Source organism: Limanda limanda, chromosome 16 (genome assembly GCF_963576545.1).
Source record: "Limanda limanda chromosome 16, fLimLim1.1, whole genome shotgun sequence".
NCBI classification, from domain to species: domain Eukaryota; kingdom Metazoa; phylum Chordata; class Actinopteri; order Pleuronectiformes; family Pleuronectidae; genus Limanda; species Limanda limanda.
This window is the reverse complement of record NC_083651.1, coordinates 26389259-26533437: the sequence shown is the minus strand read 5'-3', so window position 1 is coordinate 26533437 and position 144179 is coordinate 26389259. Positions and strand designations below refer to the sequence as shown.

General features: G+C 40.1%; 1 protein-coding gene and 1 pseudogene across 5 annotated transcripts; one reads left to right on the top strand and one right to left on the bottom strand.

The window, feature by feature from the left end:
- The first annotated feature begins 85995 nt into the window (after positions 1-85995).
- Positions 85996-96598, top strand: LOC133021308 (uncharacterized; annotated as a pseudogene).
- Positions 96599-97804: 1206 nt separating this feature from the next.
- On the bottom strand, positions 97805-141720 carry LOC133022141 (ribosomal RNA processing protein 1 homolog A-like). Of its 5 annotated transcripts, none has more exons than XM_061089161.1 (16): positions 141528-141720; positions 141029-141111; positions 138370-138427; positions 138172-138257; positions 132668-132729; positions 132452-132581; positions 131137-131201; positions 124030-124232; positions 123770-123867; positions 122199-122296; positions 116910-116929; positions 116014-116166; positions 106873-108137; positions 106633-106803; positions 102081-102141; positions 97805-99170 (listed from the first exon to the last, which is right to left on the bottom strand). In XM_061089161.1, exons 1-16 carry the CDS (start codon positions 141652-141654, stop codon positions 98953-98955), a joined length of 2898 nt encoding a protein of 965 aa, XP_060945144.1. In that variant the 5' UTR covers positions 141655-141720; the 3' UTR covers positions 97805-98952. The 5 variants fall into 5 exon arrangements, with proteins under 5 accessions (XP_060945144.1, XP_060945146.1, XP_060945145.1 ...); XM_061089163.1 differs by having other exon boundaries at positions 106633-106707; XM_061089162.1 differs by having other exon boundaries at positions 116029-116166.
- Positions 141721-144179: the final 2459 nt, after the last annotated feature.

Here is a 144179-nt window from a genome sequence, read left to right as displayed (position 1 = left end):
AGGCTTATCTCCCTGTTTCCAGCGCTTTTCTGACATCTGGGCTGACATGTGATGAAAATGTCAGAAATCTTAATCAATGCTTCCAAAAAAGGCTTATCTCCCCGTTTCCAGCTGTTTAGTGACATTTGGGATGATGTGTGTTGAAAAATTCAAGAATTTAACCTTTTCTTCCAAAAAAAGGCAGATCTCCCTGTTTCCAGCGCTTTTCTGACACTTGGGCTGATATGTGATGAAGAAGTCAGAAATCTTAATCAATGCTTCCAAAAAAGGCTTATCTCCCCGTTTCCAGCTGTTTAGTGACATTTGGGATGATGTGTGATGAAAAATTCAAGAATTTAACCATTTCTTCCAAAAAAGGCTTATCTCCCTGTTTCCAGCGCTTTTCTGACACTTGGGCTGATATGTGATGAAGAAGTCAGAAATCTTAATCAATGCTTCCAAAAAAGGCTTATCTCCCCGTTTCCAGCTGTTTAGTGACATTTGGGATGATGTGTGATGAAAAATTCAAGAATTTAACCTTTTCTTCCAAAAAAAGGAAGATCTCCCTGTTTCCAGCGCTTTTCTGACACTGGAGCTGATTTGTGATGAAAAAGTCAAAATGTTAACCATTGCTTCCAAAAAAGGCTTATCTCCCCGTTTCCAGCTGTTTAGTGACATTTGGGATGATGTGTGATGAAAAATTCAAGAATTTAACCTTTTCTTCCAAAAAAAGGCAGATCTCCCTGTTTCCAGCGCTTTTCTGACACTGGAGCTGATATGTGATGAAAAAGTCAAAATGTTAACCATTGCTTCCAAAAAAGGCTTATATCCCCGTTTCCAGCTGTTTAGTGACATTTGGGATGATGTGTGATGAAAAATTCAAGAATTTAACCTTTTCTTCCAAAAAAAGGCAGATCTCCCTGTTTCCAGCGCTTTTCTGACACTTAGGCTGATATGTGATGAAAAAGTCAGAAATCTTAATCAATGCTTCCAAAAAAGGCTTATCTCCCCGTTTCCAGCTGTTTAGTGACATTTGGGATGATGTGTGATGAAAAATTCAAGAATTTAACCTTTTCTTCCAAAAAAAGGCAGATCTCCCTGTTTCCAGCGCTTTTCTGACACTTGGACTGACATGTGATGAAAAAGTCAGAAATCTTAATCAATGCTTCCAAAAAAGGCTTATCTCCCCGTTTCCAGCTGTTTAGTGACATTTGGGATGATGTGTGATGAAAAATTCAAGAATTTAACCATTTCTTCCAAAAAAGGCTTATCTCCCTGTTTCCAGCGCTTTTCTGACACTTGGGCTGACATGTGATGAAAAAGTCAGAAATCTTAATCAATGCTTCTAAAAAAGGCTTATCTCCCCGTTTCCAGCTGTTTAGTGACATTTGGGATGATGTGTGATGAAAAATTCAAGAATTTAACCTTTTCTTCCAAAAAAAGGCAGATCTCCCTGTTTCCAGCGCTTTTCTGACACTTGGGCTGACATGTGATGAAAAAGTCAGAAATCTTAATCAATGCTTCCAAAAAAAAGGCTTATCTCCCCGTTTCCAGCTGTTTAGTGACATTTGGGATGATGTGTGATGAAAAATTCAAGAATTTAACCTTTTCTTCCAAAAAAAGGCAGATCTCCCTGTTTCCAGCGCTTTTCTGACACTGGAGCTGATATGTGATGAAAAAGTCAAAATGTTAACCATTGCTTCCAAAAAAGGCTTATCTCCCCGTTTCCAGCTGTTTAGTGACATTTGGGATGATGTGTGATGAAAAATTCAAGAATTTAACCTTTTCTTCCAAAAAAAGGCAGATCTCCCTGTTTCCAGCGCTTTTCTGACACTGGAGCTGATATGTGATGAAAAAGTCAAAATGTTAACCATTGCTTCCAAAAAAGGCTTATCTCCCCGTTTCCAGCTGTTTAGTGACATTTGGGATGATGTGTGATGAAAAATTCAAGAATTTAACCATTTCTTCCAAAAAAGGCTTATCTCCCTGTTTCCAGCGCTTTTCTGACACTTGGGCTGACATGTGATGAAAAAGTCAGAAATCTTAATCAATGCTTCCAAAAAAGGCTTATCTCCCCGTTTCCAGCTGTTTAGTGACATTTGGGATGATGTGTGATGACAAATTCAAGAATTTAACCTTTTCTTCCAAAAAAAGGCAGATCTCCCTGTTTCCAGCGCTTTTCTGACACTGGAGCTGATATGTGATGAAAAAGTCAAAATGTTAACCATTGCTTCCAAAAAAGGCTTATCTCCCCGTTTCCAGCTGTTTAGTGACATTTGGGATGATGTGTGATGAAAAATTCGAGAATTTAACCATTTCTTCCAAAAAAGGCTTATCTCCCTGTTTCCAGCGCTTTTCTGACACCTGGGCTGACATGTGATGAAGAAGTCAGAAATCTTAATCAATGCTTCCAAAAAAGGCTTATCTCCCCGTTTCCAGCTGTTTAGTGACATTTGGGATGATGTGTGATGAAAAATTCAAGAATTTAACCTTTTCTTCCAAAAAAAGGCAGATCTCCCTGTTTCCAGCGCTTTTCTGACACTGGAGCTGATATGTGATGAAAAAGTCAAAATGTTAACCATTGCTTCCAAAAAAGGCTTATCTCCCCGTTTCCAGCTGTTTAGTGACATTTGGGATGATGTGTGATGAAAAATTCGAGAATTTAACCATTTCTTCCAAAAAAGGCTTATCTCCCTGTTTCCAGCGCTTTTCTGACACCTGGGCTGACATGTGATGAAAAAGTCAGAAATCTTAATCAATGCTTCCAAAAAAGGCTTATCTCCCCGTTTCCAGCTGTTTAGTGACATTTGGGATGATGTGTGATGAAAAATTCAAGAATTTAACCTTTTCTTCCAAAAAAAGGCAGATCTCCCTGTTTCCAGCGCTTTTCTGACACTTGGACTGACATGTGATGAAAAAGTCAGAAATCTTAATCAATGCTTCCAAAAAAGGCTTATCTCCCCGTTTCCAGCTGTTTAGTGACATTTGGGATGATGTGTAAAGAAAAATTCAAGAATTTAACCATTTCTTCCAAAAAAAGGCAGATCTCCCTGTTTCCAGCGCTTTTCTGACACTGGAGCTGATATGTGATGAAAAAGTCAAAATGTTAACCATTGCTTCCAAAAAAGGCTTATCTCCCCGTTTCCAGCTGTTTAGTGACATTTGGGATGAAGTGTGATGAAAAATTCGAGAATTTCACCATTTCTTCCAAAAAAGGCTTATCTCCCTGTTTCCAGCGCTTTTCTGACATCTGGGCTGACATGTGATGAAAATGTCAGAAATCTTAATCAATGCTTCCAAAAAAGGCTTATCTCCCCGTTTCCAGCTGTTTAGTGACATTTGGGATGATGTGTGTTGAAAAATTCAAGAATTTAACCTTTTCTTCCAAAAAAAGGCAGATCTCCCTGTTTCCAGCGCTTTTCTGACACTTGGGCTGATATGTGATGAAAAAGTCAGAAATCTTAATCAATGCTTCCAAAAAAGGCTTATCTCCCCGTTTCCAGCTGTTTAGTGACATTTGGGATGATGTGTGATGAAAAATTCAAGAATTTAACCTTTTCTTCCAAAAAAAGGCAGATCTCCCTGTTTCCAGCGCTTTTCTGACACTGGAGCTGATATGTGATGAAAAAGTCAAAATGTTAACCATTGCTTCCAAAAAAGGCTTATCTCCCCGTTTCCAGCTGTTTAGCGACATTTGGGATGATGTGTGATGAAAAATTCGAGAATTTAACCATTTCTTCCAAAAAAGGCTTATCTCCCTGTTTCCAGCGCTTTTCTGACACCTGGGCTGACATGTGATGAAAAAGTCAGAAATCTTAATCAATGCTTCCAAAAAAGGCTTATCTCCCCGTTTCCAGCTGTTTAGTGACATTTGGGATGATGTGTGATGAAAAATTCAAGAATTTAACCTTTTCTTCCAAAAAAAGGCAGATCTCCCTGTTTCCAGCGCTTTTCTGACACTGGAGCTGATATGTGATGAAAAAGTCAAAATGTTAACCATTGCTTCCAAAAAAGGCTTATCTCCCCGTTTCCAGCTGTTTAGTGACATTTGGGATGATGTGTGATGAAAAATTCAAGAATTTAACCATTTCTTCCAAAAAAGGCTTATCTCCCTGTTTCCAGCGCTTTTCTGACACTTGGGCTGACATGTGATGAAAAAGTCAGAAATCTTAATCAATGCTTCCAAAAAAGGCTTATCTCCCCGTTTCCAGCTGTTTAGTGACATTTGGGATGATGTGTGATGACAAATTCAAGAATGTAACCTTTTCTTCCAAAAAAAGGCAGATCTCCCTGTTTCCAGCGCTTTTCTGACACTTGGGCTGACATGTGATGAAAAAGTCAGAAATCTTAATCAATGCTTCCAAAAAAGGCTTATCTCCCCGTTTCCAGCTGATTAGTGACATTTGGGATGATGTGTGATGAAAAATTCAAGAATTTAACCTTTTCTTCCAAAAAAAGGCAGATCTCCCTGTTTCCAGCGCTTTTCTGACACTGGAGCTGATATGTGATGAAAAAGTCAAAATGTTAACCATTGCTTCCAAAAAAGGCTTATCTCCCCGTTTCCAGCTGTTTAGTGACATTTGGGATGATGTGTGATGAAAAATTCGAGAATTTAACCATTTCTTCCAAAAAAGGCTTATCTCCCTTTTTCCAGCGCTTTTCTGACACCTGGGCTGACATGTGATGAAAAAGTCAGAAATCTTAATCAATGCTTCCAAAAAAGGCTTATCTCCCCGTTTCCAGCTGTTTAGTGACATTTGGGATGATGTGTGATGAAAAATTCAAGAATTTAACCTTTTCTTCCAAAAAAAGGCAGATCTCCCTGTTTCCAGCGCTTTTCTGACACTGGAGCTGATATGTGATGAAAAAATCAAAATGTTAACCATTGCTTCCAAAAAAGGCTTATCTCCCCGTTTCCAGCTGTTTAGTGACATTTGGGATGATGTGTGATGAAAAATTCAAGAATTTAACCTTTTCTTCCAAAAAAAGGCAGATCTCCCTGTTTCCAGCGCTTTTCTGACACTGGAGCTGATATGTGATGAAAAAGTCAAAATGTTAACCATTGCTTCCAAAAAAGGCTTATCTCCCCGTTTCCAGCTGTTTAGCGACATTTGGGATGATGTGTGATGAAAAATTCGAGAATTTAACCATTTCTTCCAAAAAAGGCTTATCTCCCTGTTTCCAGCGCTTTTCTGACACCTGGGCTGACATGTGATGAAAAAGTCAGAAATCTTAATCAATGCTTCCAAAAAAGGCTTATCTCCCCGTTTCCAGCTGTTTAGTGACATTTGGGATGATGTGTGATGAAAAATTCAAGAATTTAACCTTTTCTTCCAAAAAAAGGCAGATCTCCCTGTTTCCAGCGCTTTTCTGACACTGGAGCTGATATGTGATGAAAAAGTCAAAATGTTAACCATTGCTTCCAAAAAAGGCTTATCTCCCCGTTTCCAGCTGTTTAGTGACATTTGGGATGATGTGTGATGAAAAATTCGAGAATTTAACCATTTCTTCCAAAAAAGGCTTATCTCCCTGTTTCCAGCGCTTTTCTGACACCTGGGCTGACATGTGATGAAAAAGTCAGAAATCTTAATCAATGCTTCCAAAAAAGGCTTATCTCCCCGTTTCCAGCTGTTTAGTGACATTTGGGATGATGTGTGATGAAAAATTCAAGAATTTAACCTTTTCTTCCAAAAAAAGGCAGATCTCCCTGTTTCCAGCGCTTTTCTGACACTGGAGCTGATATGTGATGAAAAAGTCAAAATGTTAACCATTGCTTCCAAAAAAGGCTTATCTCCCCGTTTCCAGCTGTTTAGTGACATTTGGGATGATGTGTGATGAAAAATTCAAGAATTTAACCATTTCTTCCAAAAAAGGCTTATCTCCCTGTTTCCAGCGCTTTTCTGACACTTGGGCTGACATGTGATGAAAAAGTCAGAAATCTTAATCAATGCTTCCAAAAAAGGCTTATCTCCCCGTTTCCAGCTGTTTAGTGACATTTGGGATGATGTGTGATGACAAATTCAAGAATGTAACCTTTTCTTCCAAAAAAAGGCAGATCTCCCTGTTTCCAGCGCTTTTCTGACACTTGGGCTGACATGTGATGAAAAAGTCAGAAATCTTAATCAATGCTTCCAAAAAAGGCTTATCTCCCCGTTTCCAGCTGATTAGTGACATTTGGGATGATGTGTGATGAAAAATTCAAGAATTTAACCTTTTCTTCCAAAAAAAGGCAGATCTCCCTGTTTCCAGCGCTTTTCTGACACTGGAGCTGATATGTGATGAAAAAGTCAAAATGTTAACCATTGCTTCCAAAAAAGGCTTATCTCCCCGTTTCCAGCTGTTTAGTGACATTTGGGATGATGTGTGATGAAAAATTCGAGAATTTAACCATTTCTTCCAAAAAAGGCTTGTCTCCCTTTTTCCAGCGCTTTTCTGACACCTGGGCTGACATGTGATGAAAAAGTCAGAAATCTTAATCAATGCTTCCAAAAAAGGCTTATCTCCCCGTTTCCAGCTGTTTAGTGACATTTGGGATGATGTGTGATGAAAAATTCAAGAATTTAACCTTTTCTTCCAAAAAAAGGCAGATCTCCCTGTTTCCAGCGCTTTTCTGACACTGGAGCTGATATGTGATGAAAAAATCAAAATGTTAACCATTGCTTCCAAAAAAGGCTTATCTCCCCGTTTCCAGCTGTTTAGTGACATTTGGGATGATGTGTGATGAAAAATTCAAGAATTTAACCTTTTCTTCCAAAAAAAGGCAGATCTCCCTGTTTCCAGCGCTTTTCTGACACTGGAGCTGATATGTGATGAAAAAGTCAAAATGTTAACCATTGCTTCCAAAAAAGGCTTATCTCCCCGTTTCCAGCTGTTTAGCGACATTTGGGATGATGTGTGATGAAAAATTCGAGAATTTAACCATTTCTTCCAAAAAAGGCTTATCTCCCTGTTTCCAGCGCTTTTCTGACACCTGGGCTGACATGTGATGAAAAAGTCAGAAATCTTAATCAATGCTTCCAAAAAAGGCTTATCTCCCCGTTTCCAGCTGTTTAGTGACATTTGGGATGATGTGTGATGACAAATTCAAGAATGTAACCTTTTCTTCCAAAAAAAGGCAGATCTCCCTGTTTCCAGCGCTTTTCTGACACTTGGGCTGACATGTGATGAAAAAGTCAGAAATCTTAATCAATGCTTCCAAAAAAGGCTTATCTCCCCGTTTCCAGCTGATTAGTGACATTTGGGATGATGTGTGATGAAAAATTCAAGAATTTAACCTTTTCTTCCAAAAAAAGGCAGATCTCCCTGTTTCCAGCGCTTTTCTGACACTGGAGCTGATATGTGATGAAAAAGTCAGAAATCTTAATCAATGCTTCCAAAAAAGGCTTATCTCCCCGTTTCCAGCTGTTTAGTGACATTTGGGATGATGTGTGATGAAAAATTCAAGAATTTAACCATTTCTTCCAAAAAAGGCTTATCTCCCTGTTTCCAGCGCTTTTCTGACACTTGGGCTGACATGTGATGAAAAAGTCAGAAATCTTAATCAATGCTTCCAAAAAAGGCTTATCTCCCCGTTTCCAGCTGTTTAGTGACATTTGGGATGATGTGTGATGACAAATTCAAGAATTTAACCTTTTCTTCCAAAAAAAGGCAGATCTCCCTGTTTCCAGCGCTTTTCTGACACTGGAGCTGATATGTGATGAAAAAGTCAAAATGTTAACCATTGCTTCCAAAAAAGGCTTATCTCCCCGTTTCCAGCTGTTTAGCGACATTTGGGATGATGTGTGATGAAAAATTCGAGAATTTAACCATTTCTTCCAAAAAAGGCTTATCTCCCTGTTTCCAGCGCTTTTCTGACACCTGGGCTGACATGTGATGAAAAAGTCAGAAATCTTAATCAATGCTTCCAAAAAAGGCTTATCTCCCCGTTTCCAGCTGTTTAGTGACATTTGGGATGATGTGTGATGAAAAATTCAAGAATTTAACCTTTTCTTCCAAAAAAAGGCAGATCTCCCTGTTTCCAGCGCTTTTCTGACACTGGAGCTGATATGTGATGAAAAAGTCAAAATGTTAACCATTGCTTCCAAAAAAGGCTTATCTCCCCGTTTCCAGCTGTTTAGTGACATTTGGGATGATGTGTGATGAAAAATTCGAGAATTTAACCATTTCTTCCAAAAAAGGCTTATCTCCCTGTTTCCAGCGCTTTTCTGACACCTGGGCTGACATGTGATGAAATAGTCAGAAATCTTAATCAATGCTTCCAAAAAAGGCTTATCTCCCCGTTTCCAGCTGTGTAGTGACATTTGGAATGATGTGTGATGAAAAATTCAAGAATTTAACCTTTTCTTCAAAAAAAGGCAGATCTCCCTGTTTCCAGCGCTTTTCTGACACTTGGACTGACATGTGATGAAAAAGTCAGAAATCTTAATCAATGCTTCCAAAAAAGGCTTATCTCCCCGTTTCCAGCTGTTTAGTGACATTTGGGATGATGTGTGATGAAAAATTCGAGAATTTGACCATTTCTTCCAAAAAAGGCTTATCTCCCTGTTTCCAGCGCTTTTCTGACATCTGGGCTGACATGTGATGAAAAAGTCAGAAATCTTAATCAATGCTTCCAAAAAAGGCTTATCTCCCCGTTTCCAGCTGTTTAGTGACATTTGGGATGATGTGTGATGAAAAATTCAAGAATTTAACCTTTTCTTCCAAAAAAAGGCAGATCTCCCTGTTTCCAGCGCTTTTCTGACACTGGAGCTGATATGTGATGAAAAAGTCAAAATGTTAACCATTGCTTCCAAAAAAGGCTTATCTCCCCGTTTCCAGCTGTTTAGTGACATTTGGGATGATGTGTGATGAAAAATTCGAGAATTTAACCATTTCTTCCAAAAAAGGCTTATCTCCCTGTTTCCAGCGCTTTTCTGACACCTGGGCTGACATGTGATGAAATAGTCAGAAATCTTAATCAATGCTTCCAAAAAAGGCTTATCTCCCCGTTTCCAGCTGTTTAGTGACATTTGGGATGATGTGTGATGACAAATTCAAGAATGTAACCTTTTCTTCCAAAAAAAGGCAGATCTCCCTGTTTCCAGCGCTTTTCTGACACTTGGGCTGACATGTGATGAAAAAGTCAGAAATCTTAATCAATGCTTCCAAAAAAGGCTTATCTCCCCGTTTCCAGCTGATTAGTGACATTTGGGATGATGTGTGATGAAAAATTCAAGAATTTAACCTTTTCTTCCAAAAAAAGGCAGATCTCCCTGTTTCCAGCGCTTTTCTGACACTGGAGCTGATATGTGATGAAAAAGTCAGAAATCTTAATCAATGCTTCCAAAAAAGGCTTATCTCCCCGTTTCCAGCTGTTTAGTGACATTTGGGATGATGTGTGATGAAAAATTCAAGAATTTAACCATTTCTTCCAAAAAAGGCTTATCTCCCTGTTTCCAGCGCTTTTCTGACACTTGGGCTGACATGTGATGAAAAAGTCAGAAATCTTAATCAATGCTTCCAAAAAAGGCTTATCTCCCCGTTTCCAGCTGTTTAGTGACATTTGGGATGATGTGTGATGACAAATTCAAGAATTTAACCTTTTCTTCCAAAAAAAGGCAGATCTCCCTGTTTCCAGCGCTTTTCTGACACTGGAGCTGATATGTGATGAAAAAGTCAAAATGTTAACCATTGCTTCCAAAAAAGGCTTATCTCCCCGTTTCCAGCTGTTTAGCGACATTTGGGATGATGTGTGATGAAAAATTCGAGAATTTAACCATTTCTTCCAAAAAAGGCTTATCTCCCTGTTTCCAGCGCTTTTCTGACACCTGGGCTGACATGTGATGAAAAAGTCAGAAATCTTAATCAATGCTTCCAAAAAAGGCTTATCTCCCCGTTTCCAGCTGTTTAGTGACATTTGGGATGATGTGTGATGAAAAATTCAAGAATTTAACCTTTTCTTCCAAAAAAAGGCAGATCTCCCTGTTTCCAGCGCTTTTCTGACACTGGAGCTGATATGTGATGAAAAAGTCAAAATGTTAACCATTGCTTCCAAAAAAGGCTTATCTCCCCGTTTCCAGCTGTTTAGTGACATTTGGGATGATGTGTGATGAAAAATTCGAGAATTTAACCATTTCTTCCAAAAAAGGCTTATCTCCCTGTTTCCAGCGCTTTTCTGACACCTGGGCTGACATGTGATGAAATAGTCAGAAATCTTAATCAATGCTTCCAAAAAAGGCTTATCTCCCCGTTTCCAGCTGTGTAGTGACATTTGGAATGATGTGTGATGAAAAATTCAAGAATTTAACCTTTTCTTCAAAAAAAGGCAGATCTCCCTGTTTCCAGCGCTTTTCTGACACTTGGACTGACATGTGATGAAAAAGTCAGAAATCTTAATCAATGCTTCCAAAAAAGGCTTATCTCCCCGTTTCCAGCTGTTTAGTGACATTTGGGATGATGTGTGATGAAAAATTCGAGAATTTGACCATTTCTTCCAAAAAAGGCTTATCTCCCTGTTTCCAGCGCTTTTCTGACATCTGGGCTGACATGTGATGAAAAAGTCAGAAATCTTAATCAATGCTTCCAAAAAAGGCTTATCTCCCCGTTTCCAGCTGTTTAGTGACATTTGGGATGATGTGTGATGAAAAATTCAAGAATTTAACCTTTTCTTCCAAAAAAAGGCAGATCTCCCTGTTTCCAGCGCTTTTCTGACACTGGAGCTGATATGTGATGAAAAAGTCAAAATGTTAACCATTGCTTCCAAAAAAGGCTTATCTCCCCGTTTCCAGCTGTTTAGTGACATTTGGGATGATGTGTGATGAAAAATTCGAGAATTTAACCATTTCTTCCAAAAAAGGCTTATCTCCCTGTTTCCAGCGCTTTTCTGACACCTGGGCTGACATGTGATGAAATAGTCAGAAATCTTAATCAATGCTTCCAAAAAAGGCTTATCTCCCCGTTTCCAGCTGTTTAGTGACATTTGGAATGATGTGTGATGAAAAATTCAAGAATTTAACCTTTTCTTCAAAAAAAGGCAGATCTCCCTGTTTCCAGCGCTTTTCTGACACTTGGACTGACATGTGATGAAAAAGTCAGAAATCTTAATCAATGCTTCCAAAAAAGGCTTATCTCCCCGTTTCCAGCTGTTTAGTGACATTTGGGATGATGTGTGATGAAAAATTCAAGAATTTAACCATTTCTTCCAAAAAAGGCTTATCTCCCTGTTTCCAGCGCTTTTCTGACACTTGGGCTGACATGTGATGAAAAAGTCAGAAATCTTAATCAATGCTTCCAAAAAAGGCTTATCTCCCCGTTTCCAGCTGTTTAGTGACATTTGGGATGATGTGTGATGACAAATTCAAGAATTTAACCTTTTCTTCCAAAAAAAGGCAGATCTCCCTGTTTCCAGCGCTTTTCTGACACTGGAGCTGATATGTGATGAAAAAGTCAAAATGTTAACCATTGCTTCCAAAAAAGGCTTATCTCCCCGTTTCCAGCTGTTTAGCGACATTTGGGATGATGTGTGATGAAAAATTCGAGAATTTAACCATTTCTTCCAAAAAAGGCTTATCTCCCTGTTTCCAGCGCTTTTCTGACACCTGGGCTGACATGTGATGAAAAAGTCAGAAATCTTAATCAATGCTTCCAAAAAAGGCTTATCTCCCCGTTTCCAGCTGTTTAGTGACATTTGGGATGATGTGTGATGAAAAATTCAAGAATTTAACCTTTTCTTCCAAAAAAAGGCAGATCTCCCTGTTTCCAGCGCTTTTCTGACACTGGAGCTGATATGTGATGAAAAAGTCAAAATGTTAACCATTGCTTCCAAAAAAGGCTTATCTCCCCGTTTCCAGCTGTTTAGTGACATTTGGGATGATGTGTGATGAAAAATTCGAGAATTTAACCATTTCTTCCAAAAAAGGCTTATCTCCCTGTTTCCAGCGCTTTTCTGACACCTGGGCTGACATGTGATGAAATAGTCAGAAATCTTAATCAATGCTTCCAAAAAAGGCTTATCTCCCCGTTTCCAGCTGTTTAGTGACATTTGGAATGATGTGTGATGAAAAATTCAAGAATTTAACCTTTTCTTCAAAAAAAGGCAGATCTCCCTGTTTCCAGCGCTTTTCTGACACTTGGACTGACATGTGATGAAAAAGTCAGAAATCTTAATCAATGCTTCCAAAAAAGGCTTATCTCCCCGTTTCCAGCTGTTTAGTGACATTTGGGATGATGTGTGATGAAAAATTCAAGAATTTAACCATTTCTTCCAAAAAAGGCTTATCTCCCTGTTTCCAGCGCTTTTCTGACACTTGGGCTGACATGTGATGAAAAAGTCAGAAATCTTAATCAATGCTTCCAAAAAAGGCTTATCTCCCCGTTTCCAGCTGTTTAGTGACATTTGGGATGATGTGTGATGACAAATTCAAGAATTTAACCTTTTCTTCCAAAAAAAGGCAGATCTCCCTGTTTCCAGCGCTTTTCTGACACTGGAGCTGATATGTGATGAAAAAGTCAAAATGTTAACCATTGCTTCCAAAAAAGGCTTATCTCCCCGTTTCCAGCTGTTTAGTGACATTTGGGATGATGTGTGATGAAAAATTCGAGAATTTGACCATTTCTTCCAAAAAAGGCTTATCTCCCTGTTTCCAGCGCTTTTCTGACATCTGGGCTGACATGTGATGAAAAAGTCAGAAATCTTAATCAATGCTTCCAAAAAAGGCTTATCTCCCCGTTTCCAGCTGTTTAGTGACATTTGGGATGATGTGTGATGACAAATTCAAGAATTTAACCTTTTCTTCCAAAAAAAGGCAGATCTCCCTGTTTCCAGCGCTTTTCTGACACTGGAGCTGATATGTGATGAAAAAGTCAAAATGTTAACCATTGCTTCCAAAAAAGGCTTATCTCCCCGTTTCCAGCTGTTTAGTGACATTTGGGATGATGTGTGATGAAAAATTCGAGAATTTAACCATTTCTTCCAAAAAAGGCTTATCTCCCTGTTTCCAGCGCTTTTCTGACACCTGGGCTGACATGTGATGAAGAAGTCAGAAATCTTAATCAATGCTTCCAAAAAAGGCTTATCTCCCCGTTTCCAGCTGTTTAGTGACATTTGGGATGATGTGTGATGAAAAATTCAAGAATTTAACCTTTTCTTCCAAAAAAAGGAAGATCTCCCTGTTTCCAGCGCTTTTCTGACACTGGAGCTGATATGTGATGAAAAAGTCAAAATGTTAACCATTGCTTCCAAAAAAGGCTTATCTCCCCGTTTCCAGCTGTTTAGTGACATTTGGGATGATGTGTGATGAAAAATTCAAGAATTTAACCTTTTCTTCAAAAAAAGGCAGATCTCCCTGTTTCCAGCGCTTTTCTGACACTTGGACTGACATGTGATGAAAAAGTCAGAAATCTTAATCAATGCTTCCAAAAAAGGCTTATCTCCCCGTTTCCAGCTGTTTAGTGACATTTGGGATGATGTGTGATGAAAAATTCGAGAATTTGACCATTTCTTCCAAAAAAGGCTTATCTCCCTGTTTCCAGCGCTTTTCTGACATCTGGGCTGACATGTGATGAAAAAGTCAGAAATCTTAATCAATGCTTCCAAAAAAGGCTTATCTCCCCGTTTCCAGCTGTTTAGTGACATTTGGGATGATGTGTGATGAAAAATTCAAGAATTTAACCTTTTCTTCCAAAAAAAGGCAGATCTCCCTGTTTCCAGCGCTTTTCTGACACTGGAGCTGATATGTGATGAAAAAGTCAAAATGTTAACCATTGCTTCCAAAAAAGGCTTATCTCCCCGTTTCCAGCTGTTTAGTGACATTTGGGATGATGTGTGATGAAAAATTCGAGAATTTAACCATTTCTTCCAAAAAAGGCTTATCTCCCTGTTTCCAGCGCTTTTCTGACACCTGGGCTGACATGTGATGAAATAGTCAGAAATCTTAATCAATGCTTCCAAAAAAGGCTTATCTCCCCGTTTCCAGCTGTTTAGTGACATTTGGAATGATGTGTGATGAAAAATTCAAGAATTTAACCTTTTCTTCAAAAAAAGGCAGATCTCACTGTTTCCAGCGCTTTTCTGACACTTGGACTGACATGTGATGAAAAAGTCAGAAATCTTAATCAATGCTTCCAAAAAAGGCTTATCTCCCCGTTTCCAGCTGTTTAGTGACATTTGGGATGATGTGTGATGAAAAATTCAAGAATTTAACCATTTCTTCCAAAAAAGGCTTATCTCCCTGTTTCCAGCGCTTTTCTGACACTTGGGCTGACATGTGATGAAAAAGTCAGAAATCTTAATCAATGCTTCCAAAAAAGGCTTATCTCCCCGTTTCCAGCTGTTTAGTGACATTTGGGATGATGTGTGATGACAAATTCAAGAATTTAACCTTTTCTTCCAAAAAAAGGCAGATCTCCCTGTTTCCAGCGCTTTTCTGACACTGGAGCTGATATGTGATGAAAAAGTCAAAATGTTAACCATTGCTTCCAAAAAAGGCTTATCTCCCCGTTTCCAGCTGTTTAGCGACATTTGGGATGATGTGTGATGAAAAATTCGAGAATTTAACCATTTCTTCCAAAAAAGGCTTATCTCCCTGTTTCCAGCGCTTTTCTGACACCTGGGCTGACATGTGATGAAAAAGTCAGAAATCTTAATCAATGCTTCCAAAAAAGGCTTATCTCCCCGTTTCCAGCTGTTTAGTGACATTTGGGATGATGTGTGATGAAAAATTCAAGAATTTAACCTTTTCTTCCAAAAAAAGGCAGATCTCCCTGTTTCCAGCGCTTTTCTGACACTGGAGCTGATATGTGATGAAAAAGTCAAAATGTTAACCATTGCTTCCAAAAAAGGCTTATCTCCCCGTTTCCAGCTGTTTAGTGACATTTGGGATGATGTGTGATGAAAAATTCGAGAATTTAACCATTTCTTCCAAAAAAGGCTTATCTCCCTGTTTCCAGCGCTTTTCTGACACCTGGGCTGACATGTGATGAAGAAGTCAGAAATCTTAATCAATGCTTCCAAAAAAGGCTTATCTCCCCGTTTCCAGCTGTTTAGTGACATTTGGGATGATGTGTGATGAAAAATTCAAGAATTTAACCTTTTCTTCCAAAAAAAGGAAGATCTCCCTGTTTCCAGCGCTTTTCTGACACTGGAGCTGATATGTGATGAAAAAGTCAAAATGTTAACCATTGCTTCCAAAAAAGGCTTATCTCCCCGTTTCCAGCTGTTTAGTGACATTTGGGATGATGTGTGATGAAAAATTCAAGAATTTAACCTTTTCTTCAAAAAAAGGCAGATCTCCCTGTTTCCAGCGCTTTTCTGACACTTGGACTGACATGTGATGAAAAAGTCAGAAATCTTAATCAATGCTTCCAAAAAAGGCTTATCTCCCCGTTTCCAGCTGTTTAGTGACATTTGGGATGATGTGTGATGAAAAATTCGAGAATTTGACCATTTCTTCCAAAAAAGGCTTATCTCCCTGTTTCCAGCGCTTTTCTGACATCTGGGCTGACATGTGATGAAAAAGTCAGAAATCTTAATCAATGCTTCCAAAAAAGGCTTATCTCCCCGTTTCCAGCTGTTTAGTGACATTTGGGATGATGTGTGATGAAAAATTCAAGAATTTAACCTTTTCTTCCAAAAAAAGGCAGATCTCCCTGTTTCCAGCGCTTTTCTGACACTGGAGCTGATATGTGATGAAAAAGTCAAAATGTTAACCATTGCTTCCAAAAAAGGCTTATCTCCCCGTTTCCAGCTGTTTAGTGACATTTGGGATGATGTGTGATGAAAAATTCGAGAATTTAACCATTTCTTCCAAAAAAGGCTTATCTCCCTGTTTCCAGCGCTTTTCTGACACCTGGGCTGACATGTGATGAAATAGTCAGAAATCTTAATCAATGCTTCCAAAAAAGGCTTATCTCCCCGTTTCCAGCTGTTTAGTGACATTTGGAATGATGTGTGATGAAAAATTCAAGAATTTAACCTTTTCTTCAAAAAAAGGCAGATCTCACTGTTTCCAGCGCTTTTCTGACACTTGGACTGACATGTGATGAAAAAGTCAGAAATCTTAATCAATGCTTCCAAAAAAGGCTTATCTCCCCGTTTCCAGCTGTTTAGTGACATTTGGGATGATGTGTGATGAAAAATTCAAGAATTTAACCATTTCTTCCAAAAAAGGCTTATCTCCCTGTTTCCAGCGCTTTTCTGACACTTGGGCTGACATGTGATGAAAAAGTCAGAAATCTTAATCAATGCTTCCAAAAAAGGCTTATCTCCCCGTTTCCAGCTGTTTAGTGACATTTGGGATGATGTGTGATGACAAATTCAAGAATTTAACCTTTTCTTCCAAAAAAAGGCAGATCTCCCTGTTTCCAGCGCTTTTCTGACACTGGAGCTGATATGTGATGACAAAGTCAAAATGTTAACCATTGCTTCCAAAAAAGGCTTATCTCCCCGTTTCCAGCTGTTTAGCGACATTTGGGATGATGTGTGATGAAAAATTCGAGAATTTAACCATTTCTTCCAAAAAAGGCTTATCTCCCTGTTTCCAGCGCTTTTCTGACACCTGGGCTGACATGTGATGAAAAAGTCAGAAATCTTAATCAATGCTTCCAAAAAAGGCTTATCTCCCCGTTTCCAGCTGTTTAGTGACATTTGGGATGATGTGTGATGAAAAATTCAAGAATTTAACCTTTTCTTCCAAAAAAAGGCAGATCTCCCTGTTTCCAGCGCTTTTCTGACACTGGAGCTGATATGTGATGAAAAAGTCAAAATGTTAACCATTGCTTCCAAAAAAGGCTTATCTCCCCGTTTCCAGCTGTTTAGTGACATTTGGGATGATGTGTGATGAAAAATTCGAGAATTTAACCATTTCTTCCAAAAAAGGCTTATCTCCCTGTTTCCAGCGCTTTTCTGACACCTGGGCTGACATGTGATGAAATAGTCAGAAATCTTAATCAATGCTTCCAAAAAAGGCTTATCTCCCCGTTTCCAGCTGTTTAGTGACATTTGGAATGATGTGTGATGAAAAATTCAAGAATTTAACCTTTTCTTCAAAAAAAGGCAGATCTCCCTGTTTCCAGCGCTTTTCTGACACTTGGACTGACATGTGATGAAAAAGTCAGAAATCTTAATCAATGCTTCCAAAAAAGGCTTATCTCCCCGTTTCCAGCTGTTTAGTGACATTTGGGATGATGTGTGATGAAAAATTCAAGAATTTAACCATTTCTTCCAAAAAAGGCTTATCTCCCTGTTTCCAGCGCTTTTCTGACACTTGGGCTGACATGTGATGAAAAAGTCAGAAATCTTAATCAATGCTTCCAAAAAAGGCTTATCTCCCCGTTTCCAGCTGTTTAGTGACATTTGGGATGATGTGTGATGACAAATTCAAGAATTTAACCTTTTCTTCCAAAAAAAGGCAGATCTCCCTGTTTCCAGCGCTTTTCTGACACTGGAGCTGATATGTGATGAAAAAGTCAAAATGTTAACCATTGCTTCCAAAAAAGGCTTATCTCCCCGTTTCCAGCTGTTTAGTGACATTTGGGATGATGTGTGATGAAAAATTCGAGAATTTGACCATTTCTTCCAAAAAAGGCTTATCTCCCTGTTTCCAGCGCTTTTCTGACATCTGGGCTGACATGTGATGAAAAAGTCAGAAATCTTAATCAATGCTTCCAAAAAAGGCTTATCTCCCCGTTTCCAGCTGTTTAGTGACATTTGGGATGATGTGTGATGACAAATTCAAGAATTTAACCTTTTCTTCCAAAAAAAGGCAGATCTCCCTGTTTCCAGCGCTTTTCTGACACTGGAGCTGATATGTGATGAAAAAGTCAAAATGTTAACCATTGCTTCCAAAAAAGGCTTATCTCCCCGTTTCCAGCTGTTTAGTGACATTTGGGATGATGTGTGATGAAAAATTCGAGAATTTAACCATTTCTTCCAAAAAAGGCTTATCTCCCTGTTTCCAGCGCTTTTCTGACACCTGGGCTGACATGTGATGAAGAAGTCAGAAATCTTAATCAATGCTTCCAAAAAAGGCTTATCTCCCCGTTTCCAGCTGTTTAGTGACATTTGGGATGATGTGTGATGAAAAATTCAAGAATTTAACCTTTTCTTCCAAAAAAAGGAAGATCTCCCTGTTTCCAGCGCTTTTCTGACACTGGAGCTGATATGTGATGAAAAAGTCAAAATGTTAACCATTGCTTCCAAAAAAGGCTTATCTCCCCGTTTCCAGCTGTTTAGTGACATTTGGGATGATGTGTGATGAAAAATTCAAGAATTTAACCTTTTCTTCCAAAAAAAGGCAGATCTCCCTGTTTCCAGCGCTTTTCTGACACTGGAGCTGATATGTGATGAAAAAGTCAAAATGTTAACCATTGCTTCCAAAAAAGGCTTATATCCCCGTTTCCAGCTGTTTAGTGACATTTGGGATGATGTGTGATGAAAAATTCAAGAATTTAACCTTTTCTTCCAAAAAAAGGCAGATCTCCCTGTTTCCAGCGCTTTTCTGACACTTAGGCTGATATGTGATGAAAAAGTCAGAAATCTTAATCAATGCTTCCAAAAAAGGCTTATCTCCCCGTTTCCAGCTGTTTAGTGACATTTGGGATGATGTGTGATGAAAAATTCAAGAATTTAACCTTTTCTTCCAAAAAAAGGCAGATCTCCCTGTTTCCAGCGCTTTTCTGACACTTGGACTGACATGTGATGAAAAAGTCAGAAATCTTAATCAATGCTTCCAAAAAAGGCTTATCTCCCCGTTTCCAGCTGTTTAGTGACATTTGGGATGATGTGTGATGAAAAATTCAAGAATTTAACCATTTCTTCCAAAAAAGGCTTATCTCCCTGTTTCCAGCGCTTTTCTGACACTTGGGCTGACATGTGATGAAAAAGTCAGAAATCTTAATCAATGCTTCTAAAAAAGGCTTATCTCCCCGTTTCCAGCTGTTTAGTGACATTTGGGATGATGTGTGATGAAAAATTCAAGAATTTAACCTTTTCTTCCAAAAAAAGGCAGATCTCCCTGTTTCCAGCGCTTTTCTGACACTTGGGCTGACATGTGATGAAAAAGTCAGAAATCTTAATCAATGCTTCCAAAAAAAAGGCTTATCTCCCCGTTTCCAGCTGTTTAGTGACATTTGGGATGATGTGTGATGAAAAATTCAAGAATTTAACCTTTTCTTCCAAAAAAAGGCAGATCTCCCTGTTTCCAGCGCTTTTCTGACACTGGAGCTGATATGTGATGAAAAAGTCAAAATGTTAACCATTGCTTCCAAAAAAGGCTTATCTCCCCGTTTCCAGCTGTTTAGTGACATTTGGGATGATGTGTGATGAAAAATTCAAGAATTTAACCTTTTCTTCCAAAAAAAGGCAGATCTCCCTGTTTCCAGCGCTTTTCTGACACTGGAGCTGATATGTGATGAAAAAGTCAAAATGTTAACCATTGCTTCCAAAAAAGGCTTATCTCCCCGTTTCCAGCTGTTTAGTGACATTTGGGATGATGTGTGATGAAAAATTCAAGAATTTAACCATTTCTTCCAAAAAAGGCTTATCTCCCGTTTCCAGCGCTTTTCTGACACTTGGGCTGACATGTGATGAAAAAGTCAGAAATCTTAATCAATGCTTCCAAAAAAGGCTTATCTCCCCGTTTCCAGCTGTTTAGTGACATTTGGGATGATGTGTGATGACAAATTCAAGAATTTAACCTTTTCTTCCAAAAAAAGGCAGATCTCCCTGTTTCCAGCGCTTTTCTGACACTGGAGCTGATATGTGATGAAAAAGTCAAAATGTTAACCATTGCTTCCAAAAAAGGCTTATCTCCCCGTTTCCAGCTGTTTAGTGACATTTGGGATGATGTGTGATGAAAAATTCGAGAATTTAACCATTTCTTCCAAAAAAGGCTTATCTCCCTGTTTCCAGCGCTTTTCTGACACCTGGGCTGACATGTGATGAAGAAGTCAGAAATCTTAATCAATGCTTCCAAAAAAGGCTTATCTCCCCGTTTCCAGCTGTTTAGTGACATTTGGGATGATGTGTGATGAAAAATTCAAGAATTTAACCTTTTCTTCCAAAAAAAGGCAGATCTCCCTGTTTCCAGCGCTTTTCTGACACTGGAGCTGATATGTGATGAAAAAGTCAAAATGTTAACCATTGCTTCCAAAAAAGGCTTATCTCCCCGTTTCCAGCTGTTTAGTGACATTTGGGATGATGTGTGATGAAAAATTCGAGAATTTAACCATTTCTTCCAAAAAAGGCTTATCTCCCTGTTTCCAGCGCTTTTCTGACACCTGGGCTGACATGTGATGAAAAAGTCAGAAATCTTAATCAATGCTTCCAAAAAAGGCTTATCTCCCCGTTTCCAGCTGTTTAGTGACATTTGGGATGATGTGTGATGAAAAATTCAAGAATTTAACCTTTTTTTCCAAAAAAAGGCAGATCTCCCTGTTTCCAGCGCTTTTCTGACACTGGAGCTGATATGTGATGAAAAAGTCAAAATGTTAACCATTGCTTCCAAAAAAGGCTTATCTCCCCGTTTCCAGCTGTTTAGTGACATTTGGGATGATGTGTGATGAAAAATTCGAGAATTTAACCATTTCTTCCAAAAAAGGCTTATCTCCCTGTTTCCAGCGCTTTTCTGACACCTGGGCTGACATGTGATGAAAAAGTCAGAAATCTCAATCAATGCTTCCAAAAAAGGCTTATCTCCCCGTTTCCAGCTGTTTAGTGACATTTTGGATGATGTGTGATGAAAAATTCAAGAATTTAACCATTTCTTCCAAAAAAAGGCAGATCTCCCTGTTTCCAGCGCTTTTCTGACACTGGAGCTGATATGTGATGAAAAAGTCAAAATGTTAACCATTGCTTCCAAAAAAGGCTTATCTCCCCGTTTCCAGCTGTTTAGTGACATTTGGGATGATGTGTGATGACAAATTCAAGAATTTAACCTTTTCTTCCAAAAAAAGGCAGATCTCCCTGTTTCCAGCGCTTTTCTGACACTTGGGCTGACATGTGATGAAAAAGTCAGAAATCTTAATCAATGCTTCCAAAAAAGGCTTATCTCCCCGTTTCCAGCTGTTTAGTGACATTTGGGATGATGTGTGATGAAAAATTCAAGAATTTAACCTTTTCTTCCAAAAAAAGGCAGATCTCCCTGTTTCCAGCGCTTTTCTGACATCTGGGCTGACATGTGATGAAAAAGTCAGAAATCTTAATCAATGCTTCCAAAAAAGGCTTATCTCCCCGTTTCCAGCTGTTTAGTGACATTTGGGATGATGTGTGATGAAAAATTCAAGAATTTAACCTTTCTTTCCAAAAAAAGGCAGATCTCCCTGTTTCCAGCGCTTTTCTGACACTTGGACTGACATGTGATGAAAAAGTCAGAAATCTTAATCAATGCTTCCAAAAAAGGCTTATCTCCCCGTTTCCAGCTGTTTAGTGACATTTGGGATGATGTGTGATGAAAAATTCAAGAATTTAACCATTTCTTCCAAAAAAGGCTTATCTCCCTGTTTCCAGCGCTTTTCTGACACTTGGGCTGACATGTGATGAAAAAGTCAGAAATCTTAATCAATGCTTCCAAAAAAGGCTTATCTCCCCGTTTCCAGCTGTTTAGTGACATTTGGGATGATGTGTGATGACAAATTCAAGAATTTAACCTTTTCTTCCAAAAAAAGGCAGATCTCCCTGTTTCCAGCGCTTTTCTGACACTTGGGCTGACATGTGATGAAAAAGTCAGAAATCTTAATCAATGCTTCCAAAAAAGGCTTATCTCCCCGTTTCCAGCTGTTTAGTGACATTTGGGATGATGTGTGATGAAAAATTCAAGAATTTAACCTTTTCTTCCAAAAAAAGGCAGATCTCCCTGTTTCCAGCGCTTTTCTGACACTGGAGCTGATATGTGATGAAAAAGTCAAAATGTTAACCATTGCTTCCAAAAAAGGCTTATCTCCCCGTTTCCAGCTGTTTAGTGACATTTGGGATGATGTGTGATGAAAAATTCAAGAATTTAACCTTTTCTTCCAAAAAAAGGCAGATCTCCCTGTTTCCAGCGCTTTTCTGACACTGGAGCTGATATGTGATGAAAAAGTCAAAATGTTAACCATTGCTTCCAAAAAAGGCTTATATCCCCGTTTCCAGCTGTTTAGTGACATTTGGGATGATGTGTGATGAAAAATTCAAGAATTTAACCTTTTCTTCCAAAAAAAGGCAGATCTCCCTGTTTCCAGCGCTTTTCTGACACTTAGGCTGATATGTGATGAAAAAGTCAGAAATCTTAATCAATGCTTCCAAAAAAGGCTTATCTCCCCGTTTCCAGCTGTTTAGTGACATTTGGGATGATGTGTGATGAAAAATTCAAGAATTTAACCTTTTCTTCCAAAAAAAGGCAGATCTCCCTGTTTCCAGCGCTTTTCTGACACTTGGGCTGACATGTGATGAAAAAGTCAGAAATCTTAATCAATGCTTCCAAAAAAAAGGCTTATCTCCCCGTTTCCAGCTGTTTAGTGACATTTGGGATGATGTGTGATGAAAAATTCAAGAATTTAACCTTTTCTTCCAAAAAAAGGCAGATCTCCCTGTTTCCAGCGCTTTTCTGACACTGGAGCTGATATGTGATGAAAAAGTCAAAATGTTAACCATTGCTTCCAAAAAAGGCTTATCTCCCCGTTTCCAGCTGTTTAGTGACATTTGGGATGATGTGTGATGAAAAATTCAAGAATTTAACCTTTTCTTCCAAAAAAAGGCAGATCTCCCTGTTTCCAGCGCTTTTCTGACACTGGAGCTGATATGTGATGAAAAAGTCAAAATGTTAACCATTGCTTCCAAAAAAGGCTTATCTCCCCGTTTCCAGCTGTTTAGTGACATTTGGGATGATGTGTGATGAAAAATTCAAGAATTTAACCATTTCTTCCAAAAAAGGCTTATCTCCCGTTTCCAGCGCTTTTCTGACACTTGGGCTGACATGTGATGAAAAAGTCAGAAATCTTAATCAATGCTTCCAAAAAAGGCTTATCTCCCCGTTTCCAGCTGTTTAGTGACATTTGGGATGATGTGTGATGACAAATTCAAGAATTTAACCTTTTCTTCCAAAAAAAGGCAGATCTCCCTGTTTCCAGCGCTTTTCTGACACTGGAGCTGATATGTGATGAAAAAGTCAAAATGTTAACCATTGCTTCCAAAAAAGGCTTATCTCCCCGTTTCCAGCTGTTTAGTGACATTTGGGATGATGTGTGATGAAAAATTCGAGAATTTAACCATTTCTTCCAAAAAAGGCTTATCTCCCTGTTTCCAGCGCTTTTCTGACACCTGGGCTGACATGTGATGAAGAAGTCAGAAATCTTAATCAATGCTTCCAAAAAAGGCTTATCTCCCCGTTTCCAGCTGTTTAGTGACATTTGGGATGATGTGTGATGAAAAATTCAAGAATTTAACCTTTTCTTCCAAAAAAAGGCAGATCTCCCTGTTTCCAGCGCTTTTCTGACACTGGAGCTGATATGTGATGAAAAAGTCAAAATGTTAACCATTGCTTCCAAAAAAGGCTTATCTCCCCGTTTCCAGCTGTTTAGTGACATTTGGGATGATGTGTGATGAAAAATTCGAGAATTTAACCATTTCTTCCAAAAAAGGCTTATCTCCCTGTTTCCAGCGCTTTTCTGACACCTGGGCTGACATGTGATGAAAAAGTCAGAAATCTTAATCAATGCTTCCAAAAAAGGCTTATCTCCCCGTTTCCAGCTGTTTAGTGACATTTGGGATGATGTGTGATGAAAAATTCAAGAATTTAACCTTTTTTTCCAAAAAAAGGCAGATCTCCCTGTTTCCAGCGCTTTTCTGACACTGGAGCTGATATGTGATGAAAAAGTCAAAATGTTAACCATTGCTTCCAAAAAAGGCTTATCTCCCCGTTTCCAGCTGTTTAGTGACATTTGGGATGATGTGTGATGACAAATTCAAGAATTTAACCTTTTCTTCCAAAAAAAGGCAGATCTCCCTGTTTCCAGCGCTTTTCTGACATCTGGGCTGACATGTGATGAAAAAGTCAGAAATCTTAATCAATGCTTCCAAAAAAGGCTTATCTCCCCGTTTCCAGCTGTTTAGTGACATTTGGGATGATGTGTGATGAAAAATTCAAGAATTTAACCTTTCTTTCCAAAAAAAGGCAGATCTCCCTGTTTCCAGCGCTTTTCTGACACTGGAGCTGATATGTGATGAAAAAGTCAAAATGTTAACCATTGCTTCCAAAAAAGGCTTATCTCCCCGTTTCCAGCTGTTTAGTGACATTTGGGATGATGTGTGATGACAAATTCAAGAATTTAACCTTTTCTTCCAAAAAAAGGCAGATCTCCCTGTTTCCAGCGCTTTTCTGACACTTGGGCTGACATGTGATGAAAAAGTCAGAAATCTTAATCAATGCTTCCAAAAAGGCTTATCTCCCCGTTTCCAGCTGTTTAGTGACATTTGGGATGATGTGTGATGAAAAATTCAAGAATTTAACCTTTTCTTCCAAAAAAAGGCAGATCTCCCTGTTTCCAGCGCTTTTCTGACATCTGGGCTGACATGTGATGAAAAAGTCAGAAATCTTAATCAATGCTTCCAAAAAAGGCTTATCTCCCCGTTTCCAGCTGTTTAGTGACATTTGGGATGATGTGTGATGAAAAATTCAAGAATTTAACCTTTCTTTCCAAAAAAAGGCAGATCTCCCTGTTTCCAGCGCTTTTCTGACACTTGGACTGACATGTGATGAAAAAGTCAGAAATCTTAATCAATGCTTCCAAAAAAGGCTTATCTCCCCGTTTCCAGCTGTTTAGTGACATTTGGGATGATGTGTGATGAAAAATTCAAGAATTTAACCATTTCTTCCAAAAAAGGCTTATCTCCCTGTTTCCAGCGCTTTTCTGACACTTGGGCTGACATGTGATGAAAAAGTCAGAAATCTTAATCAATGCTTCCAAAAAAGGCTTATCTCCCCGTTTCCAGCTGTTTAGTGACATTTGGGATGATGTGTGATGACAAATTCAAGAATTTAACCTTTTCTTCCAAAAAAAGGCAGATCTCCCTGTTTCCAGCGCTTTTCTGACACTTGGGCTGACATGTGATGAAAAAGTCAGAAATCTTAATCAATGCTTCCAAAAAAGGCTTATCTCCCCGTTTCCAGCTGTTTAGTGACATTTGGGATGATGTGTGATGAAAAATTCAAGAATTTAACCTTTTCTTCCAAAAAAAGGCAGATCTCCCTGTTTCCAGCGCTTTTCTGACACTGGAGCTGATATGTGATGAAAAAGTCAAAATGTTAACCATTGCTTCCAAAAAAGGCTTATCTCCCCGTTTCCAGCTGTTTAGTGACATTTGGGATGATGTGTGATGAAAAATTCAAGAATTTAACCTTTTCTTCCAAAAAAAGGCAGATCTCCCTGTTTCCAGCGCTTTTCTGACACTGGAGCTGATATGTGATGAAAAAGTCAAAATGTTAACCATTGCTTCCAAAAAAGGCTTATCTCCCCGTTTCCAGCTGTTTAGTGACATTTGGGATGATGTGTGATGAAAAATTCAAGAATTTAACCATTTCTTCCAAAAAAGGCTTATCTCCCTGTTTCCAGCGCTTTTCTGACACTTGGGCTGACATGTGATGAAAAAGTCAGAAATCTTAATCAATGCTTCCAAAAAAGGCTTATCTCCCCGTTTCCAGCTGTTTAGTGACATTTGGGATGATGTGTGATGACAAATTCAAGAATTTAACCTTTTCTTCCAAAAAAAGGCAGATCTCCCTGTTTCCAGCGCTTTTCTGACACTGGAGCTGATATGTGATGAAAAAGTCAAAATGTTAACCATTGCTTCCAAAAAAGGCTTATCTCCCCGTTTCCAGCTGTTTAGTGACATTTGGGATGATGTGTGATGAAAAATTCGAGAATTTAACCATTTCTTCCAAAAAAGGCTTATCTCCCTGTTTCCAGCGCTTTTCTGACATCTGGGCTGATATGTGATGAAGAAGTCAGAAATCTTAATCAATGCTTCCAAAAAAGGCTTATCTCCCCGTTTCCAGCTGTTTAGTGACATTTGGGATGATGTGTGATGAAAAATTCAAGAATTTAACCTTTTCTTCCAAAAAAAGGCAGATCTCCCTGTTTCCAGCGCTTTTCTGACACTGGAGCTGATATGTGATGAAAAAGTCAAAATGTTAACCATTGCTTCCAAAAAAGGTTTATCTCCCCATTTCCAGCTATTTAGTGACATTTGGGATGATGTGTGATGAAAAATTCAAGAATTTAACCTTTTCTTCCAAAAAAAGGCAGATCTCCCTGTTTCCAGCGCTTTTCTGACACTTGGGCTGATATGTGATGAAAAAGTCAGAAATCTTAATCAATGCTTCCAAAAAAGGCTTATCTCCCCGTTTCCAGCTGTTTAGTGACATTTGGGATGATGTGTGATGAAAAATTCAAGAATTTAACCATTTCTTCCAAAAAAGGCTTATCTCCCTGTTTCCAGCGCTTTTCTGACACTTGGGCTGACATGTGATGAAAAAGTCAGAAATCTTAATCAATGCTTCCAAAAAAGGCTTATCTCCCCGTTTCCAGCTGTTTAGTGACATTTGGGATGATGTGTGATGACAAATTCAAGAATTTAACCTTTTCTTCCAAAAAAAGGCAGATCTCCCTGTTTCCAGCGCTTTTCTGACACTTGGGCTGACATGTGATGAAAAAGTCAGAAATCTTAATCAATGCTTCCAAAAAAGGCTTATCTCCCCGTTTCCAGCTGTTTAGTGACATTTGGGATGATGTGTGATGAAAAATTCAAGAATTTAACCTTTTCTTCCAAAAAAAGGCAGATCTCCCTGTTTCCAGCGCTTTTCTGACACTGGAGCTGATATGTGATGAAAAAGTCAAAATGTTAACCATTGCTTCCAAAAAAGGCTTATCTCCCCGTTTCCAGCTGTTTAGTGACATTTGGGATGATGTGTGATGAAAAATTCAAGAATTTAACCATTTCTTCCAAAAAAGGCTTATCTCCCTGTTTCCAGCGCTTTTCTGACACTTGGGCTGACATGTGATGAAAAAGTCAGAAATCTTAATCAATGCTTCCAAAAAAGGCTTATCTCCCCGTTTCCAGCTGTTTAGTGACATTTGGGATGATGTGTGATGAAAAATTCGAGAATTTAACCATTTCTTCCAAAAAAGGCTTATCTCCCTGTTTCCAGCGCTTTTCTGACATCTGGGCTGACATGTGATGAAGAAGTCAGAAATCTTAATCAATGCTTCCAAAAAAGGCTTATCTCCCCGTTTCCAGCTGTTTAGTGACATTTGGGATGATGTGTGATGAAAAATTCAAGAATTTAACCTTTTCTTCCAAAAAAAGGCAGATCTCCCTGTTTCCAGCGCTTTTCTGACACTGGAGCTGATATGTGATGAAAAAGTCAAAATGTTAACCATTGCTTCCAAAAAAGGCTTATCTCCCCATTTCCAGCTATTTAGTGACATTTGGGATGATGTGTGATGAAAAATTCAAGAATTTAACCTTTTCTTCCAAAAAAAGGCAGATCTCCCTGTTTCCAGCGCTTTTCTGACACTTGGGCTGATATGTGATGAAAAAGTCAGAAATCTTAATCAATGCTTCCAAAAAAGGCTTATCTCCCCGTTTCCAGCTGTTTAGTGACATTTGGGATGATGTGTGATGAAAAATTCAAGAATTTAACCTTTTCTTCCAAAAAAAGGCAGATCTCCCTGTTTCCAGCGCTTTTCTGACACTGGAGCTGATATGTGATGAAAAAGTCAAAATGTTAACCATTGCTTCCAAAAAAGGCTTATCTCCCCGTTTCCAGCTGTTTAGTGACATTTGGGATGATGTGTGATGAAAAATTCGAGAATTTAACCATTTCTTCCAAAAAAGGCTTATCTCCCTGTTTCCAGCGCTTTTCTGACACCTGGGCTGACATGTGATGAAAAAGTCAGAAATCTTAATCAATGCTTCCAAAAAAGGCTTATCTCCCCGTTTCCAGCTGTTTAGTGACATTTGGGATGATGTGTGATGAAAAATTCAAGAATTTAACCTTTTCTTCCAAAAAAAGGCAGATCTCCCTGTTTCCAGCGCTTTTCTGACACTTGGACTGACATGTGATGAAAAAGTCAGAAATCTTAATCAATGCTTCCAAAAAAGGCTTATCTCCCCGTTTCCAGCTGTTTAGTGACATTTGGGATGATGTGTGATGAAAAATTAAAGAATTTAACCATTTCTTCCAAAAAAGGCTTATCTCCCTGTTTCCAGCGCTTTTCTGACACTTGGGCTGACATGTGATGAAAAAGTCAGAAATCTTAATCAATGCTTCCAAAAAAGGCTTATCTCCCCGTTTCCAGCTGTTTAGTGACATTTTGGATGATGTGTGATGAAAAATTCAAGAATTTAACCATTTCTTCCAAAAAAAGGCAGATCTCCCTGTTTCCAGCGCTTTTCTGACACTGGAGCTGATATGTGATGAAAAAGTCAAAATGTTAACCATTGCTTCCAAAAAAGGCTTATCTCCCCGTTTCCAGCTGTTTAGTGACATTTGGGATGATGTGTGATGAAAAATTCAAGAATTTAACCTTTTCTTCCAAAAAAAGGCAGATCTCCCTGTTTCCAGCGCTTTTCTGACACTTGGGCTGATATGTGATGAAAAAGTCAGAAATCTTAATCAATGCTTCCAAAAAAGGCTTATCTCCCCGTTTCCAGCTGTTTAGTGACATTTGGGATGATGTGTGATGAAAAATTCAAGAATTTAACCTTTTCTTCCAAAAAAAGGCAGATCTCCCTGTTTCCAGCGCTTTTCTGACACTTGGACTGACATGTGATGAAAAAGTCAGAAATCTTAATCAATGCTTCCAAAAAAGGCTTATCTCCCCGTTTCCAGCTGTTTAGTGACATTTGGGATGATGTGTGATGAAAAATTCAAGAATTTAACCATTTCTTCCAAAAAAGGCTTATCTCCCTGTTTCCAGCGCTTTTCTGACACTTGGGCTGACATGTGATGAAAAAGTCAGAAATCTTGATCAATGCTTCCAAAAAAGGATTATCTCCCCGTTTCCAGCTGTTTAGTGACATTTGGGATGATGTGTGATGAAAAATTCGAGAATTTAACCATTTCTTCCAAAAAAGGCTTATCTCCCTGTTTCCAGCGCTTTTCTGACACCTGGGCTGACATGTGATGAAGAAGTCAGAAATCTTAATCAATGCTTCCAAAAAAGGCTTATCTCCCCGTTTCCAGCTGTTTAGTGACATTTGGGATGATGTGTGATGAAAAATTCAAGAATTTAACCTTTTCTTCCAAAAAAAGGCAGATCTCCCTGTTTCCAGCGCTTTTCTGACACTGGAGCTGATATGTGATGAAAAAGTCAAAATGTTAACCATTGCTTCCAAAAAAGGCTTATCTCCCCGTTTCCAGGTGTTTAGTGACATTTGGGATGATGTGTGATGAAAAATTCAAGAATTTAACCTTTTCTTCCAAAAAAAGGCAGATCTCCCTGTTTCCAGCGCTTTTCTGACACTTGGGCTGATATGTGATGAAAAAGTCAGAAATCTTAATCAATGCTTCCAAAAAAGGCTTATCTCCCCGTTTCCAGCTGTTTAGTGACATTTGGGATGATGTGTGATGAAAAATTCAAGAATTTAACCATTTCTTCCAAAAAAAGGCAGATCTCCCTGTTTCCAGCGCTTTTCTGACACTGGAGCTGATATGTGATGAAAAAGTCAAAATGTTAACCATTGCTTCCAAAAAAGGCTTATCTCCCCGTTTCCAGCTGTTTAGTGACATTTGGGATGATGTGTGATGAAAAATTCAAGAATTTAACCTTTTCTTCCAAAAAAAGGCAGATCTCCCTGTTTCCAGCGCTTTTCTGACACTTGGGCTGATATGTGATGAAAAAGTCAGAAATCTTAATCAATGCTTCCAAAAAAGGCTTATCTCCCCGTTTCCAGCTGTTTAGTGACATTTGGGATGATGTGTGATGAAAAATTCAAGAATTTAACCTTTTCTTCCAAAAAAAGGCAGATCTCCCTGTTTCCAGCGCTTTTCTGACACTTGGACTGACATGTGATGAAAAAGTCAGAAATCTTAATCAATGCTTCCAAAAAAGGCTTATCTCCCCGTTTCCAGCTGTTTAGTGACATTTGGGATGATGTGTGATGAAAAATTCAAGAATTTAACCATTTCTTCCAAAAAAGGCTTATCTCCCTGTTTCCAGCGCTTTTCTGACACTTGGGCTGACATGTGATGAAAAAGTCAGAAATCTTGATCAATGCTTCCAAAAAAGGATTATCTCCCCGTTTCCAGCTGTTTAGTGACATTTGGGATGATGTGTGATGAAAAATTCGAGAATTTAACCATTTCTTCCAAAAAAGGCTTATCTCCCTGTTTCCAGCGCTTTTCTGACACCTGGGCTGACATGTGATGAAGAAGTCAGAAATCTTAATCAATGCTTCCAAAAAAGGCTTATCTCCCCGTTTCCAGCTGTTTAGTGACATTTGGGATGATGTGTGATGAAAAATTCAAGAATTTAACCTTTTCTTCCAAAAAAAGGCAGATCTCCCTGTTTCCAGCGCTTTTCTGACACTGGAGCTGATATGTGATGAAAAAGTCAAAATGTTAACCATTGCTTCCAAAAAAGGCTTATCTCCCCGTTTCCAGCTGTTTAGTGACATTTGGGATGATGTGTGATGAAAAATTCAAGAATTTAACCTTTTCTTCCAAAAAAAGGCAGATCTCCCTGTTTCCAGCGCTTTTCTGACACTTGGGCTGATATGTGATGAAAAAGTCAGAAATCTTAATCAATGCTTCCAAAAAAGGCTTATCTCCCCGTTTCCAGCTGTTTAGTGACATTTGGGATGATGTGTGATGAAAAATTCAAGAATTTAACCTTTTCTTCCAAAAAAAGGCAGATCTCCTTGTTTCCAGCGCTTTTCTGACACTTGGACTGACATGTGATGAAAAAGTCAGAAATCTTAATCAATGCTTCCAAAAAAGGCTTATCTCCCCGTTTCCAGCTGTTTAGTGACATTTGGGATGATGTGTGATGACAAATTCAAGAATTTAACCTTTTCTTCCAAAAAAAGGCAGATCTCCCTGTTTCCAGCGCTTTTCTGACACTTGGGCTGACATGTGATGAAAAAGTCAGAAATCTTAATCAATGCTTCCAAAAAAGGCTTATCTCCCCGTTTCCAGCTGTTTAGTGACATTTGGGATGATGTGTGATGAAAAATTCAAGAATTTAACCTTTTCTTCCAAAAAAAGGCAGATCTCCCTGTTTCCAGCGCTTTTCTGACACTGGAGCTGATATGTGATGAAAAAGTCAAAATGTTAACCATTGCTTCCAAAAAAGGCTTATCTCCCCGTTTCCAGCTGTTTAGTGACATTTGGGATGATGTGTGATGAAAAATTCAAGAATTTAACCTTTTCTTCCAAAAAAAGGCAGATCTCCCTGTTTCCAGCGCTTTTCTGACACTGGAGCTGATATGTGATGAAAAAGTCAAAATGTTAACCATTGCTTCCAAAAAAGGCTTATCTCCCCGTTTCCAGCTGTTTAGTGACATTTGGGATGATGTGTGATGAAAAATTCGAGAATTTAACCATTTCTTCCAAAAAAGGCTTATCTCCCTGTTTCCAGCGCTTTTCTGACACCTGGGCTGACATGTGATGACGAAGTCAGAAATCTTAATCAATGCTTCCAAAAAAGGCTTATCTCCCCGTTTCCAGCTGTTTAGTGACATTTGGGATGATGTGTGATGAAAAATTCAAGAATTTAACCTTTTCTTCCAAAAAAAGGCAGATCTCCCTGTTTCCAGCGCTTTTCTGACACTGGAGCTGATATGTGATGAAAAAGTCAAAATGTTAACCATTGCTTCCAAAAAAGGCTTATCTCCCCGTTTCCAGCTGTTTAGTGACATTTGGGATGATGTGTGATGAAAAATTCGAGAATTTAACCATTTCTTCCAAAAAAGGCTTATCTCCCTGTTTCCAGCGCTTTTCTGACACCTGGGCTGACATGTGATGAAGAAGTCAGAAATCTTAATCAATGCTTCCAAAAAAGGCTTATCTCCCCGTTTCCAGCTGTTTAGTGACATTTGGGATGATGTGTGATGAAAAATTCAAGAATTTAACCTTTTCTTCCAAAAAAAGGCAGATCTCCCTGTTTCCAGCGCTTTTCTGACACTGGAGCTGATATGTGATGAAAAAGTCAAAATGTTAACCATTGCTTCCAAAAAAGGCTTATCTCCCCGTTTCCAGCTGTTTAGTGACATTTGGGATGATGTGTGATGAAAAATTCGAGAATTTAACCATTTCTTCCAAAAAAGGCTTATCTCCCTGTTTCCAGCGCTTTTCTGACACCTGGGCTGATATGTGATGAAAAGGTCAGAAATCTTAATCAATGCTTCCAAAAAAGGCTTATCTCCCCGTTTCCAGCTGTTTAGTGACATTTGGGATGATGTGTGATGAAAAATTCAAGAATTTAACCTTTTCTTCCAAAAAAAGGCAGATCTCCCTGTTTCCAGCGCTTTTCTGACACTTGGACTGACATGTGATGAAAAAGTCAGAAATCTTAATCAATGCTTCCAAAAAAGGCTTATCTCCCCGTTTCCAGCTGTTTAGTGACATTTGGGATGATGTGTGATGAAAAATTCAAGAATTTAACCATTTCTTCCAAAAAAAGGCAGATCTCCCTGTTTAAAGCGCTTTTCTGACACTGGAGCTGATATGTGATGAAAAAGTCAAAATGTTAACCATTGCTCTCAAAAAAGGCTTATCTCCCCGTTTCCAGCTGTTTAGTGACATTTGGGATGATGTGTGATGAAAAATTCGAGAATTTAACCATTTCTTCCAAAAAAGGCTTATCTCCCTGTTTCCAGCGCTTTTCTGACATCTGGGCTGACATGTGATGAAAATGTCAGAAATCTTAATCAATGCTTCCAAAAAAGGCTTATCTCCCCGTTTCCAGCTGTTTAGTGACATTTGGGATGATGTGTGATGAAAAATTCGAGAATTTAACCATTTCTTCCAAAAAAGGCTTATCTCCCTGTTTCCAGCGCTTTTCTGACATCTGGGCTGACATGTGATGAAAAAGTCAGAAATCTTAATCAATGCTTCCAAAAAAGGCTTATCTCCCCGTTTCCAGCTGTTTAGTGACATTTGGGATGATGTGTGATGAAAAATTCGAGAATTTAACCATTTCTTCCAAAAAAGGCTTATCTCCCTGTTTCCAGCACTTTTCTGACACTTGGGCTGACATGTGATGAAAAAGTCAGAAATCTTAATCAATGCTTCCAAAAAAGGCTTATCTCCCCGTTTCCAGCTGTTTAGTGACATTTGGGATGATGTGTGATGAAAAATTCAAGAATTTAACCTTTTCTTCCAAAAAAAGGCAGATCTCCCTGTTTCCAGCGCTTTTCTGACACTGGAGCTGATATGTGATGAAAAAATCAAAAATGTTAACCATTGCTTCCAAAAAAGGCTTATCTCCCCGTTTCCAGCTGTTTAGTGACATTTGGGATGATGTGTGATGAAAAATTCAAGAATTTAACCTTTTCTTCCAAAAAAAGGCAGATCTCCCTGTTTCCAGCGCTTTTCTGACACTGGAGCTGATATGTGATGAAAAAGTCAAAATGTTAACCATTGCTCTCAAAAAAGGCTTATCTCCCCGTTTCCAGCTGTTTAGTGACATTTGGGATGATGTGTGATGAAAAATTCGAGAATTTAACCATTTCTTCCAAAAAAGGCTTATCTCCCTGTTTCCAGCGCTTTTCTGACACCTGGGCTGACATGTGATGAAAAAGTCAGAAATCTTAATCAATGCTTCCAAAAAAGGCTTATCTCCCCGTTTCCAGCTGTTTAGTGACATTTGGGATGATGTGTGATGAAAAATTCAAGAATTTAACCTTTTCTTCCAAAAAAAGGCAGATCTCCCTGTTTCCAGCGCTTTTCTGACACTGGAGCTGATATGTGATGAAAAAGTCAAAATGTTAACCATTGCTTCCAAAAAAGGCTTATCTCCCCGTTTCCAGCTGTTTAGTGACATTTGGGATGATGTGTGATGAAAAATTCGAGAATTTAACCATTTCTTCCAAAAAAGGCTTATCTCCCTGTTTCCAGCGCTTTTCTGACACCTGGGCTGACATGCGATGAAAAAGTCAGAAATCTTAATCAATGCTTCCAAAAAAGGCTTATCTCCCCGTTTCCAGCTGTTTAGTGACATTTGGGATGATGTGTGATGAAAAATTCAAGAATTTAACCTTTTCTTCCAAAAAAAGGCAGATCTCCCTGTTTCCAGCGCTTTTCTGACACTTGGACTGACATGTGATGAAAAAGTCAGAAATCTTAATCAATGCTTCCAAAAAAGGCTTATCTCCCCGTTTCCAGCTGTTTAGTGACATTTGGGATGATGTGTGATGAAAAATTCAAGAATTTAACCATTTCTTCCAAAAAAAGGCAGATCTCCCTGTTTACAGCGCTTTTCTGACACTGGAGCTGATATGTGATGAAAAAGTCAAAATGTTAACCATTGCTTCCAAAAAAGGCTTATCTCCCCGTTTCCAGCTGTTTAGTGACATTTGGGATGATGTGTGATGAAAAATTCGAGAATTTAACCATTTCTTCCAAAAAAGGCTTATCTCCCTGTTTCCAGCACTTTTCTGACACTTGGGCTGACATGTGATGAAAAAGTCAGAAATCTTAATCAATGCTTCCAAAAAAGGCTTATCTCCCCGTTTCCAGCTGTTTAGTGACATTTGGGATGATGTGTGATGAAAAATTCAAGAATTTAACCTTTTCTTCCAAAAAAAGGCAGATCTCCCTGTTTCCAGCGCTTTTCTGACACTGGAGCTGACATGTGATGAAAAAGTCAAAATGTTAACCATTGCTTCCAAAAAAGGCTTATCTCCCCGTTTCCAGCTGTTTAGTGACATTTGGGATGATGTGTGATGAAAAATTCGAGAATTTGACCATTTCTTCCAAAAAAGGCTTATCTCCCTGTTTCCAGCGCTTTTCTGACATCTGGGCTGACATGTGATGAAAAAGTCAGAAATCTTAATCAATGCTTCCAAAAAAGGCTTATCTCCCCGTTTCCAGCTGTTTAGTGACATTTGGGATGATGTGTGATGAAAAATTCAAGAATTTAACCTTTTCTTCCAAAAAAAGCCAGATCTCCCTGTTTCCAGCGCTTTTCTGACACTTGGACTGACATGTGATGAAAAAGTCAGAAATCTTAATCAATGCTTCCAAAAAAGGCTTATCTCCCCGTTTCCAGCTGTTTAGTGACATTTGGGATGATGTGTGATGAAAAATTCAAGAATTTAACCATTTCTTCCAAAAAAGGCTTATCTCCCTGTTTCCAGCGCTTTTCTGACACTTGGGCTGACATGTGATGAAAAAGTCAGAAATCTTAATCAATGCTTCCAAAAAAGGCTTATCTCCCCGTTTCCAGCTGTTTAGTGACATTTGGGATGATGTGTGATAAAAAATTCAAGAATTTAACCTTTTCTTCCAAAAAAAGGCAGATCTCCCTGTTTCCAGCGCTTTTCTGACACTGGAGCTGACATTTGATGAAAAAGTCAAAATGTTAACCATTGCTTCCAAAAAAGGCTTATCTCCCCGTTTCCAGCTGTTTAGTGACATTTGGGATGATGTGTGATGAAAAATTCGAGAATTTAACCATTTCTTCCAAAAAAGGCTTATCTCCCTGTTTCCAGCGCTTTTCTGACACCTGGGCTGACATGTGATGAAAAAGTCAGAAATCTTAATCAATGCTTCCAAAAAAGGCTTATCTCCCCGTTTCCAGCTGTTTAGTGACATTTGGGATGATGTGTGATGAAAAATTCAAGAATTTAACCTTTTCTTCCAAAAAAAGGCAGATCTCCCTGTTTCCAGCGCTTTTCTGACACTGGAGCTGATATGTGATGAAAAAGTCAAAATGTTAACCATTGCTTCCAAAAAAGGCTTATCTCCCCGTTTCCAGCTGTTTAGTGACATTTGGGATGATGTGTGATGAAAAATTCGAGAATTTAACCATTTCTTCCAAAAAAGGCTTATCTCCCTGTTTCCAGCGCTTTTCTGACACCTGGGCTGACATGTGATGAAAAAGTCAGAAATCTTAATCAATGCTTCCAAAAAAGGCTTATCTCCCCGTTTTCAGCTGTTTAGTGACAATTGGGATGATGTGTGATGAAAAATTCGAGAATTTAACCATTTCTTCCAAAAAAGGCTTATCTCCCTGTTTCCAGCGCTTTTCTGACACCTGGGCTGACATGTGATGAAAAAGTCAGAAATCTTAATCAATGCTTCCAAAAAAGGCTTATCTCCCCGTTTCCAGCTGTTTAGTGACATTTGGGATGATGTGTGATGAAAAATTCGAGAATTTAACCATTTCTTCCAAAAAAGGCTTATCTCCCTGTTTCCAGCGCTTTTCTGACACCTGGGCTGACATGTGATGAAAAAGTCAGAAATCTTAATCAATGCTTCCAAAAAAGGCTTATCTCCCCGTTTCCAGCTGTTTAGTGACATTTGGGATGATGTGTGATGAAAAATTCAAGAATTTAACCTTTTCTTCCAAAAAAAGGCAGATCTCCCTGTTTCCAGCGCTTTTCTGACACTTGGACTGACATGTGATGAAAAAGTCAGAAATCTTAATCAATGCTTCCAAAAAAGGCTTATCTCCCCGTTTCCAGCTGTTTAGTGACATTTGGGATGATGTGTGATGAAAAATTAAAGAATTTAACCATTTCTTCCAAAAAAGGCTTATCTCCCTGTTTCCAGCGCTTTTCTGACACTTGGGCTGACATGTGATGAAAAAGTCAGAAATCTTAATCAATGCTTCCAAAAAAGGCTTATCTCCCCGTTTCCAGCTGTTTAGTGACATTTTGGATGATGTGTGATGAAAAATTCAAGAATTTAACCATTTCTTCCAAAAAAAGGCAGATCTCCCTGTTTCCAGCGCTTTTCTGACACTGGAGCTGATATGTGATGAAAAAGTCAAAATGTTAACCATTGCTTCCAAAAAAGGCTTATCTCCCCGTTTTCAGCTGTTTAGTGACATTTGGGATGATGTGTGATGAAAAATTCAAGAATTTAACCTTTTCTTCCAAAAAAAAAGGCAGATCTCCCTGTTTCCAGCGCTTTTCTGACACTTGGGCTGATATGTGATGAAAAAGTCAGAAATCTTAATCAATGCTTCCAAAAAAGGCTTATCTCCCCGTTTCCAGCTGTTTAGTGACATTTGGGATGATGTGTGATGAAAAATTCAAGAATTTAACCTTTTCTTCCAAAAAAAGGCAGATCTCCCTGTTTCCAGCGCTTTTCTGACACTTGGACTGACATGTGATGAAAAAGTCAGAAATCTTAATCAATGCTTCCAAAAAAGGCTTATCTCCCCGTTTCCAGCTGTTTAGTGACATTTGGGATGATGTGTGATGAAAAATTCAAGAATTTAACCATTTCTTCCAAAAAAGGCTTATCTCCCTGTTTCCAGCGCTTTTCTGACACTTGGGCTGACATGTGATGAAAAAGTCAGAAATCTTAATCAATGCTTCCAAAAAAGGCTTATCTCCCCGTTTCCAGCTGTTTAGTGACATTTGGGATGATGTGTGATGACAAATTCAAGAATTTAACCTTTTCTTCCAAAAAAAGGCAGATCTCCCTGTTTCCAGCGCTTTTCTGACACTTGGGCTGACATGTGATGAAAAAGTCAGAAATCTTAATCAATGCTTCCAAAAAAGGCTTATCTCCCCGTTTCCAGCTGTTTAGTGACATTTGGGATGATGTGTGATGAAAAATTCAAGAATTTAACCTTTTCTTCCAAAAAAAGGCAGATCTCCCTGTTTCCAGCGCTTTTCTGACACTGGAGCTGATATGTGATGAAAAAGTCAAAATGTTAACCATTGCTTCCAAAAAAGGCTTATCTCCCCGTTTCCAGCTGTTTAGTGACATTTGGGATGATGTGTGATGAAAAATTCAAGAATTTAACCTTTTCTTCCAAAAAAAGGCAGATCTCCCTGTTTCCAGCGCTTTTCTGACACTTGGACTGACATGTGATGAAAAAGTCAAAATGTTAACCATTGCTTCCAAAAAAGGCTTATCTCCCCGTTTCCAGCTGTTTAGTGACATTTGGGATGATGTGTGATGAAAAATTCAAGAATTTAACCATTTCTTCCAAAAAAGGCTTATCTCCCTGTTTCCAGCGCTTTTCTGACACTTGGGCTGACATGTGATGAAAAAGTCAGAAATCTTAATCAATGCTTCCAAAAAAGGCTTATCTCCCCGTTTCCAGCTGTTTAGTGACATTTGGGATGATGTGTGATGAAAAATTCAAGAATTTAACCATTTCTTCCAAAAAAGGCTTATCTCCCTGTTTCCAGCGCTTTTCTGACACTTGGGCTGACATGTGATGAAAAAGTCAGAAATCTTAATCAATGCTTCCAAAAAAGGCTTATCTCCCCGTTTCCAGCTGTTTAGTGACATTTGGGATGATGTGTGATGAAAAATTCAAGAATTTAACCTTTTCTTCCAAAAAAAGGCAGATCTCCCTGTTTCCAGCGCTTTTCTGACACTGGAGCTGATATGTGATGAAAAAGTCAAAATGTTAACCATTGCTTCCAAAAAAGGCTTATCTCCCCGTTTCCAGCTGTTTAGTGACATTTGGGATGATGTGTGATGAAAAATTCGAGAATTTAACCATTTCTTCCAAAAAAGGCTTATCTCCCTGTTTCCAGCGCTTTTCTGACACCTGGGCTGACATGTGATGAAAAAGTCAGAAATCTTAATCAATGCTTCCAAAAAAGGCTTATCTCCCCGTTTCCAGCTGTTTAGTGACAATTGGGATGATGTGTGATGAAAAATTCGAGAATTTAACCATTTCTTCCAAAAAAGGCTTATCTCCCTGTTTCCAGCGCTTTTCTGACACCTGGGCTGACATGTGATGAAAAAGTCAGAAATCTTAATCAATGCTTCCAAAAAAGGCTTATCTCCCCGTTTCCAGCTGTTTAGTGACATTTGGGATGATGTGTGATGAAAAATTCGAGAATTTAACCATTTCTTCCAAAAAAGGCTTATCTCCCTGTTTCCAGCGCTTTTCTGACACCTGGGCCATGTGATGAAAAAGTCAGAAATCTTAATCAATGCTTTCAAAAAAGGCTTATCTCCCCGTTTCCAGCTGTTTAGTGACATTTGGGATGATGTGTGATGAAAAATTCAAGAATTTAACCATTTCTTCCAAAAAAGGCTTATCTCCCTGTTTCCAGCGCTTTTCTGACACTTGGGCTGACATGTGATGAAAAAGTCAGAAATCTTAATCAATGCTTCCAAAAAAGGCTTATCTCCCCGTTTCCAGCTTTTTAGTGACATTTGGGATGATGTGTGATGAAAAATTCAAGAATTTAACCTTTTCTTCCAAAAAAAGGCAGATCTCCCTGTTTCCAGCGCTTTTCTGACACTGGAGCTGATATGTGATGAAAAAGTCAAAATGTTAACCATTGCTTCCAAAAAAGGCTTATCTCCCCGTTTCCAGCTGTTTAGTGACATTTGGGATGATGTGTGTTGAAAAATTCGAGAATTTAACCATTTCTTCCAAAAAAGGCTTATCTCCCTGTTTCCAGCGCTTTTCTGACACCTGGGCTGACATGTGATGAAAAAGTCAGAAATCTTAATCAATGCTTCCAAAAAAGGCTTATCTCCCCGTTTCCAGCTGTTTAGTGACAATTGGGATGATGTGTGATGAAAAATTCGAGAATTTAACCATTTCTTCCAAAAAAGGCTTATCTCCCTGTTTCCAGTGCATTTCTGACACCTGGGCTGACATGTGATGAAAAAGTCAGAAATCTTAATCAATGCTTCCAAAAAATGCTTATCTCCCCGTTTCCAGCTGTTTAGTGACATTTGGGATGATGTGTGATGAAAAATTCAAGAATTTAACCATTTCTTCCAAAAAAAGGCAGATCTCCCTGTTTCCAGCGCTTTTCTGACACTGGAGCTGATATGTGATGAAAAAGTCAAAATGTTAACCATTGCTTCCAAAAAAGGCTTATCTCCCCGTTTCCAGCTGTTTAGTGACATTTGGGATGATGTGTGATGAAAAATTCAAGAATTTAACCTTTTCTTCCAAAAAAAGGCAGATCTCCCTGTTTCCAGCGCTTTTCTGACACTTGGACTGACAGGTGATGAAAAAGTCAGAAATCTTAATCAATGCTTCCAAAAAAGGCTTATCTCCCCGTTTCCAGCTGTTTAGTGACATTTGGGATGATGTGTGATGAAAAATTCAAGAATTTAACCATTTCTTCCAAAAAAAGGCAGATCTCCCTGTTTCCAGCGCTTTTCTGACACTGGAGCTGATATGTGATGAAAAAGTCAAAATGTTAACCATTGCTTCCAGAAAAGGCTTATCTCCCCGTTTCCAGCTGTTTAGTGACATTTGGGATGATGTGTGATGAAAAATTCAAGAATTTAACCTTTTCTTCCAAAAAAAGGCAGATCTCCCTGTTTCCAGCGCTTTTCTGACACTGGAGCTGATATGTGATGAAAAAGTCAAAATCTTAATCAATGCGTTCAAAAAAGGCTTATCTCCCCGTTTCCAGCTGTTTAGTGACAATTGGGATGATGTGTGATGAAAAATTCGAGAATTTAACCATTTCTTCCAAAAAAGGCTTATCTCCCTGTTTCCAGCGCTTTTCTGACACCTGGGCTGACATGTGATGAAAAAGTCAGAAATCTTAATCAATGCTTCCAAAAAAGGCTTATCTCCCCGTTTCCAGCTGTTTAGTGACATTTTGGATGATGTGTGATGAAAAATTCAAGAATTTAACCATTTCTTCCAAAAAAAGGCAGATCTCCCTGTTTCCAGCGCTTTTCTGACACTGGAGCTGATATGTAATGAAAAAGTCAAAATGTTAACCATTGCTTCCAAAAAAGGCTTATCTCCCCGTTTCCAGCTGTTTAGTGACATTTGGGATGATGTGTGATGAAAAATTCAAGAATTTAACCTTTTCTTCCAAAAAAAGGCAGATCTCCCTGTTTCCAGCGCTTTTCTGACACTTGGGCTGATATGTGATGAAAAAGTCAGAAATCTTAATCAATGCTTCCAAAAAAGGCTTATCTCCCCGTTTCCAGCTGTTTAGTGACATTTGTGATGATGTGTGATGAAAAATTCAAGAATTTAACATTTTCTTCCAAAAAAAGGCAGATCTCCCTGTTTCCAGCGCTTTTCTGACACTTGGACTGACATGTGATGAAAAAGTCAGAAATCTTAATCAATGCTTCCAAAAAAGGCTTATCTCCCCGTTTCCAGCTGTTTAGTGACATTTGGGATGATGTGTGATGAAAAATTCAAGAATTTAACCATTTCTTCCAAAAAAGGCTTATCTCCCTGTTTCCAGCGCTTTTCTGACACTTGGGCTGACATGTGATGAAAAAGTCAGAAATCTTAATCAATGCTTCCAAAAAAGGCTTATCTCCCCGTTTCCAGCTGTTTAGTGACATTTGGGATGATGTGTGATGACAAATTCAAGAATTTAACCTTTTCTTCCAAAAAAAGGCAGATCTCCCTGTTTCCAGCGCTTTTCTGACACTTGGGCTGACATGTGATGAAAAAGTCAAAATGTTAACCATTGCTTCCAAAAAAGGCTTATCTCCCCGTTTCCAGCTGTTTAGTGACATTTGGGATGATGTGTGATGAAAAATTCAAGAATTTAACCTTTTCTTCCAAAAAAAGGCAGATCTCCCTGTTTCCAGCGCTTTTCTGACACTGGAGCTGATATGTGATGAAAAAGTCAAAATGTTAACCATTGCTTCCAAAAAAGGCTTATCTCCCCGTTTCCAGCTGTTTAGTGACATTTGGGATGATGTGTGATGAAAAATTCAAGAATTTAACCTTTTCTTCCAAAAAAAGGCAGATCTCCCTGTTTCCAGCGCTTTTCTGACACTGGAGCTGATATGTGATGAAAAAGTCAAAATGTTAACCATTGCTTCCAAAAAAGGCTTATCTCCCCGTTTCCAGCTGTTTAGTGACATTTGGGATGATGTGTGATGAAAAATTCAAGAATTTAACCTTTTCTTCCAAAAAAAGGCAGATCTCCCTGTTTCCAGCGCTTTTCTGACACTGGAGCTGATATGTGATGAAAAAGTCAAAATGTTAACCATTGCTTCCAAAAAAGGCTTATCTCCCCGTTTCCAGCTGTTTAGTGACATTTGGGATGATGTGTGATGAAAAATTCGAGAATTTAACCATTTCTTCCAAAAAAGGCTTATCTCCCTGTTTCCAGCGCTTTTCTGACACCTGGGCTGACATGTGATGAAAAAGTCAGAAATCTTAATCAATGCTTCCAAAAAAGGCTTATCTCCCCGTTTCCAGCTGTTTAGTGACAATTGGGATGATGTGTGATGAAAAATTCGAGAATTTAACCATTTCTTCCAAAAAAGGCTTATCTCCCTGTTTCCAGCGCTTTTCTGACACCTGGGCTGACATGTGATGAAAAAGTCAGAAATCTTAATCAATGCTTCCAAAAAAGGCTTATCTCCCCGTTTCCAGCTGTTTAGTGACATTTGGGATGATGTGTGATGAAAAATTCGAGAATTTAACCATTTCTTCCAAAAAAGGCTTATCTCCCTGTTTCCAGCGCTTTTCTGACACCTGGGCTGACATGTGATGAAAAAGTCAGAAATCTTAATCAATGCTTCCAAAAAAGGCTTATCTCCCCGTTTCCAGCTGTTTAGTGACATTTGGGATGATGTGTGATGAAAAATTCAAGAATTTAACCATTTCTTCCAAAAAAGGCTTATCTCCCTGTTTCCAGCGCTTTTCTGACACTTGGGCTGACATGTGATGAAAAAGTCAGAAATCTTAATCAATGCTTCCAAAAAAGGCTTATCTCCCCGTTTCCAGCTGTTTAGTGACATTTTGGATGATGTGTGATGAAAAATTCAAGAATTTAACCATTTCTTCCAAAAAAAGGCAGATCTCCCTGTTTCCAGCGCTTTTCTGACACTGGAGCTGATATGTGATGAAAAAGTCAAAATGTTAACCATTGCTTCCAAAAAAGGCTTATCTCCCCGTTTTCAGCTGTTTAGTGACATTTGGGATGATGTGTGATGAAAAATTCAAGAATTTAACCTTTTCTTCCAAAAAAAGGCAGATCTCCCTGTTTCCAGCGCTTTTCTGACACTTGGGCTGATATGTGATGAAAAAGTCAGAAATCTTAATCAATGCTTCCAAAAAAGGCTTATCTCCCTGTTTCCAGCTGTTTAGTGACATTTGGGATGATGTGTGATGAAAAATTCAAGAATTTAACCTTTTCTTCCAAAAAAAGGCAGATCTCCCTGTTTCCAGCGCTTTTCTGACACTTGGACTGACATGTGATGAAAAAGTCAGAAATCTTAATCAATGCTTCCAAAAAAGGCTTATCTCCCCGTTTCCAGCTGTTTAGTGACATTTGGGATGATGTGTGATGAAAAATTCAAGAATTTAACCATTTCTTCCAAAAAAGGCTTATCTCCCTGTTTCCAGCGCTTTTCTGACACTTGGGCTGACATGTGATGAAAAAGTCAGAAATCTTAATCAATGCTTCCAAAAAAGGCTTATCTCCCCGTTTCCAGCTGTTTAGTGACATTTGGGATGATGTGTGATGACAAATTCAAGAATTTAACCTTTTCTTCCAAAAAAAGGCAGATCTCCCTGTTTCCAGCGCTTTTCTGACACTTGGGCTGACATGTGATGAAAAAGTCAGAAATCTTAATCAATGCTTCCAAAAAAGGCTTATCTCCCCGTTTCCAGCTGTTTAGTGACATTTGGGATGATGTGTGATGAAAAATTCAAGAATTTAACCTTTTCTTCCAAAAAAAGGCAGATCTCCCTGTTTCCAGCGCTTTTCTGACACTGGAGCTGATATGTGATGAAAAAGTCAAAATGTTAACCATTGCTTCCAAAAAAGGCTTATCTCCCCGTTTCCAGCTGTTTAGTGACATTTGGGATGATGTGTGATGAAAAATTCAAGAATTTAACCTTTTCTTCCAAAAAAAGGCAGATCTCCCTGTTTCCAGCGCTTTTCTGACACTGGAGCTGATATGTGATGAAAAAGTCAAAATGTTAACCATTGCTTCCAAAAAAGGCTTATCTCCCCGTTTCCAGCTGTTTAGTGACATTTGGGATGATGTGTGATGAAAAATTCAAGAATTTAACCATTTCTTCCAAAAAAGGCTTATCTCCCTGTTTCCAGCGCTTTTCTGACACTTGGGCTGACATGTGATGAAAAAGTCAGAAATCTTAATCAATGCTTCCAAAAAAGGCTTATCTCCCCGTTTCCAGCTGTTTAGTGACATTTGGGATGATGTGTGATGAAAAATTCAAGAATTTAACCTTTTCTTCCAAAAAAAGGCAGATCTCCCTGTTTCCAGCGCTTTTCTGACACTGGAGCTGATATGTGATGAAAAAGTCAAAATGTTAACCATTGCTTCCAAAAAAGGCTTATCTCCCCGTTTCCAGCTGTTTAGTGACATTTGGGATGATGTGTGATGAAAAATTCGAGAATTTAACCATTTCTTCCAAAAAAGGCTTATCTCCCTGTTTCCAGCGCTTTTCTGACACCTGGGCTGACATGTGATGAAAAAGTCAGAAATCTTAATCAATGCTTCCAAAAAAGGCTTATCTCCCCGTTTCCAGCTGTTTAGTGACAATTGGGATGATGTGTGATGAAAAATTCGAGAATTTAACCATTTCTTCCAAAAAAGGCTTATCTCCCTGTTTCCAGCGCTTTTCTGACACCTGGGCTGACATGTGATGAAAAAGTCAGAAATCTTAATCAATGCTTCCAAAAAAGGCTTATCTCCCCGTTTCCAGCTGTTTAGTGACATTTGGGATGATGTGTGATGAAAAATTCGAGAATTTAACCATTTCTTCCAAAAAAGGCTTATCTCCCTGTTTCCAGCGCTTTTCTGACACCTGGGCTGACATGTGATGAAAAAGTCAGAAATCTTAATCAATGCTTTCAAAAAAGGCTTATCTCCCCGTTTCCAGCTGTTTAGTGACATTTGGGATGATGTGTGATGAAAAATTCAAGAATTTAACCATTTCTTCCAAAAAAGGCTTATCTCCCTGTTTCCAGCGCTTTTCTGACACTTGGGCTGACATGTGATGAAAAAGTCAGAAATCTTAATCAATGCTTCCAAAAAAGGCTTATCTCCCCGTTTCCAGCTGTTTAGTGACATTTGGGATGATGTGTGATGAAAAATTCAAGAATTTAACCTTTTCTTCCAAAAAAAGGCAGATCTCCCTGTTTCCAGCGCTTTTCTGACACTGGAGCTGATATGTGATGAAAAAGTCAAAATGTTAACCATTGCTTCCAAAAAAGGCTTATCTCCCCGTTTCCAGCTGTTTAGTGACATTTGGGATGATGTGTGTTGAAAAATTCGAGAATTTAACCATTTCTTCCAAAAAAGGCTTATCTCCCTGTTTCCAGCGCTTTTCTGACACCTGGGCTGACATGTGATGAAAAAGTCAGAAATCTTAATCAATGCTTCCAAAAAAGGCTTATCTCCCCGTTTCCAGCTGTTTAGTGACAATTGGGATGATGTGTGATGAAAAATTCGAGAATTTAACCATTTCTTCCAAAAAAGGCTTATCTCCCTGTTTCCAGTGCATTTCTGACACCTGGGCTGACATGTGATGAAAAAGTCAGAAATCTTAATCAATGCTTCCAAAAAATGCTTATCTCCCCGTTTCCAGCTGTTTAGTGACATTTGGGATGATGTGTGATGAAAAATTCAAGAATTTAACCATTTCTTCCAAAAAAAGGCAGATCTCCCTGTTTCCAGCGCTTTTCTGACACTGGAGCTGATATGTGATGAAAAAGTCAAAATGTTAACCATTGCTTCCAAAAAAGGCTTATCTCCCCGTTTCCAGCTGTTTAGTGACATTTGGGATGATGTGTGATGAAAAATTCAAGAATTTAACCTTTTCTTCCAAAAAAAGGCAGATCTCCCTGTTTCCAGCGCTTTTCTGACACTTGGACTGACAGGTGATGAAAAAGTCAGAAATCTTAATCAATGCTTCCAAAAAAGGCTTATCTCCCTGTTTCCAGCTGTTTAGTGACATTTGGGATGATGTGTGATGAAAAATTCAAGAATTTAACCATTTCTTCCAAAAAAAGGCAGATCTCCCTGTTTCCAGCGCTTTTCTGACACTGGAGCTGATATGTGATGAAAAAGTCGAAATGTTAACCATTGCTTCCAAAAAAGGCTTATCTCCCCGTTTCCAGCTGTTTAGTGACATTTGGGATGATGTGTGATGAAAAATTCAAGAATTTAACCTTTTCTTCCAAAAAAAGGCAGATCTCCCTGTTTCCAGCGCTTTTCTGACACTGGAGCTGATATGTGATGAAAAAGTCAAAATGTTAACCATTGCTCCTAAAAAAGGCTTATCTCCCCGTTTCCAGCTGTTTAGTGACATTTGGGATGATGTGTGATGAAAAATTCGAGAATTTAACCATTTCTTCCAAAAAAGGCTTATCTCCCTGTTTCCAGCGCTTTTCTGACACTTGGGCTGACATGTGATGAAAAAGTCAGAAATCTTAATCAATGCTTCCAAAAAAGGCTTATCTCCCCGTTTCCAGCTGTTTAGTGACATTTGGGATGATGTGTGATGAAAAATTCAAGAATTTAACCTTTTCTTCCAAAAAAAGGCAGATCTCCCTGTTTCCAGCGCTTTTCTGACACTGGAGCTGATATGTGATGAAAAAGTCAAAATGTTAACCATTGCTTCCAAAAAAGGCTTATCTCCCCGTTTCCAGCTGTTTAGTGACATTTGGGATGATGTGTGATGAAAAATTCGAGAATTTAACCATTTCTTCCAAAAAAGGCTTATCTCCCTGTTTCCAGCGCTTTTCTGACACCTGGGCTGACATGTGATGAAAAAGTCAGAAATCTTAATCAATGCTTCCAAAAAAGGCTTATCTCCCCGTTTCCAGCTGTTTAGTGACAATTGGGATGATGTGTGATGAAAAATTCGAGAATTTAACCATTTCTTCCAAAAAAGGCTTATCTCCCTGTTTCCAGCGCTTTTCTGACACCTGGGCTGACATGTGATGAAAAAGTCAGAAATCTTAATCAATGCTTCCAAAAAAGGCTTATCTCCCCGTTTCCAGCTGTTTAGTGACATTTTGGATGATGTGTGATGAAAAATTCAAGAATTTAACCATTTCTTCCAAAAAAAGGCAGATCTCCCTGTTTCCAGCGCTTTTCTGACACTGGAGCTGATATGTGATGAAAAAGTCAAAATGTTAACCATTGCTTCCAAAAAAGGCTTATCTCCCCGTTTCCAGCTGTTTAGTGACATTTGGGATGATGTGTGATGAAAAATTCAAGAATTTAACCTTTTCTTCCAAAAAAAGGCAGATCTCCCTGTTTCCAGCGCTTTTCTGACACTTGGGCTGATATGTGATGAAAAAGTCAGAAATCTTAATCAATGCTTCCAAAAAAGGCTTATCTCCCCGTTTCCAGCTGTTTAGTGACATTTGGGATGATGTGTGATGAAAAATTCAAGAATTTAACCTTTTCTTCCAAAAAAAGGCAGATCTCCCTGTTTCCAGCGCTTTTCTGACACTTGGACTGACATGTGATGAAAAAGTCAGAAATCTTAATCAATGCTTCCAAAAAAGGCTTATCTCCCCGTTTCCAGCTGTTTAGTGACATTTGGGATGATGTGTGATGAAAAATTCAAGAATTTAACCATTTCTTCCAAAAAAGGCTTATCTCCCTGTTTCCAGCGCTTTTCTGACACTTGGGCTGACATGTGATGAAAAAGTCAGAAATCTTAATCAATGCTTCCAAAAAAGGCTTATCTCCCCGTTTCCAGCTGTTTAGTGACATTTGGGATGATGTGTGATGACAAATTCAAGAATTTAACCTTTTCTTCCAAAAAAAGGCAGATCTCCCTGTTTCCAGCGCTTTTCTGACACTTGGGCTGACATGTGATGAAAAAGTCAGAAATCTTAATCAATGCTTCCAAAAAAGGCTTATCTCCCCGTTTCCAGCTGTTTAGTGACATTTGGGATGATGTGTGATGAAAAATTCAAGAATTTAACCTTTTCTTCCAAAAAAAGGCAGATCTCCCTGTTTCCAGCGCTTTTCTGACACTGGAGCTGATATGTGATGAAAAAGTCAAAATGTTAACCATTGCTTCCAAAAAAGGCTTATCTCCCCGTTTCCAGCTGTTTAGTGACATTTGGGATGATGTGTGATGAAAAATTCAAGAATTTAACCTTTTCTTCCAAAAAAAGGCAGATCTCCCTGTTTCCAGCGCTTTTCTGACACTGGAGCTGATATGTGATGAAAAAGTCAAAATGTTAACCATTGCTTCCAAAAAAGGCTTATCTCCCCGTTTCCAGCTGTTTAGTGACATTTGGGATGATGTGTGATGAAAAATTCAAGAATTTAACCTTTTCTTCCAAAAAAAGGCAGATCTCCCTGTTTCCAGCGCTTTTCTGACACTGGAGCTGATATGTGATGAAAAAGTCAAAATGTTAACCATTGCTTCCAAAAAAGGCTTATCTCCCCGTTTCCAGCTGTTTAGTGACATTTGGGATGATGTGTGATGAAAAATTCGAGAATTTAACCATTTCTTCCAAAAAAGGCTTATCTCCCTGTTTCCAGCGCTTTTCTGACACCTGGGCTGACATGTGATGAAAAAGTCAGAAATCTTAATCAATGCTTCCAAAAAAGGCTTATCTCCCCGTTTCCAGCTGTTTAGTGACAATTGGGATGATGTGTGATGAAAAATTCGAGAATTTAACCATTTCTTCCAAAAAAGGCTTATCTCCCTGTTTCCAGCGCTTTTCTGACACCTGGGCTGACATGTGATGAAAAAGTCAGAAATCTTAATCAATGCTTCCAAAAAAGGCTTATCTCCCCGTTTCCAGCTGTTTAGTGACATTTGGGATGATGTGTGATGAAAAATTCGAGAATTTAACCATTTCTTCCAAAAAAGGCTTATCTCCCTGTTTCCAGCGCTTTTCTGACACCTGGGCTGACATGTGATGAAAAAGTCAGAAATCTTAATCAATGCTTCCAAAAAAGGCTTATCTCCCCGTTTCCAGCTGTTTAGTGACATTTGGGATGATGTGTGATGAAAAATTCAAGAATTTAACCATTTCTTCCAAAAAAGGCTTATCTCCCTGTTTCCAGCGCTTTTCTGACACTTGGGCTGACATGTGATGAAAAAGTCAGAAATCTTAATCAATGCTTCCAAAAAAGGCTTATCTCCCCATTTCCAGCTGTTTAGTGACATTTGGGATGATGTGTGATGAAAAATTCAAGAATTTAACCTTTTCTTCCAAAAAAAGGCAGATCTCCCTGTTTCCAGCGCTTTTCTGACACTGAAGCTGATATGTGATGAAAAAGTCAAAATGTTAACCATTGCTTCCAAAAAAGGCTTATCTCCCCGTTTCCAGCTGTTTAGTGACATTTGGGATGATGTGTGATGAAAAATTCGAGAATTTAACCATTTCTTCCAAAAAAGGCTTATCTCCCTGTTTCCAGCGCTTTTCTGACACCTGGGCTGACATGTGATGAAAAAGTCAGAAATCTTAATCAATGCTTCCAAAAAAGGCTTATCTCCCCGTTTCCAGCTGTTTAGTGACAATTGGGATGATGTGTGATGAAAAATTCGAGAATTTAACCATTTCTTCCAAAAAAGGCTTATCTCCCTGTTTCCAGCGCTTTTCTGACACCTGGGCTGACATGTGATGAAAAAGTCAGAAATCTTAATCAATGCTTCCAAAAAAGGCTTATCTCCCCGTTTCCAGCTGTTTAGTGACAATTGGGATGATGTGTGATGAAAAATTCGAGAATTTAACCATTTCTTCCAAAAAAGGCTTATCTCCCTGTTTCCAGCGCTTTTCTGACACCTGGGCTGACATGTGATGAAAAAGTCAGAAATCTTAATCAATGCTTCCAAAAAAGGCTTATCTCCCCGTTTCCAGCTGTTTAGTGACATTTGGGATGATGTGTGATGAAAAATTCAAGAATTTAACCATTTCTTCCAAAAAAAGGCAGATCTCCCTGTTTCCAGCGCTTTTCTGACACTGGAGCTGATATGTGATGAAAAAGTCAAAATGTTTACCATTGCTTCCAAAAAAGGCTTATCTCCCCGTTTCCAGCTGTTTAGTGACATTTGGGATGATGTGTGATGAAAAATTCAAGAATTTAACCATTTCTTCCAAAAAAGGCTTATCTCCCTGTTTCCAGCGCTTTTCTGACACCTGGGCTGACATGTGATGAAAAAGTCAAAAATCTTAATCAATGCTTCCAAAAAAGGCTTATCTCCCCTTTTCCAGCTGTTTAGTGACATTTGGGATGATGTGTGATGAAAAATTCGAGAATTTAACCATTTCTTCCAAAAAAGGCTTATCTCCCTGTTTCCAGCGCTTTTCTGACACTTGGGCTGACATGTGATGAAAAAGTCAGAAATCTTAATCAATGCTTCCAAAAAAGGCTTATCTCCCCGTTTCCAGCTGTTTAGTGACATTTGGGATGATGTGTGATGAAAAATTCGAGAATTTAACCATTTCTTCCAAAAAAGGCTTATCTCCCTGTTTCCAGCGCTTTTCTGACACTTGGGCTGACATGTGATGAAAAAGTCAAAATGTTAACCATTGCTTCCAAAAAAGGCTTATCTCCCCGTTTCCAGCTGTTTAGTGACATTTGGGATGATGTGTGATGAAAAATTCGAGAATTTAACCATTTCTTCCAAAAAAGGCTTATCTCCCTGTTTCCAGCGCTTTTCTGACACCTGGGCTGACATGTGATGAAAAAGTCAGAAATCTTAATCAATGCTTCCAAAAAAGGCTTATCTCCCCGTTTCCAGCTGTTTAGTGACAATTGGGATGATGTGTGATGAAAAATTCGAGAATTTAACCATTTCTTCCAAAAAAGGCTTATCTCCCTGTTTCCAGCGCTTTTCTGACACCTGGGCTGACATGTGATGAAAAAGTCAGAAATCTTAATCAATGCTTCCAAAAAAGGCTTATCTCCCCGTTTCCAGCTGTTTAGTGACATTTGGGATGATGTGTGATGAAAAATTCGAGAATTTAACCATTTCTTCCAAAAAAGGCTTATCTCCCTGTTTCCAGCGCTTTTCTGACACCTGGGCTGACATGTGATGAAAAAGTCAGAAATCTTAATCAATGCTTCCAAAAAAGGCTTATCTCCCCGTTTCCAGCTGTTTAGTGACATTTGGGATGATGTGTGATGAAAAATTCAAGAATTTAACCATTTCTTCCAAAAAAGGCTTATCTCCCTGTTTCCAGCGCTTTTCTGACACTTGGGCTGACATGTGATGAAAAAGTCAGAAATCTTAATCAATGCTTCCAAAAAAGGCTTATCTCCCCGTTTCCAGCTGTTTAGTGACATTTGGGATGATGTGTGATGAAAAATTCGAGAATTTAACCATTTCTTCCAAAAAAGGCTTATCTCGCTGTTTCCAGCGCTTTTCTGACACTTGGGCTGACATGTGATGAAAAAGTCAGAAATCTTAATCAATGCTTCCAAAAAAGGCTTATCTCCCCGTTTCCAGCTGTTTAGTGACATTTGGGATGATGTGTGATGAAAAATTCAAGAATTTAACCTTTTCTTCCAAAAAAAGGCAGATCTCCCTGTTTCCAGCGCTTTTCTGACACTGGAGCTGATATGTGATGAAAAAGTCAAAATGTTAACCATTGCTTCCAAAAAAGGCTTATCTCCCCGTTTCCAGCTGTTTAGTGACATTTGGGATGATGTGTGATGAAAAATTCGAGAATTTAACCATTTCTTCCAAAAAAGGCTTATCTCCCTGTTTCCAGCGCTTTTCTGACACCTGGGCTGACATGTGATGAAAAAGTCAGAAATCTTAATCAATGCTTCCAAAAAAGGCTTATCTCCCCGTTTCCAGCTGTTTAGTGACAATTGGGATGATGTGTGATGAAAAATTCGAGAATTTAACCATTTCTTCCAAAAAAGGCTTATCTCCCTGTTTCCAGCGCTTTTCTGACACCTGGGCTGACATGTGATGAAAAAGTCAGAAATCTTAATCAATGCTTCCAAAAAAGGCTTATCTCCCCGTTTCCAGCTGTTTAGTGACATTTGGGATGATGTGTGATGAAAAATTCGAGAATTTAACCATTTCTTCCAAAAAAGGCTTATCTCCCTGTTTCCAGCGCTTTTCTGACACCTGGGCTGACATGTGATGAAAAAGTCAGAAATCTTAATCAATGCTTCCAAAAAAGGCTCATCTCCCCGTTTCCAGCTGTTTAGTGACATTTGGGATGATGTGTGATGAAAAATTCAAGAATTTAACCATTTCTTCCAAAAAAGGCTTATCTCCCTGTTTCCAGCGCTTTTCTGACACTTGGGCTGACATGTGATGAAAAAGTCAGAAATCTTAATCAATGCTTCCAAAAAAGGCTTATCTCCCCGTTTCCAGCTGTTTAGTGACATTTGGGATGATGTGTGATGAAAAATTCAAGAATTTAACCTTTTCTTCCAAAAAATGGCAGATCTCCCTGTTTCCAGCGCTTTTCTGACACTGGAGCTGATATGTGATGAAAAAGTCAAAATGTTAACCATTGCTTCCAAAAAAGGCTTATCTCCCCGTTTCCAGCTGTTTAGTGACATTTGGGATGATGTGTGATGAAAAATTCGAGAATTTAACCATTTCTTCCAAAAAAGGCTTATCTCCCTGTTTCCAGCGCTTTTCTGACACCTGGGCTGACATGTGATGAAAAAGTCAGAAATCTTAATCAATGCTTCCAAAAAAGGCGTATCTCCCCGTTTCCAGCTGTTTAGTGACAATTGGGATGATGTGTGATGAAAAATTCGAGAATTTAACCATTTCTTCCAAAAAAGGCTTATCTCCCTGTTTCCAGCGCTTTTCTGACACCTGGGCTGACATGTGATGAAAAAGTCAGAAATCTTAATCAATGCTTCCAAAAAAGGCTTATCTCCCCGTTTCCAGCTGTTTAGTGACATTTGGGATGATGTGTGATGAAAAATTCAAGAATTTAACCATTTCTTCCAAAAAAAGGCAGATCTCCCTGTTTCCAGCGCTTTTCTGACACTGGAGCTGATATGTGATGAAAAAGTCAAAATGTTTACCATTGCTTCCAAAAAAGGCTTATCTCCCCGTTTCCAGCTGTTTAGTGACATTTGGGATGATGTGTGATGAAAAATTCAAGAATTTAACCATTTCTTCCAAAAAAGGCTTATCTCCCTGTTTCCAGCGCTTTTCTGACACCTGGGCTGACATGTGATGAAAAAGTCAGAAATCTTAATCAATGCTTCCAAAAAAGGCTTATCTCCCCTTTTCCAGCTGTTTAGTGACATTTGGGATGATGTGTGATGAAAAATTCGAGAATTTAACCATTTCTTCCAAAAAAGGCTTATCTCCCTGTTTCCAGTGCATTTCTGACACCTGGGCTGACATGTGATGAAAAAGTCAGAAATCTTAATCAATGCTTCCAAAAAAGGCTTATCTCCCCGTTTCCAGCTGTTTAGTGACATTTGGGATGATGTGTGATGAAAAATTCAAGAATTTAACCATTTCTTCCAAAAAAAGGCAGATCTCCCTGTTTCCAGCGCTTTTCTGACACTGGAGCTGATATGTGATGAAAAAGTCAAAATGTTAACCATTGCTTCCAAAAAAGGCTTATCTCCCCGTTTCCAGCTGTTTAGTGACATTTGGGATGATGTGTGATGAAAAATTCAAGAATTTAACCTTTTCTTCCAAAAAAAGGCAGATCTCCCTGTTTCCAGCGCTTTTCTGACACTTGGACTGACATGTGATGAAAAAGTCAGAAATCTTAATCAATGCTTCCAAAAAAGGCTTATCTCCCCGTTTCCAGCTGTTTAGTGACATTTGGGATGATGTGTGATGAAAAATTCAAGAATTTAACCTTTTCTTCCAAAAAAAGGCAGATCTCCCTGTTTCCAGCGCTTTTCTGACACTGGAGCTGATATGTGATGAAAAAGTCAAAATGTTAACCATTGCTTCCAAAAAAGGCTTATCTCCCCGTTTCCAGCTGTTTAGTGACATTTGGGATGATGTGTGATGAAAAATTCGAGAATTTAACCATTTCTTCCAAAAAAGGCTTATCTCCCTGTTTCCAGCGCTTTTCTGACACCTGGGCTGACATGTGATGAAAAAGTCAGAAATCTTAATCAATGCTTCCAAAAAAGGCTTATCTCCCCGTTTCCAGCTGTTTAGTGACATTTGGGATGATGTGTGATGAAAAATTCAAGAATTTAACCTTTTCTTCCAAAAAAAGGCAGATCTCCCTGTTTCCAGCACTTTTCTGACACTGGAGCTGATATGTGATGAAAAAGTCAAAATGTTAACCATTGCTTCCAAAAAAGGCTTATCTCCCCGTTTCCAGCTGGTTAGTGACATTTGGGATGATGTGTGATGAAAAATTCGAGAATTTAACCATTTCTTCCAAAAAAGGCTTATCTCCCTGTTTCCAGCGCTTTTCTGACACCTGGGCTGACATGTGATGAAAAGGTCAGAAATCTTAATCAATGCTTCCAAAAAAGGCTTATCTCCCCGTTTCCAGCTGTTTAGTGACATTTGGGATGATGTGTGATGAAAAATTCAAGAATTTAACCATTTCTTCCAAAAAAGGCTTATCTCCCTGTTTCCAGCGCCTTTCTGACACTTGGGCTGACATGTGATGAAAAAGTCAGAAATCTTAATCAATGCTTCCAAAAAAGGCTTATCTCCCCGTTTCCAGCTGTTTAGTGACATTTGGGATGATGTGTGATGAAAAATTCAAGAATTTAACCTTTTCTTCCAAAAAAAGGCAGATCTCCCTGTTTCCAGCGCTTTTCTGACACTGGAGCTGATATGTGATGAAAAAGTCAAAATGTTAACCATTGCTTCCAAAAAAGGCTTATCTCCCCGTTTCCAGCTGTTTAGTGACATTTGGGATGATGTGTGATGAAAAATTCGAGAATTTAACCATTTCTTCCAAAAAAGGCTTATCTTCCTGTTTCCAGCGCTTTTCTGACACTTGGGCTGACATGTGATGAAAAAGTCAGAAATCTTAATCAATGCTTCCAAAAAAGGCTTATCTCCCCGTTTCCAGCTGTTTAGTGACATTTGGGATGATGTGTGATGAAAAATTCAAGAATTTAACCATTTCTTCCAAAAAAAGGCAGATCTCCTTGTTTCCAGCGCATTTCTGACACTGGAGCTGATATGTGATGAAAAAGTCAAAATGTTTACCATTGCTTCCAAAAAAGGCTTATCTCCCCGTTTCCAGCTGTTTAGTGACATTTGGGATGATGTGTGATGAAAAATTCGAGAATTTAACCATTTCTTCCAAAAAAGGCTTATCTCACTGTTTCCAGCGCTTTTCTGACACTTGGGCTGACATGTGATGAAAAAGTCAGAAATCTTAATCAATGCTTCCAAAAAAGGCTTATCTCCCCGTTTCCAGCTGTTTAGTGACATTTGGGATGATGTGTGATGAAAAATTCAAGATTTAACCTTTTCTTCCAAAAAAAGGCAGATCTCCCTGTTTCCAGCGCTTTTCTGACACTGGAGCTGATATGTGATGAAAAAGTCAAAATGTTAACCATTGCTTCCAAAAAAGGCTTATCTCCCCGTTTCCAGCTGTTTAGTGACATTTGGGATGATGTGTGATGAAAAATTCGAGAATTTAACCATTTCTTCCAAAAAAGGCTTATCTCCCTGTTTCCAGCGCTTTTCTGACACTTGGGCTGACATGTGATGAAGAAGTCAGAAATCTTAATCAATGCTTCCAAAAAAGGCTTATCTCCCCGTTTCCAGCTGTTTAGTGACATTTGGGATGATGTGTGATGAAAAATTCAAGAATTTAACCATTTCTTCCAAAAAAAGGCAGATCTCCCTGTTTCCAGCGCTTTTCTGACACTGGAGCTGATATGTGATGAAAAAGTCAAAATGTTTACCATTGCTTCCAAAAAAGGCTTATCTCCCCGTTTCCAGCTGTTTAGTGACATTTGGGATGATGTGTGATGAAAAATTCAAGAATTTAACCATTTCTTCCAAAAAAGGCTTATCTCCCTGTTTCCAGCGCTTTTCTGACACCTGGTCTAACATGTGATGAAAAAGTCAGAAATCTTAATCAATGCTTCCAAAAAAGGCTTATCTCCCCTTTTCCAGCTGTTTAGTGACATTTGGGATGATGTGTGATGAAAAATTCGAGAATTTAACCATTTCTTCCAAAAAAGGCTTATCTCCCTGTTTCCAGTGCTTTTCTGACACCTGGGCTGACATGTGATGAAAAAGTCAGAAATCTTAATCAATGCTTCCAAAAAAGGCTTATCTCCCCGTTTCCAGCTGTTTAGTGACATTTGGGATGATGTGTGATGAAAAATTCAAGAATTTAACCTTTTCTTCCAAAAAAAGGCAGATCTCCCTGTTTCCAGCGCTTTTCTGACACTGGAGCTGATATGTGATGAAAAAGTCAAAATGTTAACCATTGCTTTCAAAAAAGGCTTATCTCCCCGTTTCCAGCTGTTTAGTGACATTTGGGATGATGTGTGATGAAAAATTCGAGAATTTAACCATTTCTTCCAAAAAAGGCTTATCTCCCTGTTTCCAGCGCTTTTCTGACATCTGGGCTGACATGTGATGAAAAAGTCAGAAATCTTAATCAATGCTTCCAAAAAAGGCTTATCTCCCCGTTTCCAGCTGTTTAGTGACATTTGGGATGATGTGTGATGAAAAATTCAAGAATTTAACCTTTTCTTCCAAAAAAAGGCAGATCTCCCTGTTTCCAGCGCTTTTCTGACACTGGAGCTGATATGTGATGAAAAAGTCAAAATGTTAACCATTGCTTCCAAAAAAGGCTTATCTCCCCGTTTCCAGCTGTTTAGTGACATTTGGGATGATGTGTGATGAAAAATTCGAGAATTTAACCATTTCTTCCAAAAAAGGCTTATCTCCCTGTTTCCAGCGCTTTTCTGACACCTGGGCTGACATGTGATGAAAAAGTCAGAAATCTTAATCAATGCTTCCAAAAAAGGCTTATCTCCCCGTTTCCAGCTGTTTAGTGACATTTGGGATGATGTGTGATGAAAAATTCAAGAATTTAACCATTTCTTCCAAAAAAGGCTTATCTCCCTGTTTCCAGCGCCTTTCTGACACTTGGGCTGACGTGATGAAAAAGTCAGAAATCTTAATCAATGCTTCCAAAAAAGGCTTATCTCCCCGTTTCCAGCTGTTTAGTGACATTTGGGATGATGTGTGATGAAAAATTCAAGAATTTAACCTTTTCTTCCAAAAAAAGGCAGATCTCCCTGTTTCCAGCGCTTTTCTGACACTGGAGCTGATATGTGATGAAAAAGTCAAAATGTTAACCATTGCTTCCAAAAAAGGCTTATCTCCCCGTTTCCAGCTGTTTAGTGACATTTGGGATGATGTGTGATGAAAAATTCGAGAATTTAACCATTTCTTCCAAAAAAGGCTTATCTCCCTGTTTCCAGCGCTTTTCTGACACTTGGGCTGACATGTGATGAAAAAGTCAGAAATCTTAATCAATGCTTCCAAAAAAGGCTTATCTCCCCGTTTCCAGCTGTTTAGTGACATTTGGGATGATGTGTGATGAAAAATTCAAGAATTTAACCATTTCTTCCAAAAAAAGGCAGATCTCCCTGTTTCCAGCGCTTTTCTGACACTGGAGCTGATATGTGATGAAAAAGTCAAAATGTTTACCATTGCTTCCAAAAAAGGCTTATCTCCCCGTTTCCAGCTGTTTAGTGACATTTGGGATGATGTGTGATGAAAAATTCAAGAATTTAACCATTTCTTCCAAAAAAGGCTTATCTCCCTGTTTCCAGCGCTTTTCTGACACCTGGGCTGACATGTGATGAAAAAGTCAGAAATCTTAATCAATGCTTCCAAAAAAGGCTTATCTCCCCTTTTCCAGCTGTTTAGTGACATTTGGGATGATGTGTGATGAAAAATTCGAGAATTTAACCATTTCTTCCAAAAAAGGCTTATCTCCCTGTTTCCAGTGCTTTTCTGACACCTGGGCTGACATGTGATGAAAAAGTCAGAAATCTTAATCAATGCTTCCAAAAAAGGCTTATCTCCCCGTTTCCAGCTGTTTAGTGACATTTGGGATGATGTGTGATGAAAAATTCAAGAATTTAACCATTTCTTCCAAAAAAAGGCAGATCTCCCTGTTTCCAGCGCTTTTCTGACACTGGAGCTGATATGTGATGAAAAAGTCAAAATGTTAACCATTGCTTCCAAAAAAGGCTTATCTCCCCGTTTCCAGCTGTTTAGTGACATTTGGGATGATGTGTGATGAAAAATTCGAGAATTTAACCATTTCTTCCAAAAAAGGCTTATCTCCCTGTTTCCAGCGCTTTTCTGACACTTGGGCTGACATGTGATGAAAAAGTCAGAAATCTTAATCAATGCTTCCAAAAAAGGCTTATCTCCCCGTTTCCAGCTGTTTAGTGACATTTGGGATGATGTGTGATGAAAAATTCAAGAATTTAACCTTTTCTTCCAAAAAAAGGCAGATCTCCCTGTTTCCAGCGCTTTTCTGACACTGGAGCTGATATGTGATGAAAAAGTCAAAATGTTAACCATTGCTTCCAAAAAAGGCTTATCTCCCCGTTTCCAGCTGTTTAGTGACATTTGGGATGATGTGTGATGAAAAATTCGAGAATTTAACCATTTCTTCCAAAAAAGGCTTATCTCCCTGTTTCCAGCGCTTTTCTGACATCTGGGCTGACATGTGATGAAAAAGTCAGAAATCTTAATCAATGCTTCCAAAAAAGGCTTATCTCCCCGTTTCCAGCTGTTTAGAGACATTTGGGATGATGTGTGATGAAAAATTCAAGAATTTAACCTTTTCTTCCAAAAAAAGGCAGATCTCCCTGTTTCCAGCGCTTTTCTGACACTGGAGCTGATATGTGATGAAAAAGTCAAAATGTTAACCATTGCTTCCAAAAAAGGCTTATCTCCCCGTTTCCAGCTGTTTAGTGACATTTGGGATGATGTGTGATGAAAAATTCGAGAATTTAACCATTTCTTCCAAAAAAGGCTTATCTCCCTGTTTCCAGCGCTTTTCTGACACCTGGGCTGACATGTGATGAAAAAGTCAGAAATCTTAATCAATGCTTCCAAAAAAGGCTTATCTCCCCGTTTCCAGCTGTTTAGTGACATTTGGGATGATGTGTGATGAAAAATTCAAGAATTTAACCTTTTCTTCCAAAAAAAGGCAGATCTCCCTGTTTCCAGCGCTTTTCTGACACTGGAGCTGATATGTGATGAAAAAGTCAAAATGTTAACCATTGCTTCCAAAAAAGGCTTATCTCCCCGTTTCCAGCTGTTTAGTGACATTTGGGATGATGTGTGATGAAAAATTCAAGAATTAAACCATTTCTTCCAAAAAAGGCTTATCTCCCTGTTTCCAGCGCTTTTCTGACACTTGGGCTGACATGTGATGAAAAAGTCAGAAATCTTAATCAATGCTTCCAAAAAAGGCTTATCTCCCCGTGTCCAGCTGTTTAGTGACATTTGGGATGATGTGTGATGGAAAAATTCAAGAATTTAACCATTTCTTCCAAAAAAAGGCAGATCTCCCTGTTTCCAGCGCTTTTCTGACACTGGAGCTGATATGTGATGAAAAAGTCAAAATGTTAACCATTGCTTCCAAAAAAGGCTTATCTCCCCGTTTCCAGCTGTTTAGTGACATTTGGGATGATGTGTGATGCAAAATTCAAGAATTTAACCATTTCTTCCAAAAAAAGGCAGATCTCCCTGTTTCCAGCGCTTTTCTGACACTGGAGCTGATATGTGATGAAAAAGTCAGAAATCTTAATCAATGCTTCCAAGAAAGGCTTATCTCCCCGTTTCCAGCTGTTTAGTGACATTTGGGATGATGTGTGATGAAAAATTCAAGAATTTAACCTTTTCTTCCAAAAAAGGCAGATCTCCCTGTTTCCAGCGCTTTTCTGACACTGGAGCTGATATGTGATGAAAAAGTCAAAATGTTAACCATTGCTTCCAAAAAAGGCTTATCTCCCCGTTTCCAGCTGTTTAGTGACATTTGGGATGATGTGTGATGAAAAATTCGAGAATTTAACCATTTCTTCCAAAAAAAGGCAGATCTCCCTGTTTCCAGCGCTTTTCTGACACTGGAGCTGATATGTGATGAAAAAGTCAAAATGTTAACCATTGCTTCCAAAAAAGGCTTATCTCCCCGTTTCCAGCTGTTTAGTGACATTTGGGATGATGTGTGATGAAAAATTCGAGAATTTAACCATTTCTTCCAAAAAAGGCTTATCTCCCTGTTTCCAGCGCTTTTCTGACACTGGAGCTGATATGTGATGAAAAAGTCAAAATGTTAACCATTGCTTCCAAAAAAGGCTTATCTCCCCGTTTCCAGCTGTTTAGTGACATTTGGGATGATGTATGATGAAAAATTCAAGAATTTAACCATTTCTTCCAAAAAAAGGCTTATCTCCCTGTTTCCAGCGCTTTTCTGACACTTGAGCTGATATGTGATGAAAAAGTCAAGATGTTAACCATTGCTTCCAAAAAAGGCTTATCTCCCCGTTTCCAGCTGTTTAGTGACATTTGGGATAATGTGTGATGAAAAATTTAAGAATTTAACCATTTCTTCCAAAAAAGGCTTATCTCCCTGTTTCCAGCGCTTTTCTGACACTTGAGCTGATATGTGATGAAAAAGTCAGAAATGTTAACCATTGCTTCCAAAAAAGGCTTATCTCCCCGTTTCCAGCTGTTTAGTGACATTTGGGATGATGTGTGATGAAAAATTCAAGAATTTAACCATTTCTTCCAAAAAAGGCTTATCTCCCTGTTTCGAGCGCTTTTCTGACACTTGAGCTGATATGTGATGAAAAAGTCAGAAATGTTAACCATTGCTTCCAAAAAAGGCTTATCTCCCCGTTTCCAGCTGTTTAGTGACATTTGGGATGATGTGTGATGAAAAATTCAAGAATTTAACCATTTCTTCCAAAAAAGGCTTATCTCCCCGTTTCCAGCTGTTTAGTGACATTTGGGATGATGTGTGATGAAAAATTCAAGAATTTAACCATTTCTTCCAAAAAAAGGCATATCTCCCTGTTTCCAGCGCTTTTCTGACACTGGAGCTGATATGTGATGAAAAAGTCAAAATGTTAACCATTGCTTCCAAAAAAGGCTTATCTCCCCGTTTCCAGCTGTTTAGTGACATTTGGGATGATGTGTGATGAAAAATTCGAGAATTTAACCATTTCTTCCAAAAAAGGCTTATCTCCCTGTTTCCAGCGCTTTTCTGACACCTGGGCTGACATGTGATGAAAAAGTCAGAAATCTTAATCAATGCTTCCAAAAAAGGCTTATCTCCCCGTTTCCAGCTGTTTAGTGACATTTGGGATGATGTGTGATGAAAAATTCAAGAATTTAACCTTTTCTTCCAAAAAAAGGCAGATCTCCCTGTTTCCAGCGCTTTTCTGACACTGGAGCTGATATGTGATGAAAAAGTCAAAATGTTAACCATTGCTTCCAAAAAAGGCTTATCTCCCCGTTTCCAGCTGTTTAGTGACATTTGGGATGATGTGTGATGAAAAATTCAAGAATTAAACCATTTCTTCCAAAAAAGGCTTATCTCCCTGTTTCCAGCGCTTTTCTGACACTTGGGCTGACATGTGATGAAAAAGTCAGAAATCTTAATCAATGCTTCCAAAAAAGGCTTATCTCCCCGTGTCCAGCTGTTTAGTGACATTTGGGATGATGTGTGATGGAAAAATTCAAGAATTTAACCATTTCTTCCAAAAAAAGGCAGATCTCCCTGTTTCCAGCGCTTTTCTGACACTGGAGCTGATATGTGATGAAAAAGTCAAAATGTTAACCATTGCTTCCAAAAAAGGCTTATCTCCCCGTTTCCAGCTGTTTAGTGACATTTGGGATGATGTGTGATGCAAAATTCAAGAATTTAACCATTTCTTCCAAAAAAAGGCAGATCTCCCTGTTTCCAGCGCTTTTCTGACACTGGAGCTGATATGTGATGAAAAAGTCAGAAATCTTAATCAATGCTTCCAAGAAAGGCTTATCTCCCCGTTTCCAGCTGTTTAGTGACATTTGGGATGATGTGTGATGAAAAATTCAAGAATTTAACCTTTTCTTCCAAAAAAAGGCAGATCTCCCTGTTTCCAGCGCTTTTCTGACACTGGAGCTGATATGTGATGAAAAAGTCAAAATGTTAACCATTGCTTCCAAAAAAGGCTTATCTCCCCGTTTCCAGCTGTTTAGTGACATTTGGGATGATGTGTGATGAAAAATTCGAGAATTTAACCATTTCTTCCAAAAAAAGGCAGATCTCCCTGTTTCCAGCGCTTTTCTGACACTGGAGCTGATATGTGATGAAAAAGTCAAAATGTTAACCATTGCTTCCAAAAAAGGCTTATCTCCCCGTTTCCAGCTGTTTAGTGACATTTGGGATGATGTGTGATGAAAAATTCGAGAATTTAACCATTTCTTCCAAAAAAGGCTTATCTCCCTGTTTCCAGCGCTTTTCTGACACTGGAGCTGATATGTGATGAAAAAGTCAAAATGTTAACCATTGCTTCCAAAAAAGGCTTATCTCCCCGTTTCCAGCTGTTTAGTGACATTTGGGATGATGTGTGATGCAAAATTCAAGAATTTAACCATTTCTTCCAAAAAAAGGCAGATCTCCCTGTTTCCAGCGCTTTTCTGACACTGGAGCTGATATGTGATGAAAAAGTCAGAAATCTTAATCAATGCTTCCAAGAAAGGCTTATCTCCCCGTTTCCAGCTGTTTAGTGACATTTGGGATGATGTGTGATGAAAAATTCAAGAATTTAACCTTTTCTTCCAAAAAAAGGCAGATCTCCCTGTTTCCAGCGCTTTTCTGACACTGGAGCTGATATGTGATGAAAAAGTCAAAATGTTAACCATTGCTTCCAAAAAAGGCTTATCTCCCCGTTTCCAGCTGTTTAGTGACATTTGGGATGATGTGTGATGAAAAATTCGAGAATTTAACCATTTCTTCCAAAAAAAGGCAGATCTCCCTGTTTCCAGCGCTTTTCTGACACTGGAGCTGATATGTGATGAAAAAGTCAAAATGTTAACCATTGCTTCCAAAAAAGGCTTATCTCCCCGTTTCCAGCTGTTTAGTGACATTTGGGATGATGTGTGATGAAAAATTCGAGAATTTAACCATTTCTTCCAAAAAAGGCTTATCTCCCTGTTTCCAGCGCTTTTCTGACAATTGGGCTGACATGTGATGAAAAAGTCAGAAATCTTAATCAATGCTTCCAAAAAAGGCTTATCTCCCCGTTTCCAGCTGTTAAGTGACATTTGGGATGATGTGTGATGAAAAATTCAAGAATTTAACCTTTTCTTCCAAAAAAAGGCATATCTGCCTGTTTCCAGCGCTTTTCTGACACTGGAGCTGATATGTGATGAAAGAGTCAAAATGTTAACCATTGCTTCCAAAAAAGGCTTATCTCCCCGTTTCCAGCTGTTTAGTGACATTTGGGATGATGTGTGATGAAAAATTCAAGAATTTAACCTTTTCTTCCAAAAAAAGGCAGATCTCCCTGTTTCCAGCGCTTTTCTGACACTGGAGCTGATATGTGATGAAAAAGTCAAAATGTTAACCATTGCTTCCAAAAAAGGCTTATCTCCCCGTTTCCAGCTGTTTAGTGACATTTGGGATGATGCGTGATGAAAAATTCAAGAATTTAACCATTTCTTCCAAAAAAAGGCAGATCTCCCTGTTTCCAGCGCTTTTCTGACACTTGGGCTGACATGTGATGAAAAAGTCAGAAATCTTAATCAATGCTTCCAAAAAAGGCTTATCTCCCCGTTTCCAGCTGTTTAGTGACATTTGGGATGATGTGTGATGAAAAATTCAAGAATTTAACCTTTTCTTCCAAAAAAAGGCAGATCTCCCTGTTTCCAGCGCTTTTTTGACACTGGAGCTGATATGTGATGAAAAAGTCAAAATGTTAACCATTGCTTCCAAAAAAGGCTTATCTCCCCGTTTCCAGCTGTTTAGTGACATTTGGGATGATGTGTGATGAAAAATTCGAGAATTTAACCATTTCTTCCAAAAAAAGGCAGATCTCCCTGTTTCCAGCGCTTTTCTGACACTGGAGCTGATATGTGATGAAAAAGTCAAAATGTTAACCATTGCTTCCAAAAAAGGCTTATCTCCCCGTTTCCAGCTGTTTAGTGACATTTGGGATGATGTGTGATGAAAAATTCGAGAATTTAACCATTTCTTCCAAAAAAGGCTTATCTCCCTGTTTCCAGCGCTTTTCTGACAATTGGGCTGACATGTGATGAAAAAGTCAGAAATCTTAATCAATGCTTCCAAAAAAGGCTTATCTCCCCGTTTCCAGCTGTTAAGTGACATTTGGGATGATGTGTGATGAAAAATATAAGAATTTAACCTTTTCTTCCAAAAAAAGGCAGATCTCCCTGTTTCCAGCGCTTTTCTGACACTGGAGCTGATATGTGATGAAAAAGTCAAAATGTTAACCATTGCTTCCAAAAAAGGCTTATCTCCCCGTTTCCAGCTGTTTAGTGACATTTGGGATGATGTGTGATGAAAAATTCGAGAATTTAACCATTTCTTCCAAAAAAAGGCAGATCTCCCTGTTTCCAGCGCTTTTCTGACACTGGAGCTGATATGTGATGAAAAAGTCAAAATGTTAACCATTGCTTCCAAAAAAGGCTTATCTCCCCGTTTCCAGCTGTTTAGTGACATTTGGGATGATGTGTGATGAAAAATTCGAGAATTTAACCATTTCTTCCAAAAAAGGCTTATCTCCCTGTTTCCAGCGCTTTTCTGACACTGGAGCTGATATGTGATGAAAAAGTCAAAATGTTAACCATTGCTTCCAAAAAAGGCTTATCTCCCCGTTTCCAGCTGTTTAGTGACATTTGGGATGATGTGTGATGCAAAATTCAAGAATTTAACCATTTCTTCCAAAAAAAGGCAGATCTCCCTGTTTCCAGCGCTTTTCTGACACTGGAGCTGATATGTGATGAAAAAGTCAGAAATCTTAATCAATGCTTCCAAGAAAGGCTTATCTCCCCGTTTCCAGCTGTTAAGTGACATTTGGGATGATGTGTGATGAAAAATATAAGAATTTAACCTTTTCTTCCAAAAAAAGGCAGATCTCCCTGTTTCCAGCGCTTTTCTGACACTGGAGCTGATATGTGATGAAAAAGTCAAAATGTTAACCATTGCTTCCAAAAAAGGCTTATCTCCCCGTTTCCAGCTGTTTAGTGACATTTGGGATGATGTGTGATGAAAAATTCAAGAATTTAACCTTTTCTTCCAAAAAAAAGGCAGATCTCCCTGTTTCCAGCGCTTTTCTGACACTTTGGCTGACATGTGATGAAAAAGTCAGAAATCTTAATCAATGCTTCCAAAAAAGGCTTATCTCCCCGTTTCCAGCTGTTTAGTGACATTTGGGATGATGTGTGATGAAAAATTCAAGAATTTAACCATTTCTTCCAAAAAAGGCTTATCTCCCTGTTTCCAGCGCTTTTCTGACACTTGGGCTGACATGTGATGAAAAAGTCAGAAATCTTAATCAATGCTTCCAAAAAAGGCTTATCTCCCCGTTTCCAGCTGTTTAGTTACATTTGGGATGATGTGTGATGAAAAATTCAAGAATTTAACCATTTCTTCCAAAAAAAGGCAGATCTCCCTGTTTCCAGCGCTTTTCTGACACTTGGGCTGACATGTGATGAAAAAGTCAGAAATCTTAATCAATGCTTCCAAAAAAGGCTTATCTCCCCGTTTCCAGCTGTTTAGTGACATTTGGGATGATGTGTGATGAAAAATTCAAGAATTTAACCTTTTCTTCCAAAAAAAGGCAGATCTCCCTGTTTCCAGCGCTTTTCTGACACTGGAGCTGATATGTGATGAAAAAGTCAAAATGTTAACCATTGCTTCCAAAAAAGTCTTATCTCCCCGTTTCCAGCTGTTTAGTGACATTTGGGATGATGTGTGATGAAAAATTCGAGAATTTAACCATTTCTTCCAAAAAAAGGCAGATCTCCCTGTTTCCAGCGCTTTTCTGACACTGGAGCTGATATGTGATGAAAAAGTCAAAATGTTAACCATTGCTTCCAAAAAAGGCTTATCTCCCCGTTTCCAGCTGTTTAGTGACATTTTGGATGATGTGTGATGAAAAATTCAAGAATTTAACCATTTCTTCCAAAAAAGGCTTATCTCCCTGTTTCCAGCGCTTTTCTGACACTTGGGCTGACGTGATGAAAAAGTCAGAAATCTTAATCAATGCTTCCAAAAAAGGCTTATCTCCCCGTTTCCAGCTGTTTAGTGACATTTGGGATGATGTCTGATGAAAAATTCAAGAATTGAACCATTTCTTCCAAAAAAAGGCACATCTCCCTGTTTCCTGCGCTTTTCTGACACTGGAGCTGATATGTGATGAAAAAGTCAAAATGTTAACCATTGCTTCCAAAAAAGGCTTATCTCCCCATTTCCAACTGTTTTTTGACATTTGGGATGATGTGTGATGAAAAATTCAAGAATTTAACCATTTCTTCCAAAAAAGGCTTATCTCCCTGTTTCCAGCGCTTTTCTGACACTTGAGCTGATATGTGATGAAAAAGTCAGAAATGTTAACCATTGCTTCCAAAAAAGGCTTATCTCCCCGTTTCCAGCTGGTTAGTGACATTTGGGATGATGTGTGATGAAAAATTCAAGAATTTAACTATTTCTTCCAAAAAAAGGCTTATCTCCCTGTTTCCAGCGCTTTTCTGACACTTGAGCTGATATGTGATGAAAAAGTCAAGAGTTTAACCATTGCTTCCAAAAAAGGCTTATCTCCCTGTTTCCAGCGCTTTTCTGACACTTGAGCTGATATGTGATGAAAAAGTCAAGATGTTTACCATTGCTTCCAAAAAAGGCTTATCTCCCCGTTTCCAGCTGTTTAGTGACATTTGGGATGATGTGTGATGAAAAATTCAAGAATTTAACCATTTCTTCCAAAAAAAGGCTTATCTCCCTGTTTCCAGCGCTTTTCTGACACTTGAGCTGATATGTGATGAAAAAGTCAAGATGTTAACCATTGCTTCCAAAAAAGGCTTATCTCCCCGTTTCCAGCTGTTTAGTGACATTTGGGATGATGTGTGATGAAAAATTTAAGAATTTAACCATTTCTTCCAAAAAAGGCTTATCTCCCTGTTTCCAGCGCTTTTCTGACACTTGAGCTGATATGTGATGAAAAAGTCAGAAATGTTAACCATTGCTTCCAAAAAAGGCTTATCTCCCCGTTTCCAGCTGTTAAGTGACATTTGGGATGATGTGTGATGAAAAATTCAAGAATTTAACCATTTCTTCCAAAAAAGGCTTATCTCCCTGTTTCGAGCGCTTTTCTGACACTTGAGCTGATATGTGATGAAAAAGTCAGAAATGTTAACCATTGCTTCCAAAAACGGCTTATCTCCCCGTTTCCAGCTGTTTAGTGACATTTGGGATGATGTGTGATGAAAAATTCAAGAATTTAACCATTTCTTCCAAAAAAAGGCATATCACCCTGTTTCCAGCGCTTTTCTGACACTGGAGCTGATATGTGATGAAAAAGTAAAAATGTTAACCATTGCTTCCAAAAAAGGCTTATCTCCCCGTTTCCAACTGTTTATTGACATTTGGAATGATGTGTGATGAAAAATTCAAGAATATAACCATTTCTTCCAAAAAAGGCTTATCTCCCCCTTTCCAGCGCTTTTCTGACACTGGAGCTGATATGTGATGAAAAAGTCAAAATGTTAACCATTGCTTCCAAAAAAGGCTTATCTCCCCGTTTCCAACTGTTTATTGACATTTGGAATGATGTGTGATGAAAAATTCAAGAATTGAACCATTTCTTCCAAAAAAGGCTTATCTCCCCCTTTCCAGCGCTTTTCTGAAATTTGGGCTGACCTGTGATGAAAAAGTCAAGATTTTATCCATTGTTGGCAAAAAAGGCTTATCTCCCCGTTGCCAGCACTTTTCTGACATTTGGGCTGATGAGTGATGGAAATTCAAGAATTTAACCATTTTTTCCAAAAAAAGGCTTATCTCCCTGTTTCCAGCGCTTTTCTGACACTTGGGCTGATATGTGATGAAAAAGTCAAGATGTTAACCATTGCTTCCAAAAAAGGCTTATCTCCCCGTTTCCAGCTGTTTAGTGACATTTGGGATGATGTGTGATGAAAAATTTAAGAATTTAACCATTTCTTCCAAAAAAGGCTTATCTCCCTGTTTCCAGCGCTTTTCTGACACTTGAGCTGATATGTGATGAAAAAGTCAAGATGTTAACCATTGCTTCCAAAAAAGGCTTATCTCCCCGTTTCCAGCTGTTTAGTGACATTTGGGATGATGTGTGATGAAAAATTCAAGAATTTAACCATTTCTTACAAAAAAAGGCTTATCTCCCTGTTTCCAGCGCTTTTCTGACACTTGAGCTGATATGTGATGAAAAAGTCAAGATGCTAACCATTGCTTCCAAAAAAGGCTTATCTCCCCGTTTCCAGCTGTTTAGTGACATTTGGGATGATGTCTAATGAAAATGTCAAGATTTTAACCATTGTTGCCAAAAAAGGCTTATCTCCCCCTTTCCAGCGCTTTTCTGAAATTTGGGCTGACCTGTGATGAAAAAGTCAAGCTTTTAACCATTGTTGGCAAAAAAGGCTTATCTCCCAGTTGCCAGCACTTTTCTGACATTTGGGCTGATGAGTGATGGAAATTCAAGAATTTAACCATTTCTTCCAAAAAAAGGCTTATCTCCCTGTTTCCAGCGCTTTTCTGACACTTAAGCTGATATGTGATGAAAAAGTCAAAATGTTAACCATTGCTTCCAAAAAACGCTTATCTCCCCGTTTCCAGCTGTTTAGTGACATTTGGGATGATGTGTGATGAAAAATTCAAGAATTTAACCATTTCTTCCAAAAAAGGCTTATCTCCCTGTTTCCAGCTTTTCTGACACTTGGGCTGACATGTGATGAAAAAGTCAGAAATCTTAATCAATGCTTCCAAAAAAGGATTATCTTCCCGTTTCCAGCTGTTAAGTGACATTTGGGATGATGTGTGATGAAAAATTCAAGAATTTAACCATTTCTTCCAAAAAAAGGCATATCTCCCTGTTTCCAGCGCTTTTCTATCCCTGGAGCTGATATGTGATGAAAAAGTCAAAATGTTAACCATTGCTTCCAAAAAAGGATTATCTCCCCGTTTCCAGCTGTTTAGTGACATTTGGGATGATATGTGATGAAAAATTCAAGAATTTAACCATTTCTTCCAAAAAAAGGCATATCTCCCTGTTTCCAGCGCTTTTCTGACACTGGAGCTGATATGTGATGAAAAAGTCAAAATGTTAACCATTGCTTCCAAAAAAGGCTTATCTCCCCGTTTCCAACTGTTTATTGACATTTGGGATGATGTGTGATGAAAAATTCAAGAATTTAACCATTTCTTCCAAAAAAGGCTTATCTCCCTGTTTCCAGCGCTTTTCTGACACTTGAGCTGATATGTGATGAAAAAGTCAGAAATGTTAACCATTGCTTCCAAAAAAGGCTTATCTCCCCGTTTCCAGCTGGTTAGTGACATTTGGGATGATGTGTGATGAAAAAATCAAGAATTTAACCATTTCTTCCAAAAAAAGGCTTATCTCCCTGTTTCCAGCGCTTTTCTGACACTTGAGCTGATATGTGATGAAAAAGTCAAGAGTTTAACCATTGCTTCCAAAAAATGCTTATCTCCCTGTTTCCAGCGCTTTTCTGACACTTGAGCTGATATGTGATGAAAAAGTCAAGATGTTAACCATTGCTTCCAAAAAAGGCTTATCTCCCCGTTTCCAGCTGTTTAGTGACATTTGGGATAATGTGTGATGAAAAATTCAAGAATTTAACCATTTCTTCCAAAAAAAGGCTTATCTCCCTGTTTCCAGCGCTTTTCTGACACTTGAGCTGATATGTGATGAAAAAGTCAAGATGTTAACCATTGCTTCCAAAAAAGGCTTATCTCCCCGTTTCCAGCTGTTTAGTGACATTTGGGATAATGTGTGATGAAAAATTCAAGAATTTAACCATTTTTTACAAAAAAAGGCTTATCTCCCTGTTTCCAGCGCTTTTCTGACACTTGAGCTGACATGTGATGAAAAAGTCAAGATGTTAACCATTGCTTCCAAAAAAGGCTTATCTCCCCGTTTCCAGCTGTTTAGTGACATTTGGGATGATGTGTGATGAAAAATTCAAGAATTTAACCATTTCTTACAAAAAAAGGCTTATCTCCCTGTTTCCAGCGCTTTTCTGACACTTGAGCTGATATGTGATGAAAAAGTCAAGATGCTAACCATTGCTTCCAAAAAAGGCTTATCTCCCCGTTTCCAGCTGTTTAGTGACATTTGGGATGATGTCTAATGAAAATGTCAAGATTTTAACCATTGTTGCCAAAAAAGGCTTATCTCCCCCTTTCCAGCGCTTTTCTGAAATTTGGGCTGACCTGTGATGAAAAAGTCAAGATTTTAACCATTGTTGGCAAAAAAGGCTTATCTCCCAGTTGCCAGCACTTTTCTGACATTTGGGCTGATGAGTGATGGAAATTCAAGAATTTAACCATTTCTTCCAAAAAAAGGCTTATCTCCCTGTTTCCAGCGCTTTTCTGACACTTAAGCTGATGTGTGATGAAAAAGTCAAAATGTTAACCATTGCTTCCAAAAAACGCTTATCTCCCCGTTTCCAGCTGTTTAGTGACATTTGGGATGATGTGTGATGAAAAATTCAAGAATTTAACCATTTCTTCCAAAAAAAGGCATATCTCCCTGTTTCCAGCGCTTTTCTGACACTGGAGCTGATATGTGATGAAAAAGTCAAAATGTTAACCATTGCTTCCAAAAAAGGCTTATCTCCCCGTTTCCAGCTGTTTAGTGACATTTGGGATGATGTGTGATGAAAAATTCAAGAATTTAACCATTTCTTCCAAAAAAGGCTTATCTCCCTGTTTCCAGCGCTTTTCTGACACTTGGGCTGATATGTGATGAAAAAGTCAGAAATCTTAATCAATGCTTCCAAAAAAGGCTTATCTCCCCGTTTCCAGCTGTTTAGTGACATTTGGGATGATGTGTGATGAAAAATTCAAGAATTTAACCATTTCTTCCAAAAAAAGGCTTATCTCCCTGTTTCCAGCGCTTTTCTGACACTTGAGCTGATATGTGATGAAAAAGTCAAGAGTTTAACCATTGCTTCCAAAAAAGGCTTATCTCCCTGTTTCCAGCGCTTTTCTGACACTTGAGCTGATATGTGATGAAAAAGTCAAGATGTTAACCATTGCTTCCAAAAAAGGCTTATCTCCCCGTTTCCAGCTGTTTAGTGACATTTGGGATGATGTATGATGAAAAATTCAAGAATTTAACCATTTCTTCCAAAAAAAGGCTTATCTCCCTGTTTCCAGCGCTTTTCTGACACTTGAGCTGATATGTGATGAAAAAGTCAAGATGTTAACCATTGCTTCCAAAAAAGGCTTATCTCCCCGTTTCCAGCTGTTTAGTGACATTTGGGATAATGTGTGATGAAAAATTTAAGAATTTAACCATTTCTTCCAAAAAAGGCTTATCTCCCTGTTTCCAGCGCTTTTCTGACACTTGAGCTGATATGTGATGAAAAAGTCAGAAATGTTAACCATTGCTTCCAAAAAAGGCTTATCTCCCCGTTTCCAGCTGTTTAGTGACATTTGGGATGATGTGTGATGAAAAATTCAAGAATTTAACCATTTCTTCCAAAAAAGGCTTATCTCCCTGTTTCGAGCGCTTTTCTGACACTTGAGCTGATATGTGATGAAAAAGTCAGAAATGTTAACCATTGCTTCCAAAAAAGGCTTATCTCCCCGTTTCCAGCTGTTTAGTGACATTTGGGATGATGTGTGATGAAAAATTCAAGAATTTAACCATTTCTTCCAAAAAAGGCTTATCTCCCCGTTTCCAGCTGTTTAGTGACATTTGGGATGATGTGTGATGAAAAATTCAAGAATTTAACCATTTCTTCCAAAAAAAGGCATATCTCCCTGTTTCCAGCGCTTTTCTGACACTGGAGCTGATATGTGATGAAAAAGTCAAAATGTTAACCATTGCTTCCAAAAAAGGCTTATCTCCCCGTTTCCAGCTGTTTAGTGACATTTGGGATGATGTGTGATGAAAAATTCAAGAATTGAACCATTTCTTCCAAAAAAGGCTTATCTCCCTGTTTCGAGCGCTTTTCTGACACTTGAGCTGATATGTGATGAAAAAGTCAGAAATGTTAACCATTGCTTCCAAAAAAGGCTTATCTCCCCGTTTCCAGCTGTTTAGTGACATTTGGGATGATGTCTAATGAAAATGTCAAGATTTTAACCATTGTTGCCAAAAAAGGCTTATCTCCCCCTGTCCAGCGTTTTTCTGAAATTTGGGCTGACCTGTGATGAAAAAGTCACCATTTTAACCATTGTTGGCAAAAAAGGCTTATCTCCCCGTTGCCAGCACTTTTCTGACATTTGGGCTGATGAGTGATGGAAATTCAAGAATTTAACCATTTCTTCCAAAAAAAGGCTTATCTCCCTGTTTCCAGCGCTTTTCTGACACTTAAGCTGATATGTGATGAAAAAGTCAAAATGTTAACCATTGCTTCCAAAAAAGGCTTATCTCCCCGTTTCCAACTGTTTATTGACATTTGGGATGATGTGTGATGAAAAATTCAAGAATTGAACCATTTCTTCCAAAAAAGGCTTATCTCCCTGTTTCGAGCGCTTTTCTGACACTTGAGCTGATATGTGATGAAAAAGTCAGAAATGTTAACCATTGCTTCCAAAAAAGGCTTATCTCCCCGTTTCCAGCTGTTTAGTGACATTTGGGATGATGTGTGATGAAAAATTCAAGAATTTAACCATTTCTTCCAAAAAAGGCTTATCTCCCTAATTCCAGCGCTTTTCTGACACTTGGGGCTGACATGTGATGAAAAAGTCAGAAATGTTAACCATTGCTTCCAAAAAAGGCTTATCTCCCCGTTTCCAGCTGTTTAGTGACATTTGGGATGATGTGTGATGAAAAATTCAAGAATTTAACCATTTCTTCCAAAAAAAGGCATATCTCCCTGTTTCCAGCGCTTTTCTGACACTGGAGCTGATATGTGATGAAAAAGTCAAAATGTTAACCATTGCTTCCAAAAAAGGCTTATCTCCCCGTTTCCCACTGTTTATTGACACTTGGGCTGACATGTGATGAAAAAGTCAGAAATCTTAATCAATGCTTCCAAAAAAGGCTTATCTCCCCGTTTCCAGCTGTTTAGTGACATTTGGGATGATGTGTGATGAAAAATTCAAGAATTTAACCATTTCTTCCAAAAAAGGCTTATCTCCCTGTTTCGAGCGCTTTTCTGACACTGGAGCTGATATGTGATGAAAAAGTCAAAATGTTAACCATTGCTTCCAAAAAAGGCTTATCTCCCCGTTTCCAGCTGTTTAGTGACATTTGGGACGATGTGTGATGAAAAATTCAAGAATTTAACCATTTCTTCCAAAAAAGGCTTATCTACCTGTTTCCTGCGCTTTTGTGACACTTGGGCTGACATGTGATGAAAAAGTCAGAAATCTTAATCAATGCTTCCAAAAAAGGCTTATCTCCCCGTTTCCAGCTGTTAAGTGACAGTTGGGATGATGTGTGATGAAAAATTCAAGAATTTAACCATTTCTTCCAAAAAAAGGCATATCTCCCTGTTTCCAGCGCTTTTCTGACAATGGAGCTGATATGTGATGAAAAAGTCAAAATGTTAACCATTGCTTCCAAAAAAGGCTTATCTACCCGTTTCCAGCTGTTTAGTGACATTTGGGATGATGTGTGATGAAAAATTCAAGAATTTAACCATTTCTTCCAAAAAGGGCTTATCTCCCTGTTTCCAGCGCTTTTCTGACACTGGAGCTGATATGTGATGAAAAAGTCAAAATGTTAACCATTGCTTCCAAAAAAGGCTTATCTCCCCGTTTCCAGCTGTTTAGTGACATTTGGGATGATGTGTGATGAAAAATTCAAGAATTTAACCATTTCTTCCAAAAAAAGGCATATCTCCCTGTTTCCAGCGCTTTTCTGACACTGGAGCTGATATGTGATGAAAAAGTCAAAATGTTAACCATTGCTTCCAAAAAAGGCTTATCTCCCCGTTTCCAGCTGTTTAGTGACATTTGGGATGATGTGTGATGAAAAATTCAAGAATTTAACCATTTCTTCCAAAAAAGGCTTATCTCCCTGTTTCCAGCGCTTTTCTGACACTTGGGCTGATATGTGATGAAAAAGTCAGAAATCTTAATCAATGCTTCCAAAAAAGGCTTATCTCCCCGTTTCCAGCTGTTTAGTGACATTTGGGATGATGTGTGATGAAAAATTCAAGAATTTAACCATTTCTTCCAAAAAAAGGCTTATCTCCCTGTTTCCAGCGCTTTTCTGACACTTGAGCTGATATGTGATGAAAAAGTCAAGAGTTTAACCATTGCTTCCAAAAAAGGCTTATCTCCCTGTTTCCAGCGCTTTTCTGACACTTGAGCTGATATGTGATGAAAAAGTCAAGATGTTAACCATTGCTTCCAAAAAAGGCTTATCTCCCCGTTTCCAGCTGTTTAGTGACATTTGGGATGATGTGTGATGAAAAATTCAAGAATTTAACCATTTCTTCCAAAAAAAGGCTTATCTCCCTGTTTCCAGCGCTTTTCTGACACTTGAGCTGATATGTGATGAAAAAGTCAAGATGTTAACCATTGCTTCCAAAAAAGGCTTATCTCCCCGTTTCCAGCTGTTTAGTGACATTTGGGATAATGTGTGATGAAAAATTTAAGAATTTAACCATTTCTTCCAAAAAAGGCTTATCTCCCTGTTTCCAGCGCTTTTCTGACACTTGAGCTGATATGTGATGGAAAAGTCAAGAGTTTAACCATTGCTTCCAAAAAAGGCTTATCTCCCTGTTTCCAGCACTTTTCTGACACTTGAGCTGATATGTGATGAAAAAGTCAAAATGTTAACCATTGCTTCCAAAAAAGGCTTATCTCCCCGTTTCCAGCTGTTTAGTGACATTTGGGATGATGTGTGATGAAAAATTCAAGAATTTAACCATTTCTTCCAAAAAAGGCTTATCTCCCTGTTTCCAGCGCTTTTCTGACACTTGGGCTGATATGTGATGAAAAAGTCAAGATGTTAACCATTGCTTCCAAAAAAGGCTTATCTCCCCGTTTCCAGCTGTTTAGTGACATTTGGGATGATGTGTGATGAAAAATTCAAGAATTTAACCATTGTTTCCAAAAAAGGCTTATCTCCCTGTTTCGAGCGCTTTTCTGACACTTGGGCTGACATGTGATGAAAAAGTCAGAAATCTTAATCAATGCTTCCAAAAAAGGCTTATCTCCCCGTTTCCAGCTGTTTAGTGACATTTGGGATGATGTGTGATGAAAAATTCAAGAATTTAACCATTTCTTCCAAAAAAAGGCATATCTCCCTGTTTCCAGCGCTTTTCTGACACTGGAGCTGATATGTGATGAAAAAGTCAAAATGTTAACCATTGCTTCCAAAAAAGGCTTATCTCCCCGTTTCCAGCTGTTTAGTGACATTTGGGATGATGTGTGATGAAAAATTCAAGAATTGAACCATTTCTTCCAAAAAAGGCTTATCTCCCTGTTTCGAGCGCTTTTCTGACACTTGAGCTGATATGTGATGAAAAAGTCAGAAATGTTAACCATTGCTTCCAAAAAAGGCTTATCTCCCCGTTTCCAGCTGTTTAGTGACATTTGGGATGATGTCTAATGAAAATGTCAAGATTTTAACCATTGTTGCCAAAAAAGGCTTATCTCCCCCTGTCCAGCGTTTTTCTGAAATTTGGGCTGACCTGTGATGAAAAAGTCACCATTTTAACCATTGTTGGCAAAAAAGGCTTATCTCCCCGTTGCCAGCACTTTTCTGACATTTGGGCTGATGAGTGATGGAAATTCAAGAATTTAACCATTTCTTCCAAAAAAAGGCTTATCTCCCTGTTTCCAGCGCTTTTCTGACACTTAAGCTGATATGTGATGAAAAAGTCAAAATGTTAACCATTGCTTCCAAAAAAGGCTTATCTCCCCGTTTCCAACTGTTTATTGACATTTGGGATGATGTGTGATGAAAAATTCAAGAATTGAACCATTTCTTCCAAAAAAGGCTTATCTCCCTGTTTCGAGCGCTTTTCTGACACTTGAGCTGATATGTGATGAAAAAGTCAGAAATGTTAACCATTGCTTCCAAAAAAGGCTTATCTCCCCGTTTCCAGCTGTTTAGTGACATTTGGGATGATGTGTGATGAAAAATTCAAGAATTTAACCATTTCTTCCAAAAAAGGCTTATCTCCCTAATTCCAGCGCTTTTCTGACACTTGGGGCTGACATGTGATGAAAAAGTCAGAAATGTTAACCATTGCTTCCAAAAAAGGCTTATCTCCCCGTTTCCAGCTGTTTAGTGACATTTGGGATGATGTGTGATGAAAAATTCAAGAATTTAACCATTTCTTCCAAAAAAAGGCATATCTCCCTGTTTCCAGCGCTTTTCTGACACTGGAGCTGATATGTGATGAAAAAGTCAAAATGTTAACCATTGCTTCCAAAAAAGGCTTATCTCCCCGTTTCCCACTGTTTATTGACACTTGGGCTGACATGTGATGAAAAAGTCAGAAATCTTAATCAATGCTTCCAAAAAAGGCTTATCTCCCCGTTTCCAGCTGTTTAGTGACATTTGGGATGATGTGTGATGAAAAATTCAAGAATTTAACCATTTCTTCCAAAAAAGGCTTATCTCCCTGTTTCCAGCGCTTTTCTGACACTGGAGCTGATATGTGATGAAAAAGTCAAAATGTTAACCATTGCTTCCAAAAAAGGCTTATCTCCCCGTTTCCAGCTGTTTAGTGACATTTGGGACGATGTGTGATGAAAAATTCAAGAATTTAACCATTTCTTCCAAAAAAGGCTTATCTCCCTGTTTCCAGCGCTTTTCTGACACTTGGACTAATATGTGATGAAAAAGTCAGAGATGTTAACCATTGCTTCCAAAAAAGGCTTATCTCCCCGTTTCCAGCTGTTTAGTGACATTTGGGACGATGTGTGATGAAAAATTCAAGAATTTAACCATTTCTTCCAAAAAAGGCTTATCTCCCTGTTTCCAGCGCTTTTCTGAAACTTGGGCTGATATGTGATGAAAAAGTCAAAATGTTAACCATTGCTTCAAAAAAAGGCTTATCTCCCCGTTTCCAGCTGTTTAGTGACATTTGGGAAGATGTGTGATGAAAAATTCAAGAATTTAACCATTTCTTCCAAAAAAGGCTTATATCCGTTTCCTGCGCTTTTCTGACACTTGGGCTGACATGTGATGAAAAAGTCAGAAATCTTAATCAATGCTTCCAAAAAAGGATTATCTTCCCGTTCCAGCTGTTTAGTGACATTTGGGATGATGTCTAATGAAAATGTCAAGATTTTAACCATTGCTTCCAAAAAAGGCTTATCTCCCCGTTTCCCACTGTTTATTGACACTTGGGCTGACATGTGATGAAAAAGTCAGAAATCTTAATCAATGCTTCCAAAAAAGGCTTATCTCCCCGTTTCCAGATGTTAAGTGACATTTGGGATGATGTGTGATGAAAAATTCAAGAATTTAACCATTTCTTCCAAAAAAAGGCATATCTCCCTGTTTCCAGCGCTTTTCTGACACTGGAGCTGATATGTGATGAAAAAGTCAAAATGTTAACCATTGCTTCCAAAAAAGGCTTATCTCCCCGTTTCCAGCTGTTTAGTGACATTTGGGACGATGTGTGATGAAAAATTCAAGAATTTAACCATTTCTTCCAAAAAAGGCTTATCTACCTGTTTCCTGCGCTTTTGTGACACTTGGGCTGACATGTGATGAAAAAGTCAGAAATGTTAACCATTGCTTCCAAAAAAGGCTTATCTCCCCGTTTCCAGCTGTTTAGTGACATTTGGAATGATGTGTGATGAAAAATTCAAGAATTTAACCATTTCTTCCAAAAAAGACTTATCTCCCTGTTTCCAGCGCTTTTCTGACACTTGGGCTGACATGTGATGAAAAAGTCAGAAATCTTAATCAATGCTTCCAAAAAAGGCTTATCTCCCCGTTTCCAGCTGTTTAGTGACATTTGGGATGATGTGTGATGAAAAATTCAAGAATTGAACCATTTCTTCCAAAAAAGGCTTATCTCCCTGTTTCGAGCGCTTTTCTGACACTTGAGCTGATATGTGATGAAAAAGTCAGAAATGTTAACCATTGCTTCCAAAAAAGGCTTATCTCCCCGTTTCCAGCTGTTTAGTGACATTTGGGATGATGTCTAATGAAAATGTCAAGATTTTAACCATTGTTGCCAAAAAAGGCTTATCTCCCCCTGTCCAGCGCTTTTCTGAAATTTGGGCTGACCTGTGATGAAAAAGTCAAGATTTTAACCATTGTTGGCAAAAAAGGCTTATCTCCCCGTTGCCAGCACTTTTCTGACATTTGGGCTGATGAGTGATGGAAATTCAAGAATTTAACCATTTCTTCCAAAAAAAGGCTTATCTCCCTGTTTCCAGCGCTTTTCTGACACTTAAGCTGATATGTGATGAAAAAGTCAAAATGTTAACCATTGCTTCCAAAAAACGCTTATCTCCCCGTTTCCAGCTGTTTAGTGACATTTGGGATGATGTGTGATGAAAAATTCAAGAATTTAACCATTTCTTCCAAAAAAGGCTTATCTCCCTGTTTCCAGCGCTTTTCTGACACTTGAGCTGATATGTGATGAAAAAGTCAGAAATGTTAACCATTGCTTCCAAAAAAGGCTTATCTCCCCGTTTCCAGCTGTTTAGTGACATTTGGGATGATGTGTGATGAAAAATTCAAGAATTTAACCATTTCTTCCAAAAAAGGCTTATCTCCCGTCACACGTCCTGAACGCGATACACGCTCTGAACATCACTCGTTCAGAACACGTCACACGTTCTGAACACGTCACTTGTTCAGAACCCGTCACACGCTCTGAACACGTCACTAGTTCAGAACCCGTCACACGTTGGGCGGCTGTGGCTGAGGGGTAGAGTGGTCGTCCTCCAACCTGAAGGTCGGCGGTTCGATCCCCAGCCTGAACCATCTGCATGCCGAAGTGTCCTTGGGCAAGATGCTGAACCCTCAATAGCCCCCCATAGAATAAAAAAGTGCTGCAAGTAGATGCACTGTATGAATGTGTGTGTGAATGGGTGAATGTGAAACTGTACCTAGCGCTTTGAGTGGTCTTCATCAGACTAAAAAAGCGCTATATAAATACAAATCCATTTAAATCCATTTACGTTCTGAACCTGTCACACGTTCTGAACCCGTCACACGCTCTGAACTCGTCACACGTCTTGAGGGTGTCACACGCTCTGAGCGCTCCACACGTTTTGAACATTTAACACTTTCTGAACCCCGTCACATGTTCTGAACACTTAACACGCTCTGAACCCGTCACACCTTACTCGTTCAGAATGCGTCACACGCTCTGAACCCGTCACACGTCCTGAACGCGTCACACGCTCTGAACGTCACTCATTCATAACACGTCACACGCTCTGAACACGTCACTCGTTCAGAACCTGTCACACGTTCTGAACGCGTCACAGGCTCTGAGCGCGTCACACAATCCGAAACACATCACAGGTCAGAACGCGTCACATGTTCGGAGCGTGTCACGCGCTCTGAAGTTCTAAAAATCATCAACGAATTTGAAAAATGATCAGGATATATATAGAGACACACTTACATATCTATTTTTTTTTTTTAATATTTTTATTAGAAGGTATGGCACAGTAGAACAGGAAGCAATGTCAAATTTACATTGGGTATCTCAAAATTACAGTCAGACAATTAACAATATATAGAGACATTGACACCATAAAAACACTGTGCATCACAATGGATTAAGAGTAAGGTATACAGTCTTCCTCCTAGGATATTTTTCTTATTTTCTGGACCACATGAACGTGGTCATACGAACAATACAATACACAACTCAATGAAAATAATAATAATAATGAAAGATAGATAACTGTAAATTCTATTAAATAATAATAAAATATTAAAGCTGCACAGTATAAATAAATTAAAAGGAAAACAAAAAACAAAAGAAAACACAGAAAAAAAAAAAAGAATAAGTAAATGAGTGAATAAAAAGGAAGAAGAAAGAGAGAAAAGAGAGAGAGAGAGGGGGGGGTCCGTCAATCAGGGGGCAGAGACTGGAGAGAGTGAAAGAATGTAAGAAAGGGAAGCCACTTACTATAAAATTTGTTAGAGCTACCTTTCACCGAATATCTAATCTTTTCCAGCTTTAGGAAAGACATGGTGTCGTTGAGCCACTGAGTGCTAGAGGGAGCTTTAGTTGACTTCCAGTTGAGAAGAAGGTGGCGTCTTGCCAGTAAAGAAGTGAAAGCTAAAATGTCTAATAGATTAGAGGTAAACCGGTTATGGTCCTCTGGGAGCCCGAATATGGCAACATGGGGGGAGACTTTTATAATCACTGAAAGTATTTTTGACATCGTATCAAAATAGTTCAGCCAAAAACAAGAGAGTAGTGGACAAGAGTAGAACATATGGGTTAAATTGCAGGATGAGGCATGACATTTGTCGCATTTGTCAGTGATACTGGGGTAGATTTGCGACAGTCGCGCTTTAGAAAAGTGGACTCTACAACTTTAAATTGTATAAGTGTGAGACGAGCGCAGGATGAACTTGTATGAATTTTCTTAAGAGCAGTGTCCCACCAGTCATCCTCCAAATTTAGATCCAGTTCATCTTCCCAGGCAGCCCTAACTTTTGTAACTGGAGAGCAATCAAAAGACAGAAGTTCATTATAAACTTTAGAGATGAGTGATTTCTGAAGTGGATCGTGATTTAAAAGCACCTCCCATTGTAGGGTCGGCGGCGAGGAGGGAAAAAATGGAAACAAAGCTTTAGCGCAGTGTCTAATTTGAAAGTAACGAAAAAGATGAGAAGTTGGGAGATGAAATTCTCCTGAGAGATTTGTAAAGCTGCGAAAAATACCATCTTTGTAAAGATCTTTAAAACATTTCAGGCCTCTATTATGCCAAGTGAGAAAGGTTGAATCTGTAAGTGGAGGTTGAAATAAATGATTGTTCAGTAAAGGAGCTAAAGTAGATGTTGATTTAAATTTGAAGTGTTTCCTAAACTGATACCAAATTTTAAGTGTGGAGTGAACCACTTGATTATTTGTGAAGCTCGAGAGGTTGGATGGAATAGAAGAGGTAGAGCAGGTAAGGAGGATGAAACACATGACTGTGCCTCTAGGTGGCACCATGGCAGATTCACTGACTTGAACCAAAATGAAATTTTTTGAATGTGTGTCGCCCAATAATACAGTTGAAAATTCGGGAGTGCTAATCCGCCATTGAATTTACATCTCTGAAGTGTGGATTTGCGGATCCTAGGAGCTTTTCCACACCACAAGAAGTCAGAAATAGTCTGATCGATTGTTTTAAAAAACTGCTTTGGCAGGAAAAGTGGGAGACAATGGAACAAAAAAGAAATTTGGGCAGATTGTTCATTTTAACCGCGTTAATTCTTCCAATTAACGAGAGAGGCAAGCTCTTCCATCTTTGGAGGTCAGACTTAATTTTAGACATTAAAAGTGAGAAATTAGCAGAAAAAAGAGAGTTTAACGTTCTGGTTACGTTGATCCCGAGATACTTAAAGCCAGAAAGGCTCATTTTGAAAGGGACATCTGATTGTGTGAGCTGTGATGCTGAAGCATTGACAGGATAGCATTCGCTTTTAGAAGTATTCACTTTATAGCCTGAGAAAGAACCAAATCTCTGGAAAGCAGATAAGATTGTGGGAATCGAAAGGACAGGATCTGAGACATACAACAATAAGTCATCAGCATAAAGTGACAATTTAAATTCTGTGCCCAATCGTGAGATCCCAGTAAAAGTGGAGGAGGACCTCAGAAAGATCGACAGGGGCTCTATAGCTAGCGCAAACAATAGAGGAGATAGGGGACACCCCTGTCTGGGGCCACGGGTTAGAGTAAAAAAATTGGACTGAATGCCATTAGTGGAAATATTTGCTTGTGGTGATGTGTAAAGGAGACGTATCCACGAAATGAACCCATTACCCAGTCCAAACTTCTTTAGTACAGTAAATAAATAGTCCCATTCAACCCTATTTAATGCTTTTTCAGCATCGACCGAGATCACTACCTCAGGTGTTGTTGTGGCAGTTTTAGAATAAATAATATTTAGGAGTGTTCGGACGTTAAAGAATAACTGTCGCCCCTTAACAAATCCGGTTTGCTCCTGTGAGACAATAGTTGGTACAATGTTCTCCAGGCGATAGGCCAAAGCTTTAGCAAGAATCTTAGCATCTACATTTATCAATGAAAGAGGTCTGTATGAGCCTCAGAGATTCGGATCCTTATCTTTTTTTAAGAGGAGACTTATGGAGGCTTGCCTTAAAGTGGGAGGGAGAGTGCAATGTTCAAGTGATTCCTTATAAACAGCATGTAGCAAAGGGGACAATTTATCCTGAAATCTCTTAAAAAATTCCACTGGAAATCCATCAGGGCCAGGAGCCTTGTTATTTTGCATACCTCTCGCAGCAAAAGTGATTTCTTCTACTGTTAATGGTGAGTCAAGTTCTTTTGCAGCATCTGAGCTTATCACAGGGAAGATGAGGCTATCTAGGAATAAATTCAATTCAGTGGTGTCAAGTGGAGATTCAGATTTATATAAAGAGGTATAGAATGAGTGAAAGACCGAATTAATGGTGGTGGGGTCCTAATGCAATGAGCCAGATGAATCTTTTATTTGAGGGATCATACGTGAAGCAGCCTGGCGACGTAGTTGATGAGCCAGAAGACGACTTGCCTTGTCACCATGTTCATAATATGTAGAGCGTGATCGTAAAAGACGTCGCTCTGCATCACTAGTGGTGATGAGATCAAATTCAGTCTGTAAGTCGACACGCTGTTTAAGTAAACTGGGAGAGGGGCAAGTAGCGAGTTGTTGGTCCAATTTGGTGATATTGATAGAGATTTCTTGCAATTTGGCTTTACGGGACTTATTTAAGTGGGCAGAGTAAGAAATAATTTGTCCCCTCAAGTATGCTTTTAATGATTCCCACAGCAGTGAACATGAAACTGGTTCCATATCATTCATCTATTTTAGTTGTAATAAATTTGGTGAACTTATCATCTGAGAGAAGTAATGTATTAAACCTCCAAGGTGTTGAGTACCGGGGTTGTGAAGAGAACTGAATATCTAAAGAAAGAGGGGCATGGTCAGAAATAACAATAGGATGATAATTAACAGACAGTACTTTGGGAATTAGATCACCTTAGAAGCTGAAAACTGAATTGACTTACCAATTAAAATAGCGACCCCTCTGGCCTTAGAGTTGAAATAAGAGTGAAACACCTCAGAAACCCAGGGACATTTAAGTCTGACCTGATCTTTAGTACGCATGTGGGTTTCCTGCAGGAACACTAAGTCCGCTTTAAGACGTTTCAAATGAGCAAATATCTTTGATCTCTTAATTGGACTCCCCATACCTTTAATATTCCAGCTCAAGAGTCTCACAGATGATCCAGTGAGTGGGACATCAGAAGTATTAGTATTGGTGGCCATATGTTAAATCCCTAGAGATAGAAATAGACTGAATGCGGATCCCCAAGGAAGGAAGAAGGAGAAAAAGGGAGAAGAAGAAAAAGAAAAAAGAAAGAAAAAATACACAAAAACACAAAAAAAAAAAAAAACACACATTGAACCACCCCCCCACCCCCCAACTGCACTTACAACGTCCCCATCCCCAAACGATGGAGAACCCAGTGCTAACTCCACAAGGAGTCAGATCCCTAAAGCGAACACTTTCGGCTTTTTGCATAACTATAAAGCTTCGGGTTAAGCTCCTGCAAGTCTAGCAACATTTGACAAGAAGGTACAGCCAATCAAGACCAAGTTAAACTGAAAACCACATACTGTGTGTTTATGAAAATAAGAGGAAACAGATTAACTGTCAATGTCAATGTCAATATGAACTGTCACTGCTTCCTCACCGGTGTGTATCACGGTTCTCTTACAAGTTGAGCGACCTGATGAATGCGCTGGCCTCCTCCGCCGAGTCAAACCTCTTCTCCGCACCGTTGTGAGTGATCCGGAGCCGCGCCGGGTAGAGCAGACCGTAGCGGATCCCTGGTATCTCCCGGAGCCGGCGACGAACATCATTAAAGGCGGCTCGGGCACGAGCCGTCTTCGGAGTGTGATCGGGAAAGACGGAGAAACTCAGCTCTCCAACCTTGATCCGCTGCTGGGTTCTGGCTCGGCGCAATATGTCCACACAGTCTGTATGATAGTGAAGACGAGCGATTATGGGTCGAGGGCGCTCTCCCGGCTTCGGCTTCGGCTGGAGGGTACGATGTGCGCGGTCCACGAGTGGCTCTTTCTCCAGCTCAAAAGCCTCCTTGAGCAGAGAGGAAACATCCGCAGCAGCAGAAAAAGTGGAAAAATCTTCGGGAATTCCCACTAACCGTGCCGCGATCTCGCCTCCAGATCTTCGCATTTATTGTCCAGTCTTGCCAGCTCAGTTGTCAGGTGCTCCACTTTAGCCTGTATGGTAGCAATGTCATCGATGCAGGAGGAGAGCGATGTCTCCATTTCACCTACGGTGTTCTTCAGAGTGCGCACCTCAGACTGGATGTTTGCAATGCTGCTGGATAACTCCGATTTCACTGCCTGTAGTTCAGTCTTGATGCTTGACAAGGTCTCGGTCGATGCAGCCTGAAGTTCAGCTCTGAAAATAGCTGCCATTTCCACACGGAGTGACGAGAGTAGTTCGGCCTTGAAGTCGTGTGATGGAGCCCCACCTGTGGCCTCGACCAGGCAGGAGGGGGGATCACTACGAGGCGGGGATGCAGTGTGCGAAGCAGGCCGCGGCGGTTGTACATGTGGTTTGGCTTTTTGAGGCATTTTGGTCGGCGAAAAGACGGCGTTAAATTTAGATTAAGGAGGTGGGGAAAACCCACACCGAAGAAAGATGGAAAAGGTGTACCTAAAATAGTTTTTTAAAAAGTTGTTGCAGGAGCTCTGAGAAACACGTCCTACTCCTTTAGCTGCAACACCGCCCTCCCCACTTACATATCTATGAGTGAGTTGGTTAAATAACGATCATGCTTAGCAAATCAATACAATATTTATTGCCAAGTTGTTTTTTAGAAAACTTGATAAAATTACCTCTTTGTACATTTGGGACAGGAAAATTGTCTTGGAAAGATAGAGGGACGGTGGAGTGCTGACCATGTCAAATTACATCATTATTGAATGGTATACTCAGCACACAGCTGGGAAAGCCACAGAGACAAGGAGAGTAGTGGCTGGGACTAAATGCACAAATTCAACACAAATGCATTAAAAATGTGCAGGAACAAGCACCGTTCCACCATATCTACAGTAGATACTTGTTCGTGCACAGAAGTAGATAATCTACACGCTGTGATTCCTGCTCTAATCACTAAGCACAAACACTTTACTTGTTAACCCTCGCATTGTTCCTGGGTCGGATAGACCCAGAGTGTGTGTGTGTGTGTCACACCAGGCCCGGGCTGGCCCTCCAGGCCCAGCAGGAGCTCATGTATACCGTGTGTTATTTTATCCATTATTTACACCCAGCAGGAACTCATCCTAAAATCCCCCACAGGGATAGACACCTCCCTCTCCAGTGGCGACCCCTCTCACCACCCACAGCGGACGAGTCACAGTGTGTAAAGCTCGGATACACATCCACCGAGCTCCAGCTCCTCTCCGGAGCTCCAAGGACCATCCAGGCATCTCTCTCCATTCACACTGGCTAATTCACAGTGACCTTCCTGTCAAGAAACGGAGAAATAGCATGGTCCTCGAGGGCGTTAGCATGCTCCTCCTCCTCCTCTGCTGAGGGTCAATGCACTGCCGCTACATCCATTGGAGTCCCCCCGGGCCTCATGATGCACGCGATGTCCCGCGCCAGTGAACTTGCCTCGACGTTCCACCTGTACGTTCCACCTGTTCGTCACGGTAGAGAACATCATTCTGGAGATGACGAATCGGGATGGTCGTCGAAAACACGGCGACGGCTAGAAAGGGATGGACGACACCGACCTGCGCGCCTAAGTAGGGCTGCTGATCTTTGCGGGTGTGTACAGGTCCCGGGGTGAGGCCGCCGCCAGCCTATGGGATGCCACGATGCCCCTATAAGTCTTTCACACATACTCCAGACTGCTGCGCTTCAACATCCGCGAGACGAGACACGTGAGACGAGACACGGACAAATTGGCAGCCATGCGAGAGGTCTGGGACGCTTGGGTGGCCTGGCTGCCACAGCTCTACATCCCGGGGCTGAAGTGACCGTGGATGAGCAACTGGTTCCGTTCAGAGGTTATTCTTTAAAAAAAATATATTATTATGTTATTATCAAGACCAGTGCACACCTATACTGCCTGAGTCACTTCTCCTGTCATCTCTACTCCTCCTCTCTCTGTTTCTCCCTAGGCCTGTGTCCTTTCCGACAGTACATGCCTAGCAAATGTTGTGTTCTTTTATCCTAAATATGAGAAGAGCCGGTCTCGGTTTGGTTCAACAAGCATTTATTTAGAAGCAATGAAAAGGTATAAAAAGTACAGCACAGCTGCCCTCTAGCAGCACAGGGTAGGAAAGAGTCGCACCGCACTGACGGCGGTTGCAATATTTTATAACTGTAGGTATAACTTGATCGGGCAATAATGAAGGGGGAGTTGCCTTGGTTTAGACTTCGTTCTTCCTTGATGGTGCGCAGGCGTAGTCCACGCCCTGGAATCAGGAAATGGTGAGGAGCTGCTCCCAGTTTAGCTCCTCCTCTGATAGTTGCTGGGCAAATCACTTCATGACAGTTTTAGTTTTGTGTTTCATAAAAAAGCCTTGACTCGGCTGACGTCTTGTGGGTTGGTGTTGTTGTTCATTGGAGTAAAGAAAATTGTGTTTTTGCTCTATTGGCTGTATGTTCTGTTTGTGTTAACATGCGCATCCTCCAAACAAAACTACGGCTTGTCAGAACCTGGGGCAGCATCTTGAACTCTGTGGGACGTTGACTACAGCGAAGGGAGTTATGTCTTAATACAGTAAAAGTTAGGTATGAGAACAAGTTAATGTACAGTGTATTTTATGTCACAGATTTACAGTCTCTTATCAGATCTTTTATCAAGACGGACGTGAGATTGAACAGAGAAGCGACGCACACACTTTTTTTTAATAGTATGTTTATTGAGCATCGACGATACAAAATGAGGACATAAAAGAGATACTGTACAATGCTCACAATTTTTCCAAATTTTTCAATTTACATTTCAGCTCTATTAAACAAAAGTGCCATACGAATAGTGCCACACCAATTCGAGGTATTTCCTGGTCCCAAAGAAAGGGGGGAGTTGCTTACGTCCCATCCTGGACCTTCGCATTTTGAACTCGTATCTCAGGAGATACAAGTTTTGCATGCTAACACACTCAACGCTGATACGTTTGATCCGGCCGGGGGACTGGTTCACATGAATCGATCCGAAAGACGCATATTTTCACATTCCCATTTATCCTCCGCACAGGAGATATCTGAGGTTCGCTTTTCAGGACACAGTGTACGAGAACCTAGTACTCCCATTCGGCCGGTCACTGAGCCCGAGGGTGATTGTGAAATGTGTCGACGCCGCTATAGCCCCCCTCATGGAGAGGGGCATACGCGTGGCCCCTTATCTGGACGACTGGCTGCTGCTGGCGCGCTCAGAGCAAGAGGCGGTGGCGCACACAGGCGTTGTGCTGGCACACCTAGCCGATCTGGGGTTTGTGGTGAACAGGGAAAAGAGCGTGTTAACACCGAGACAGGACATTGCCTTTCTGGGTCTCACGTTAAATTCACTGACCTACACGGCTTGCCTATCAGCCAAGAGAGTGTACACAACATGCCGGTCTTACAGTTTAACTGGCGACCAGATCAACTGGCGATATGTTTACCTTTTTCCAGATGTTGATGGTGGGTTGCAGTGCTGGTCGCAGATTCGTCATTTTCACACAGCGCATGTGTGTGAAGTTCGGTGATCTACTGAAAGTCTTGCTGAAATAAAAATCCTACAAAAACCCTTCCCGAGTTCATGTGTCCGTGTCAGCATCACGTTGAGACTTCAATATAAATTAAATGGTTAAAAAAAAAGAAAATACTACAAAAATCTTGACCGGGACTCGAAACAGCGAGCCGAAGCACTAATAACTTCTGGCCTGATGACGATCTCACTACGCCACTGAGCCGCTGAAGTTTCCATCGCGCAATCGATAAATGTTTCGTTCTTTGCTTTGTCAGCTGTATAACAACAGATGTGCTTTAAGATAACGCCCAGATCAACTGGTGATAGTCCCAACACAGACAAAACGCATATATACTTAATACCAGGCTTTACAATCTATTGCTCCTCTTCATAGGAGACACGGGGATTCTGAAGAACACACACGCGTGACCAGCTCCACGCCAAGTGCTTGTGTTTGACGCTGGTGATCATTACAACGCGCACACACCAAAGCAGTGTCAGATGTAAACATCGCCTCACAACAACAAGGCGGAAGCTCCAGCGGTGTTTTTATGAGTAAAGCTGGTGAACGTGCTTCGAATGGACGGGTGAAGCTTCACGTGTCCTCCTGTCGCTGCTGGTTAAAGTCAGCAGACGTGATTTTAAAACACAAATTATAATAGTGATAAATAATAATAATAAAACTATTAATATTTTGTTGTATTTTCACAAACAATGTGGTCTGTTGATACAAGCAATTGTGGACGCTTCATGAAACATCATCATTAAAAATAAAGTGCATTTTGTGTCACTATCATCATATCTGTGGTCCACACCAACCATGATATCAACGAGCACATGAAACGCCCACTCATAGCAAGCAGGCGAACTATTTGTGGCTTTTTCTTTGTCTGTGCGCAGGATATAGCAGTTTTTCATGATGTCGTATATACGTGTGGTAGGCACACGGGCGCAGCGGGGTCCAAATGTGTCAAGTATGAATGATAACTCAGAGTTTTTGGGGAAATTGTGACTGTCACAAGTTAACCTGGGCGTGTTCCAGGAAACAATAATTCAGGGTAAGACGTGCACAGGCTTCACAGTCACCTGAACATAAACGTGACTCAGCAAATCTCCCGATCAGTGGCGCAGTGGGCAGTGCCATCACGTTAATTTTTATGTGGACCACACCGCATCGATTCCCGTGGTGGGATTTCTTTCACATTTATATTTAGTCAGAAGATGATAGTGACACAAAATGCACTTTATTTTTAATGATGATGTTTCATGAAGCGTCCACAATTGCTTGTATCACCAGACCACATTGTTTGTGAAAATACAACAAAATATTAATAATTTTATTATTATTATTTATCACTATTATAATTTGTGTTTTAAAATCACGTCTGCTGACTTTAACCAGCAGCGACAGGAGGACACGTGAAGCTTCACCCGTCCATTCGAAGCACGTTCACCAGCTTTACTCATAAAAACACCGCTGGAGCTTCCGCCTTGTTGTTGTGAGGCGATGTTTACATCTGACACTGCTTTGGTGTGTGCGCGTTGTAATGATCACCAGCGTCAAACACAAGCACTTTGCGTGGAGCTGGTCATGCGTGTGTGTTCTTCAGAACTCCCCGTGTCTCCTATGAAGAGGAGCAATAGATTGTAAAGCCTGGTATTAAGTATATATGCGTTTTGTCTGTGTTGGGACCAAGGGAGTAGGTTTGATTTGGACATTGGTGGGGTCCGTGGGATATGAAAGTGCTTCCTAAAGTTGATAGGTTTTTTTTGTATTCGCAATGATAATTGAAAAAAAAATCAATAAATCGGCTTAATTAACATGTTTATAATGCATATCTGAATATCAAAAGAGAATATGCATTCTGTAATGTTATAGGTTAAAGCAACTAATGAAAGAAAATGAGTCAACTTAGAAGAGTTTTCAACTTTACTCTGGTGCAACTGTAAACAACATCAACAACATTGTAAATAAATATTTTTGAAATAATACAACAGGTGTATCACTAAATGTACAGGTCAGTATAATTTCCTGCTGGGCATTTCTTCCTCCAGTGCCCATGAGCCAGCTGCAGGGTCATCAGCCAGGAATCGCTAATACTAACATATACACAGATTAGTGTCCATTGTGCTCTTCCTATTTGAAAGAACCAAACACATGCCTACGTCTTTCTGTAACAGAAATGAACTGCTGATAGATTTCTTTAAGGTCAATGTTGTCCAGTGTCTCCTGATGGACATGGCACACTGCAAGATTGTTCAATCTGACTTGAGTCATGGTGGTTCTCAGCCATGTTTTAAGCCTCCTGAGAGCACTGAAACTTCTTTCAGCCTCAGCTGATGCAACTGGTATGACTAAAAGCAGCCTGATAAGGGACTCAACCTGATCAAACAGACCTCTCACTTCAACTGTCAATCCTCTCATTATTTCTGCCACTTCAACACTAGATTTGACAGTGTATTTGGACCTAAACATGGCTAGTTGGACCTTTAGTATGTCCCTGTTCAGCTCTGGGTACTGATCTACAATGTCATTCACTTCTCCAGTCAGGAGAGTTTCCTCCAGCTTTTGCAAGACATTTAGATCTGGTTGGTTGAACCTCTCCTCAAACTGAATGTGCACACTATCAAGCATTTTATAGAACTCTGTTCTATAATGCTCCTCTGCTGACTTGGGGATGTGCTGGCTTGCTTCACTCGTGAATCGTTTTGGTGGCTTTCTTTGGTGAGGAATCTGAATGGGCTCAATCCCAAGGGAGTCAACCATAGCCACTGCTTTCTCAAAAACCTCATGAAAGCTCTCCTTATTTCTTTTGGCATGTACAGTAGATTTCACACACTGTATGGCACTTCTCATACCTGCAACAGTTTCAGTCCTTTTTTGAAGGGATGTGTTCAGACACTCCAGCTCCTCTATCACTTCTAATGCCAGACAAAGACCAAGTACCGTTTTCCCTTTCTCAAACCTCTCACGCAGACCATTTGCTCTCATGCCTGTGTTTGACCCACTTGATGCCATCTCCTCCAAGCTAGACAAAACACGTTCATACTGAGACAGCACCGCTCTGATAGCTTTGCCCCGCACTGTCCACCTGGTTGGACAAAGTGGTCTGAGTGATTTTAATGGTACCTCTGAACTTATGGCTTTGGAAAATATGTTCTTGAATTTTCCTGATTGCTTGTTTAATGTGCCAAGCTCATGCACCCACTGTAAGGAATCATTGATCAAGGGACTGGCTCTGCATGCAGACTGCGTAATCAGGATAAGACAGTGTGCCCCACAATGCACATACAATGCTAACGGTTGCTGTCTCTTCAGTTCTGCTTGTGCTCCAGAATATTTGCCTGACATATTAGCAGCACCATCATATGTCTGGCCTCTTAACCCAGAAATGGGAATATTGAGCCTCAAGAGGACATCCTCAGCCATTCTTGCAATCTCCACTCCAGTAGTACCAGGGACCTCATACAAACCAATGAAAACCTCCCGTGGTACCAGGTCATGGTCCACATATCTAAAACAAATAGCCTCTTGTTCTGTTCCTGTGACATCTTGTGTGCCATCAATGATGAGTGAATACTGCAAAACTGGTAGCATCTGGATGGATTGTGCAATACTCGTGACAATACAGTTTCCTAGCATCTGCAAAACCTCGTTTTGCACTTGAGGAGAGGTATAGTCATGACAGCGAGCTAACCAAGTACTGAGACGTACATCATCCCTGGCTTTAAATTTCAGAAGTTGAAATAGATTGCCATCTTTTGTCTCATGGCCTCGCAGTGCTATGCCCTGCCTGGCAAGGTACTGTATTGATCCTACAATATTTTGTAGGCAGTACCTAGCATCCTCTTGTTGCTGTGCCCATGCACTTGAGAGCTGCGAATCTATTGGGCTTCCCTCTTGAGCACTAACTGTCATGGCATGATGGTGGGATTTGGTATTTTGATGCCGCTGAAAACTGGCAAGTGCATTCTTCCAATTATTAAATCCCTTTGACGAAAAGGCAGGGTCTACCTTTTTATATAGTGTGCTTTTCTTTATAGTGTATGTTTTCACACAGTGAAAACAGAGAACCCCTTTGATGGAGGGGCTATAGTGCAGCCATGGATACTGCTTGAACCAACTCTCTTGAAAATGGAGGAGCTTGTGTGGCAGCTGTTGACCTGGAATGTAATTTGGGTGAGGTTGGTTTGGTTTGTCCAGAATATCTTCTTGAATGCTGACAATCTCCCTGACCCTATCCTTGGCACTCTCCCTGCTGCTCTCTCCATTTGGATCAGTTTCCTAAGAAATCACAGTATACATTTGACCACGCTGTAGCAACTACTGCAAACACACTATTAATATAGGCCTATTGTTATTCAGGTCATAATCAGACTAATATTTGACACAATGCTGAATCTCATGACTAACATATTAATCATTATTGAACCTCACCTGTGAATTTCCAGCCTCTCTTCCATCTCCTCCAGCCTCTCCTTCTCTAGCCTCTCCTTCATCTTCTACAGCATCTCCTCCTCTGTCTCCTTCTCTATCCTCTCCTCCAGTCTCTCCTTCTCTATCCTCTCCTCCAGTCTCTCCTTCTCTATCCTCTCCTCCTCTATCTCCTCCAGTCTCTCCTCCTCCAGTCTCTCCTCCTCCAGTCTCTCCACTGTCTGTCACCTGACAGAAGTATGTTGATGCATGACATATGAACAGATATATTAGGGTACATACATGGGTAGACAAAATGTTCACACAATTATTATGTTTTATTCCCCCAAAACATATATGTATAAAATCACATGAGCATCTGCAATGTGCTTGTTGTTACTGTAAATGAGAGGGAAACCTTGAAGGAAAATAAAGGTTATTAAATTTAATTAATGTTTATTTATCCCCAAAAATGGCTCTAAAATATATAACCTTTTAATTAACTTACACGTTGACTTCTAAACAAGTCTCTTATGTCCAGTTTTCGTTTCTTCGACATCCTACACACACACACACACGCACACATGCACGCACAGCGCGCGCACGCACAAGCATAAAACACACACAAATATAAGTGTTACTGCAAATGACATCACTGATATTAAAATCCGTCTCGCTGACGTGACCGAAGGCAGAACTTACACTCGCAGATGCAAATATTAGCTATGCACTGAGGCGTCCTGTTGCTCCTCCTGTCTGGGACTAGCAAGTTGCCGGTAGCTTTTTTTTTTTTTAACAAGCAGATGGAGTGACAGCGGGGACGGCCAATCAGGTTGAATATAGGTTTGCGGGAAACCGCTACAGCCAATCAAAGCGCGATAGTTGTTTAGAGGCGGGACTTCTAGCAGAGACTGATTTTTAACCCTTTGTGTACTATAATTATTGCCTAAACAATACGGACAGCGGGTGTATTATTGGTAGGGACTACACAGTAGAGGCTGGATTTTGGTAGGGTCGGGACCCTACCGTCCCTATATAATCCTACGCCCTTGGTTGGGACTATCACCAGTTGATCTGGGCGTTACCTTAAAGCACATCTGTTGTTATACAGCTGACAAAGCAAGGAACGAAACATTTATCTATTGCGCGATGGAAATTTCAGCGGCTCAGTGGCGTAGTGAGATCGTCATCAGGCCAGAAGTTATTAGTGCTTCGGCTCGCTGTTTCGAGTCTTGGTCAAGATTTTTGTACTATTTTCTTTTTTTTTAACCATTTAATTTATATTGAAGTCTCAACGTGATGCTGACACGGACACATGAACTCGGGAAGGGTTTTTGTAGGATTTTTATTTCAGCGAGACTTTCAGTAGATCACCGAACTTCACACACATGCGCTTTATGAAAATGACGAATCTGCGACCAGCACTGCAACCCACCATCAACATCTGGATAAAGGTAAATATATCGCCAGTTGATCTGGTCGCCAGTTAAACTGGAAGACCGGGTCACGTACGGACTGTGCCTCCGGTTACTGGGACTAATGGCCTCAACCATATTGGTGGTGAGGCTGGGCAGGCTGTACATGAGAGATTTCCAGCGTTGGGTGGCTTCTCTCAGACTGGATCCTGTGCGCCACAGACACCGCATTTTCACGGTTTGCGTGTCCTGCGTCAGCGCGCTGCGACCATGGCAACAGCCGTCTCTGTTGACAGCGGGTGTGCGCATGGGCACAATATCTGCCGGAAAAGTGGTGACAACATCTGTGCTCCAGACGCCAGCCTGTCAGGCGAAAGCCTGGAGCACAGATCTCAAACATGCCCATATAAATTATCTGGAGTTGATGGCAGTGTTTCTGACTCTGAAACATTTTCTGCCGTTCCTTCGGGGGCATCATGCGTTAGTGAGGACGGACAATACGACCACGGTCTTGTCCAGGGGAAATCCTCTCTACGCAGAGTGGAAACTTCACCGGTCTGTAGTAGCGCAGATTTGGTCACATTTCGGCCACGCGACAGTGAATCTGTTCGCGTCGAGGGCGAACACACAGTGCCCACTGTTCTTCTCCCTGCACGACCGGAGCGCACCGCTGGGGTTGGATGCGTTCGCTCACGAGTGGCCGCGTGTCCCGCTTTACGCGTTTCCACCTCTGGCTTTGATTCCCCTGACACTGCTCAGGGTGCGGGAGAATCGTCTGTCACTAATTTTGATCGCTCCTCACTGGCCGTCCATGCACTGGCTGGCGGAAGTGAGGCAGCTCCTCCACGGTCACCCATGGCCTCTCCCACGCTCTCCCAGGCGCGCGGACAGATATTTCACCCTCATCCGGAGCGCCTCGCCCTGTGGGCTTGGCCCGTGAGTGGTTTAATCTGAGCCTGACTGGGTTGTCACAGAGTGTTGTTAACACGACTCAGAATGCCACAACATCATCCACTAGGTCTCTCTATGACTGCAAGTGTAGATTGTTTGAGGATTGCTGTGCTTCGGCACAGGAAATCCCTTTTCAATGTCCAGTTGGTACAATCCTGTCTTTCCTGCAGGACTTGATTGATCAAAAGAGGGCATTTTCTACTGTCAAAGTTTACTTGGCAGCTATGTCCGCTTGCCATGTTGGATTTGATGGAAAACCAGTGGGCCAACGCCCCCTGGTTTGTCGTTTTATGAAGGGTGCACGGAGGTTGCTGCCCATCTCTAAGACTATGTCACCATCTTGGGATCTAGCAGTGGTGCTTGGTTCCCTCTGTAGTCATCCTTTTGAACCACTGGATAACGTGGACATGAAAACGTTATCTCTGAAGGTGGCTGTTATTGGCTTTGGCTACAGATAAAAGAGTGAGTGATATTCACGTTTTGTATGTACATCCAGCATGTATGCGGTTCACCCCGGGGAACCTTGGGGTGACGCTGAGGCCGAATCCTGCATTTTTTTCCAAAGGTTGTTAAACCATGCTCCCCAGTGGAACTGTCAGCTTTTCAGCCACCTCCCTATGGTTCTGCAGAACAGCAGCGGTTACACATGCTGTGCCCTGTCCGTGCCTTACACACATGTGGAAAGGACAAGGAACTTTAGGAAAGGGGATCAGTTGTTTGTGTCCTGGGCTTAGCCCCACTGGGGCAAACCTATCACCAAACAAAGACTTTCTCACTGGATAGTGGATGCCATTGCATTGGCCTACTCCAGTTTGGGCCTTCAGGTTCCGACTGGTTTACGGGCATATTCTACTAGAGATCTCGCGACCTCTTGGGCCCTGTTCAAGGGAGTCTCTATCCAAGACATCTGCGCTGCAGCTAGCTGGTCTTCTCCCCTCACATTTGCGAGGTACTACAGGTTGGATGTCACATCCCCTGGCCTGACCCAAGCTGTCTTGAGCGTGGGCTCCAATGTAGATCTCACTCCTAAGTGAGGGGGGGTCTGGTGGTCAGTCACCGAGATAAGCTTGTCTGGCAATACCGGAGTCTCCATATCCCATAGTGAGACATCGAAACGAAAGCCAAGAAAGAGAACTTTAGGTTACTGTCGTAACCCCGGTTCTCTGAGTAGCATGAGTGAGATGTCTCACCGGACCGCCCTTCTTGCTGCTGGGGTGAAGCGAGAAGAGGTGTGCTTGTTTTGAATGACGTGTGACGCCGCGTCCACCGTATTTAAGGTGCGGCACCTTGACGTGGACGTCACGACTGCCAGCCTATCAGGGCTGGCGAATTGTTATAAGTGCTTCTGTGAATACGCGCGAGGGGCGTATCCCCTAGTGAGACATCTCACTCATGCTACTCAGAGAACCGGGGTTACGACAGTAATCTAAAGATCGGAACGTACAGCTGCAGGAGGATGATCGCGTGCTGGCCCCTGGTCATCTTCCACAACATACTCGACGTCTGTTCCTACTACGCCTTCGTGGTATGGCAAGATCAACCCCGATTGGATGCCGGGCAAATGGAACAAGCGGAGACTGTTCATCGAGCAGCTGGGAAAGGATCTTGTGACTCCGTTCATCACACGAAGGGAGCACATCGCCCGCACGGAAGCGTCCGCCACGGTTGTGAAGTCTGTGAGAGCCGCCGGCCATGGAGAGCTCTTGAAGACGACGCTCGGAAAGGACTGTAATACTCAAGGCTCTTATATACTTCTACGTATCCGTTTCTCGGAGAGGGCTCGACGGAGGGCGAAGAGTCTTTTTGATTTTTACTAGTCCGACCACTGTACGTCGAAAAAAATTCACCGCCAAACCCATAGGTGGCGCAACGGAAGACGAGCTCAGAGAAGCCTACCCCAATTTTGGGAAGAAGTCCACGTGTGTCTGTTTATCTCTGTCTCCCACACACTGAACCATGGCAACTAACAGAACTAAATAAAGTGACACCCAGCGGGTCAAAATGCTGATGTTATCGTTTCTTAGTGCAGCGGTTCCCCGGTCTTGTTTCCGAACTGTGTTGCTGATTCCACAGCTTGAATTTGCTTCTGGCTACACGGAGCTAGCTAGCTCCCCTCCCAGCTAGCTTTCCCCCCAGCTTCCACACACAGTCAGCAGGACTACCCAGTGTTTGCTTCTAACCTGACGGTATTATAGAAACAGTGTCATGATAGAAGTGGAATTAAAGTCGTGACGGCGGGTTCTTGCACTGTTACCACCGCAGTTAGCATGGTGGCTAGCCCGCTAGCGCCGTTTTGAAAGCTTGTTATAACCGTATGTGACCGTGCACACATGCCGTCAGTGCTCTAACGAGCCACCGTCAGCTGGACAACTTCGCTGGCTCAACACACGTCACATTAATCGTAGAATCGTAGTTGTGTTTGGGTTTGATGCTACAGGGAAGTAAACAGGAAGTTTGAGGTCCGGAAATGACGTCGTAGGGAAATGACGTCGTTCGCGGACCAATCACAGCCAAGAGCTGTCCATGGGCTCTCCGACATGAAGACGGACAGTTTGAAAAATCAGAGGTGTACGAAAAGCTCTCCGAGGCGCTCGGAGAGGGCGTTCCACGACGGATAGGGCGGTCTTATCTGTCCGTAATAGAAAAGACGTAGAAGCATAAATTGGCCTTCACACCGTGTGCCGCGGGTGTAACAAATACATCTGCAAGGGCTGCTCACTTGTCTATTGCCCTACATGTGCGTGCTAATATGTGGTGGGATATGTGAGGGGGCCAACAGCCGGGAAGCAGGGACAACACAAGGGTTAAAAAAACCTGACACGATCGAGAACATCACTAATATCAGATGTTGGGGAGCACGCCGATGAAGACCATGTGTTGCTAGGAATAAACATTGAAATGCACTTAACATAAGGTTTTTAAATATCCATAGGCAGACAATCATTGTTTTATTTATTTAACCACTAAATTGCTGGATATATATTGTAATCGGCAAGTTACAAAGGCTTAGTAAATTTAACTTCAATAACCATGTCTTCATAATCCCATTGCATTCTACTTTAGCTTGTTGAATTTCTATAAATACTCGATACCCTGTGCACGTTTGCTTCAACCTCTCCTTTTCCATTTTCCTAGTTATATCACGCCACAAAGCCCTCAACCATCTTTGGTTGTCTGTGCATGTTTCTTCAGGTGTGGTGCCGGTTAGCAAAAGCACTATCTTCATTGTAAGTGTATCATTTGCTGAGCCATCAAAGAGTAACCAATACAGACAAGTCCAGCGATGGAATGGATGTTCTCCAAAACAAGTCCATTTTGTACTTCAAATAGGTAGTTACTGTAACATACTGATCATTTCTGTTAACACATGTAGTCAATAGAGAATGTGTGGAATATGAATAAAAAACTGTGCTGAATTACAATACAATAGAAACAGAATACCAACTACATCATCTTATCCCCATTATGGATCATATCATTTTTTTTGTATTACTGTAATTATAATTGTGTTTCAGTTTCTGACTTCCCCAAAACGATATCAAACGGAAAAAAACACCAAATATGAATGTAGTATTTATTTCTATCATTTGTTATAAAATGAAAATTAGTAGAAAATATTCTAGCAGTTAAAAATGATCTATAATTTTCTCATTTAACATCGAAACATGTATTTCAGTCCCCTAATACTGTTTAAAGAATTTGGTGTTGATTAAAAGTCAGAATAAGTAAAGCCCTGTTTATTACCCTGTACACCAGCTAGCAGGGTATTGTTTGAGTTGTGATATGCACATACTAGTACACTCATTTACAGATTGTCTTCAGGTCAAGAATTTTTGACTAACTAGAATGTAGTACATTCACAGAGACAGAGATATCGCACTGCCACCACAAAAAAGCTGAACATTTGATTAAATTGAGCTGGAAGCTGGAATGAGCAACTTTATTTAAACATCAAGTCACCCAAAACGGCAAAATTAAACACTAAACAAAAAAAATACTTCTCTAGATTCAAATCTGATTGGTTCAGTCAGTCTAGTCTTAAAACGTTTTGAGCATTACATCTTTACAGGGTGTCAGTGTGTGAATTTAGAAGAAGTCTGCTGCCGTAGGCCGTCGTTTAGGTGTGGTTATTAGACTTTTCAAACTCTTCTTCCTGTTGACCTTGGGGGTTGTTTTCAGGTTGGTTGAGCCTGGTGTGGGCGGAGACTTTAGGACCCCAAACTTGGGTTTCTGCTTTGGGTCAAAGGGCACTCGTGAGGACCCGTCTGGACTCACCAGCAGGCTGCGATCGTTCTTTCTAAACTCTGCATAATGGCATAAAGAAAAGCAAAAAAAGGTAGAGAAGGTGTTACTCAATTTACCTAGAACATCTTTCACTCTCATTCTAAAGTTATAAATCTTAAAATAATCACACAGATTAAACAATGCAGTTTTGACCTTGGAAACAACCAATGAAAATATAGACTCTTCATACGGCGTATTTAATTGCTGCTCTAGAATTTTCAAAAAGTGGAAAAACATGGTGATTTAAACGAAAATGTTGGGTTTCAAGTTCAATCTGTGACAAACTTGGGATAAAGGCAAGGAAATTTTAATTATAATGCACCTTTCAAACATGAAATTGTCATCTACTGATGAAGATTGTGATACAACCAAAAACGCAACTACTAAAAAGGTAAATGTGTCACAATGTTGGAAAGGGTTTCCAATAATTAGTTAAATGCATGTTAATTTGCTCTTAGACAGAGGAATCCTCGCTCAAATCACCTGTTCCCCGTTACCTAAACAAAAAGTAATTCCAGAATGTGAGAACGCGTCTCACTGTCAAGAGAAACATTTTCACTCATGTCTGGAGTTAATGTGGAAAAGAATTCACCCTACTCTTTAGTCACGTTGCAGCTAAAAGACCGAACTAAAAAATGTCCCATCTTATTTTTGTTTAAGGTGTACCATTAAGTTAATGATTATTATTACAATTATTTCTGCTGACTGTCGAAAGTTTGTATCGTCTTTTCCCAATTAGAGCACATCACAACAGACCCATGATACAGGATGCCAAACTGACCCTGGACCCACAGCCTCTACATCCGTACGCGTTCACACCGGTCATTAAAATGCATCCTGAATGCTCCAGTGTCCACTTGTGATGGGATCTCACTTTCCCGTTTTTACATGCAAAGTACGTAATTTGTTTAATATTATGAAAAAGGGAGTTAGAGAGATGAGTCAGGAGAGGCTGAATGAATCTCGTGAAGCTGTAAAGAAAGATATACCAATATAAATAAAGTATCGATTATTATGTAGTGATCAGTGTTGATATTGTGGGGCGGTATCTGCAATCAAATCAAGAGAAAGTGTACAATTCATAGTAAAACTGCAGCGGATCAGATGACGTCAGCTGAGGAAGGTCCTTCATATGTGGCCCAGGACAGACTTGCATTCACACTGCTAAAAGAATGTGGACACATGTGGCCCAGACCACATCGGATCTCAGTGCATTCACACAGATACCGGTTAAAGCCGCTTGCTATCGGATCACAAAAAACACATGTTAATAACAGATGTGTACAGGGCCTCTGTGGCAACACAGTTCAGCCTTCACATGGTACATGTTGGCACACAGATGTCTCTCATCATCTACCACATCTGTGGACACACAATTGTAGTATGGAACACTGAAAGCACACGTAAGCAGTAAAGGTGTCATATGTTCAATAAATGGCTGTTATTTATTGGAATGTTCTGCAGGTTACATACTTTATAATGCATTGCACACCATCTTAAAAGTAAGTTACTTGTTACTATACCATATAATAGCAAAGTTACAGATTAAAGGATAATAAATCTGCTGTGTCTTGTGTTTCGCTGTTCTGTTATTGTAGGTTGTATCTGGCGGTCTGGCATTACAATGAAAATGCAGACTGGAAGCAAGCTTCAACATCCACAGCACAACCAGTCTGAGGAGTTGTGTTCCACAAGTAGAAAAACAGATCCCACATACAGTAAGTTCTAAACATCTTTTATTGTTGGTTTTACATTTTTTTCTTTTATCTTTACATACCAACTGAAAACATTCAAAACAAATGTTTGCGCAGACTCTAAAGTAAAAATTAAACAAGGGTGGATTCAGTAACACACTAGATAGTATTTTACAGATTGGTGGGTGATTTGAGGCGTTTGAGGACCCAGCGGCATTAGTAAAGGTGTGTCCTTGGGCAAGATACTGAACCCAGAATTGACCCTCATAGAAAAAGATCTGCCCGTAAAGCACTGTAGGAATGTCGATGGCTGAATGGCAATGAACTGTACTGTAAAGCGCTTTGAGTAGTTATCAAGACTAGAAAAGTGCTATATAAATACAGACCATTTACCATTATAAGAGGAATTGAAAAAAAATATCCCTATCCTCATTCCCTGAGACACAGAGGAGCGCAATTGTAGCTGATCCAAGTGGTGACCCAACATACCACTGTTCAAGACAAAACTCTGGAGACAGTAAACCAGAGCAGACAGAAGCTGCAGTTGGTTTGTACTGAGCTGGAGTTTCTGTGTCCTCCTCCAATCTGACCTGCTCTCACTTTAAATAATAAACACTCATCACTAGTTATCAGGACCTAATCAGCACATGAAGTAACTTAGTGTTTGTTTTGATTTGCTCCAGAGTTTATGAGACTGCATTTAAAAGTCATGACAAATAGTACAACACAAGATGTGAAACAGTCAGGACTCAGTGTTGGAATGACCAGATCGACAGGCAGACCATATCCAACATCATCTATTCATAACTAAACACGATAAGAAATTGAACAAATGAACGTGAATTAGTTAATTTTCGTCTGCATTAACTAAACTTTGAACTAGTTCATTTTAAGTGTGAACTTGGACAACACTGAGTATAACTATATATAAAACTTTATAAGCTGTGTTATCAAATATATTTTGCCGCTCTATACAAATTTTATTTTGTGGAAGATGGGGCAAAATGGCTCTTTTGATGGTAAAGGTTGCCATAACCTAAGTGATCCATAACCTCCCTCGTCAGATAGGGACAGTGAGACACATAATTCAAGTGAACTGCATTCACCGAAGGGACTGAATGTTACCAGGTGAATGTGAAGGAGCTAACAATGAAAATGGGTCTAGCATTTAATAGTAGTGAGCCAGTTTAATCTCGTAACACTGTCAATTTCAAATATTTACTATAAATATCTTACCAGCCGTTTTATTATTCTTGAGACCAAATGTCACCTTCTTGGATTCGGGAGTTTGACTCTTCTGAGAAATAAAAACAAACAAAAAAATGTATATATATATAAATCAAGCACAGTTAAATATTGTACAACATAATTCAAATAACATTACCATCAGAGAATGGCAGAGCTGATCAAGGAAGAAGTAGTTTGCATTTATCCAAGGAGATACCAACATTTCTTGAATCTAGTCAGTAGGCAAACCAATCTCTTTTTCATTCACTCCCAAAAACCTATTGATCCAGATGACCTCTGGATCCCTAATTAATATGTTAATTAATAAGTTTAATTAGGGATGCAAGATATTAGATTACTGAACTACTTTCAGCCAATTTCCAATTCTGATTTCCCAGGTAATTGCAGAGAATATTAAGTGTCTCCTGTAGCGAGATTATAACTTCTGCCCCCTTGTGTCTTGAAGGCCCAAATGCAGAGGTGTAAAGTAACGAATTACATTTACTCACGTTACTGTAATTGAGTAGTTTTTTTGTGTACTTTGTAATTTTTTGAGTAGTTTTTGAAATGGGTAATTTTACTTTTACTTAAGTAGATTTTGACTGAAGTATTGTAAATCACTACATTGGAAATTACATCCGTTACTGAGTAAAAAAAAAACATAGTTCAAGGCCAAAGGCAATTCTCACTGCAGTGGTAGACAGTGTGCGCGAGGCACACCTGCCAGTAGCGATCTTTTCCGTATTATTCAGGAAGTGCCTTTTCAAAATAAAAGAAACCATTTCAAAATAACTGTATCAAAACTTTGATCTGTGTGGGGTGGCTGTGGCTGAGGGGTAGAGTGGTCGTCCTCCAACCTGAAGGCCGGCAGTTCGATCCCCAGTCTTACCCATCTGCATGCCGAGGTGTCCTTGGGCAAGATGCTGAACCCTGAATGTCCCCCCTTAGAATAACAAAGTGCTGCGAATAGATGCACTGTATGAATGTGTGTGTGAATGTAAAACTGTACTGTAAAGAGCTTTGAGTGGTCATAAAAGACTAGAAAAGCGCTGTATAAATACAAAACCATTTACCATTTGTGCCTTTTCGTTGCAGGGTATGAATAAATAAACAGGGAAAATTAGCAATAATACAACAAAATAAAAAAACACATTTATTTTAGTAATTGATAAATATGAAGTACAGTTTAAGGCAACGGGATAGTGATGGATAAAGTTTTCTTTAAAAAACAAGTTAAGTCTTTCATTCTCACTTTCCACCTTAAAACTATGAAATGAGCTGAACTATGAACTAGTTCAGAATTTAAATGGTGAACTATGAACGTGAACTATTCATGTTTACTAGTTCATGAGGTGTGAACTTGCACAACACTGGTGGTAGATGCTGCATAGAGTGGATGATGGAGTGGGCGACTCTACCGGAACCATTTCAAAATAAAATCATCTGACATGTTTATTTTACAATTTATTTTACTTTTAAATGTGACCAGAAATGTTGTTTTTTTTAGATTCACTTAGATTTTACTTGAAAACGAATTGGTAATATTTATTTTTATGTTATTTATTATTATTTTTTGTTTGTAAACTGTATTATGTAATGTTAATAAGAATTGTTAATAAATGTCTTACAATTCCTTTCAACTTTTAACATTTTTCTTTTTACAAAAACAAGGTCGGCTGCCGGTCGGCTTCTCTAGCGTCCCTATCACCAGGCTTAGCAAGTTTTCTGGGGGAAACCCTGTATTCTTTAAGCCTAATCAACAGCCAGCTTTTTTTTACTCTTTTTAAATAATTTCACTATGACTTTGTTGAAATATTTTTTTGGAGATTTTGCATCGTAAGACTTGCAACAATTTTAACTAGAACGTTTGCATAACAAAGTTAAACAAACAACATAATCAGCACCGGTTCTGAAAAAAGAAGACCATGCAGAGACCCAGAGCCTAAGAAAATAACCTGGAAAAGAGGCCTCACAGCAGCTGCCACTGGCAGAACTACCTGATGAGCAACTGAACTTGTCTCAAGGAGAAGCCTGCTGGCCCTTGTACATATTCAACATTCCCCTCACAAGAGTTGAGAACATGGAGAGAATTATCAACTCCTATGTCAGAAAGTGGTTAGGAGCCTCAAGAGGTCTAAGCAACATCGGTCTGTATGGACACGGCATCCTCAAGCTGCAGATCTAGAGTCTTGTAGAGGAGTTAAAATTCACCAAGACAAGCCCAGAGATGACCCTCTCAGAGTCGGAAGACACATCTACATGGCCTGTAGGACCAGCATTGACACAGGACGGAAATGGACATCAAGAGAAAAAACCCAACAGACAAAAGTAACACTCCACCATGCGGACATGCGGAAAGAGAATAGGAGGTTTGGGCATAGGTCTGAGTAGACCCCCATTACCTAGCTGGTTGTAAAATAAGTCTCTCACAAGTAAAACAAAGAACTGCTATTAATGTCTTGCCATCCAAAACATTGAGCGCAGTTCAAAGGACAACATTTGTCTGCAAGGGGGAACAGGGACAGAGAGGGCCTCCTCCACTGACCAGGCGTGGTCAGTTGTAGCAAGCTCGAGCCAGGGAGATGATGGTGGATGTGGGCCAGCGGCTTACAGTCCCATCACATATTGTCATTAGCAGCCTAAAACAAGAACTGATACTCTAGTCCAGGGGTTACCAACCTTTTTGAGACTGAGAGCTACTTCGAAGGTACAGAGTAGTACGAAGGGCTACTTGTTAGATACTAACTTCCTGAGTACAAAGTTGCACAGATCACCTTTGAATATTAATTATAATATATGTGAAGAGACTGTTTGATCACGTCATTGTTAATTATTCTTAAAAAATAATTATTAACAATGATTTCCACAACAATGATGGTAGGAAACAGATATTTTAAAACATGCAACATTTATTTCTGTTAATCTGTTTCAACTCTGCTTAAATTCAACTTAATTGAGGTACTTTTGGTGACATCTATCACTACATTACTACATCAGTATGTACTTTTTGAAAAATAGAGAAATTAATTAAATTATAATCACTTTGTTACAACGATAAAGCTCAACCAAAAATAACACATGCATGTGACTGGGGTCTAAGGTTTCTAAGTGTCTTCTTAATTTGTTGGGTCTCATACTGTCAGCTGCCAGAGTTTTCAGACCTAAAATACACACTGGTCTCTCCTCATGTCCTCCTTAATTCACTGTGAAGCCAAGAGCAAGACAGGCTTCATCGTACTTTCTCAGTCCCTTTCTTGTCACTGACCGGCTGCTTCACGGGAATGAGATCTGATCTCACTGTGCGTCTCTCTGAGCGAATGAATGGGGGCGGAGCCTCGAGGCCTGTGTGTGTGCTGTCTGGGGACAAACACACACATTTCCCGCTCCTGGTATTTCATGCTGGCCTGATACGATGATGATTTAACAAAATTAACAACAGTGTGCAGAGCCGCGGGTTGCCGACCCCTGGCTCGGCAAAGAAAAACAAAAACATTAGTTCTGCCTCACATTTCCCCTCTCCCGGTCGCGCGCCCCACCTGTTATGTCTCTGTGCCTCACCAGTGGGCCGCGCCACACAGTTTTAGAATCACCGGCATAGAGTGAGATGGCGGTTTGACTTTTTTTAAATTAATTTTTTTTTTTCTTTTAAATTTTTTTTCAAACATTTTTTTCATGTATTGCATGCCTTGCGGGCGACTCGCGGGTTCCCTGCGGGGGCCCAGGTGCCCGCGGGCACCGTGTTGACTACCCCTGCTCTAGTCAAACACTGCTTTCTCTTCTACTTCGTAAAATTGACAGTACCCTGTGAGGATACCATCCTGTAGCTCAAAGATGTGGGGATCCATGGACAAGCCCTGCAACAGACCATAGAAGAAACATTGCACACTACAGAACGCTTCAGCCAATGGCTCTGGATTAGGAGGAAAGATACCAACTGTGCCCCAAGATGCTAGGGACATTACACCAGGTCTGACCAACCTATGGTGGGCCTGCCTTAGAACTGGGCGTCTTGTGATTAAAAGTCTGAAACACCTGACGCTAAGGTACACAACTGAAGACATGGCCCTAACATCCGCTGTTGGTGACTAACATCTACTGGTAGTGGGCATTAATTAGTGCAGTAGAACATAAAAGGGATAATCAGTGTTTAGTTTAAAAAGGCATAGAGGTAATGTCTAATCTACTGAGGGGGAAACATGGTATAGTAGACCATACAAGCAAGTAGCCAGTCAATTTTACCTTTAGGCGCAGTGTATCCTGAAGTTTTGCCTGTATCGTTGATTACAAGGCCAAAACAATTAGCGCTAACATCTGCTGGCAGCAACTAACACCTGCTAAAATCTATTGTTGGTTGGTAACTTAAATTTTGCAGAAGACCTTCAAAAGTACAAGGGATATTCACCATCTAGTCCTATATTCTAAAATAGAGATCCATTCAAACGAGAATTCATTACTTCATGATTTGAGGATTACAAATTAAATAGTATACATTTTTTTTGATAGGCACTGGTGCCCCTTATTCATAAGTGCAAATTAATCTTAACGCTGCAACCACTTTTACCTTTTTGCTGTACAGTTGGTTGCTGACGTTTCCCTTTGACTTGCAGAAGAGCGGTGTAGGGGCTACAGTGTTGCTCTGAAAGGTAATGAAGTCAGACGCCAACCCTGCAGCAGTCACCAATTTCTTTTGTGAGGTTTTAAAGCTCAGATGTGTGGATGGCTTTTTAACATCCTAAGGAGGGAACCAATTACTTCAGTCACTTTAACCCATCTCAACCATTTAACCTCGTCACATACTCACATTTCCAAGTTTTTTCTTCTTGGCACAAGTTTCCTCTTCTGCATTGATCATTGCAACCTCCTGTGCAGTCGCGACCAGCTGATCAGTCTCAAACTCAGACACCACAGGGATCTTCCTCTTCTTTTTGGTCAGTTTCCTTTTGGAGAAAATAGCTTCAGTTTCTTCCAGGGGAATCTCTGAATCCAGACTACCAACCATCTGCAGTTGGGTTTCATCTTTGAGCTGCATTGTCTTCATCTTAGGCGTGTCTTTCTTTTTTGCTAATGGGGTGAGCAGTTTCTGTTCAATTTTCTGCTTGCCCTTTTTCTTTCTTTCAATTGGCACTGAAGTGGTATGTTGAGTAGCTTCGGATGCAAGTGGAGGTTTGTCCTCTACCTCAACCTGTGCATCAACCTTGAGGATCTTTTTCTTACTCTTTGCAGCAGTTGTAGCATCCCTTGGCTCTTTGAATTTGGTTTTGGCTTCTGAGTTCCCATTGTGAATCTGTGATTCACCCTCAGGTTTGAATTCAGCCTTCATGCCCTTCCTCTTCTTGGTAGGGAATCCAGCATCAGTCTGCAGTGTTGTCATTTTTGTCACAGTTTCTTCTCCTGATGTCTCACAACATACCGATGTGATCTCCGTCTCTGCACTGACCTGTAACAGAGTCCCATCTGTTTGCTCCTCAGCTTTTAGACTCTTCTTTTTATTCCTCTTCCCTGAGACGGAAGCATCTGCTTGAGAGGACATTTCTGGCTCTGTTGTGGCAAAGGTCTCTTGATCTTCGACTGCCACTATCCCAGGTTTGGGCTCAGAAGTGTCTCTTTTCTTCTTCTTTGAAAAGCTTTCAGATTGGTCCTTGTCGTTAGTGCAGGACCGTGGTTGTGCCGCCTCTTCTGTAACTGTAATGGAGGGCTGTTTGTTTACATCAGAGAGGAGCAGAGTTTCTGATTGATCCTGTACAGAAGTTGCCTCTGTGACTAATGCAGTCAAGATATGGATTTTCACCTCAGCTCCCTTTTCGAAATCTTCTGCTTGTGCGCACCGTGGAATTCCTTCAGCTTCTTCAATCTCTTTAATTGGAGTTTGAGATTGAGCCATGGTCTGTCCCTGTTTTGACCGTTCTGTATTTTCCTCACTTTCAACACTTCCTTCCTGTTCCGCTTTCTTCTTCTTCCTTTTTTTCTTTTTCCCGTCATCATTATTGGTTTGGTCTACTCTTTCACTGTCATGTTTTGCCAAGTCCTTGCTTTGCTTGCCTAGTGTGGATGCCTCCTTTTTCTTCCCTGAAATTGCAAGAGAGATAGATCAATTACTCTTCACACACTGATGCAGCATCTGTCATCTACGAAATATTTATGTAATTGAGAAAGTTATGTAGTTCAAAATGTAGCCAAGTGTTGACTGAGTCTTGGGTTACAATCTATTGAGCTTTGAGCGCTTATTTGTGTCTAGTTTATAAATATGTTTTGCCCCTCCTTCATTTAGTGACTGTCTACACTTGCTCAGTAAATTCTAGTCGACCTTGAAGAATAGCCTCTGTACAAGCTTGTGATACATTTCCCTAAACTGCATTTGGGAAATCAGCGTTTTTTCTATAAACGCCGAAAATCAGTGGAACACTGCCTGCCAATTTGAAGAGTTGCAGCTCTATACTTGTAGTTTTAAAAACAACAAGAGTCTATCGAAAGCTGCTGAGCTATGATCTCACTGACCTGATATGTATGACCACATGAATTTCCCCTTGTGGGATAATAAAGTTTACCTTGACTTTTTTATAGTCTTGTGCTACGTTGCTGTGTATTCCTTTTATTCTGACCTGCCAAGGGACTGCAGATATAAAATAGTTTAAAGCTATAATCTGGTGCAATGCATCAAATGGCGTAATTTGTTTTTAACTATACATGGTTCTTTTCAAATAAAATTAAATAAAGATGGGTTCCAGATGTGTGAATTGTTACCACATTTAAGATTCTTTCAGTGATTCAGCAAGTCTGGTGTTGTGCTCAGTGACTGCTGTTTCCACATATGGACATTTATTTGAGCAAATTTAGCTCTGCAGGAGAGTAAGAAAGGGGACATCATGATAATAAGCGACATTATCTTAAACATCAATAAATGCATCAAGGAAAGATATGCATAAACCAACTTGAAAAATGTTGTGCATTTGATAATTAATTATTTATGTTAAGATACATTTTTTATTAGTTATTTTTAATTCTTATTGAAGAGAAAGAATGCCATTCATTTTATCACTGATACACTGGCAAGTATTTCTCACATTAAGTACAAATGTAATATCTGTCGTGGGTCTCAGTGAAAAGACTCATTCCACAAACCCTCATAGAAAACTGTTATTACAAAGACTGAGCAAAATTTTATGAAAATGACTACTGGAATATTGAAAAAATACTTTTCAGCAGTAAACTCAAGGCAAAGATGCATCTCCCTTTCCAACTGCCTCCATATGTAAACTGAAGCATACTTTGTTCTCCACAGTCAAACAGAGGAAAATATTTCACCAACATTTACACTGAACAAACAAACGCAACTCTTTTGTTTTCACTCCCATGTCCGGAGATCCTGTGTACAGCCGTGGCCAAAAGTTTTCAGAATGGCACAAATATTCATATTCACAAAGTCTGCTGCCTCAGTTTTTATGATGGCAATTTGCATATACTCCAGAATATTATGGAGAGTGATCAGATGTATTGCAATAATTGCAAAGTCCGTCTTTGCCACAAAAATGAACTTAATACCCCAAAAACCATTTCAACTGCATTTCAGCCCTGCCAAAGAAGGACCAGCTGACATCATGTCAGGGATTCTCTTGTTAACACGGGTGAGAGTGTCAACGATGACAAGGCTGGAGATCACTCTTTCATCCTGATTGAGACAAAATAGCAGACTGGAAGCTTTAAAAGGAGGGTGGTGCTTGAAATAATTGTTCTTCCTCTGTTAACCATGGTTACCTGCAGGAAAACACGTGCAGTCATCATCGTTTTGCACAATAAGGGCTTACGAGCCCCAACTTTGAATATTCCCAGAATTTTGCAACCCTACTCTTTGCATAAACTTAATGTAATTGTCAATAAAATCCTTTGACACTTATGAAATGCTGGTAATTATACTTCAGTATACCATAGTAACATCTGACAAAAAGATTTAAAAACACTGAAGCAACACACTTTGTGAATATTTGTGCCATTCTCAACTTCTGGCCATGGCTGAAAATGTCCCGGCGCAGCAAACAGCTGGGTTAAAAGATGCCGTGGTGTTTAGCCTTGCACTTGATGAGAGCGTTGACGTGAACGACGTACCGCGCTTGCCATTCAAGGCAAAATACTGTGATTAGACTGAGAGAAGCTCTGCTGCTTAAAGCTAATGTCCGAAACAACAAAAGGTGAGGACATAGCCAGGGTGTTTATGGAACATTTTGAAGAGCGAGGGATTGACATCGGCAAGATCTTTGCAGTAACAACAGATGGCTCCCCCGCCATGGTCGGGAAACAGAGGGGAGCAGTCAGATTAATAGAAGAAAAAGTCGGTCACCCCATCATAAAACTCCACTGCATAATACACCAACAAAATCTCTGTGCAAAGATGTCAAAGTCAGATCTTAATGAGGTAATGGCTACAGTGACAAATTATTAGCTTTTTAGTTTAATGATCTTCACTGACGCACCGACAGTTCCAGTCGCTGCTTGGGAAAATGGACTGCGTACAAAGACCTCCCTCTCCACTCCGCGATTCGCTGGCTAAGCGCGGAAAAGTTTTGGAGCAGTTTGTTGGCTGCTTTGATGCCATCAAGGCCTTCCCGGCTGAAAAGGGCCAAGACTTTCCAGAACTTGAGGATGAGAAGTGGGTTGTGAAACTCATGTTTCTCACAGATATTACTGTACATCTCAACAAGCTCAATCTCCAGCTGCAAGGTGCAGGGCAAACTGTTTTGGACATGTTCGACACATGGACAGCTTTTGTCGGTGGGTTAGCAATATTTGCAAGTGACGTTAATAACTCCACTTTCCGTTACTTCAGACACGTAAGGGAGTTGTCATCGCAGCAGAGCATCGATACCGCTGAAATATGCAAATGCCTGAGGGAGCTCCAGCTGGAGTACACAACACGGTTTGGGGACTTTCAGAAGTATGGACCTATGTTCTCTTTCTTGATCAAGCCTGATTTATCTCTGATAGACTGGTTGGATACACAGGGCATGGAAATGCAGCTGATTGAGCTGAGGAGTTCAATACTGTGGGTGACTAAGTTTGCAGAGCTACGGAAACAGCTGGAAACCACAGTAGTGCAAGATCACGGAACCTTCATCTTCACCTGCTGGACATCTTTACCGGAGAAGTTCAACTGTCTCCAGAACGTTGCAGTTGCTTTACTGACAGTCCTCGGGTCAACGTATCTGTGTGAGCAGATATTCTCACACATGAAAAATGTGCTCAGCACCTCCCGCAGTCGTTTGACCACTCCGAAGCATGTGTGCAACTTAAAGTCACTAACTACAACCCCCAGATAAGGGAGCTCAGCAAAAGGAAAGCCAGGTCAGGGATCACACTGATTGAAAGGCATCATTGTATTTGTTGCAGGGCCTACACGTGTTTGCATAGGTTGCCATTTGTGCACCTCTTTTTCTCTGACTCAGCTGTTGATTTTTTCATGAGGTCACATTCTTGTATAGCCCTAGTACTGTTATGTATGTTTGATCTGCTTTTGTCCACTTTAGACAATTCCAATGCAATACTTGTTAACCTCTTAAGAGGCGGGTGAAACTCGGCTAAAACGCCTGTTTGAGGACACCCAAATTATATTGAAAGCTGTTCTTGAACCATTTGGAGTACATGCATGATATTGGTCTCTTTTGAAGGTAACATTCTGATCTTTCCCCCCCCCCAACAGTCAGAATCACTCTAAGTGCTATTGGCATTGAGTAATAGCAGTTGGCACACAGCGAGGTAGAAGGTTTTTATTTTCGCCTGAATATTTTTGGTAAACAGATGCCTGCTGATGACTCCAGCTGGGACTAACGCCGGGTTTACACCGGACACGGCAGCTGTTATTTAAGGCTTGACGGTGCGCTTACGCATCCGGTGTGAACCCGGCATTATGAGCTGGAAAACACAATAGGACCCTAGCATGAAGCCTTGACTAGCCCAAGTTCAAATTTGATAAAAATACCACAGAAAATGAATACTTGACAGATTTTTTCCTAAGCGCATTTCTAAGCGTTTCCACAAAGGCCATTTGGAGACTCCAAAGGACCCTGTGTAACCATGGTAACCAACCAGGCTAAAAAGGCAAATTTTACACTCAAAATCATACTTTTATATAAAGGAGACAAAACTGGTCATATGGTTTAAAATTTATACAAATAAACATCTTTTATTGTACTTTCCACTACAGCAGCACAAGAACACTTCCCTACTGGACACTGACACTATGACATCATTGTATCCATTCCTGTATCTGTAAATATGTGATTTTTGTATACATGTCAGTGTGGTGTTTAAGTGTTAACTGTATAAGCTACTGGATGATCTGAATTTCCCTAGGGATTAATAAAGTATCCATCTACCTATCTATCTATCTTTCATATATTTTAGCAACATCCAGCAGTCACGACGGGGACGAAACACTGACGCACGGTGCTCTGGGACCAGCTGGACACTGTTGCGTGGTGTAAATTTTTTTTGCCCCCGTCAAACAGCACATCATTATTTAGGGAATTCCATTGGCTAAAAGATACGCCACTCATCAGAACAATCAGTTGCAATTGGCTCAGCCTTTACATGTCAGAAGAGGGGCAGGCTCTTTCCGACAACAAGGTGCCTAGTTGGCTATTGCAGGCTGTAAACAGCCCATGCTAGGGCTGAACGATTTGGGGAAATAATCTAATTGCGATTTTTTTTTCCCATATTGCGATTGCGATTTAATATGCGATTTTTTTATTTGATCCAATTTTTTTTCCCCAACAAAACGTAATGAATGATTTAAATATGACCAACACGATATAAGATACATTTAGTGTTAAATAAGATTTAAAATGATAGGTGTCTTACTGCTCCCAAGTTTCTCCAGGAAAATAATATATATGAAGACTTTCAGTCTGGGTTTAGAACCAATCACAGCACAGACAGCCCTGGCAAAAGTCACTAATGACCTTCTAATAGCTTCAGATCAGGGACTTGTGTCTGTCCTTGTTCTGTTAGATCTCAGTGCAGCATTCGACACAATTGACCATCACATTTTATTACAGAGACTAAAACAGTTAATTAACATTAAAGGAACGGCCCTAAACTGGTTTAAATCTTATTTTTCTGATCGCTCCCAATTCGTACAAATTAATGATGAGTCATCTGTGCGCACCAAAGTTAACCATGGTGTTCCACAGGGGTCTTTGCTCTGCCCAATTTTATTCTCATTATACATGCTTCCACTAGGGAAACATTATCAGGACACACTCGGTAAATTTTCACTGTTATGCGGATGACACCCAATTATATTTGTCAATAAAACCTGATCAAAGTAATCAAGTAACTAAACTTCGAGCATGTCTCAAGGACATAACCTGGATGACCCGCAATTTTCTCTTATTAAACTCAGATAAAACTGAGGTTATAATACTCGGCCCTAAACACCTTAGAGAAACATTATCTAATGATATAGCTGCGCTAGATGACATTGCCCTTGCTTCCAATGAAACAGTCAGGAACTTGGGAGTGATCTTCGATCCTGATTTGTCCTTTAATAGTCACTTAAAACAAATTTCTAGGACCGCCTTTTTCCACTTGCGTAATATCTCAAAAATCAGACATGTCCTTTCGCAAAAAGATGCAGAAAAACTAGTCCACGCCTTTGTTACATCGAGACTGGACTACTGTAATTCACTCTTATCAGGCTCCAGCAGTAAGTCGTTAAAGACTCTGCAGCTGGTCCAAATTGCCACAGCACGTGTCCTGACAAGAACTAAGAAAAGAGAGCACATTTCCCCAGTATTAGCATCGCTACACTGGCTTCCTGTTAAATCAAGAATAGAATTTAAAATTCTCCTCCTCACCTTCAAGGCCCTTAATGATATGGCACCTTTTTACCTTAAAGAGATGTTAATACCATATCAACCTACTAGAGCACTCCGATCCCAGAATTCAGGTTTACTTGTCATCCCTAAAGTCTCTAAAAGTAGAGTAGGAGCCAGAGCTTTTAGCCATCAAGCCCCACTGCTGTGGAATAATCTCTCACTTTCAGTTAGGGAAGCAGACACGCTCTGTTCGTTTAAAAGTAGACTCAAAACCTTCCTTTTTGATAAAGCTTATAGTTAGAGCTAATTAGTGCGGCAGAAAGTAACTCGCCCTATGTTCCAAAATTGATTAAAAGGCAAAAACCCCTGATGATGCTAAGACGCACAGGGAATTTATGACACAAGACACACGGAGCTTCGCTTTCCTGCTTCTCCTTCCTTTTCTCCATCCCTAACACATCAAGGTAATTCTTATCTCATCAGTATATGTTACAAACTTGACCCATTTCCCGGAGTTTCTGTGCCTTAGCGCCCGCGGATGCAGGGCCACAGCTGTGGCCGCACCATGGATATGATTGTGGATCGCGCGTCAGAGGTCGCAATGGTGGATCCAGTTCGGTGGATTCTGTATCGTGCCTGCTGATGGTAGTGGTAATGGAGGATCCTTTGTCGCGCTGGCATCGGCTGATGGTGGACCACGACCGAGGCAGCAGCTGATAATGGATTCTAACTGGCGGCAGTGTACAATAACTGTGGACTATAGTGGATCCCATCCTGATGCTGGAACGTGATCTTGCTGGCTGCTGACCAGAGACTATGCTTGCAGCAGGACTGCTTCACATATAGTATTGAAAAATGTTTACCCTCATCGATGTTGCTAAAAACTTTAATCCTGATGTTTTTTTTACACTTGACATCTATTGCACTTCTGTCCGTCCTGGGAGAGCGATCCCTCACATGTGGCTCTCTCTGAGGTTTCTACATATTTTTACCTTAAAAAGGTTTTTAGTAGTTTTCCCTTACTCTTGTTGATGGTTAAGGACAGAGGATGTCACACCATGTTAAAGCCCGAGAGACGAATTGTGATTTGTGAATGTGGGCTATACAAATAAAACTTGATTGATTGAAAAACATTTCACACAACTGAAACATAGAATTTGCCTCTACTATACTTTGAAAATATTTTGTAAAATCAAAGTAAATAAAGTTATAAATAAAAAACGGAGAAATGCACAGGCCACAAAGTCAAACAATACAACTGCATGTATGAACAGTTTCCTGAAGTTAATGAAATGGTCCCACTCCTCAGACTGTGATTTTTAACCCGTTCAAACACAAGTCACGTAACAGACAGAGTGTGTGTGGAGCCACAACACAGCAGACATGAGGCGCTGTAAAGCCTTGAGCATCCCGTTCATGTCCGGGTGGTCGTGCAGCGGTACGGAGGCGCCAGGCCTCAGCAGGAAGACCCCCATGCGGAACACCTCCGTCTCGCAGATGTGCGTGTAGGGGACCGGGGGGCTCTGGAGCCCCGCCGCCCCGGCGCTCGGCCCCGGAGCTCGGCTTGCTTTTCCGGGGAGGGATTTTCAGGTCCGCCGCCCGCACCGCGGTCACCAGCGAGATGAGCTCGCTCTATGTTTGTTCCTCCCTCCTCTCATTCTATACTCTTATTTAAGTTAGCAATGATCTTTCGTTTTGTTTGTACTATTTTCAAGAACTCAAAGTGAAACTTGGAAGCATCCTGCAATGTACCACGGGCCCGAGCATACCACCAGAGAAGAGACCCCGTCCCCTATCAACAGTTGATTACTTAACCTGATGTGGAAGACTCTAGGGATGAAAGTTTCCTGCCGCCGCATGAGATGGAAACCTACAATGAATTCAAAACACCCAGGGAGGATCCTTTCAATGTTTTGTGTTGGCTGACGAGCACTAAAACTGGACCCATGCAGGACTATGATATTGGGCATAAAAGCAAGTGCATGTAGCTCAGGTCATGGATGCATCCATTATATATCACTCAAGACTATGATCACATGCTTTATTGCATATTGAATATTTTCTTGCTTAATGATGACACGGTATAGATAATGGATGGATTTTTACACTTTTGTACATTGGACAAATCTACCAACCCGAGTTGCCTTTACTTTTCTTAGCTGCTGGGGTCCCCTTCTGATCCTCATCCGTAGGACGACATCCTCTCTTCATCCTCTTCCTGCTGCCAAACATTTCATCATCCTCATCAGTAGAGACCTCTTCTGGATACACATCCTGAGGAAAGATGCCTGAGGAAAGATTCCAGATTAAAATTAGATTAAAAAAAATATGATTATTCCGTTTTCATATAAATTCTTAATAAATATTACAAATACAAACCCAATTTTTTGATATTGAAATAATAAAATCTGTTAAGTCCAGTAGATGGAGCTTGCTTAGTCTGTTGAGGTCAGCATAAAAAATGTCTACGACTCATAACAAACTTGGAGAAAGAACGCATCGATGAAATTTAGGGATCTTTTAGATACAACATGATAACGACACCACTGTGCTCTGTTTTTGTCCGCATTTGTTAACAAGCAGGATTACACTGCTAAATTATGATAACACAAATCATATTGATCGCCACTAAAGTATTGTGATAGTATCAAATACAATTAGAAATGTCCCAGCCCTAATATTTACAACTGTAAGACATTTCTCTGTACATGGTTCTTTTTTTCCTTGTTCTTCACACCACTAGTTATTTACCAACAGGATTCACTTTTGTATTAAAACTCTGTCTCTCAACAAGAAAACCTGTCAATCAGTGTCAGTGGACCTGAAGAAACACCAGCAGCAGCATTACAAGATGATCACCATCATCTCTTTTATATTTCCATTTATTTATCAATTATAAGGTGGTTATTAGGGTTCAGTTGATGATGACCGTGTGAAGAGTAACTAAAAATGTATCCGAGTATTGAAAAATGCATGTCACCAATTTTTAAAAAGCTAAAATAAGAATTAAGCTGTGATCAACAGCTCCTACCTTCACCGAGGTCCTGCAGTCTGAAATTGAACACATGAGAGAGAAACAGGATGCATTAGTTTTGATTGAGGTGATCAGTCATTAATATAATACAACATTACATGATTTAGCCCAAGAAAATCTATAACTTTCTTAGGCTGCATTAGTTGGAGAAAAGGTTCATCAATGGAGGGGCGAAGCAGCACTTGCAATTGCTTCATTCTGGTGATGTGATAATTCAGCTTCGTTAAGTCAAGAATTCTTCCAGCCTCACTTTGATCTATAAATACCAGGGTTTCCCCCAGTGCTGTATAGGACTGGCGGGCCGCCAGGCTTTTCTCCCCCCCCCCGCCAGGCTAAGCGTCACTTGTTTTTTTTAATTTAAAAAAAATAAAAAAATCCGTCACTTGCACACATCAACAACGCTTCACTTCCTCATTGAGCCCCGATCCCCAAGCAACCCCATCCTATTGGTCCAGACAGTCACATGTCCCATCCAGACCCCTTCAATGACCCTCAGACATCAGAACGCTCCTTCAACAGTGTTTTACTGAACATAAGTCAAAACCAAACATAAACATAAACCTAGTCCGTTACACTATTAGGCTGCAGCTATTTGGTTTTATTTATTTAAAAATAGGGTACTTCTTATTTCATACATTTTCCACAAATATGGGGAGGACTCAAATAGCCCTACAAAGTTCTGTGTTTAATTTATTTGAAAGTAGGCCAACACTTGCCTGTGTATTTTGTTTGTTTGTTATTTTGTTGCTTGTCTGTTTGAGTAGCTGGCTGAAAGCAAAGAAGTAGTAGGCTTACCTTTTATTGGTCACCAAACTGTTACGGTTCATTGTTTCTGAAACAAGAGGCCTGACTGCTATGTTCACAGCAAACTTGAATTTTTTTTAATATTAAGTAGGGCTGCCACTAACGACTATTTTTCTATCGATTAATCTGACGACTATTTTATCGATTAGTCGATTAATCTAAACGATTAATTTTCCTCCCAAAAAATCAAATTGACATTTCAATTCAGTTAATTTTATTTTGATAACAAACTGTATGTCATCGTATAATGCAGCACAAAACAAAATGTAAACAAAGGCTCAAATATTAAAGTGCAAAACTGTAGGTTTAAACTAGCAACTCCAACGTGATAAAAATAAATAAAAAAGAGGGCTTATAAGTTAAGTCAGCAGTGCAACTCAAAGATATCAAAGTTTCTATTTAACCCCTTATCAAAATCAAAATAAAAAAGTTAGGTCTGCATATTAATCAAAGAGCAACATGTTTAGAGTATAAGAAACAATGGTGTCCAGCTCAAAATCCGACTCAACCAATCACATTAGATCTTGATGAATCAATTATTCAATTTGAAAATCTTGATAATTTCTATTTTCTTACTCTATAATTTGTTGTAAACAAAATGATCAAATCAAAGGGTGATCCAACTTGCGCCACTTTTATCACAGCAACTTGTGTTACTGAGTACTGTGTATGGCCCCAACGTGCCTGTATGCACAGCGGACAACGTCTGGGCATGCTCCTGATGAGTTGGCGGATAATGTCCTGGGGGATCTCCTCCCAGACCTGTATCAGGGCATCAGTGAGCTCATGCACAATCTGTGGCGGTAATTGGCGTTGTTGGATGCACCGATACATAATGTCCCATAGGTGATTAATTGGATTTAGGTCATCGGAATGAGAGGGCCAGTCAATGGTAACACTGCATTTGTCATCAAGGAACTGCATACACACTCTAGCCACATTAGGCCGGGCATTGTCCTGCCTCAGGAGGAACCCAGGGCCCACTGCTCCAGCGTAAGGTCTGACAATTTCTGAGGATTTCATCTCGGTACCTAACAGCAGTCAAGGTTCCGTTGGCTATGCCATGGAGGTCTGTGCGACCCTCCAACCGCTTCCCCACACCATCACTGACCAACCGCCAAACCGGTCATGCTGGATAATGTTACAGGCAGCATAACGTTCACCACAGCTTCTCCAGACTCCAATTCTGGTGTTCTCTTGCAAAGACCAATTGAGATGCACATTGCTGGGCTGTGATCACAGGTCCCACTAGAGGTCGTGGGGCCCTCATGCCACCCTGATGGAGTCCGTTTCTGACAGTTTGGTCAGAAACATGCACACCTATAGGCTGCTGGAGGTCATTTTTTTTGCCTTCTGTTCTTCCTCGCACAAAAAAGCAGATACCGGTCCTGCTGCTGGGTTGATGCCCTTCTACGGCCCTCTCCAGCTCTCCTTGTGTAACTGCTGGGTCTCCTGGTGTCTCCTCCAAGCTCTTGAGATTGTGCTCGGAGACACAGCAAACTGTCTTGCGACCGCATGTATGGATGTGCATAATTGCACAAGGATTTTCAAGGGTTTTCTAAGGCGATTAGCAAACACAATGTACCATTAGAACACTGGAGTGACAGTTGCTGGAAATGGGCCTCTATACACCTATGTAGATATTTCATTAAAAACCAGACGTTTCCACCTAGAATAGTCATTTACCACATTAACAATGTATAGAGTGTATTTCTGATTAATTTAATGTTATCTTCATTGAAAAAACAGTGCATTTCTTTGAAAAATAAGGACATTTCTAAGTGACCCCAAACTTTTGAACGGTAGTGTATCCCGGTAGTCTATGGTTGTTTAGATTCCTGCTTAAATTCACAGTAGAAAATTTTTTAGTAGTTTTATTTTTAATGGCTTTATAGTGTTCAGTGTTTCCCCTACCATTCTAATAGGGGGGCGCTGCGCCCCCCCAACGGGACCTCCCGCCCCCCTGGAAGGTCAAGTTAATTATTTATTTTATTTTTTATTTTTTAATATAGCGCCAGATCTCTACATAAATCATTTTAAGGTTACATTTCCTATTAAACAGGTCTATAGCTTGCATTTCTGTCTCGACATGATCGCGCTTTTGGATTTCTCCTCTGCTCTCTGTATTGCGCACGGCGGAGTTCGATCCAGATGCGCGCACACACAGACCCGTGCGCACACACAGACACGTGCGCACACACAGGTGAGCTACCTCCCACCAGCGGACAGAGAGCATCCACCTGAAAACATGTCGCATGAACCACCTGAGAAGCAATTAAAAATATCCGCGTTTTTTAAACGCTCCCAGGTGGATGAGGATGGTAACAGCCCCTCTCCTGTGAGGAGCAGCCGGAGGAGCTCTCCTGCTCCGGGTCCGAGTTCAGAGAAGAGCCCACGTGTTGCACGCCCTGCCCCAGACAAGAATCTGCTCAGTCACCACCGGATTATAGGTTCTGACCCAGCTTGGCTGTCAGAGGGGCAATACTCCCCCTGGTTGTACAAGACTGATCTTGGTAAGTATTACACCGGACGCAATTCTCCAGCGCGCAGGCGCCTGGCTGTTAAGACGGGACGCGCATTTCTCGGTCAATTCTGCTTTCTCCGCTTGTTGTATTTAACCGTGAACGCACCTCGACTCGCAACTTCAGCCTGAACCGTTATTAATCCGGCTGCGTCACTTCCTTCTATCACTGTTTAACCGGCAAATCTGACGTGAAAATATTTTTATTACAGACGGAAGTTTCAAAACGGTAACTTAACACAAACGAGGGTTATGGCGAGGTGCTCTATTCTAACTAGTCCTGTTTGATTGCTGTGGTAACAGTGATTTCAGGTGGTAGAGAAGCCGTTATTATATATACATTTACAAATATATGGGAAGATTGCTAGTAGGATCTCAACTTTTGTCTTCTTTCACTTTATGCGCATGCTCCATAACGTCTTTACAGTGATTTCAACTAGGGGTGCAACGATTAGTCGACGTCGTCGACAAAAATCGATGACCAAAATAGTCGCCGACGAATTTACTCGTCGATGATTCGTTGGTTACGCCATAGCGCGTGTTTCTCGTGCCGCGCACCGGTACTAAACGTCGTTTTACCGGAGGTGCTGATGGAAGCAGCTGAGGAGTGAGCCGTCTCGCTCCCTTCCTATCTCTGAAAGTCGCGCATGTGCAATAGCGATAATACATGGACCGATGTCGGCGTCCGCTGCCGCGCGCAGTCGCGCACCAGGAAGTAAAAAGTTCGGGAGAACTTCACCCGTAACAGCCCGAAAAAAACAACCTGCAGTATCTGTACAGAGGACCTGCTCTCCATGGAAGCAGGACACGCACATGTGAGGAGGAGGAGTCACGTGTGACATCGTAACGGAGACGATGCGGACTCGCCTCTGTCAGACGTTATATATTCACGTATATACCTGCGCGCAGGATTCTAGAATCCATTACAACAATACGGTTTAACTTTTTTTTAACGAGTTTAAAAGCGAAATATTATCCTATTGCCTGACAAACGTCTTTTTATAATCAAAATGATTTAGTCCGAAGAAGACTGTAGTTTCGTCTGTTGATGTTTTTATTAATGTTATTTTCCCTGTCCCTTTTTGTTAACACGAAAAATGGATACATGATTTTTAATTTACTTTTAGTACTAGCACTTGCCCTGTTCTTGGTTCACTGTAAAAAGGGAAACTTAAATTTAAATTAATTTTTTTTATTAGCACTTTGCCAGTCCTTGGTTTTAAATGGACAAAAACTTGATTTGTCTTTGCTTTTCTGTCAACTGTACCCTTATATGCAACAAAGTTTATTAAAAGACATTTTTTTTAATGAAGTATCAATCTTTATTGTCTTTATTTTCAGTCATCACATGCCTCGAACAACCTCAAGCTAAATTTAAAAGCTGTTTGCTAAATAAGAGCAATTGAGAATTTGTGTCATTCATAATCCGATTAGTCGATTAATCGTTTCAATAATCGGTGACTAATCGACTATCAGAGTAGTCGTTAGTTGCAGCCCTAATTTCAACCAATCCGCTCCAGTGTTTCCGTGTTTTCGTGACTGGGCTTCGTGTAGATGCGATAAACATAAGTACCGGATCCAAAAAATTTTCCGGATTCCGGCAATCCAGGTTACTTATGGAAGTCAGTGAATACATACATTACATACATACATGTATACATGCATGCATGCATAAATAGATAGATAAATTACAGTTCATAGAGAATGAATAGGGTCAGAAATTAAACTGTAAAGTTCAAAATCATTAAAAGAAACACAGTAACATCATGATTCCTTTAAGTTTTTGTCTCGCCGCCACCGTCCCCCCCCCCCCCCCCCCCGCGACGCTCTGCCGCCACCGTCGCCCGTCCCCCCCCCCAAAGCTGTAAACCTAGGGGAAACACTGGTGTTGATGATACTCCCTCGTTGCAGTTGAACATTAACACATACAATCACAATGTATTGTGTGGGCCTCTACTTACACTTTTATGATTTTGTAGAGTCTCTGTCTGTTCTGGCTCGGTGTGCTGCTCCGGCTGGCTAACTCGAACAGCTTTTCTGCCAGCGCCGTATAGTCAAACTACATAACAGTTAATCAACATCCCATCACATATAAACACAATCTGAGTCAAACAAAATGATGAATACAAATTTAACATTTGTTTCACAATAGAAAGAATCTATTCCTATCAAAAAGACAGAAAATCAGACCATGGGAATTAACAAAATGCTCATCAACTCTCATTCAGTTTAACGGCTTTAAAGCCATTTCCTAAAACCTTTTCATGTAAAATTAATACTTTGCGTTACTGCAAGCGATCTGAAGGAACATACAATTAGTTCTCAAGTGGATTTTGTTTGTGGGTTATCATAGGGCTGGGCGATAAAACGATATAGATAATTATTGCGATATAACTTTTCCTTGGTAGAAACATAAGACAGTTGATATAACAGATATAACCCATTCCATCCATGCCTTGACAGACAACACAAAATGATAATGAGAAAAGCGCAGTATAATTCATGCAGCTGGAAGAGAGTTACAGCCACATTAGTTTAGGTTGACGCAAACAGCATCAAGTGTAGGAGAAGCAGCAACACGCGTGCTAATGTTCGGGCTCCTGCATTGAGGTGGACAACTCTGCATCTATGTAGTGACCTAAGATAATCGATTCATGTATTCGGCTACATTCATTGTTTTAGCGGGTTTCCAACGCTGAATAATTATAACCGCCTGTGACGGAGCTGCTCCGTCACTGACGGCCAGCAGTCCACGCACTCTCCAACCAACATTTTCTCGCATCCTGTTTCAGTGCCTAGTTTATCGCTATTTAACCGTCATTTACTGTATTTAGCTGTGGGGCGACCAAGGGTGCACACTCGTCAGCTCCGCATTTTGGTAACACACACGCTGACTTTCAAGTGGTTTGGGGACGCTGCTCATTCATCTCGCCGTCAGTGTAGAAATTCAAGGGATTAAACAGGGGCATAAACTCCTGTCAGTTTAACTAGTTCCCTGTTTTGTTTTTTTCAGTGATAATTAGTTAGAGTTGTACTGTTTATAGGTGATACCTTTTTTTCCCACAAAAGTCATTTGATTTGTTTAAAGAAGATATATTTTGTGACGTGTAAAGACGTCATTTTAACCTGTTATTTGTTTCCAAGCACTGATTTTGCCGATAATATTATTTGAATTAAGCCGTGCAGTGGCAGTGATTTGATTTAGATGACGATATATATCGATATCGACTGATTGAAGATTTTGTTTCCATATCATCCAGCCCTAGGTTATCACCTCGCAGAGACTTGTAGCTTGAGATTCTTCAGCTTTATATTTTCAAAAAGGTTATTAACATTATGTCATAGAACCAATAGAAGATAGTTTTCACTTGGTGTGTTACGAACAATATGATACCTCAGAGTTTCCAAATTGAAGTCTTACTATGCTTTAAAAATCTTAACTCACGTTAGCTTTTTAAACACAGTTTGATAATGAAATGGACAAAAAAGGAAAATAGAAAGACTTGGGTCTTGAAAAGGGAGGAAGCTTTACCTGTAGAACTGGTCCGATGTCCCCATCACATGACAGCTCTGTGTCTGAGTCTTCTGAGTAAAGAAGCTCATCATCCTCCTCTTGATTTGATTTACTGCCTGTGAACAAAAATACAAGATTTCAGATAAGAATTATCCATTTGTTCATATGAACACAATTTAGTTTTTCCATGACACTTGTCAACCTCAAGCTTTCCATATACTGTACTCATTAACATAACTGCTTTAATTAAGGATTTTTTATTTTTTTTTTATATTTACCGTTGATTTTCATCCTTGTCGATTTCTTGAGTGGTTTGCTCATTTTTCCTTTTATTTGGTCTTTTTCATCCCCTTCAGAAGCCTGTCCCGAGTCAGAATCCTCAGCTGCGTTCACCTCCTGCATCAATTCTTCAATGGCGAAGGGAGCCTGGTCAATAATAGAGCTGAAGATGCTATTGCAGATTGCTCTGAAAAGAGTCCGACTGGTGAGAAAGCGATCAAAAGAAAAGATGATAGACTGAGTGGATGAATTATTCAGGCAAGCTGAAGTGTCAGCAGTATCAAAACCAGAGTCTCCGCTATGCACATATTGTTTCAGGATTTGGGCAGAAGCAAATCGGGCCCTGTGTGCCTGTACCGTGCCGAAGTATCCTGCCAGAGTGTCCTTCCTCCCCAAGCCCTTACTGGCCTGTTCTGACATTGCACTTTAACGATACAACCAACACGAACCACGCGTTTCGGTCCTGTGCTGAAGGGATGACTTTGACACCATGTTTTTTGCAGTAGCACAGACTGGACAAATTAAACACCTTTTGAGTTTTTATGACAACAGAAGGCTACCACAGGTTCTCTTTCATGTTTGGAAGGTGAGGGTTATTCAGCTGCAATAGGTAACTTCACTAGATGTCGATTCTACACACTGTACCTTTAAACACAAAAAGTCCAACATTTTGTGCACCAGCCTCCACACATGAGATGACCAAAATGACCACATCCGGGATTAAGTGACCGGACCGATCCACAATCCGACACCATTGATTATTAACTAAAATGTAATCGTCAGTTTGCATCTGAAGAGCTAGAGAGACAATCAGACACAAACATACAGGAGAGAAATTCTTCCGGTAGAAGTTAACTTCATTGTTGCAGAGAAGAACACATACATACACATCGTTTCACGAGGTTATCACAATGATCAGCTTGACATGTGAGTGATTAGAAAAGATGAGCAAATTGCTTGACCGATGCAGAGAAACGCACCAGGGCCATCCCGATACAATAAAGGGTCAAATTAGTTTGAGAGAATCAGGGGGAAAAAGGATGAACCCCCCTGCTAAAAACATCCTATAGGAAAAACAGAAAATTCATGAAACCTATCTGTTAAAAAAAAAAAAAGAGACTTTCAAGTTTTTAAGATTATGTTTCAACCATGCCAAGCACTACACCTGCTCTAATATCAAACATATATCAAATAAATTCTACCTAATAGTGCCATTCTAAAACAGTTTGTTTGGCTTGTGGTAAGAGTTCTCAAAATTATACCTTTTCATTAGTGAGTGTTCCTCAAACATTTACATGCAAGTTTAAATTATTGACTATACTGTTGTTTTTTCATACACACATGTTGGCTATTTCAGAAGTCTGTTGAGCCATCAACACAATCTTTGGACCCACGTTCGCAACTTTTCAAAATTAAAGCTCATTGCAGCAACAAAACCAATGTGAGTCTTTTAGTTAGAAGACAAATTGTCAAACAGGAGGTAATTCTACTAATGTTGCCATAACAGAGATCCCCCCGTTGTGAGTCAGTCCCTTAGTCTGATAGTGAAATTAAAATCAAATTATTAAAGGAGAAATTTTATGCTTTTGCGGTCTTTCCCTGTCCTCCTGTGTTTGAGGGTTTTTTTCTGTACGTCAACGGTGTGCAAAGTTGAATATCTGGAAGCTGCGAAAATGCCTCGTCATGAATTATTCGTATCTGTTTAACGTCAGTACACGGACCATCAGCATGGTGTATAAACAGCGGCTAGTCTTGCACACCCGAGCTTAGTTATCGGATGCCGAGCAGAGATAATATTGGTTAGCAGTATCGCCATTTTGAGGTGACGTTGTATTCTTTAGTTAGGGGAAGTTTTGTGTTTATATTATTTCAAACAATTATGAATTGAAGAGTTAGTGGTTTAAATACTGTATGTGTTCACCTCATTTCAGAGGACTGCTTCCTGGATAGATCCTAGTTTACTGCTGGCTTTTTCAAAATTATGTTAACGATGATCCAGTTCCAACTTAGGCCAAACAGGACATCTGTGTAAGAGTATGCTTTATTCACTGTGGGTTTGTTAGGCTTGAAACAGACAAAGTGACTAGTATAGAAAGCAAAGTTGTTTGATGTAGCTTTCTTGCTAACATTACTGTGGAGTGTTTGCACACTTCTAATAGCTGTGGTGCCACCCTACCCTAAAACTGTGTAGAAATATTGCAATTGAGAATCAGATTTCTTTAACATAGACAGAGTGACCATGGTAGCCTGTATGGTATTGTTTTTAAATTGATTCACCTCATACCTTTGAAAACAAAATCTTTGTCTAATTAAAGAGAACCACTCCTCCCCACACTACGAGGTTACCTGTAGGGTACCACAAGGATACATTTTAGGACCTTTACTTTTTAATTTGTAAATGCTACCCCTGGGCAGTATCATCAAGAAGCACGGCATCTCCTTCCAGAGCAATGCTGACAACACTCAACTCTATCGACTGTGTCTCCTGATAAGACCAGGCCAATTGACTCACTTTTTAAAAAGTGTGTTAGATATTTCCAAAGTTTGTTCATTTTCATATAAATTTTTAAATACTTTAATAAGTTTAAAGATCCCTAAAGGGCCTTGCACCAGACTGTCAGATATGCTTCTGGATTAAGAACCAGGTAGAGCCCTCAGGTCCTCTGGTTCTTCTTTTAGCAGTTCCCCAAATCATATCAAAAACATTTGGTGATGCTGAGTTCAGCTATTACCCTCCAAGACAATGGTAAAGCCTTCCAGAGGATCTGAGAGCAGCTGAAAATGTAGATATTTTAAAACGTAGATTTAAAATCTATCTTTTCAACCTGCCTATCATGTTGTGTTAAATAATTTGTATGTTTTATTGTTCTATTTACTTTGCAATCTTTAACAATGTATGCATTGTCTCTGAACTTCTTAATCCTTTTTAAACATTTTGTCAAAAGCTTGTAAAGCACTTTGAACTGCAATTTATTTTTTTGAAAGGTTCTGTAAAAATCACATTTTGATCGATTTTTTAATAATGGAATCCTTTTATTTGTATTCAAGGTTCAGAGGCACTTTGCAGAGTGGGGAACATCCTGAAAGTGAATAGATTCCGCAAGTGTGTAGAGAAACTGAGCTGTTACCATCAAACAACCCGATTCTATGCTTCACACCAAATAATGTACTTATCCTTTCATGGGAATATTGTGCAGGTAATATACTTTATGTATTTTATACTACTTATATGTAAATAGTTAGTCTACCATCTTATAACAGTCACTGATTACTAGATAATAAATCTGCTAACTTAATTAACTTGTGTGTCGCTATTCTATCATTGTAGGTTGCTGACATGCAATGGAGACTACAAGCAAGCTACAGTATTCACAGGACAACCAGTCTACAGAGTTGTGTTCCACAACTAGACAAACAGACCCTGCAGAAAGTAAGTTGTACACGTTTTATTGCCGCTTTAATGTTTTAATTACTTTCACTAACATGAAAACTAATTCAAATAAATGATTTGGAGCCTTAGATCAAGTTAACAGTAAACAATGGTGGACTCAAGAAAACAAGAGATTTTTTCAATTAAATATTTTACAGATTACGTGAGTGAGTGAGGCTGGTGTTTGTCCCCATCCCCATGAATCTGGTATAGCAATGTGACATACCCTCAAAGGAGGAAGTGGTTGCTCGCCACAAGCCTTCCATTGTTTTTATATATATGTGTCTGCATGTTCTTACATTTGCAATAATAAATACATTAAAGGAAAATTCTAAATTCTAATTTTTCCTTTGCTGTACTCATCCAGTGGTAAAATTCAAAAGCGGTTTATATTTTATGCAGTTGGATCTCAATACATATAAATATTCAGAGAAGATTCTATTGATGCCAGGTTGGAGAAAACCATTTGTTACTACCGAGGAAGTAATATACACCTTTAACTTTTGAAATATTGTCTGTAGAGACATTTGCTTTCTGATTGTGGGAAACTGTTATTTCTCTATAATTTTAAGGTCTCAACCCGACTGTTAATTGCCTTGAGATAATGTAGGCACTATACAAATAAGATTTAAATGTACATCTGTATGTAAAAAGGCAGGTATGGTGTACAAAATGAATGAATATAAAAGAGTTGTGCTATATGTCTTTGATGGTTTATTGGGGGTTAAGTGTTAGGGCTGGGTATTGCCTACATACCATAATACAAACCACAATACAGAGGCCAAGATATGATACGTTGCTTATGAAAAATTACCATGTCCTGCACAGAATTTATTACAACAGCTGTTCTTTATTATTCCATATAACAACAAAGGCAAAGCCTTAAGGATCGCACTACTCAACACTTAAAATTCTGGCCATCAAAGATCTCAAAAGTAAAATAGAATAATTATCTTTCTAATCATGATTAAAAAAAAAAAAAAAAAAAAAAAAAAAAAAGGTGATGCACAGAAAGGATCTGTCGCTCAGAAATATCTTCCCAAGATCCCCAAATACCGTGATTTTAATGTCCCTCGTAAGTGCCGAGTCTGTTGCTTGGACATGAGCGCAGTTGGACAGCTGGGCATGCAGCGGTGCTATAACAGACAGTGTAGGGGTCTTTTCTTCTGACATTATGAGTGATGCAACTTTTACCGGCTTCAGGGCTTTAAGGCCTGCGCATGCTTCTGCAACGGCGTCTGCGGCTTTTCACGCAGTTGTGACGCAGGACTCCTTGTCACGGTAGTTTATTTTCGGTGAAGTTTTCCTATACTTTTGACTTTCTGGTACGCGATGGTGTGGCAACGGACGCCACCATTGGCCCCTGTTTTGTCACTATTGCACATGCGCGACTTTCAGAGATAGGAAGGGAGCGAGATGGCTCACTCGTCAGCTACTTCCATCAGCACCTCCGGTAAATCAACGCTTAGTTCAGCTGCACGGCACGAAAAACACGCACTGTGACGTAACCAGCGAATCATTGACTACTTAATTTGCCAGCAACTATTTTTGTCATCGATTTTTGTCGACTACGTCAATTAATCGTTGCATCCCTACCCAATACTAATGCATAAATATAGTATACATCCTCGTAGTAGTTAGCTACTTGGTTGTATTTCAGGACTACTGGTCCCTCTGTCGCTTTCCCACTCAAACTGGTACGATTTGAAATTCGCTTGAGATCAGCCAACACTGATCTATAACAGACGTCCAAGTATGCTTAATGGGAACATTAAGCATAATAAACACTACCAAAACACAGTTTAACAGTCACGAGACTGGACATGCCTGCCAATCAGGGCTACAGCTGGTGCAACAGTAATACAGCATGTGTACTTTAAAATGATCTGATGGCGATTGTACCACCACCACTGCTGTAGTTTGACTGAGGATGTCGAAGACGACAGCTTCAACTCTGTCCACAAAGTGACAGTTAAGGCATGACCTCCACACACACAGCTATTAGGGACAGAAATCGGCAGGGACCTCCCGATACGATACTATCACGATACTTAGCTGGCGATACGATATGTATCGCGATTCTGTGGTTGTTGCGATTCTGTAATTATTGTGTTTCGATATTACAATTTCCTGCGATTTCTTTTTGTTATTTTTTTTTTAAATGCTGGACCATAGAAAAAAGTTGAATCATACCTTCAAATACAACACAGTAAAATTCACTTAGAGCTTTACCAGTTGTATTTCAAATATTAACATTAACTTAATGACTGTCAGGCAGCCAATAGAGAAAATAAATAAAAATGTGCCCTTTTATTATATAGCCCCTGTCAACTGCACACAAACTGACAGATTAAGAAATGTATGCCACTTAGGCTACTTTTAAACAATAAATAACAGGTAAATTAAATAGAATGAATAAAAGTTTACTTAAAATATAAACTTTGAAATAAACAAAAAGTAGGCTATGCTTCATTGTTGTTTGCATGTAGGCTATGCAAAGCTAGTGCTTGGGTATGTTTAGATTCTTGTGCAAAAACAAGAGCGGGTCAACATCCTCTGGGGTGATGTTGCTCACCCCCATATAAACTAATAAATATGTTTAAAAAGAAAAAAGCTATTTGGGTGGCAGCATGGCGATTTTTCCCACCATCCATTACAGCTGGTTGTCTGTTTATTCCTGTTTTTATTAACATTGAAAGCATCTCATGTCCAAATTGAACCAAACTCTGGACTGGAAGATAATGGGTTTGCAAGACATGCTTTCTACATACAAACAGAAAGAGAGACATACGTCGGGGAAATAAGTTGGGAGATACAAAAACCTAAACCCTTCAGACCCTTCTCAGCCCTAGCATCTAGATTTGTGTTGATATCCAATCACGATTGGACAAGGTTAGGTACTGACTCGCAGAAACACACAACTCACGTCGATTTGTTTGAAATAACAGCTACAATATCAACACGGTTTACTTCATAATGATGGATACGGTTCTTAAAAGGAATCAAATCTTTTTTCCTAGCTGCAAAGTCATTAATCTGGCTAATCCTGGCTCGCTTTCTTCCTCACTTTTGCACTGAATGACATACACACGCACAGTATCAACAGACACACGTGTAATATCAGACTAGGTCAAAACAACTTTTTGGTTTGGCTTGAGTTGGTTGGAAGTGCACAACGCAAATGATAGGCACAGGGACAGCGAATTACCGAAAATTACCCAAAATGAACATTGTAAGCAGACATCTTGATGCCTTTATCTAGTCTGAACTGTACCAGGTTTGAACTGGGTCTTACTTAGGATACAGCTTCCAACTAACCAGTTCTACATAGTAGTTTATTCTTAGTTGGTAATTATGGCCAGCTGTGGCTGAGGGGTAGAGCAGTGGTCCTCAAACCAGAGGGTTGGCAGTTCGATCCCAGTCTTACCCATCTACATGCTGAAGTGTCCTTTGGCAAGATGCTGAATCCCAAATTGCCCCTCATAGAAAACAAGTGCTGCTAATAGATGCACTGGATGAATGTGTGTGTGAATGGGTGATGGACAAACTAATGTAAAGTGCTTTGAGTGGTCATCAAGACCAGAAAAGCACTATATTAATACAAACCATTTAATTACTTATGTGTGTATAAGTGACTGCATTAAAACAAAATAAGTCAGAAGAGATGTGAACTTACTCTTTGGTTTTGGCAGCTGTTTTGCAGAACGGCTCAATGAACATCAAGTTCTGATTAGCAGTGAGCTGTAAAAAAAAAGACCACATCAGGATAAATTAAGCACTAATGCATTTCTTTACGATGGCATGCTGCAACAACTTGCTATTAATTGATTGGTGAGAATATACTTTTTTTTAAAGTTATTGGTTATATGTTATTGTATTTAGTAAGATTGTAGTAAATTGTGTACTTCTTTCCCGCTACAGATGCAGCTTACAAAACACTCTTTGGACCTCTGAAAACAGGATTTTAAAAGGTCAGGACTTAGAAACAACATTTGGCCGCGAGGGGGAACACGGAAAGAGAGGGCCTCCTCCACTGACAGGAGTGGTCAGTTGGAGCAAGCCCGAGAGTGGGAAATGTTGATGGACATGGACCAGCGGCTTACAGTCCCATCACACACTGTCCCTACCACCATGAGACCAGACCTGATACTTAGATCAAACACCCTGCACGTCATCTACTTCGAAGAATTGACAGTACCCTAGGAGGACGCTGTTGATTAAGCAAATGATGAAAAGGCTGCAGTATGCAGACATGGCATTTGAGGCAGAGCAACGTGGCTGGAAAGCAATATTTTTCCCTGTGGAGGTTGGCTGCAGGGGTTGCCCTGAAACATCCTCCATCAGGTTGACACCTGTTTACATCTACTGGAAGTTGGTAACTATAATTCTGCAGAAGACCTTCAAACGTACAAGGGATATTCACCATCTTGTCTTATACCCTTAAATGTAACTGTTCATGTGTTTCAGGTGTCTTTTATACAAATTTGAAAAATGTGTTTAACTTCCTGCCAGCCACTGGTGTAGATTATCTGAGGACAAAGAATATGATGTTGAACATATTGCATGTTCAAAACCCCCTAAAAAAGGTCCTGTGTGTAAGATTTAGGTAAAAGGGATCCATTGACAGAAATTGAATATAAAATAATCCTAGTGTAATATAATAATCCACAAACGTGTTTCATTTGTCTACAAATTGTTTTATTTACCCTAGAATGGGCCCTTTATATTGAAATACTTTGTCACTAAATTCTACACACTGCAACTTTAACACTTACTTATGCCATTTACAATGGATAAGCCAAGTGTGAAACCTATGGGATGATTGATGACAGGGAGATGTGTTCCACAAACAGAGTTACAAAAGTTTGTTTAATCTGATGTGACATGTTTGTAGGAACTTGTCGTTCAAACTTATATAAGAGAGACTAAAGCATAAGAATACATAAAAGGTTAGGGTTAGATAAGGACCAATGTCAGTAGTGGTGCTGTACCTCTGATGAACCCACAGCTGCCAGTTCAGTCATGTATAGATCCAGGATGTGGAACTGCAACCCGCTGGGCGCTGCACTGCCACCCCGCAGGAGCTGTGCTGTCAGCAACTCAAGAAATCTGGCTACCACACTAAGAAGACAGTCATTAGTTATTCACCTCGACATGATATGATAAACATTACCACAAGACTTTCAAGAAGAAATCAATAGTATTACCTGCTCTCCCAGTTTTTCCTCTTCAGCATCTCAAAAGTTTGTTTGAACATTAAGCGAACCAGCTGTCAGAGAAAAAATAAGCAGTTTTTGAGTCTTCGTCTTTGCATCGCTTGAAATTTACAAACAAATGAAGGGCTGGGCGATATGGCCTAAAACAAACATTGCGATATTTAAGGCTATATCTCAATACACAATATATATATCTCAACATTTGGAAATCTCCTCTAAATCACTGTACAAATGTTAAATTCATAAGACTTTAGCATTTCCCACACACCCCAAATGCTCCTCGTCGGAAGATATCAGCGGACATTTAGGCTTAAAACACTGTGTTAATGACCTTGTTTCCAGTCTAATACATATGTCGGGGCTTGCCTTCTGATCATAGAGCAACTGTGGATCTTCAGGAAACTGTGTTTTCACCGTTTGTTCTTCAACAAAGTCACTGACTGGGTACTTCACGCTGGAGTAAAAGCCACTTCAATCACCATTTATAAACAGGGTTCATACACATTTTGACCAATGGATTTCCATGACTTTTCCATGACTTTAAACCAAATTTCCATGACCGAACATTGCGTGAAATCTCGGTGTATACGCGAAAAAGTGACAAAATGTAGTATTCAAACTAACAATGAGAATTCCAAGGCATACAGCACACCTTAAATGACATATTTCTTTAAAAATGTATGAATTATTTAAAACTCAGCGTAAATGAACTAGGGATGGGCATTCGATTAAATTGTCTTAATCGATCGTCGGAAGAATTAACGATCGATTTTTCGATTAATCATTCATATTTTTATATTAAAATTCACTATTTATAGCCTATATTAAAATGCAGTGAAAATAGAAAAAACAGCGTGTTTCCTCATTGAGATCTTTATTACAAGATTAACAACTCTTGTTGCAGTTAAACAGGATCCGTTCAATGTTACACTTGTAAATAAGCGCTGCTGTCCTCCTAAGCCCCGCTGAGAGAGCAGCTAGCTGCTGAGAGCTAGCTCGATCTGACGGCTCTCGACCTCTCAGTCCGGTCGTTGTAACGCCCTCACTCCCGGAACCCCTCACCCAGACCCGGGTCTGTCCGGGTTACCCTCCGCGTGGACTGAGGGTCCGTGTGCGGACATGAAGCCGAGCAGCAGAGGCTTAGCTCCGGGCTGCTTCCTCCAGCTGCTAACAGACACGCTGTGCTGCGTTCAGGGCAACTCGGATATTCCGACCTCCTGCCACATAGCGAACATGCAATAGTTTATCGATGAAAACATGTCATCAATGAAATTCTTAATGATCAATTAATCAATAGTCGAATATTTATGCCCATCCCTAAAACAAACGACATGAAAATAAGAATATAACAAATTTCCATGACTTTTCCAAAACTTTTGGGAAATTATTTTTTTCCATGACTTTTCCAGGCCTGGAAAAACACATTTTAAAATTCCATGACTTTTCCAGGTTTTCCATGACCGTACGAACCCTGTATAAACTAATTTGTTTGTTCCAGCATTCATAAAGAATCTGAACAACCTTTCAATAACCATCTCTGAACTCTCTTCAACTCGCTTGAACTCAGAGCTCCCTCTCCGTGCTCTGAGTCTCTTCCCTCCTCCTGATACAAAAATATGCATGTACGCAGGAGAGTTTTCTGGATGGGCAGGGGAGTGAGCAGTATGCTGTGAGAGGGGCATGAGAAGAGAGAGCGAGAGAAGCGAATCTTGAAAAGGATTTCATGCTGACGACTGTCAAGGCTTCGAAGGGTGTGTCGAGTAATCCATCATTTTTTTGAAGCGCGTATCGAGGCTTGTGTTGATGACGCATGTGGTGACGTTCAAAGCCTTGCGAGCCAACCGTACCACGTGACTGAGTGAGTAAATGGTTTGCGGGTTGTGCGTGCGAATCGAAATGGAAGGGGCAGCGAAACACAATGGACCCCCCCACATTTTGTGGACTTGGGACTTTATTGCACGTTTGTTTGCAAAAAAAAAGAAAAGGCCTGAAACCCAGCACTGTGGTAAAGTAAATTGATTTATTGATTTAATAAAAATCAATACAATGTTGTCCCTAATTTACGTGTAACATGTTACAAGTAACACAAGCACATTCACATCACAACCCTCTGCCCAATTTGTTTCCACTTTCCCTTTTGACCCCACCATTGTATCATAAAGACAGACACAATATTAATAAGTTCATAATTTATGTATTGGAATCACAAACATCATTGATTCAATTAAAAGCTTCACACACACCAAAGCCATTTATTGTCCACTTGAAGGCACAGTAGAGCAAATGAAGCACCATGAAGCTTCGGTCCACGAGTGAACCAATTGGATGGAAAGCGCCAATGCTACATGAAGCTTCCTCTCGCCATCACTAGCTTTAAATATCTGTGTGACATTTGAACATTCCAGTTGGAGCTGTACACGATTAACTGTTTAATTTTGACAGATCATTTCAACAGTTCTACTATTTATGAGATGTTCATTCCAAAGCTGGCCACTCTAGTGAGGCACTATCTCTGCATTCCTGGGAAAATTTTACAATCTGATAGGGAATTTTCAGCCTCCTTTCTCAGTGTAAAGAATTCTTAAAGGGATTGTTCACCGAAAAATTTAAATTCACTCATTACCTACTCACCACTATGCTAAAAGTGAAGTGTTTGAGTCGACAACACACTTGAGGAGTCTCCGGGGCAAAAAGTGTTGCATCCAAATTAGGGGTGCAACGATTAGTCGACGTTGTCGACAAAAATCGATGACCAAAATAGTCGCCGACGAATTTACTAGTCGATGAATCGTTGGTGACGTCATAGCGCGTGTTTCTCGTGCCGCGCAGCGGAACTAAACGGCGTTTTACCGGAGGTGCTGATGGAAGTAGCTGAGGAGTGAGCTATCTCGCTCCCTTCCTATCTCTGAAAGTCGCGCATGTGCAATAGCGACAAAACATGGACCAATGTCGGCGTCCGCTGCCGCGCACAGTCGCGCTCCAGGAAGTAAAAAGTTCGGGAGAACTTCTCTCTTGACAGCCCGAAAAAAACTACCTGCAGTATCTGTACAGCGGACATGCTCTCCATGGAAGCAGGACACGCGCATTTGAGGAGGAGGCACGTTTGACTTCGTAACGGAGACGATGCGGACTCGCCTCTGTCAGATGTTATATATACACGTATATACCCAGTGTTGGGGAGTAACGGAATACATGTAACGGCGTTACGTATTTAGAATACAAATTATGAGTAACTGTATTCCGTTACAGTTACAAAATAAATAGATGGTATTCAGAATACAGTTACATTGTTGAAATCAGTGGATTACATGATGGTACTTCTCGAGTTTATTCACTCTCTCGTAAATCCACCGGCGGCAAAGCCCCCAGGAAGCAGCTGGAGACCAGGGCTGCCGTAAGAGCGCCCGGGCCCCCGGCGGCGTGAAAGAGCCTCACCGCGACCGGCTCGGGACACAGGCCCGGGACCGAGGCTCTGAGAGAGTTCCGTCGCTACCAGAAATCTACGGAGCTGCTGATCGGCAAGCTGCCCTTCCAGCGCCTGGTGAGAGAAGACCGACCTGCGCTTCCAGAGCTCCGCTGTCATGGCTCTGCAGGAGGCCAGCGAGGCACGCCGGGTTCACGACGGACGCTGAAGCGCCGGGCAGCGCTAATAATATCACCCGTTGTCCCAGAATTATAAAAGCATATGGTCACTTGTTGCTCCAACATTAACTGCAACAGCGTCCCAATTTAATGTCATCTATCTTCAAGAACTTCTCCGCTGTTTGCTCCGTTCAATGTCGGGTGTCGAGGGTAAATTACGTATTCTCCGCCCCCCCCCCCCTCTCTTTTTATCTTTATGACTGCTTGTGTGTCTGTAGTGGATGGGCAGAGGGGGGCATTTAATAATGTGATCGTTAAAATATTAAAATTAAAACTCAGAAGGGGAATACAAAATATGGGATGCATACTTTATCATTTATATCATATAAAATGTCATCAATATCGTTTAAAATCATTTTTCAGTGTGTTTCCTAGAGCGATACGCTCGCGTCAAGCGCAAAAAATAGACTCGACGCCGAAGCGATCGCCGCATCGGCGGAGAGAGAGAACAACGCCGCAATCATACACTTAAAAAATGCAATACAAACCGGAAGTATTCCAAGTATTCAGAATACGTTACTCAGATTAGTTAATGTAATGGAATACGTTACAGATTACATTTTTGGGCATGTATTCTGTATTCTGTAACGGAATACGTTTTGAAAGTATCCTTCCCAACACTGTATATACCTGCGCGCAGGATTCTAGCATCCATTACAAAAATATGGTTTAAACTTTTTATTAACGAATTTAAAAGCGAAATATTATCCTATTGCCTGACAAACGTCTTGTTTTAATCAAAATGATTTAGTCTGAAGAAGACTGTAGTTTCGTTTGTTGATGTTTTTATTTATGTTATTTTCCCTGTCCTTTTCTGTTAACACGAAAAATGGATACTTGAATTTTAATTTATTTTTAGTACCAGCACTTGGCCTGTTCTTGGTTCACAGTAAAAAGGGAAACTTAAATTTAAATTAATATTTTTTATTAGCACTTTGCCTGTCCTTGGTTTTAAATGGACAAAAACTTGATTTGTCTTTGCTTTTGTGTCAACAGTACCCTTATATGCAGCAAAGTTTATTAAGACATTTTTGTTAATGAAGTATCAATCTTTATTGTCTTTATTTTCAGTCATCACATGCCTTGAACCACCTCAAGCTAAATTTAAAAGCTGCTTGCTAAATAATAGCAATTGAGAATTTGTGTCATTCATATCCGATTAGTCGATTAATCGTTTCAATAATCGGTGACTAATCGACTATCAGAATAGTCGTTAGTTGCAGCCCTAATCCAAATCAACTGTAGTAACTGGTGACCACTTCTTCAGATGTAATCAAAGAGAAAAAACACAACATGCCTCCATACTGGTCATGTGGTGTCATTAAAGTGTCCCCAATTCTGACATAATATTCGACTCAAAAAGATACAATTTACACTTTGTTTTTAGCCTAAATGTACTCAAATAGGCTCCTCTGTGGCACGTTCACGTACCCACACCGGAAAACTATACACACTTGCAAAAGGGTATGCGCGGATGCGCGTTCTCTTGGCTATGTCTGCTAGCATCGCCACTTCCGGTAGTGGACTTTTAGGCGTAAAACATGGTGGGAATTGCACCATCTGTTGAATATGAATGTCAGACACCATGACAACCACAAGCAGTATGTTGTGTTTTTTTCTGTTGTTTTATTACATCTGAAAAAGAGGCCACCATGGCTAAAACACTATTTCCCCCTGAAGCTCCTGAAGTGTTTGGTGGACTAAACACTTAACCCATCCCTCCACCAGCATAGTGTATTTTCATTTTTCATTGAACTACCCTTTCAAGTCAAATTCCGGCAGATAAAGCAGCAGACTGTCTGGTTGTCATACAGAAAATGTTGCTTATTAAAGCAATGTCGGTTACCACTGACCTGGAAGAACTTGTCCATCCGCAACCTATCAATACCAGTCCACTCTCTTTTGAAAGTCTGCAGGAAGCTCTCAAGGTATAAAAACTCTGCAGGAAACAGCACATAGTCATAAAAGGTACAGATGACATGTAATGTGACTTGATTTTACTTCCTGTAATGAAATCACATAACATGATGAAATTATATGAAAAAACTTACGACCATCTATATGATGGAAACTGTGGATCAGGTTGGAGATCTGGTTTGATAGGTCCTCCTATAAGAATAAAAGTGGAGATTGCAATATTAAGAATAAATATTAAACCAAGAGGGAAAATAGTTGACTCAACACATTTATAATTCAATTATATGACAGATTCAAATGTGTCTGATTTGGGCTTTGAGCAGGTTTTCATTCCCCTTAAAGATGTTGTTAAGAGTACACATCAAAAAAGGCGAATGGCAGATCTGCAATCATTTCGAATATATTTGTTCTGATAAAAAAAAAACTAAGCTCTTGTTCCACTTCCTCAGACATTAACCTTGGGGCTGAGGGGTCGTCCTAAAACCAGAATCCCAAATGGCCCTTCTTAGATGTTGAATGCACTAATTGGAAGTTGTTTTGGATAAAAGCGTCAGCTAAATCAGGGTATATGCAGCAATCCTGAGATTAAATTCAATACTTTTCAAGACCTTTTTCAAGAACCTTCTAATATTTTTCAAGACCCCAGTGCCACTAGGAGCTGTAACCGGTTACATCTACATCTAGTGGATCCCATCCTAATGCTGGATCATGATCTTGCTGGCTGCTGACCAGAGACTATGATGCAGCAGGACTGCTTGACATATAGTATTGAAGTGATCCTTCAAAATGTTTACCCTCATCAATGCTGCTAAAAACTTTAATTCGGATGATGTTTTCCTACACTTGACATCTGTTGCACTTCTGTCCGTCCTGGGAGACGGATCCTCACGTGTCTCTCTGAGGTTTCTACGTATTTTTACCTGTTAAAAGGGTTTTTAGTAGTTTGTGCTGAGTCTTGTTGAGGGTTAAGGACAGAGGATGTCACACCATGATAAAGCCCTATAAGACAATCTGTGATTTGTGAATATGGGCTATTGATTTTAACCTAAAGATGCATCAATCTGGTCAACTTTGAGAGACAAATTAAAAGGCTAGATTGAAATTAATATGGCAGTCAGAATCTACTTGTGGTGTGAGAAACACTGCACAGACACACTGAGCAGTAACTGGTTCAGTCAACTCTGCAATAGGCACTTTTATAATACTTTAAATAATAAAACTATTTTGCAGCAAAAATAACACAAATCAGAACAACATTGTCACTGATATAATGCTACAACTTTCTCAAAAAGAGCCACCATGAGGCATGTCTTTAGTGCAACAAAGTGTTTAACTGACATACACAGGAAAACTAGTCTGGTATCTCACCTGAAGGAAATTACCATCTGCGGCATTCTCCCAGTATTATGATAAAATAATAGAACTCAGAAATGTACGTGTGTAAACTTTGAACATGGACGAAACTAACTGAGCTGTGTTAGTGCTCACTCTTACAAATATGATTCAATGGACGTGAGAGAGCAGTGTTTTACTGTTGTGTCGAGACACCACAACACTTGTGCGCGCAGCGGTGGCGTGGCGACGTCACTCTGACGTCTGTACAAGTTGAAGCGGCGACAACTGAACTGTGTTAACGTTAGCAACGCTAGCAGCTAGTTACTAGCTTCAGCTGTCCTACTCGTACTGGGTTTTATTTACATCGCCACAGCGGCTCCTCAGAGCCTTTTTCTGGCGGAAAAATCCGGTGGTCAGTGACGGGTTATACTAGTGGTCATAGTTTCGGATCTCTTCTGCCAAGTGCTCTTCTATTTGGTTCATATTCGTTCTTCTAAATCTTCCGTGGTTTCCGGGCATGAACCGGAAATGCGACTCCGGAAATTATGTAGTTAGCAGACCAATCACAGCCCTTGCGGGCGGGTGACGCTTGCGGGGCTTTGCCGTCTAGTTAGAAAAATTGGCCGACGCACGTAAGCACGTAAGAAGGGCTACGATAGCACGTAAGGGGCCCGGGAGGGCTCTTGCGCTTCCGGGCCTGTGAAAACGCAGAAGCATGCTCCGGCCTTTACTGTTCGCAGATAGCCGTCCTCTACATGGAAGGTTCAACGACTCGTGCTATACGCGCTGCGGTCTCGCGCTGAGCCCGCTCGAGCCCCGTCGGGAGGACTAGAATAAGTGAATTCACATCAACTTTTGACAAATATGCTATTCACATCGAGGAAACAACACATCTGTAAGCTATTTTATTGAGTGGCTTTATTGTGGAAGGTTGATGTGTAGTTCCTGTTTTAAGCAAGGTGCGTGTTGGGACTCTTGTTTTGAAGGGGGGTTCTAACGGAAAGGGGTGTTATCGAGAGAGAAGTGCGAAGGAAAATAAACGGGTGCGATCTCCCGATTAAATAACCACCTCTCGTGTCATTTTTCGGCTGAGGCCTGACAGTATAAGAGGAAAAAACCATCGGCTACACAGAGTCTTGAATTCGAAAAAGATTCAAGACTTTTTAATACTTTTCAAGGGTCTTGATTTTCCCTAAATTTATATATCACCTTTTAATACTTTTCAAGATCCCGCGGTTAACCTGTAAATGACATGTAATGAAATATCCTTTGATATTAAAAATATTCAAGGATTAAAGAATGATGAAAGCCTGAAAATGTAATCTAAACAGACTTGTTGCTAATAGATGCACTGTATGACTGTGTGTGTGTATGACTGTGTAGAAACAAGCACGTCCAGTTACATTTGTACAAATTCTGAAGATACCTTGATAACAAAAGAAAACAGGTAGCACGAACCTGGAGCAGGGGTTTGTCCTGCATCCACAGGCAGTAGAAAAGACCCTTCCATAGCTTGAGCAGTTCATCATCAGTGAATCCATCTGTACAACGGAAGTAAGGCTTTAATTGTAACATGCTTCTTGAGTTCAGGATGCAAGTTAGCTGTTAGGAAACTGATGACATCATGAACATTAAATGTATTTTTGGTACTAGATACGATCCTCTGTCACTTTATGTTGCAACAAGTGATGGGGTGAACGATCCAGCTATTCTTGCTACGTTACAGCAAGTCCATCATCTAAAATCTGATTAATCAGGACACATGTATACTAACTAGCTACCAATTATTTTTAAAAAAAACGGATGAGCACCAGGCGTCAAACGGTCAGTTAAAACATGCATATCATCCCCACACCCATTTTAAAATCAGGGTAAAGTTAAGTTTAGTGTTTGCTCTGTATTTGAGCTGTCGTTAGCAAGTCAGAGTCCGCTGGATAACACGCATAGATTGGTTTACCTGTCTCTTTCTGTGACCTAACATTGATGTATTTCCTCAGTTTCTTTATGGCCTTGGTCCGGACCGGCTTCTCGTTGGAGGCTAGTTTCTGTGCGAATTGGATTTCTGGGTCCTGAACCGACGCCATGTTCACACAGCTTCACGTGGTACACTCGTCTGTTGCACGCTAATCCCACGTTTCTCCATGCGGCGCGCAGTGATGACGTCTTCAGCTTCTTTTTCTTGATTAAGGCGGTTGGCATCCAGTTATATGTGCATTACCGCCACCTTCTGCTACGGAGTGTGGATCAGAAAATAGACACAATCTTCTTCTTCTTTCCGGCAGACTAGCGACTATTTAATTTTAGTACATTGATGCCTCCCACCGGTAGGGAATTATCACTGCAGATTATGCCCTCAGTTTATATCTTGCGTTTTAAATTTGTAGTTTTAAGAAATTGCAACTTCATATCCATCACCAAGCTGTGATTTTACTGAAAAAGTTTCAGTACCCAGTTTTCCTAACACTATTAAAAGCTCCCTCCTTTCTTTGGCATAGAGTGGACTATACATCAGAATATGTTGCACAGACTCCAGGAATCCACAGTTGTCACAGATTCCATCTCTGTGTTTGCTAGTCCACAATGTCTGAGCCCTGGCATTGTTGGCGCCCTAGGCGTGATTTCAGAATGGCGCCCCACAACATACACACGCAGATTGTCATGCAGCCCCAATAACTTTAGGACTGTATACAGATGCACACACAGGCAGACAAAATTGTAAGCTATAAAAAATAATAAAAATATAAAAAGAGTCTGAAATCAGCTGTACTGACAGCATATCATGTCATGTCAACAAAAATAAACATTAATGATGTCCACAATCGGGTTGATCCTTACCTCTATATTGTCCTTTCTTCTTCTCCTCTACTTTGCTGCGCTTTCTGAATTGTGCACCTGATCATTTAATCCTTTTTTGACTCATCTTTGACTCTAACCGCAGTCTAACACATAGGACTAACACCGCAGATTCTGTGCGAGCAGCTGCCTGGATTTTCACACAAGAAGTGCATTTCTCCCACTGGTTCAGGGGTAAATGATGATGGTCTTCACAGGTGACTGACCTATGCAAGCCTGTAACCGCCAACCCTCCCACAAGAGATTATGTGCTTTTGAGTGTGTCTGTTTGTTTAGACACAACTGACAAATGTGTAGATAAAGTACATAATTAAAGATGGGGAAATGTCATCATGTTAACATCACTAGAATCACTAGAATCTTAGTTTTATAACTATATGTTGCATTAGTACCTAGCTGTACGACGCAGTTCTGTAAATAACAATGTTCGACGCTAATCGGTCAATCAGCCCACCTGGAGACACCCGCGAGCCGATGCAGCAGAATAGGTTAACTGATGCTTGGATGTCATATAGCTTTCTTCCTTTGATGTCATCATTCCACTCTTGCTGCCATATCTGATTCAGCCTCTCACTGATGATGCTACGGCACTGTATTTCTGCCCAAACTTGCCTTTGCTGCCCTATCTGCCACCTCATTGGCCTCAACCCCAACATGTGCTGCACCGTAAAAAAAAAACCTGCTACTTCCCTGCCTCTCCAATTTAGAGACCATCATTACAATCTCCCAAACTATATCTGGCCTAGCTCTGTTTCCTCTCACTTCACCAATGCCAATAGGGCAAATAAAAAATCTGTGCACAGCAGAACTTCATCCCAGTCTCCATCTTCCACCCACAACAGCCCCCAAAATAAAGCAATTAACTCTGCAGAGAATGTTGAAATCCCATCTGGCAGTCTTCTACTCTGACAGATTTGAACATGGGGGATGTATGAAACAAATCCCACTCTATTGCTTTCTAGATCCCTTGAACCATCAGTGTAAATATGTATATAGTTACTCCATCTGTTCTTAAGATGTCTGTCTACATATTCTGCCAGATTTACTATTTCGCCTTTCTGCACTAATTCTTTAATTGACAGATCCACATGAGCTTCTGCCCACAGCCATGGAGGGACAGGCGGTCAGCATAAAGAGGGCCCTCCTTTAATTTCACTTAATCCAAAATCCTCTATATGTTTACCTATAAAACAGATAAAATTACCCCTATTAATCCTACTACTACCTTCTATACATTTCCAGCATTCAGTTAGCAAAGAGATTGATGGAAGAGCTGTTACAAATCATTTTAATTTGGTTCAATAATTTAGTGCTAATTTTGAACGTTGCAGCCTCAGTGGGGCCTCCCATGCCTCCAACAGCAGTGCAGAGACCAGCCTTGTCCGGATGGCTCCTATACAAAGTCTCAAAGCCCTAGCCTGAACAACATCCAAATTTGAAAGAGTAAATACAGCTGCTCAAAATGTGCTCTGATCACAGCACTACATATCATCAGCATTAAATGTATATGTGCCACCCCCAGAAGCACCAATTTAAGCACCTCATAATATTTAAAGCTTTCTCACACTTAATAATCCTTTTTTTCCCGGACATGCTCTCTATATGTCAATCTTTCATCCAACCATATAGTTGACTGTTGTGTGTCACAACCGTGTAGCTGACTGGCAGTTCCCCTGTGACGAGTTGTTGGGTATGTGTGGAGCGGGTCGGATAGATAAGAGAGGAAAGGTTACGATAATGTTTTGTATGAGTGCGA

Bases quoted from the DNA above. Each gene is read 5' to 3' on its own strand.
- LOC133022141 (XM_061089161.1), bottom strand. From the start codon at position 141,654: ATGGCGTCGGTTCAGGACCCAGAAATCCAATTCGCACAGAAACTAGCC. The intron at 132,582-132,667 runs GTAATACTATTG...CTGTCTTCTTAG, and splicing joins AGGAAAAACTGGGAGAGCAG to TGTGGTAGCCAGATTTCTTG. The intron at 116,930-122,198 runs GTAAGTAGAGGC...GTTCAATTTCAG, and splicing joins CTCTACAAAATCATAAAAGT to ACTGCAGGACCTCGGTGAAG.